The sequence below is a fragment of the Physella acuta genome, unplaced genomic scaffold (genome assembly GCF_028476545.2).
Source record: "Physella acuta isolate Inbredline_101_S28 unplaced genomic scaffold, ASM2847654v3 ptg001718l, whole genome shotgun sequence".
In the NCBI taxonomy this organism is placed as follows: Eukaryota; Metazoa; Mollusca; class Gastropoda; family Physidae; genus Physella; species Physella acuta.
In genome coordinates, this window is record NW_026733230.1 from 1 (window position 1) to 108144 (window position 108144).

General features: G+C 38.5%; 5 protein-coding genes across 15 annotated transcripts; 4 read left to right on the forward strand and 1 right to left on the reverse strand.

The window, feature by feature from the left end:
- Nucleotides 1-2914: 2914 nt before the first annotated feature.
- Nucleotides 2915-7824, forward strand: LOC131930103 (mucin-2; the record flags this gene model as incomplete). Its single annotated transcript, XM_059286464.1, is given in 4 exon segments — nt 2915-3155; nt 4758-4938; nt 5441-5582; nt 5870-7824. Coding segments are annotated over 4 exon segments (2519 nt in total), but the record flags the coding sequence as incomplete, so codon positions are not given.
- Nucleotides 7825-13209: 5385 nt separating this feature from the next.
- Nucleotides 13210-25478, forward strand: LOC131930104 (uncharacterized). The gene is made up of 6 exons (XM_059286465.1): nt 13210-13646; nt 14364-14509; nt 18821-19061; nt 20232-20412; nt 22979-23120; nt 23682-25478. Exons 2-6 carry the CDS (start codon nt 14395-14397, stop codon nt 25142-25144), a joined length of 2142 nt encoding a protein of 713 aa, XP_059142448.1. The 5' UTR covers nt 13210-13646; nt 14364-14394; the 3' UTR covers nt 25145-25478.
- Nucleotides 25479-36257: 10779 nt separating this feature from the next.
- On the forward strand, nt 36258-72231 carry LOC131930108 (uncharacterized). 3 transcript variants are annotated; one of them, XM_059286479.1, is made up of 19 exons: nt 36258-36565; nt 41812-41874; nt 42046-42124; nt 42752-42875; nt 46050-46118; nt 47855-49357; nt 51928-52032; nt 52273-52452; nt 52852-53056; nt 57546-57675; nt 58000-58083; nt 59001-59111; nt 61272-61414; nt 61952-62221; nt 62841-62858; nt 62901-62961; nt 65590-65633; nt 71905-71984; nt 72068-72231. In XM_059286479.1, exons 1-19 carry the CDS (start codon nt 36430-36432, stop codon nt 72185-72187), a joined length of 3525 nt encoding a protein of 1174 aa, XP_059142462.1. In that variant the 5' UTR covers nt 36258-36429; the 3' UTR covers nt 72188-72231. The 3 variants fall into 3 exon arrangements, with proteins under 3 accessions (XP_059142462.1, XP_059142460.1, XP_059142461.1); XM_059286477.1 differs by having other exon boundaries at nt 62841-62961; XM_059286478.1 differs by having other exon boundaries at nt 57558-57675; nt 62841-62961.
- A 3387-nt stretch (nt 72232-75618) lies between these two features.
- Nucleotides 75619-82980, reverse strand: LOC131930107 (ATP synthase subunit gamma, mitochondrial). Its single transcript, XM_059286475.1, has 7 exons — nt 82886-82980; nt 78095-78135; nt 77853-77984; nt 76768-76969; nt 76537-76680; nt 76239-76459; nt 75619-75963 (listed from the first exon to the last, which is right to left on the reverse strand). Exons 1-7 carry the CDS (start codon nt 82930-82932, stop codon nt 75863-75865), a joined length of 888 nt encoding a protein of 295 aa, XP_059142458.1. The 5' UTR covers nt 82933-82980; the 3' UTR covers nt 75619-75862.
- A 2274-nt stretch (nt 82981-85254) lies between these two features.
- On the forward strand, nt 85255-105765 carry LOC131930105 (ankyrin repeat and BTB/POZ domain-containing protein 1). 9 transcript variants are annotated; one of them, XM_059286468.1, is made up of 13 exons: nt 85255-85306; nt 86277-86415; nt 90150-90212; nt 90662-90717; nt 90954-91098; nt 92456-92615; nt 98834-98879; nt 99527-99643; nt 99850-99974; nt 101068-101157; nt 101674-101832; nt 103648-103848; nt 104456-105765. In XM_059286468.1, exons 2-13 carry the CDS (start codon nt 86360-86362, stop codon nt 104660-104662), a joined length of 1425 nt encoding a protein of 474 aa, XP_059142451.1. In that variant the 5' UTR covers nt 85255-85306; nt 86277-86359; the 3' UTR covers nt 104663-105765. The 9 variants fall into 9 exon arrangements, with proteins under 9 accessions (XP_059142451.1, XP_059142450.1, XP_059142457.1 ...); XM_059286467.1 differs by having other exon boundaries at nt 85266-85306; nt 86284-86415; XM_059286474.1 differs by having other exon boundaries at nt 85287-85306; nt 86395-86415.
- Nucleotides 105766-108144: the final 2379 nt, after the last annotated feature.

Sequence of the window (108144 nt, forward strand, 5' to 3'; positions counted from 1 at the left end):
TTATTTATTATATTTATTTATTTTTTTTTATTTATTTATTAAATTATATATATATATATATATATATATATATATATATATATATATATATATATATATATATATATATATATATATATATATATATATATATATATATATATATATATAATATTATTTATTTATTAATTATATTATATATATATATATATATATATATATATATATATATATATATATATTATATATATATATATGTATTTATTTATTTATTTATATATTTATTTATTTATATATTATGTAAATGTATATATATATATATATATATATATATATATATATATATATATAGTATATATATATTATATATATATATATAAACTAGCCTCTGTGAAAAACCTATCTCTAAAGAACCATGACAAGTGTGTTTAGTAATCAGCATATACCCGGCGTTGCCCACCCTAACCCTAACCACAACCAAAAACACAAACACAAACGCAAACAAAAAAGCAAACGAAAACAAACCAAATCCAAACACAAGCACAACCACAAACGCAAACCCAACCCAAACCAAAAGAAAACACAACCGCAAAAATAAACTCAAAGTGCTCACAGTATCGCCCGGGGTGCCAAATCACACCATGCCGAGGCGCCGGCGGAACCGTCTGATTAACTTAGTAAACGACTATTTTACCCCAACTTATTCTTAGTCTTTTGCACTCACTTAAACGAACGTAGGCGCTATAGCGAACACGAGAAGGCCTGGGGCGCAAAATAGTCCCAAATTTCAGGGTGCCGGAGGACGCCCGGATTCGATTCACTTAAAGGCTATAGTAACCTTTCGTATCCATAGTCTATAGCACTGTTTAAGGCGAAATTATGCACTATAGCGCTCATATGATAGCCCAGGGCGCCAAATCGAACCCTGCCGGGCGCCGGCGAGCGCGCCTGTTTCAATTTAATGAACAATTAAAATACCCCAAGCTTATCCGCAAACGGAAAGAAGTAAACATATAGGACATTTAGGAGCTGGCTTATTAACTGTTATTGATTTTTTTAAATAGTAATGAGAAATTTTTAGTAAACTGTACGTTCAGTGTATAAAATAAATGAAAGGCAGTATTTAAAATGCCTACCACATTGCAATTGATCAATCGCCGATAATTATGCAATAATTTTTTCACTACATTAAAACAAAGTAATAAAAAGTAAACACCCCCCCCCCCCCCCCCCCCCCGATGCAATGTTTTTATAAAGGGAAGTAATTGTGTTTTCCTAATTTATCAAAGAACGTAATGAGTGCTAAGGAACTAAATGTAAATATTTTTCAGACTCAATAAGAATTTTTGTGAAAGGTGATGCATTTTTAAAATTGTATTCGATGGACATGCCAACATCAAGTTTGAAAAATGAAAATTGTTTTACTGTACAACACCTTCAATATTAATTTTTAAAATCATTAATTTAGACGATAAGCACTTTAGATGTATAACACTATGACGATGAAGTCTATTACTTTCTTATATTTCTTTGTAATGCGCGGTCCCCGATCACATACAGAATTCAACTTGATATATTAGATATATAAATGACCATTTGAATGGTCAGATAGGACGTGATGATCGCCCCTGTGGGACTACTTAGAGATCACTTAGGGGAGATCACTTAGGAGAGATCAAGTGAGGGCACAGATTAACGCCCTTCGTACGGGAGACCACTGCTGTGAATATCAGCAAGCGGAAGTTGATGGGTTCTACTTTTGCGATGGTTAAACTTTACAACCATAACAACAAAGAAAGACAACCCAAAGAGTCATTGTTTCAATCGTCTGCGGTCATCTTGTGTTTATTGCCAAGTGGGTCTACAGAATTTCAATTCTACTCGCACATCGTTTGCTAACTTATACCAAATGGATTTAGGTCAAACAAAATATCGTTAAAAATATGCTTTACTATGCATGTGTTGTGTTATTAATTAATTTTAAAATGCCAAGGTCCGGGAGGGGGCCTGGTCAACACAGAGAAAGAACGGCGATGTGACCTTGACCCTGGTGTGTAAACAGTAACGTCACGTAAAAAAGGGGGCAGGCTATGGTAGGACTATGGTAGGACTAGACTGCGGTGGTAGGACTGCGGTAGGACTTATGGATTAAATTGCTGAGTCAGCGAATTTTCTCTGTTTCTAACTTGCCTGATTACTAGATCTAGATCTAGACCTTTTGAGGGCTGTTGGTTTCTTCATAAAACTTATTGGGTTGTTTTTTTTTTACAACCCTTATTGTTTTATTTAGACATTTTAGAACTGCAAATATTATTCTTGTAATGGCTTTGTGTGTAAAGCTGTTCTGTTGGCCTCTACTACTTGATTGGAAGCATCCAATCTAACGCTTGCCGCATGAGAAACAGCTGTAGCCTAAATGGTAGGTCAGATAGGTTTATTTACAACTGGGGTGGGGGGGGGGCTAGGACGTCAGGTCAGAGGCCCACGTGTCGGGTCAGAGGTCAGGCCTGATAATCTCTCCGCCGCTCACGGCATTTTTTTTCAAGCGTTTAACAGTTTTTTTCAAGCGTTTAACAGTTTTTTCAAGCGTTTAACAGTTTTTTTCAAGCGTTTAACAGTTTTTTTCAAGCGAATACTTTTTTCAAGCGTTTAACAGTTTTTTTCAAGCGAATACTTTTTTCAAGCGTTTAACAGTTTTTTTCAAGCGTTTAACAGTTTTTTCAAGCGTTTAACACTTTTTTCAAGCGTTTAACAGTTTTTTCAAGAATCGGCTTTTTAAATGAGTGTCCCAAAGAAAAGAAAAATATTTGATCTGTAAATGATCCCACCCCCTCCCACCCCCTCCAGGCAGAGTGATTGCTCTTGTTATGTACGTTCTTCTTCCATTTGAACATTCAACAAATTGTCTTTCCACCCCCCACCCCCCACCCTCAAGTTTGTGGTCAGGTCAAGCAGGATTTGGTGTTTGTCATCGATTCCTCTGGCAGTGTCAGGAGAGACAACTTCAACAGAATCAAAAACTTTCTCGCCGACCTGCTCGACCCATTTCCTGTGGGAGCAGACGAGATTCGCATTGGTCTGGTACGTTACTCCAGTCACGTGCAAGTCGTTTCCCGCCTCAACCAAAACATGGACAAGCAGGACAAGGTTCGAATCTTCCGAGGGATGGATTACAAGTAGGTTACAGGGTCAAGGTTACAGGGTCAAGGTTACAGGGTCAAGGGTACAGGGTCAAGGTTACAGGGTCAAGGTGGGTGGTGTTAAGGTGGGGGTGGTGTTAATGTGGGGGTGGTGTTAAGGTGGGTGGTGTTAAGGTGGGGGTGGTGTTAATGTGGGGGTGGTGTTAAGGTGGGTGGTGTTAATGTGGGGTGGTGTTAAGGTGGGTGGTGTTAAGGTGGGGGTGGTGTTAAGGTGGGTGGTGTCAAGGTGGGTGGTGTTAAGGTGGGTGGTGTTAAGGTGGGGTGGTGTTAATGTGGGGGTGGTGTCAAGGTTGTGTGGTGTTAATGTGGGGTGGTGTTAAGGTGGGGTGGTGTTAAGGTGGGTGGTGTTAAGGTGGGGGTGGTGTTAATGTGGGGGTGGTGTTAAGGTGGGTGGTGTTAATGTGGGGTGGTGTTAAGGTGGGTGGTGTTAAGGTGGGTGGTGTTAAGGTGGGGGTGGTGTTAATGTGGGGGTGGTGTTAAGGTGGGTGGTGTTAATGTGGGGTGGTGTTAAGGTGGGGTGGTGTTAAGGTGGGTGGTGTCAAGGTGGGTGGTGTTAAGGTGGGGTGGTGTTAAGGTGGGTGGTGTTAATGTGGGGGTGGTGTTAAGGTGGGTGGTGTTAAGGTGGGTGGTGTCAAGGTGGGGTGGTGTCAAGGTGGGGGTGGTGTCAAGGTTGTGTGGTGTTAAGGTGGGGTGGTGTTAAGGTGGGTGGTGTTAAGGTGGGTGGTGTTAAGGTGGGGTGGTGTCAAGGTGGGGGTGGTGTCAAGGTTGTGTGGTGTTAAGGTGGGGTGGTGTTAAGGTGGGTGGTGTTAAGGTGGGTGGTGTTAAGGTGGGTGGTGTCAAGGTTGTGTGGTGTTAATGTGGGGTGGTGTTAAGGTGGGGTGGTGTCAAGGTGGGGGTGGTGTCAAGGTTGTGTGGTGTTAATGTGGGGTGGTGTTAAGGTGGGGTGGTGTTAAGGTGGTTGGTGTTAAGGTGGGGTGGTGTCAAGGTGGGGGTGGTGTCAAGGTTGTGTGGTGTTAAGGTGGGGTGGTGTTAAGGTGGGTGGTGTTAAGGTGGGTGGTGTTAAGGTGGGGTGGTGTCAAGGTGGGGGTGGTGTCAAGGTTGTGTGGTGTTAATGTGGGGTGGTGTTAAGGTGGGTGGTGTTAAGGTGGGTGGTGTTAAGGTGGGTGGTGTTAAGGTGGGGTGGTGTCAAGGTGGGGGTGGTGTCAAGGTTGTGTGGTGTTAATGTGGGTGGTGTCAAGGTGGGTGGTGTCAAGGTGGGGTGGTGTTAAGGTGGGTGGTGTTAAGGTGGGTGGTGTTAAGGTGGGTGGTGTTAAGGTGGGTGGTGTCAAGGTGGGTGGTGTCAAGGTGGGTGGTGTTAAGGTGGGTGGTGTTAAGGTGGGTGGTGTTAAGGTGGGTGGTGTTAAGGTGGGGTGGTGTCAAGGTGGGGGTGGTGTCAAGGTTGTGTGGTGTTAATGTGGGTGGTGTCAAGGTGGGTGGTGTCAAGGTGGGTGGTGTTAAGGTGGGGTGGTGTTAAGGTGGGTGGTGTTAAGGTGGGGTGGTGTCATGTTGGAGTGGTGTCAAGTGTGAAATATTTTCCAGACCAGGCAGTACAAGGACCGACCTTGGCCTTCAGACAGCGAGGACAGAAATTCTCGTGCCGGCCAACGGAGACCGGCCGGAAGTTCCGGACACGATCGTCCTGGTCACAGATGGCACCTCGGACAACCGGGACTTGACGGTCATTGAGACTGGACTGCTCAAGGCCAACCCCGGGCTAAAGGTGAGACAGGGTTCAGGGACAATCTGGGGTTAAAGGTGAGACTGGACTGCTCAAGGCCAACCCCGGACTAAAGGTGAGACTAGGTTCAATGCCAGTCTGAGGTTAAAGGTGAGACTAGGTTCAGGGACAATCTGGGGTTAAAGGTGAGACTGGACTGCTCAAGGCCAACCCCGGACTAAAGGTGAGACTAGGTTCAATGCCAGTCTGAGGTTAAAGGTGAGACTAGGTTCAGGGACAATCTGGGGTTAAAGGTGAGACTGGACTGCTCAAGGCCAACCCCGGGCTAAAGGTGAGACAGGGTTCAGGGACAATCTGGGGTTAAAGGTGAGACTGGACTGCTCAAGGCCAACCCCGGGCTAAAGGTGAGACTAGGTTCAATGCCAGTCTGAGGTTAAAGGTGAGACTACGTTCATGAACAATCTGGGGCCAAAGGTCAGCAATTTGATTAGCTTATTGTCTGGTTTAAGTTGTTGCTGTAGCTTGAATTTGACCTGTGTCCCAGATCCTTGTCGTTGGAGTGGGGAAAGACGTGAACAACGACGAGCTGTTGTATATCGCTTCAAGGCCGGACCTCAAGTTCAAGGTCGACAACTTCAAAGATCTAACCAGTATCGTCCAGGAGTTATTCACGGTCACATGCAGAGGTAGGGCAGATGTTGAAGGGCAGATGATGAGGTGGGGCAGATGTTGAAGGGCATATGATGAGGCGGGGCAGATGTTGAAGGGCATATGTTGAAGGGCAGATGCACCTACTAGTTAAGGGGCGGGCCAACCTCTCAAATCTAGCTTTAATTATTCGATCAGATACAGGTTCCCATTCCATCAGGCTTTTTGTTGCCTCTTTTGTCAATAGCAAGGCTATTCAGCTTTCAGTTTCTTTGTACTGACATTTGGATGATCGCATTTTTTTTTGCCGCCATCTTCTCACCAGAGGCCAGCCTGACAACGACGGAACAGCCAACGTCTGACAGCACGGCGGCCCCCAGAAGCCACAAGTCGCAGCCTACAAGAAAACCCGGAACACGGAAATATGCAACAACCACGGAACCCGGGGCACGGAATTATCCAACATTCACGGACAGCAGCTCCGGTAAAACAGCAAAACAGCCTCGCTCTACCCGCCCCGCTCCAATCAGGACTACGGGCAGCGTGACGTCAGTCGTCACAACGTCTGACCAGACAAGTTCGACAGACATACGTCACAGATCTAGCGGCCCAACCCAGGAGCTGGCTAACATTCTCAGTGACACGACCACATCCAGTGACGTCAGCACATCCAGTGACGTCAGCACATCCAGTGACGTCAGCACATCCAGTGACGTCAGCACATCCAGTGACGTCAGCACATCCAGTGACGTTGGTCCAACAAACTCGACAACATCTTTGAGCCAATCACATACCTCATCACCGTATAGCACACTACATCTCAGTGCCTCATTGTTAGCACATACTGAAATAAACACACCTGCACACACCCACACAGACACACCTGCACCCACCCACACAGACACACCTGCACTCACCCACACAGACACACCTGTACACACCCACACAGACACACCTGACACAGACACACCTGTACACACCCACACAGACACACCTGCACACACCCACACAGACACACCTGACACAGACACATCTGCACACACCCACACAGACACACCTGCACACACCCACACAGACACACCTGCACACACCCACACAGACACACCTGCACCCACCCACACAGACACACCTGCACACACCCACACAGACACACCTGACACAGACACACCTGCACACACCCACACAGACACACCTGCACCCACCCACACAGACACACCTGCACACACCCACACAGACACACCTGCACACACCCACACAGACACACCTGCACACACCCACACAGGCAGAGCGCCACAGTTCTACCACGTAGTCACAAGAAATGTTTCCACAAGTTTGGTCAAAGATTTTGTACATGCACCTACACCATCCATACCATCCCCCACCCCACCTACACCATCCATACCATCCCCCACCCCACCGCCATCTTCACTATTTACTTTACTCTCTACACAATCAATGACCAAAAATGTCTCTTTCATTTCCACTGGACGGTTTATAAAACCCTCTAGATCTTCGCCGGCTTCCACACCATCAACTACATCAGCCACACCATCAACTACATCAGCCACATCAACAAGATCAGCCACACCATCAACTACATCAGCCACACCATCAACTACATCAGCCACACCATCAACTACATCAGCCACACCATCAACAAGATCAGCCACACCATCAACTACATCAGCCACACCATCAACTACATCAGCCACACCATCAACTACATCAGCCACACCATCAACTACATCAGCCACACCATCAACTACATCAGCCACACCATCAACAAGATCAGCCACACCATCAACTACATCAGCCACACCATCAACAAGATCAGCCACACCATCAACTACATCAGCCACATCAACAAGATCAGCCACACAATCAACAACATCAGCCACATCATCATCCAGCATGACGTCACCCCACAACGTCACAGCCTCCCCCAGCATGACGTCACTCCACAACGTCACAGCCTCCCCCAGTATGACGTCACTCCACAACGTCACAGCCTCCCCCAGTATGACGTCACTCCACAACGTCACAGCCTTCCCCAGCATGACGTCACTCCACAACGTCACAGCCTCCCCTAGCATGACGTCACCCCACAACGTCACAGCCTCCCCCACGACCGGCCAGGGGCGTGTCTCGACCGTCAAGCTGTACACCTATCTGGGTGCCGGCACCGTGTCCCTGATTCTCCTGACGGTGGGCGGCACCACGCTGATCATCGTCATCAGACGTCGCCTGACCCAGCACAAGGAGCGATGTCAAGAACAGTAACCGGGGGGGGGGGTCGTCTTGAGTCAAAGTTTACGTGGGGGGGTCATATGGACGTGGGGGGTCATCTGGTGTTTGTTTTTTAATCGCAGTATGTCGTGGATATTGTGGTGGATCAATAGATGGATGTCATGGATATTAGGGTGGATCAACGGATGTGTGTCATGGATATTAGGGTGGATCAACGGATGTGTGTCATGGATATTAGGGTGGATCAACGGATGTGTGTCATGGATATTAGGGTGGATCAACGGATGTGTGTCATAGATATTAGGGTTGATCAACGGATGTGTGTCATGGATATTAGGGTGGATCAACGGATGTGTGTCATGGATATTAGGGTTGATCAACGGATGTGTGTCATGGATATTAGGGTGGATCAACGGATGTGTGTCATGGATATTAGGGTTGATCAACGGATGTGTGTCATGGATATTAGGGTTGATCAACGGATGTGTGTCATGGATATTAGGGTTGATCAACGGATGTGTGTCATGGATATTAGGGTTGATCAACGGATGTGTGTCATGGATATTAGGGTTGATCAACGGATGTGTGTCATGGATATTAGGGTGGATCAACGGATGTGTGTCATGTCCTTGCGTTCTGCATTTCGCCATTTACTTTTCACTTTCTCGTGTACAAAGTATTGGCATCATGAAATCATGACAAAATCGAAATTGAGATTTTCACTAATATCAATGTCGGTAAATTAGATTTGCAATTTGAACTGTCTGTCTGTCTGTCTGTCTGTCTGTCTGTCTGTCTGTCTGTCTGTCTGTCTGTCTGTCTGTCTGTCTGTCTGTCTGTCTGTCTGTGAACAACATGACTTGAGTACCCTTTAAGTAATGTTCATGACCTTTCATATATAATATATAAATATTATGTCACATTTGTAGTTCTGTTATAAATTTCGATGTATTTTCGGTAACCGGAAGTGGTTCTTACTTGACTTCCGATTTCTCAAAAGTCAATAACTTGAGTACCGCTAAATGTGGACAAAGTTTGATAAGCGGAAGAATTAACTTCATATAAAAGTTTAAGATACTTTACTTTGATTACGTCCAATTTTTTAGTGACCTGCGATAAACGGAGGTGGTACTTACTGATTTCAAAGATACGGATAATTTTAATACCGTTTCAGTAACGTAGACCAAATTTTATACATAGGTATAAAATCTTATTCTCTTAATACTTTCAAATCTTAAGTGGTTTCCCGTCACCCGAAAAAGCATTTTAAGCCATTTAGATTTTTCAAAAAGGTAATCAATGTTTCATTTACAAAGTAGGCCTACTATATCTAATTCTCTTCTCTGTTAAACAGAATTGTCTGCATTCACATGGTGCGCATTTTTTTTTCTATGCGCTTCTATTCTATTTAAAACTGAAGTATTAAAACAAATTTATAAAAAATTTCATAAATAACCGTTTTAATAACAAGCTTTTATGTAATAATGCACTAAAAAGTAGAAAATAAATTATAGACTACTATTTAAATAACTATAAAGAAAAGCGTGGGTCACTTAAGTATCTATTGGATACCTTTACTAATATTTAGGAAGAGACCCACGCTTTTCAATTATAGCTATTTAAATAGTAGTCTATAATTTATTTTCTACTTTTAAGTGCACTATTACATAACAGCTTGTTTTTAAACCTCTTTTATGAAAATTGTTTTATTACTTTACATGTTTTATTTACGCTAGAGCTGCATGACTAAAAACCATCGCGCACCTATTGCACGTGATGACACCCTATTTAACGTGATGACGCGTGTCTAATAGAGCGGAATAGTTTGATGAGACAGCCTACTAATTTGGACAAAATTTTAATCAATTCATAAATAAACCGGGAGTGATCTCCCCTAAACTTTCTCGAATATTCTTATATGAAACAACAGGGGATGGCAACTCGTGATATAGACACGATTTTTAATCCATTTTAAATACTTAAACTTTTTAAAATAGAATAAAATCTCGTAGAAAAAAAAGAATTGCACATCACGTGAACGCCAAATAAAATGTGCATAATAGTGCGCAATATTATTAGTACTTTATAAATTCACATGCGTCTTTTGAGAAAGCGAAAAATGCGAAAATTATTACTTCCTGTCAACGGAAATTACTCAACATTTAACAGAAGGCAGAGAATTAAATATTTTACTTAAATGTGAAATTTTATTTATCTATCTGAAATAGTACTTAAGTTATAGGCTTTTGAAAAATTCAAAGTAGAAAAAAATCCACTTCCAGTTATCGGAAATCGCTCAAAAGTTGATACGGATCTATGATTTTAATATAATACTTATATTTGAAATTTCATCAACCTAGCTGTAATGGTACTCAAGTTATCGTGTTTATAGACACACAGGCACACATACACACACACAGACATACGGACAAGATTGCAAAATTATGTTTTTCCGACCCAGGGAGCTGTAAAACGTCGAGATTTGCAAAAATCTCGAATTATTTTTTTTTGCACGATTACAAGACTTTCTTTATACTTCGTATATACGAGAAAGTAAAAATTAATCAGGCAACCAATTAAGACAAATTCAATGTCATGTTGCATTGTCTTCATGTCTTGACCCACGTACCAACTACGAACCGTATCTGTCAGTTAGAAATGCCTGCAATTTCGCTCGGGCGTTTCGATCTAGACATACAGACTGACGACAGACAGACGAAGTGAGTTGAATAAAAGCTTGTAAAAACAGCACGATTGCCCTGGAGGTACCATCCTCCTTATGGTAATATATAAAAAAAGTTGGGATCACTCACATTGTATTTGTTTACCTAGAAAATTTTTTTGCTCATTGTGTATGTATATTGGTTGAGGAACAAATGAATATATAAATAGATTGTATATGTAATGGTTTTAGTAGACTAGTAATTAATCGTAGCAAGTGTAGAAAAAAATGTTTATATATATATATATATATATATATATATATATATATATATATATATATTAAGAAATACTGTTTATCGTGAAACAATTAAAAATATTTTTATAACGCCAATATTTTTTCTACATTATTACTGTTACTGTTCATGATAGCTTTTCTTTTTGACCAATCAAAAACTAATGTAGATACTGCACTTAATCTACCAATCGAACACTAATTGATTTACTGCACCAACTCTACCAATCAAACACTAATTAAATTACTGCACTAAATGTACCAATCAAACACTACTGAATGTACACAGATAATGTGACCACAGATAATGTGACCACAGATAGTTTGACCACAGATAGAGTGCCCACAGAAGATGTGACCTTGACGTCAAGTGACATTGAAACTAGAGAGTTATGTAATACAGTCTAAAAATAAAGACCACTATAACCAGTGGCGTAGCGAGGTCGGGTGTCATCCGGTGCGGCACTTAACGGTGTCACCCCCCTCCCCCGCTAAAAATTATACATATATATAAGTCAAATTTAATGTCATGTTGCATTGTCTTCATGTCTTGACTCACGTACCAACTACGAGCCGTATCTGTCAGTTAGTAATACCTGCATATTCTCTCGGGCGTTTCGATCTAGACAGTCCTGACAATTTTAGAAAGAAGCTTTGGAACGTACAGCACACCTCCTGTTAGATCACACTGAGTCCCTAAATAGACTGATTGTCTTTCTTATAGATGCTAAATATGTACTGCAGTCTCTAAAAAACCAGGACAGTCTTTGAAAGGCTCAACAGCACCTGCAGCATGATTGTGTTGCACTGGATCCGGGCCACTCCCAGGTACAAAGAAATGAGATCGCGAACCAGCTGGCAAATATTGGGGGAAAGAAAAAATAGCCAGAAATCCAAAAGAAATCAAAAGAATAATAAAAAACAATCACAAATGTGGTCTGAAACGCACCTAAACCACAAAAAAGACGACGGATTTTACAAATTATAACGTAAAAAACAACACATTTTCTTTAGTTTCAGAACAGGCCACAACAGCTAAAACAACACATGTATTAAAAAAAAACCTAAAAGTTGGGCCTGGTGAAACTTGCCCTTGTGACATGGCCCCGGAGTATGCAGAGCACGTCCTTCAGGACTTCTTCTTGTACAACCAGGCCCCTATACACCCCACTCCAGGAAAAACTATATGGGGCACCTGCAGATCTGGAGACCATAGTCCAGTTCATACACGAAGTTGGACTTGTTGTTTAAATCCTCCAACATAAACTCAATTAAGAACGCAGAAGAAGAAGAAGTCCATCCGTATATTTTTCCTTCAAAAATCTCAGTCGACTATACAGAGAGTGAAGGAATGACACACTACCTAGCGGGTATAGTGATGTCGTGAGTGAAGGAATGACACACTACCTAGCGGGTATAGTGATGTCATGAGTGAAGGAATGACACACTACCTAGCGGGTATAGTGATGTCATGAGTGAAGGAATGACACACTACCTAGCGGGTATAGTGATGTCATGAGTGAAGGAATGACACACTACCTAGCGGGTGTAGTGATGTCATGAGTGAAGGAATGACACACTACCTAGCGGGTATAGTGATGTCATGAGTGAAGGAATGACACACTACCTAGCGGATTTATGGATGTATTGAGTGAAGGAATGACACACTACCTAGCGGGTGTAGTGATGTCATGAGTGAAGGAATGACACACTACCTAGCGGGTATAGTGATGTCATGAGTGAAGGAATGACACACTACCTAGCGGGTGTAGTGATGTCATGAGTGAAGGAATGACACACTACCTAGCGGGTATAGTGATGTCATGAGTGAAGGAATGACACACTACCTAGCGGATTTATGGATGTATTGAGTGAAGGAATGACACACTACCTAGCGGGTGTAGTGATGTCATGAGTGAAGGAATGACACACTACCTAGCGGCTTTATGAATGTATTGAGTGAAGGAATGACACACTACCTAGCGGGTGTAGTGATGTCATGAGTGAAGGAATGACACACTACCTAGCGGCTTTATGAATGTATTGAGTGAAGGAAGAAATGGCACACAACTAGTGTCGTGTCATCACAATGTCATCGTCGTGTTATTTATGTGTCAGCCCCATACACGATGACATAAAGTCAGGTGGTGGGGTGAGAGTAATAGAGTGTTGAGTCTGTGACGTCAGTGTCTTATCTACTCAAGAGGCCTCAAGTGGTCATAAGTGGTGTGCTCATCCAAACTGCGCTACCAGATCGTCTTCGGCTGTCCACTTGACCACTAGACACCGTCCTATTTTAGGTTGATGCACATTTTTCCCAACACGGAACTTAACGGCATTTGCCAAGTTACCATCGACGTGTAGCCTGTGTGCCAAGTTACCATCGACCTGTAGCCTGTGTGCCTAGTTACCATCGACCTGTAGCCTGTGTGCCAAGTTACCATCGACCTGTAGCCTGTGTGCCAAGTTACCATCGACCTGTAGCCTGTGTGCCTAGTTACCATCGACCTGTAGCCTGTGTGCCAAGTTACCATCGACCTGTAGCCTGTGTGCCAAGTTACCATCGACCTGTAGCCTGTGTGCCAAGTTACCATCGACCTGTAGCCTGTGTGCCAAATTACCATCGACCTGTAGCCTGTGTGCCAAATTACCATCGACCTGTAGCCTGTATGCCAAGTTACCATCGACCGTGTAGACTACTGCAGGATAACTCAGCTACACTGGATGTGAACCCTGTGTTGTGAACCCTATACCGTGAATCCTGTGCTGTGAACCCTATACCGTGAACACTGTGCCGTGAACCCTATACCGTGAATCCTGTGCTGTGAACCCTATACCGTGAACCCTGTGCTGTGAACCCTATACCGTGAACCCCGGGGAGATCGAAGCCAATTCACTGGTGAGTTTTCCTGCTTGAATGTGTCATCAATGAAATGATCATGGAGCTATATACCAAATATTTCTTTTATTAAGTAGCTTACAAAATGTTTAATTTTTATTCAATGTTAAGACTTAGAGCATAAAATATGTGTGAAATATTGACCATCAAACCATAAAGCCAATATGGCAATAAAGGCCTGTAGTAGTCCATTCTATGGTGCTCTGGTGGCCAGACGGTGGTGGTCCAGTGGCTGGTAGTGATCCAGTGGTCCAGGCTGTGGTGGTCCACTGGTCCAGGCTGTGGTGGTCCAACTGCTTGTTTATTATATTGATTAACTTTGCAGAAAAGTCCTTTACAGCGAAATTCTGTATGATTTCATACTTTACCACACTTCACCAAACTTTACCACACTTCACATCAAACTTTACCACACTTCACACCAAACTTTACCACACTTTACCAAACTTTACCACACTTCACACCAAACTTTACCACACTTTACCAAATTTTACCACATTTCACACCAAACTTTACCACACTTTACCAAACTTTACCACACTTCACACCAAACTTTACCACACTTCACACCAAACTTTACCACACTTTACCAAACTTTACTACACTTCACACCAAACTTTACTACACTTTACCAAATTTTACCACATTTCACACCAAACTTTACCACACTTTACCAAACTTTACCTTCACCAAACTTTACTACACTTTGATCTTTAGAAAATATCGAGATGATGAACATCAAAATGTAATGTATGTACGGCAAAAAGAGAACACTGTCAGGAAACCACCCGCACTAAAAATGAAGATTAATTCATTTTTCTTGGCTTTTATTTGTGTAGGACACTTCGAGCTGGCTAATGGACGTGAGTAACTTTATAGCTAGATTTTATAGCTGGATTTTATAGCGAGATTTTATAGCTAGACTTTATAGCTAGATTTTATAGCTAGACTTTATACCTAGACTTTATACCTAGACTTTATAGATAGCTTGACTTTATAGCTTAACTTTATAGCTAGACTTTATAGCTAGACTTTATAGCTAGACTTTATAGCTAGGCTTTACAGCTAGACATTATAGCTAGACTTTATAGCAAGACTTCAGACTTTAGACTGGTCTAAAAATATTTCATAACTAGCTTACCCGTCCCCGCACGTTGCTGCGGGGATAGAAGAAAGTCTGACGAAATATATCAGAAGGGTTTCATCAATGCGTTACCAATCGTATGTTCTTAGACGCGAGACCTTGTTTTCTAAAACTGAGTAATTTAAATGTAAACAATATCGGGACACGGGTTTACCTACACTATAGCATGAAAACCTTGAGTTTACGTTAATCCCTCACCGAAATAATGTGTCAGGGACGTAGAGGGGCGCTCTCGGGAGCCCCCGATTACACTACCGCAGAAGCGCCGCGTACAACCCCTGGCTACTTAAACCAATATAGGCGTCATAGTGCTCACATGATAACCCAGAGCGCCAAATAGCATCCTGAAACAATGATGCTGAATGCGTCATTCGCTAAAGTAATACAAATCAACAGAATTTTTTTCTTTAATAACAAGTAAAAAAAAAAAAATTTCACGTGTTATAACATCAGTGTGACTGGTGCAATTTCTTAGCGTTACTAATGGTGTATAATAAGTTGCTCGATCTCAATTTCTGAATGGATCTTCGAAAAATAGATGCTAATTTCACATAGTGACGAAACAGTACAGAAAGATTTCCTTTCCTTTACTAAGTTAATTTTAGAAGTGTGACTTTTATTTTTAGATTTGAGCTGCCCTCCGAAACTTATTTTTTTACAGAAATATTTTCATTATTTAGCTAAATAATGAAAACGAGCCGACCCGCGGTGTATCATACGCCGCTATTTAGTTGTTTTTTCTACTTTTCAGTAATTCATAATTTGTGAATTCGACAGTACCAATGCTGCCACTGAAAATATTTGCTTTAAAACACTAAACCCCCATTCCCCCCCCCCCCCCCCCCCCGTGAAAGCAGCCTCCTCTTAGTTACCTCCTCTAAGTTTAAAATAGTTTCAAACTGAATTATCTGCCCCTAATAGCCGTCACCAAACTAAACATTTAGAGTGAACTACAACTCACCTGACCATGTGAGGTGGGTGGGTGGGGGGGGTTGGGGGGGTAGCGATAGAGAGGAAGAGAGGGGACTGCAAGGCGCGCGCTTGCAGCTTGTTTTCTAACGGCTCCCAGAAGAGAATTATATATATAGATATTTCCGTAAAAAAAATAAGGCTTTGGAATTGTTTGGATTTTTTACCGACAAAAGGAAACAAACCAGTTAATAATTTTACTTTGTTTAATTTATCTGATTATTCAAAAAAAATATAACAGGGCCCTCAGCGGCCCATGTGAGCCTTTGCGGGCGGAAACTGAGAATTTTTGTTTGCAGCAAAATCGTACCCTACCAGTGCACCGGAGGACACGCCTGGTTCAATTTAGTGAGCGACTGTAATGCCCCATTTTATTCATTGTCTATCACACTGTTTAGAACGAACGCAGGTGCCATTGCGCTAAGAGGAATGCACATGCGCCAAATCGAATCTTACAGGGGCGCCGGGGAACGCGCCTGGTTCGATATTGTCAACGATTATTATTGACCATCGTGTCTTTAGTGTATAGCCTTTTTTAAACGAACTTAGGCGCCATAGTGCTTGCAGGGGAGCCCGGGGCGCTTCGGGTCGTGCAATCTATGGGGTGCTGGCGGTTGTGCCTGATGAAGCTTTAACGCTGAATAGAGTAGCACCCCTTACCCGCTATGCAGGAAGCACGATTAACGGATGTCAAATGCTAACATAGCTACTCTGGAAATCTGGGCGCCAAATTGTGTGTGGACGAAAATCACACCCTCGCGGGCGCCGCCCATATCAAATTTTAATTACTATGTTCACAGAAAACTCGGGAGTATTCTCATCAACTCGGTTTTATAGCACTGGGATAAAAAGGTGTCGAAACGCATCCAACTTTCAATTATTTTAATTTACCGAGGCGCCACCCTTGCGAAATCATTTTTTTTTTACAGAAACCTTTCTTTGAGTGTTTTAATCAACTCCCCAAAGTTTGATAACGATCGGATGAACGGCGTGAAACCACAACTGACTTGTATTTATATATACCGTTTATAGAGAAAAAAAAAACAAATCGCGTCCTGCCGGGACGCCACCCCTGCGAATTTGAATTTTTTGTTTTTTCGCAGAAACCGCCCCAGGTATATTTTCAACAACTTCCTAAAGTTTCATGTCGATCGGATGAAAGGTGTAGTAACGCATAAAAGACAGACAGACAGACAGATTGATACACATAAACACATACATTGCTTTATATATATATATATATATATATATATATATATATATATATATATATATATATATATATATATATATATATATATATATATATATATACTAGCGTACCCGCCCCCGCGCGTTGCCGCGGGAATAGAAGAAATTCCGAAGAAATACATAAGAAGGGTTTCATCCATGCGTTACCAATCCCATATTCTTAGACGCGTGACCTTGTTTTCTAAAACTACTAAAAGTGAGTTATTTAAATGTAAACAATGCCTACGCTTGGATAAATATCGGGACACGGGTTTGCCTACACTACCGCATGAAAACCTTGAGTGTACATTAATCATTCACCGAAATAATGAGGTAGAACACATTTCGGTGACCGCCCATGTGTCAGGGACGTAGAGGGTCGCTCTCAGGAGCCGCCCCCCCCCCCCACCCCGATTACACTACCGCATAGGCGCCGCGTACGGCCCCTGGCTCCTTAAAACTAACAGGCGCCATCGTGCTCATATGATAACCCAGAGTGCCAAATAGCATCCTGTTAACAATGATGCAGATTGCGTCGTTTTTTTTCTTTAACACGTAAACAAATTATTTGACGTGTTTTAAACATCAGTCTGACTGATGCAATATGTTAACGTTACTAATAGTCTATTATTAGATGCTCGATCTCAATTTCCTATTGAATTGTCTAAAAATAGATGCAAATTGCATCATTCGCAAAGTGACGAAACTGTTTGGTTTTTTTTTTTTTACGGACAAAAAGAAACATCCCAGTTAATCTAACTTTGGTTAATTTTTCTGATTATTAAAATAAAACGTATTAGCGGCCCATGTGAGCCTTTGGGCGCCGAAACTGTTTGCAGAATCCTTCCCTGGAGTGTTCTAATCAACTCCCCAAAGTTTGATGGCGATCGGATGAACGCCGTGAAACCGCTATCGACGTTTATTTTTATATACCGTATATAGAGAAAAATCGCACCCTCCCGTGGCGCCGCCCTTGCGAAATTATAAATGATTTGTTTTACAGAACCCTTCCCCAGAGTGTCCTAATCAACTCCCTAAAGTCTCATGTCTATCGGATAAACGATGTCATACCAAAATCGACTTTTATTTTTATATACCGTATCTAGAGAAAAAACAAATTGCGCCCTGCCGTGGCGCCACCCCTGCGAATTTGAAAATTTTTTCCCGTAGAAACCTCCCAAGGAATATTCACAACAACTTCCCAAAGTTTCACGGCGATGTGATGACAGGTGTAGTAATGCATAGAAGACACGCACACACACAAACATACATTGCTTTATATATATATATATATATATATATATATATATATATATATATATATATATATATATATATATATATATATATATATATATATATATATATATATATATATATATATATATATAGGGGGGGGCCTAAAATATATATATATATATATATATATATATATATATATATATATATATATATATATATATATATATATATATATATATATATATATATATATATAGCGTAATAGCTAGACTAACCTTCTAATCATTTCCATTACTTATCGCTCTGCCCCCCCCCCCCACGTAGAAATTCTACCGCCCCCCCCCCCCCATCCCCATCCCCCCGAACGAAATGGAATTTATATAGAAAATATATACATTTAACAGTGTCTAACAGTGTCCCCTCCCCCCCCCCCCCCCGGGAAACTTTAGTCCACCCCCCCCCTCCCCACCCCTGGAGAAAAAAAGTCTGGAAGAAACACTGTCGGCATGTTATTCAGGACACTAGACATATTGTAAGTTAGTACAGTGTGTACATGTAGCTTAACTCTACTTTCTCTGTCTCGGCGCAGGGTGTGAAATGGCGAGACTAGACTTGGTTCTGATCGTTGATTCGTCTGCTAGTGTCACCTCGAAAAACTTCAAAACTGTCAAGGACTTTCTGGCTAAGCTGCTGGAGCAACTTCCCGTGAACTCTGACCTCATTAGGGTGGCCATTGTCCGGTACTCTAACGATGTGCTGGTCATCTCCCACTTGAATGAGAGCATGGGGAAAACAGAGAAAATCAGGACATTGTTGCAGACTAGCTACAGGTAAGTGACAAGACCGGAATATTTAGCTACAGGTAAGTGACAAGACCGGAACATTAGACTAGCTACAGGTAAGTGACCAGACCGGAACATTAGACTAGCTACAGGTAAGTGACAAGTACGGAACATTAGACTAGCTACAGGTAAGTGACAAGACCGGAACATTAGACTAGCTACAGGTAAGTGACAAGACCGGAACATTAGACTAGCTACAGGTAAGTGACCAGACCGGAACATTAGACTAGCTACAGGTAAGTGACAAGACCGGAACATTAGACTAGCTCAGGTAAGTGACAAGACCGGAACATTAGACTAGCTACAGGTAAGTGACAAGACCGGAACATTAGACTAGCTACAGGTAAGTGACAAGACCGGAACATTAGACTAGCTACAGGTAAGTGACAAGACCGGAACATTAGACTTGCTACAGGTAAGTGACAAGACCGGAACATTAGACTAGCTACAGGTAAGTGACCAGACCGGAACATTAGACTAGCTCAGGTAAGTGACAAGACCGGAACATTTAGCTACAGGTAAGTGACAAGACCGGAACATTAGACTAGCTACAGGTAAGTGACAAGACCGGAACATTAGACTAGCTACAGGTAAGTGACAAGACCGGAACATTAGACTAGCTACAGGTAAGTGACCAGACCGGAACATTAGACTAGCTCAGGTAAGTGACAAGACCGGAACATTTAGCTACAGGTAAGTGACAAGACCGGAACATTAGACTAGCTACAGGTAAGTGACAAGACCGGAACATTAGACTTGCTACAGGTAAGTGACAAGACCGGAACATTTAGCTACAGGTAAGTGACAAGACCGGAACATTAGACTAGCTACAGGTAAGTGACAAGACCGGAACATTAGACTAGCTACAGGTAAGTGACAAGACCGGAACATTAGACTAGCTACAGGTAAGTGACAAGACCGGAACATTAGACTAGCTACAGGTAAGTGACAAGACCGGAACATTAGACTAGCTACAGGTAAGTGACAAGACCGGAACATTAGACTAGCTACAGGTAAGTGACAAGACCGGAACATTTAGCTACAGGTAAGTGACAAGACCGGAACATTAATAGTGTGTATGGTTATAATCCCCCCCCCATCCTCCCCGTCTAATTGTTTCAACCCTCCTTTACTTGTTTCCCCCCCCCCCCTCCCCAGCCCCGATATGACCAACACTCACCTGGCCCTGCGCGAGACCACGGATGTTGTTTTAACTGAAGCTCACGGAGACCGCTCGGATGTGCTGGACTTTGTCCTAGTTCTCACCGACGGCGAGTCGACAGATCGAGAAGCGACGCTGCGAGAGGTGGACAGGATGAAGATGAGGCCAGCCATAATTGTAAGTCATGTCAGCTCTCCGTTTCTGCTAGATTTATTTTATTATCCGCTTTTTATTTTTGTTTACAATGTCTGTTTTTTCCCACGCTTTCTTTAACTTGCTTTCGCGTCTTTCCAATCAAATCTTGCGATCAAAATTTCGGGCACTTCCCGGTTAGCTAGCGCGCTGAAATTTTCAGGGAAGCTTTGTTTCCGATGACAATAGAATATTCAATTGTTATTATTACTAAATTGATCCATGGAAACATGTTATTGATCATTTTAGACCGCTATATAATTGTACAAAAAAACATGTGGGGAAAAAGGGACATAACCCAGTAATTGTAATTTGATGAAAACAAGGTTCGGTACTCTCCCTCTTTTTGCTTACTGAGTAGTTGTCACGCGGTGTTTGTGTACAAACAACCAGAACGTAACAACTGGTGGCCAGTATGGGGGAGACGATATGGTCGAGTGGTTGGGCACACGATTGCTAACCCACTCGACACGGGTTCAAAGCACGTGTTTTTTACGAGTTGTCTTCGTTTACCCAAATAAAAAGTGAATGCGGTAAGATGGGGCGCCGTGATTTTCTTACAGTTTCTAATACTGTTGACTCTCTACAAGCTCCCAAATAAAAGTCAATAGTATTATCTAATCAATAGTAATATAACTTTTACTTCGGCGCCCCAAGTTTTTCATCGCTTATAGTAGAGTGATCGCTTGCATTATTGTGATGTATAGCATTTATTTTCTACTTTTTAGTTCAATCAGAAAACGTGTTTTTTTTAAAACTTTTTTAATGATAATTATTATAAGTTTGTTTTCTAACTTGCTTCCTCTGTCTGTCTATCTTCCTATCTGTCTGTCGACATAGATCGAAACTGCCAATTGAAATTTCGAACACGTCTAACTGGCTGATTAGTTTCAAACTTGGCACGTGGGTCAATATCCAATGTCAATGAAATCTGACATCAAATTTGACTTAATTGAAGGTCTAATTTATTTTTTACTGGCCGTCCCGGCCAGACCCTGCATTGGCCTCTGTGAGAAACCTATCAGTAAAGGACCATGACTTGTGTGTTTAGTAATCAGCATATACCCGACATTGCCCACCCTAATCACAACCAACCGAAACCAAAACACACAAAAAAAGCAAACATAACACAAACCTAAGTACAAACAAAGCCAAAAAAGACACAAATAATAACCTGCAGGAATTCCCGTTCCCGAATAAAGATGTCTTTTTTACGTCGACTGTCTTTGAAAATAATAATTATTAAACAGTACGTTCGGTGTATAAATTAAATAAAAGGCAGTATTTAAAATATCTACCACATTGCACTTGATCAATCCACTCTAATTATGTAATTATTCTTTTCCCAACACCAACACAAAGTAATAAAAAGTAAAAAATTAAATTTTTACAAAGATGTAATTTTTTGATAAAGGGAAGTAATTGTGTTTTCCTAATTTATCAAGGTACGTAATGAGTAAATGTAAATAATTTTAACACAATTAGAATTTTTGTAAAAGGTGATACATTTATTTAAATTTTACTGTTTTACTGTTATTCCGCACTGTTATACGCGTATTTTCATGTTCGTTTGGTGCGCAAAAATTTTTGGTCATGAAACTATATTGTATTAAAAGTTTTAAAGTACTGAAAAATGCATAAAAAACGTTTTGATAACAAGCTTTTATGTAATTATGCATTAAAAAGAAGCAAATAAATAATTTTCTTTAGATCATAATAATAGTTACGTTATTCTGTCACTCTGTCACTCTGCCAGGAACGCTCTAGAGAAAACACAAGCAAAGTAAAAACTTTCACAGTCAAACGAAACGTGACGTCACATGGAACATATAGGAAATATTCCAAAGCTGGAATAATAATATAAAATCACATCATTGATCTTGAGTAAACAAAAAATTAAAAAGCCAATGCCAAAAAAATATACAATAATAATGACATGATCGATACTTGACACTAACATTACCGATTAATGTATTGACATGATCGATACTTGACACTAAGATTACCGATTAATGTATTTGTCTAATCTTAAAAGTGGTCTGCACGTAAGATTTCTTTCAGGCATCTCTTAGGGTAGGGGGCAAGGCCCCCCATACTTCTCTCCTCCCCCACCCCCACCGAAGAACAACTAACCCCCCCCCCCCCCCGGAACGAAACAAAATTTATATAGTAAATATATACTTTTACAGTGTAAGCCCCCCCCCCCCCCATCGGAGAATTTAATACGCACAATTATATGACAGGACATTCATTTGAACGTTCGAAGAAATCTTCCTAGCCTATCTTCATTGCATCTCTTTATTGCCTAGCTTTGTTGCCGGTCTTCGCCCTTCAGTTCGTGTAGACGCCGCTCATTTTGTCTGCTATATTTTATGGATCACATCGATACTTGAAGAATGTCCACCCCCTCCCCCCCCCCATATCATGACACATGTCCACCCCCTCCATAACGACGAATGTCTACCCCCTCACCCCTCGAATCACGACGAATGTCCACCCCCCCCCCCCCCCCACCTCATATCATGACCAATACGGCGATTGTTTTGTCCAGATGTCATCTATCGGTGTGGGGAAGAAAGTCAAGGAAGAAGAACTCTTGTACATCGCCTCCAGCCCAGAGCTCAAATTTGAGGTGCAGACTTTCTCAACGTTAACCACCATCCTTCAGCATCTGACCAATACAACTTGCCAAGGTATGTTCAAACAAACTGGTTAAGGGCCCTAACCCCAACATCCCATCCCTCTAACCCCAACATCCCATCACTCTAACCCCAACATCCCATCCCTCTAACCCCAACATATCATCACTCTAACCCCAACATCCCATCCCTCTAACGCCAACATCCCATCCCTCTAACCCCAACATCCCATCTCTCTAACCTCAACATCCCATCTCTCTAACCTCAACATCCCATCACTCTAACCCCAACATCCCATCACTCTAACCCCAACATCCCATCACTCTAACCCCAACATCCCATCCCTCTAACGCCAACATCCCATCCCTCTAACCCCAACATCCCATCCCTCTAACCCCAACATCCCATCACTCTAACCCCAACATCCCATCACTCTAACCCCAACCTCCCATCCCTCTAACCCCAACCTCCCATCACTCTAACCCCAACATCCCATCCCTCTAACGCCAACATCCCATCACTCTAACGCCAACAACCCCATTTGTTGCACATTGCAACGAGAACTGGCAACTTACCTAATTCGTTTTTCTAATTTGATCCAAATGTCTTCTTCAGTCTGGGCGGACAACCAACAAGTAAACAAAACATCCGGCACAGTTCAACTTCAGCTTCAGCCGTCGGTCACTCAAAGTCTTCAGCCGTCGGTCACTCAAAGTCTTCAGCCGTCGGTCACTCAAAGTCTTCAGCCGTCGGTCACTCAAAGTCTTCAGCCGTCGGTCACTCAAAGTCTTCAGCCGTCGGTCACTCAAAGTCTTCAGCCGTCGGTCACTCAAAGTCTTCAGCCGTCGGTCACTCAAAGTCTTCAGCCGTCGGTCACTCAAAGTCTTCAGCCGTCGATCACTCAAAGTCTTCAGCCGTCGGTCACTCAAAGTCTTCAGCCGTCGGTCACTCAAAGTCTTCAGCCGTCGGTCACTCAAAGTCTTCAGTTACAGCCGCTGATGGCTCCAACTAAATCTACCAGTAGTTTTCTAACGCACTTGACAACAAACGCCATTCTAAAAATAGATTCTATGTTTAGGCCAAGCGATCATGTGACGTCGCTTCCTTTGTTTACATTCCCCCTGACCCCATTTCTCAAGACGAGCATGGAGGGTTGTGCTACCCGCTACTCGGCTCATCTAGAGGAAAGTACAAGCCTTGAGTCTGAGGAAAGTACAAGCCGTGAGTCTGAGGAAAGTACAAGCCGTGAGTCTGAGGAAAGTACAAGCCGTGAGTCTGAGGAAAGTACAAGCCGTGAGTCTGAGGAAAGTACAAGCCTTGAGTCTGCAGTTGAAAGGACCTGGGTGGAGAATATTCAAACGACCCCAGCCTTGACCTCCACACAAGAGGCAAGGTTACACTGGTTCAGTGCCCTAGTGGTGGTCAATGCTTCTACACCACGACTACAAGACCAACAAAACGCAGTGACCATCGACCAAAAAAACGCAGCGACCTTCGACCATGCAAAGAGTCTACACGACGTTTTGTCTCCAAAAATGAAACCTCTAAAGACGTCAGATATATCATATGACAGCTCTCTCCTGGATCTAAAGACGTCAGATATATCATATGACAGCTCTCTCCTGGATCTAAAGACGTCAGATATATCATATGACAGCTCTCTGTTCCATCTAAAGACGTCAGATATATCACATAACAACTCTCTCCTGGATCTAAAGACGTCAGATATATCATATGACAGCTCTCTGTTCCATCTGAAGACGTCAGATATATCATATGACAGCTCTCTGTTCCATCTGAAGACGTCAGATATATCATATGACAGCTCTCTGCTCCATCTGAAGATGTCAGAGATCTACAACAGCTCTCTGCCACATAAAGACCGCAACATTTCCTCTCTGCCTGAACAAACCATTCGAACAGGCGGGGAGTTTTCTATCTATAGGCTGGGCCCTTACTTGGGGGGCGGGCTGGGTTTTATACTGCTCGTCATGATCCTGAGTGTCGTCCTGAGCGTCATCACCGGAAGTAACGCTAGGCGGGGTCAGAGGTCAGCAGAGCCAGAGATATTGACTTGATATTCGGCATCAGATCGCTACAAATTATTGCATAGTCCCGTCTTTTGATACATTTATTTTGTATAATAATCTTTTGTTGCAATCCTTGTTAATATGGATGTATATTTTGATCTGTTGTTAACGAAAATGTGTAGATAGCTTCATATTTATTTCTATTAAATATTAAGATTTAAAAATGTGAATCTACTGAGTGTTACGCGTTTTAGTACAAAATGTGTACAATCTCGAATACTTGTACTGACTAGATCTAGGACCAAAAAGTTTTTACTAGATCTAGGGCAAAAAAAGTATAGACTAGATCAGTGGCGTCGCTAGGCCGGGTGTTACCCGGTGCGGCAACTAATGGTGTTACCGCCCCCCCCCCCCGAAAAAAATGTATATATAGGCATATATATATATATAAATATATATATATATATATATATATATATATATATATATATATAAAATAAAAAATATATTCATATAAATACATATATATATATTTATATATGTTAGTAATACTATAATACTAACGATATTCATCTATATTCGGTTATACATACAGCTGGATGTAGTATTGTTTTCTATTGCTTTAGCAGGTTTATGTTATTGTTCACCCCCCCCCCCCCCGCCCACTTTGTTGTTCTGATACACCAATAAGTCAGAAGTGGCTAACGGGGGCATAGGTATTTTTTCTAAGTATAGGCTTATATAAGGAGTGAATTATTCGCGGTCAGTTTTAAGTCCTCTGCGAGGAGGCTGACCGACGATTTTCTCACACTGCCGAGAGAATAAACAAGGTCTATGCTAAAAATTAGCCAGATGTACCATAAAAAAAAATTCGAAAACTCTTCTTCGGTTTTCACAAAAATATTTAGAAAAGAAAATACGGCTTCTGCTTTGATAACTTTAACCATTTGTTTCGATGTATAGATGATATAAGGCGGTGGTCACTTAAGGTCAGTTTTCATTCACTTGTCGTGGCCGAATGGGTCTTATTCTATTCACCTAATGAGCGTGATGACGTGTGTATAACAGAGCGTAATAGTTGGGTAAGACTGCCAACTAATTTGGTCAAAATGTTAATTAATTCATAAAAAATTAATTGGGCAACCAATTAAGGAAAATGTAATGTCATGTTGCATTGTCTTTTTGTCTTGACCTACGTGCCAATGTTGAAACAAATCTGTCATTAAGAAGAAATTAAGCTCGGGCGTTTCGATCTAGACCAGGGGTCTCCAAACTACGGCCCGCGGGCCGGATGCGGCCCGCGAAGTCCTCTCATCCGGCCCGCGGAAATCTTTTTGTCTAAGGAAAAATCGTTTGCTGGTGATGGCTGAGGAAATTTGCCCAGAAAAATCAAAGACATGCCTGGAAGAAACTGGCCCCCGAACTGAAATTTGATAGTTAATGCGGCCCTCGGACTGAAAAGTTTGGAGACCCCTGATCTAGACAGACAGACTGACTATTGACGACAGAGAAAGCAAGTTAAATAAAAGCTTGTAATAAAAAGTCGCAGTTAAAAATTACTTAGAACAGAGAAAAAACACTATCCCACAACCAGAGGCGTAGCGACCCTTCCCGGCGCCCGGGGACAAACTTTTCGATTTGCACACCCCCCCCCCCCATCAAGATTTCGATTTGCACCCCCCTCAACTTTCGATTTGCACTCCCCCCCTCCCTCAAGATTTCGATTTGCACCCCCCCCCACTCTCAAACTTTCAATTTGCACCCCCTCAACTTTTCAATGTATTTTTCCAACCCATTTTGGCGCCCCCTAAGGTCGGCGCCCGGGGTCATATGTACCCACCCCCCCCCACACACACACACACCTCGCTACGCTACTGCCCACAACATTTTGTCAGCCGATAGATTTCTTCATACAGTTCAACGTGCTCCCGCGATTATTTTTTTTTGGTACTTAAGGGAAGTAACTAAGTCCTTTTTAATAGATACAATAATTTTAATTATTGTTTCCCCCTGGGTTTCTTGATAGACACAATAATTTTCCTTGTTATTTCCCCTTGACTGTTGGCCATTGAAAAGGGAAAACATGTAACGCAAGGGATGTGGTGATTAAAGATTTCTGGTACCTTTCGAACATTTTTATTACAAGCTTTTATTTAACTCACTTCCTCGACAGTCTGTCTGTCTGTCTAGACGGAAACGCAGGAGTGAAAATTCGGACAGTTCTACTTCACCGATACGATTCACAGTTGGCACGTGGGTCAAGACATGAAGACAATGCAATCTGAAACTAAATTTGACTTAATTGGATGCCTAATTAATTTTTTATGAATTAATAAAAATTTGGACCGAATTAGTAGGCATGTCTAGCCAACCACACCACAAGCGTCATCACCTTCAATAGCTGCGCCATCACGTAATGGCTGCGTTCAAAAACCATTGCGCGCCTACTGAACGTGATATTCAGTAGGCGCGCAATGGTTTTTAGTCATGTAACTCTATTGTAGATAAAACATGTAAAGTACTGAAAAAAAAATTCATAAAAAACGTTTTAATAACAAGCTTTTATGTAATGATGCACTAAAAAGTAGAAAATAAATTATAGACTACTATTTAAATAACTATAAAGAAAAGCGTGGGTGTCTTCCTTAACATTAGTAAAGGTATCCAATAGATACTAAAGTGACCCACGCTTTTCTTTATAGTTATTTAAATAGTAGTCTATAATTTATTTTCTACTTTTTAGTGCATCATTACATAAAAGCTTGTTATTAAAACGTTTTTTATGAATTTTTTTTTTACGGATTCCCTTGGATTTTCTTTACTAATTGTCTTATATTACCTTCTTTACTTCTTCTTCTTCTTCTTCGTTCTTAATTATTAGTGTTGAAGGGTGATCGAGATTAATCTGCCAGTGGGTTTTGAACTCGAGACTTTGTTCGAATTTATCAACCATGAGCTTTTTGCCGACTCGACCAAGCCTCCAACACAATTAAGCGTTACGTGTCAACTGGTTATGCGCCTTTGAGGCCATTGACTCCGATTTCAGCCTGCTTTTTCTTTTTGGATTTGCTTCCATAGCCTTTGTCCAACCAAGAACAAACTACAAGGCAGCAGTTGTTTAATTTTGGAGTTGTCTCTCCTAGAAGAGTGGCTGTCCCCAGCTAACGAGCCTCATCTGCCCGAGGGTTCGAACTCGAGACTTTTCGGTTTAGCAACCATGAGCTTTACCGACTCGACCACGACGACCCCACCTTCTTTACTAATTTTCTTCAATGATTTTCTTTAACTGCAGTCAACTGCAGGTCTGCAGCTTTAGCTCGGGGTGAGAATTTAATTCTCTCTTCAACGTTGCTCGTATGTCAAGTAATGTGTATATCAAAGCAATTTTCTCCATAGAGAATTTAATTGAAATGCTAATTCAACTCGTCAATGTCAAGCGTTATTTTTGTTACGATGTTTTAAATAAGAAAATATGTTAAGCCTATAAATAGAAAATATTATTTTAAATCATTAAAAAAATGCCAAACAATGAATAAGTTTTTTTTAATTTATTTACCTTTGAAATCATCGACTTGAGTTAACGGATGATGTTGGAGGTAGTAAGGGGGGGGGGGGCTGAGAAGGCAGCAGCCAGAGGCCCCCAATTTTTTCTGTTACAAACCATAGTAAATTTCATTTTATATCTTAATTTATTTATTTTTTACCATAAAACCATATTTTAGTTTTTGAATCACGAGCATATTTCATTTTTTTTTTTCAAAATATCAAACACGTACATGCACTTTAGTATAAATACCAGCGGTCGTCACCTCCTACTTAAACATTGTTTACCTTAAGATGATGCTCCCTAAAATAACATAGTCCAGAGTAGCGGTCGCTTATATCAATAAAATGGTTTGTTTTCAGAGTTTAAAAAAAACAACACAAGCCGCAGCAAAATTCCGACAAAGAAGTTTGGGGCTTACGATTGACCCCGATTTAATTTTTTTTTTAAAGATAACAATTGAAAGACATTTCGTCAGATAGCGCCTAATTGTGAAATGAGGAACCCGCTTCAAAACGCACCTGCTACCCCCTCCCATTGTTAACAGGAGCTGTCATCGCTTTCCCCTCGAACATAATTTTTTTTTAATTATTTCTGGCACATAAATGGGTTGATCAGCCAATGTGAGATTAAAACAAACGAGAAACAAGTCTTTTTCAGACACGTTTTTTAATTGCAAATACAAATAGTGATAGGCCGTAGCCTTTAACCCCAACACAACAGAAAGATTATAGAACCACTGATCCGTTTTTATAAGGTGAGTATTATGCTTTGTGTGTGTGTGTGTTATTTGAAGTGGCAGGTCGGATAGTAACGATGTTTTTATGTGTCCAATTAATAACAATTAAAATTGAACCTACATGCCAAGTGTTAGCAACAAGGACATGGTGAGGTTTATCTCAAGAGTATAGAAATTGTAGTCACATGCCAAGTGTTAGCAACAAGGACATGGTGAGGTTTAGCTCAAGAGTATAGAAATTGTAGTCACATGCCAAGTGTTAGCAACAAGGACATGGTGAGGTTTAGCTCAAGAGTATAGAAATTGTAGTCACATGCCAAGTGTTAGCAACAGGGACATGGTGAGGTTTATCTCAAGAGTATAGAAATTGTAGTCACATGCCAAGTGTTAGCAACAAGGACATGGTGAGGTTTAGCTCAAGAGTATAGAAATTGTAGTCACATGCCAAGTGTTAGCAACAAAGACATGGTGAGGTTTATCTCAAGAGTATAGAAATTGTAGTCACATGCCAAGTGTTAGCAACAAGGACATGGTGAGGTTTAGCTCAAGAGTATAGAAATTGTAGTCACATGCCAAGTGTTAGCAACAAGGACATGGTGAGGTTTAGCTCAAGAGTATAGAAATTGTAGTCACATGCCAAGTGTTAGCAACAAGGACATGGTGAGGTTTAGCTCAAGAGTATAGAAATTGTAGTCACATGCCAAGTGTTAGCAACAAGGACATGGTGAGGTTTAGCTCAAGAGTATAGAAATTGTAGTCACATGCCAAGTGTTAGCAACAAGGACATGGTGAGGTTTAGCTCAAGAGTATAGAAATTGTAGTCACATGCCAAGTGTTAGCAACAGGGACATGGTGAGGTTTATCTCAAGAGTATAGAAATTGTAGTCACATGCCAAGTGTTAGCAACAAGGACATGGTGAGGTTTAGCTCAAGAGTATAGAAATTGTAGTCACATGCCAAGTGTTAGCAACAAGGACATGGTGAGGTTTAGCTCAAGAGTATAGAAATTGTAGTCACATGCCAAGTGTTAGCAACAAGGACATGGTGAGGTTTAGCTCAAGAGTATAGAAATTGTAGTCACATGCCAAGTGTTAGCAACAAGGACATGGTGAGGTTTAGCTCAAGAGTATAGAAATTGTAGTCGCGAGGCCTTAGCTCGTTGATAGACAGTGTCAAATCGAATGGGAGGGTGGGGGGGGGGCAGAGTGGTAAGTTTCCAAATTTTAGGGGCCCCAAATTTTTACCTTTTAACAATAGTAAAAACAATTTGTCGATTTTCCAATCTTTTTTTTTTCATTAAAGCGTTGTGTCAAATACTCGGTAAATTTGGGTCTAGATTCTTTAAATGGCGTTGCTGTGTACTTTTTGGGTGGGGGAGGGGGGGGGGGTTTACAATCTCAATTAATGTTTTAACATTCAAACCATGTTCTTTTGTTTTCACAAACACAGAAATATGACATGTATGTCGACATTCAAACCATGTTCTTTTGTTTTCACAAACACAGAAATATGACATGTAGGTCGACATTCAAACCATGTTCTTTTGTTTTCACAAACACAGAAATATGACATGTAGGTCGACATTCAAACCATGTTCTTTTGTTTTCACAAACACAGAAATATGACATGTAGGTCGACATTCAAACCATGTTCTTTTGTTTTCACAAACACAGAAATATGACATGTAGGTCGACATTCAAACCATGTTCTTTTGTTTTCACAAACACAGAAATATGACATGTATGTCGACATTCAAACCATGTTCTTTTGTTTTCACAAACACAGAAATATGACATGTATGTCGACATTCAAACCATGTTCTTTTGTTTTCACAAACACAGAAATATGACATGTAGGTCGACATTCAAACCATGTTCTTTTGTTTTCACAAACACAGAAATATGACATGTAGGTCGACATTCAAACCATGTTCTTTTGTTTTCACAAACACAGAAATATGACATGTAGGTCGACATTCAAACCATGTTCTTTTGTTTTCACAAACACAGAAATATGACATGTAGGTCGACATTCAAACCATGTTCTTTTGTTTTCACAAACACAGAAATATGACATGTATGTCGACATTCAAACCATGTTCTTTTGTTTTCACAAACACAGAAATATGACATGTATGTCGACATTCAAACCATGTTCTTTTGTTTTCACAAACACAGAAATATGACATGTAGGTCGACATTCAAACCATGTTCTTTTGTTTTCACAAACACAGAAATATGACATGTAGGTCGACATTCAAACCATGTTCTTTTGTTTTCACAAACACAGAAATATGACATGTAGGTCGACATTCAAACCATGTTCTTTTGTTTTCACAAACACAGAAATATGACATGTATGTCGACATTCAAACCATGTTCTTTTGTTTTCACAAACACAGAAATATGACATGTATGTCGACATTCAAACCATGTTCTTTTGTTTTCACAAACACAGAAATATGACATGTAGGTCGACATTCAAACCATGTTCTTTTGTTTTCACAAACACAGAAATATGACATGTATGTCGAGATTCAAACCATGTTCTTTTGTTTTCACAAACACAGTAATATGACATGTAGGTCGACTTTCAAACCATGTTCTTTTGTTTTCACAAACACAGAAATATGACATGTAGGTCGATTCTCCCGTGAAAATATACGTTTGTCCTTCAGACAGATATAAGCAGTACAGATATAACCAGTACAGATATAACCAGTACATATATAAGCAGTACAGATATAACCAGTACAGATATAAGCAGTACAGATATAACCAGTACAGATATAAGCAGTACAGATATAAGCAGTACATATATAAGCAGTACAGATATAAGCAGTACAGATATAAGCAGTACAGATATAAGCAGTACAGATATAAGCAGTACAGATATAAGCAGTACAGATATAAGCAGTACAGAAGTGTCATCGGTTCACGTCAGGCAATGTTTAGTTCAAGTCAGCTGTCCTTAATAAAACGTGTGTCAGTGGACTGAAAAAGTTTTTGATCGGCCTCGCTTATAAAACACAACCACTGAGTAAATTACATTAGACTAGGCCAAGTCTACTTGGTCAGATCTGCATTTGTTACATGGACGGATCACATAAATTAACATAATACAAAGGAGACATATCTATTGTAATCCTACTTCTTTCATTGTTTCCAGATCAGCACACTATAATTCTAAAATGATTTAAAAAATACTAAGAAAGGTTTGGAGTATTCAACTCAATAAAATACTAAGAAAGGTATGGAGTTTTAAAGTATTCAACTAAAAAAATACTAAGAAAGGTATGGAGTTTTAAAGTATTCAACTAAATTTTCAAAAACTAGACAGCGTGTTGAATTAAACAAATCATAGTAATTAGTTTCTTACATAAAATTATTATCCATAACTTGTGGTGAAAGCAATAACGATAGCTTTAAATTAAGTTAGTTTTCATTTTATTTTGTGATTGTTGGAGCTTGTTTAAAAAATAGTAATTATAAGGGCCTGTTGCAAAGTCATTTTGCGGAACAGTTGCCATTATGCAAAAGCTAAGCGCATTTTAACTCTCGTGGTAAATTACGCAACACAATCTGTATTGTAATCCTTGTAAAAAAACAATTAGACATAATGATTGCTAGAATATTAATTAAGACAAACGAACTATATGAAATAATAACTTTCTTAATATAAATATAATTAAAATATTTGTCTTGGAGTTCAGATCATTCAATTTTTAATTAGCTACTGTTATTATGTTCCTTAAAGATCATTTTTTAACATAATGATATGGTATGGGTTAGATCACTGTATTGATCACACACCTCTTAACTGGTAATTGCAAAAACAATATTTAGAGTTTTACCTGTTCCAAAAGCTATGATTCTGGCGGCATTGGGTTGGGAGAGGGGGGGGGGGGGGTCAACTTCATTCACCATTGTCCGGTAACTTTAGGTCAATTATCCTACCCAGCGTATACCTAGGTGTGACATTAATGTCTATACAATAGCTTGTCCGTTTTAGGTGATGATGTTGGGGGGGGGGGGGGGGGGGGGATAACCAACTCAGAGTGAACATAGCGTCAGTTTTTAGATGACTGTTCTAAACATACAATTATACATATAGGCCTACAACTACACATATATACTGATTCAGAAATAGATTTAAATAAGTATCTATCTATCTATTTATTTATCTATCTATCTATCTGACAAGAACGCTCTAGAAAAAACACAAGCAATTTAAAAATGTACACAGTGAAACGAAAACGAAATATGACGTCACATTCAGCATATAGTAGAAAATAATATCAAGCCGGAGAGTGCACACAGTAATATGACGTCATTGATTCTCAAGTAAACATTGAATAAAAAGGCAATTTTGTCTAATCTAAGTGGTTTGCGTGAAGAGTTTCTTTCATACAATTCTTCAGGTAGGGGCGAAGCCCCACCCCCGCGTAAGAACGTCTGAGCCCCCTCCCCAACTCAAAAGAAATGTATTCATCGATACCCTATAATAAAATTACCGCCTAATTAATGTGTCTAATCTAAAAAGTGGTTTTCTTGCAATTTCTTTAATGCAATTCTTCGGGTAGTGGCTAAGCGCGACACCAGTGTTTCTTTCAGACTTTTTTCCTCCCCGGAGGGGGGAACTTTTTCTAAACTAAAAAGTGTTTAGCGTGCAGTTTTTTTTTCAAGCATCTCTTCCGGTAGGGGCTAAGCCCCGCCCAGATTCTTCCTTTAGTTTGTATGATCTACAAATGCGACCAGTGTTTCTTTCAGACTTTTTCCTCCCCGGAGAGGGGTGGGGGTACTTGAAATTTTCGGGGGCGGGGGTAGAATTTTCTGGGAGGGGGCGGACACTGGAAAAAGTATATAATTATATTTCGTAGAATGGGACGGTAGACATGTTTGGGGGGGGTGGTTTTAGTTTAGAGAAAATAGACAGCAGTATCAACCTAGCGCCCGTTGTATCCTTCCTCAACGGGCCATTTTTCTCGTAGTTAAATAGGGGTGCTAATCATCTCCTCTTCTTAATATATTTGTACCAAACAAAAAAGCAATTACTTCTCTAAGTTATTATTTTTTTTTAAATACACACTAAAGAATGACACAGCATAAAAAGGAAATATATTTAAAACAAATAATAAAAATAAAATAAACCGGGAGTGATCTACCCTAAACTTTCTCGAATATTCTTATATAAAATAACAGGGGATGGGAACTCGGGATATAGACATGATTTTTAATCCATTTTAAATACTTAAAGTTTTAAAAATAGAATAAAATCTCGTAGACAGATTAATTGCACACCAAGTGAACGCCAAATAAAAACGCGTATAATAGTGCGCAATATTATTAGTACTTTAAAAATTTACATTAGTTTTTTGAGAAATCGGAAGTAGCGTAAATTACTACTTCCAGTCAACGGAAATTACTCAAAATTTAACAGAAGGTAGAGAATTAGATCTTTTACTTACTTACATGTGAAATTTCATTTATCTATCTGAAATAGTACTCAAGTTATAGGCTTTTGAAAAATTCAAAGTAGGAAAAGTACCACTTCCGGTTGTCGGAAATCGCTCAAAAGTTGATACGGATCTACGATTTTGATATAATACTTATATATGAAATTTCATCAACCTAGCTGTAACGGTACTCAAGTTATCGTGTTTACACACGGACACACAGACACACAGACACACACACACACACACACACACAGACATACGGACAAGATTGCAAAATTATGTTTTTCCGTATCAGTGAGGTGTAAAACGTCGAGATCTGTAAAAATCTCGATTTTTTTTTTGCACGATTACAATACTTTCTCTATACTTCGTATATACGAGAAAGTAAAAAAAAACAACATAAAAATAAACATAGCACGAGAAACCAGTACACATAGATCTACAAAGCTTTCACGCTTTATATTCTTTTGACCTGTTAGAGACTAGAGGGTAGGCAGTATTACAGCAAACATTGAATAAACTAGTTCTAAATCTAAAAAAAAAAAGAGAAAAAAACTAGTTCTAAATCTAAAACAAGTTAATAAAAAGTCTAGTGACAATTCAAGCGCAATTTCCTTAATTATTTTTTTTTTAAATGTGAACAAATGATTAGGCCTAGCGAAACAAAACCTTGTAATTGTAACTCCCTATCACTCTCATATAAATTATAAATAAACTAATAGGGTACAAAAATAACGTTTGAATTAATAAGTAAAAAAAAAAAGACAACTATATTAACCTATATCAATGGAAATAGTTTTATTTTAACGAGTAGGCCTACAAGATGCTCAGTTTAAAAAAGTAGTAAATATCATCCTAGGCCTACACGATGCTTAGTTTAAATGTTCTTAATTAATTTTTTGTGACCGAACGAAAGGATATTTTTGAAAACTTTCTTCGGCAATATTGGTCTAAATTATGGCAGGAATCGATTGGTAAATGTTTCAAGTCGCTATGTGGTCTGGTTGCCGAGATATGGAGCAAAAACTGCATTTGTTCGAGGTTTTTTGGCTTTTCCGGGAAATCCAGGAAGGAATTCCGGGAATTTTTTTGACCCACAATCATCCTTGGAACTTGCTTAACATATTTGCTTTGGAACTAGTCCTCGATATTGCTTCGTTGAGGAGGAGATACGACTTAAAGGCTGCGGACACACATCCATACATTCAGAAATGACGAGTTAATAATCGCAATTGTTCGTATGGAAACTGCGCTAAAAATAAATACAAAACAGACTAATGCACTTATACACATATATGTTGTACTTTGTTTAAATTGAAAAAAAAAACAAAGACATTCTTTTTTTCAAAACCCGATATAAAAAGAATTTATTGAATTTAGAGTGCTCTCCCATAATATATTAATTTGCACTGGACACTTCCTAGGCAAGAAAAAACACCATGTGTTGTTTTGCTGTGTCGTAGATCTAGACTTCTAGAAAATCTAGGGGATGAGACACTTTTTGTCTTTTATCTTTAAAATTTTTGTATAGACTAGCTTACAGCATGTTTGGCAAGAGCTGAATCTAATTTTCAAAGATAATCAGTTAAATAATGACAGATATAATTTCTAAAAGATTATTTATTGGTGGATTAACAAGCGATGTGTCGGCAGAGGAAATTATTGAAAGATTTTCGCGATTTGGTAAAGTTAGCAACCTGAGCCTGAAAAATCGTGTTGATGAAACAGGTAGTAAATCTGTTAAAAGAAAGATAAATGTATTGTAGGTCTAAGCCCTAATCTAGATAGATTGATATTCAATTATTCAGGCCTAGTGGATTAAATAATATATTGGATGTCTTTTATTCAGCGGTCATGTTTAAATTGAAAATTGCATAAATTTTAGATTTAGTAAGAAAATCTAGATCTAATATGTATTATCTATTATGTATGCCTATCTATATACTAACTAGTAGTTTTTCTCACTAAATCTAAAATTAAGCAATTATCAATTTAAATATGACCACTGAATAATAGACATCCATATTTAATCCATTAGGCCTTAGGCACTAACTTTGGAGTTTTTAGTTCGTTTTAAACTAAATTAGTTAATTTAATATTTATTGTCAATCACTGCCATGTCCAACACATCTCTCCATGACACCTCTTCTTAAGCTTGAAGCTAAAGAAAACCACAAATATTCAAATAAGGTTAGACTTTTTAAGTGGCCATGCACAAGAGTTCCTCACTAGTGATCACCAAATAGCGGTCACGTGGTTTTTAAAAAATAAAAATAAATTGGTTGTGATACTGACGCCGGTCTTATTAAAAAACAGCTCACAATATTTGATTTCTTTTTTCATATAGGCCTACTGATAAAACTAGATCTAATAATGCTTTACCTTCTCGCTCATTTCTGTACCTACACTGTTGATATTTTTTAAATTCTATTAATTTTAATTAAACCAACTTTTGAATTTAGCCTCCGTTCTCCAAACCAAATTTTAAAATGCTTTTCTGGCATATCTAACCCTGCCACTTATGGTTTGTTGTTATGACACGGAAATCCCGCCATTTTGCGCGTGGTAAACATTTTTAAATGTAATTAGTTGAAGGTCTCTGGAATTTGGCCGAAAAATCGCTGGAAATCAAACGTCCGGTCCGGGCGCCATATTGTTGTTAGCAACCGACCACGCCTCCAAGTTAACGAGAAATACTACTAACTAGCTGCATACCTGTGCTACGCCACGGTGAATCAGCGCACTATGCTGCACATATACCTGTGCTTAGTCACAGTGTGGATATGGATATTACCTCAGAGTTCCCTGCATTGGGGCGAATATTCCTTCAGCGCACCACACGTGTAGCTTATACCTGTGCTTTGCTACAGTGTGGATATGGATATTACCTCAGAGTTGGGGCGGATATTTTTTTGCGCACAGTGTTGCGCGTGCTGTGCGCTTTAATACGGTGGGGATATGGATATTACCTCAGAGTTTACCGCGCTCAGCGCGGGTCACCACATTGATGTGAATAATTATAGCGCACTGCGCGTGGATGAGAGTCCCCGCATTGGGGCGAATTTCCCCACAGCGCTGTGCGCCGGTGTCGGTAGCACTTTGGTGCGAATATGGATATTCACAAAAATTAAATTACGGTAAAAAAAAATTTGAGAGCCAACGCTCACATGAATGTTGGCCCAGACATCTCTGCTCCCCGAACCCAAGGCGTCATCTAAACCGCCGCCGAACACCACGTTTACCCGGGTGTCCGCGCCCAGGGAGAGACTTCCAAAATCTATAGCGATGACGGACTGACACACTACCACCAGCGTTATAGATGTCTAATGTAGGCCTAACTCTGACTAGATCTAGTAACTTATTAGATTTTCTGGTAATCTATTGTTTTAGGTACGTAAAATCAGCCAAGACTTGCAATGTGAAAAAAGGTGACTCATTAAATTTTAAAGTTTTCCTCTAGCTATGTTTATTTTACTTGCTTGTTTGTATTTTTTACATTCTCTAGTCCTAATATCTAAAGCTTCATGATGGTATATGGAATAGCAACCTAGACATTCTCTAGTCCTAATATCTAAAGCTTCATGATGGTATATGGAATAGCAACCTAGACATTCTCTAGTCCTAATATCTAAAGCTTCATGATGGTATATGGAATAGCAACCTAGACATTCTCTAGTCCTAATATCTAAAGCTTCATGATGGTATATGGAATAGCAACCTAGACATTCTCTAGTCCTAATATCTAAAGCTTCATGATGGTATATGGAATAGCAACCTAGACATTCTCTAGTCCTAATATCTAAAGCTTCATGATGGTATATGGAATAGCAACCTAGACATTCTCTAGTCCTAATATCTAAAGCTTCATGATGGTATATGGAATAGCAACCTAGACATTCTCTAGTCCTAATATCTAAAGCTTCATTATGGTATATGGAATAGCAACCTAGACATTCTCTAGTCCTAATATCTAAAGCTTCATGATGGTATATGGAATAGCAACCTAGACATTCTCTAGTCCTAATATCTAAAGCTTCATGATGGTATATGGAATAGCAACCTAGACATTCTCTAGTCCTAATATCTAAAGCTTCATGATGGTATATGGAATAGCAACCTAGACATTCTCTAGTCCTAATATCTAAACCTTCATGATGGTATATGGAATAGCAACCTAGACATTCTCTAGTCCTAATATCTAAAGCTTCATGATGGTATATGGAATAGCAACCTAGACATTCTCTAGTCCTAATATCTAAAGCTTCATGATGGTATATGGAATAGCAACCTAGACATTCTCTAGTCCTAATATCTAAAGCTTCATGATGGTATATGGAATAGCAACCTAGACATTCTCTAGTCCTAATATCTAAAGCTTCATGATGGTATATGGAATAGCAACCTAGACATTCTCTAGTCCTAATATCTAAAGCTTCATGATGGTATATGGAATAGCAACCTAGACATTCTCTAGTCCTAATATCTAAAGCTTCATGATGGTATATGGAATAGCAACCTAGCTGTGCAGTCTTGAAATCATCCAATGGCAGTCACTATAGAATAGTCCGGCTAGGTGCTTATATGGCTGGAATGACCTCTGACCCTGAAACATCATGCGTCATTTTCTGCGGTTTTTACGTTTTCTTTCTCATTATCATTTTAATGCAAGATGCTAATAAAAAAGGATAATATGCCTTTGAATGCCACAAAAAGTCACGAGATTTGTGGTTATAAATAATGAGAGGATTTCTAGCCAAAAAAGAAAGTCTAAGTGGGAAAACGGCCAGTCTAACAGTCCTAGATTAGTATATAACTGAGATATTTACCATGTATATTTACATTATTATTGCTTCTGATTTCCAAAATCTTACCCCAAAATGAGGTACCCACGCATACATGTCTATCCGCTATTTTTAGTATCATTACGTCATTGTTACGCTAGTTGCCTGACTGAAACAACTTGTTGTTTTTTGCGGAATGAACTGTAAAATCTAGTATTTTAATTATAATTCAATTGTAGCATGTGCAGAAAAAGTAAAATTATGGACATTATTATTTTATTGTATTAGTAATTTTATTTGTATATTGATTTTTTTCTTCACTGTGGGCCAACATTAGCTGCATTGAATTTAATTCGTGACCGGTGTTTAACCTCTTCAACGCTGCTTGGCCTATTCGTCTATATAATTTGTGATGCTCGTTCAGTGGCCTTTTTCAGAGCTTGGCCTAATTAAGGGGCGATTTTTAGACTTTATTTATCGGCAGTTCGCTTTTTTCATTTAATTTTAAACAATGCTCGTTCAACGGCCTTTTTTTTGGCTGCTATAATCTGTTTACGCACATTTTTAGCCTTTTTTTTTTTTAGCTCGGCCTAGATCTAGTTAAATCTATTTTTTTTACACTGTCTAAGACAGGGTTAGTGTTATGGTCAAGGTTATGCTTAAACCAATGTCCAACCCTAACCAAAGCCCTCACAGTCTAGCCCGGGGCGCCAAATCGCACCATGCCGGGGGAGCAGGTGGAACTGCCTGATTCAACTTAGTAAACGACTGTAGTACCCCATCTTATTCATAGTCTTTTGCACTGACTTAAATGAACATAGGGCCATAGATAACATGGGAAGGCCAGGGTCTCCAAATAGCACCCTGTCGGGGGCACCAGAGGATGCACGGATTTGATTCAGTTAAAGACTATAGTAACCTTTCTTATCCATAGTCTATCACACAGTTTAAAACTAAATTATGCACTAGAGCGCTCACAGGATAGCCCAGGGTGCCAAATCAAACCCGGCGGACACGCCTGATTCAATTTAGTGAACAATTTTAATACCCCAAGCTTATCTGCAAACGGAAAGATAGAAGTAAACATAGAGGACATTTAGGAGCTGACTTCTTAACTGTTATTGATTTTAAAAAATAATTAGTAAACAGTACGCTCAGTGTATAAAATAAATAAAAGGCAGTATTTAACATACCTACAACATTGCAATTGATCGATCCACGCTAATAATGTAACTATTTTTCCCCCGATGTAGTTTTTTTTAAAGGGAAGTAACTGTATTTTCCTAATTTATCAAGGGACGTAATGAGTGCTAAAGAACTAAATGTAAATAATTTTCAGACACAATTAAAATTTTGTGAAAGGTGATAAATTTTTTAGAATTTTGTTTGATGGACATGCCAACAATCATCAAATTAAGTTTGAAAAATGTAAATTGTTTTACTGTACAACACCTTCAATATTAATTTTTAAAATCATTAATTTAGACGATAAGCACTTTAGATGTATAACACTGTGACGATGAAGTCAATTATTTTGTTATATATCTTTGTAATCCGCTGTCCACTACATACATACATACAGAATATATATTATATATATATATATATATATATATATATATATATATATATATATATATATATATATATATATATATATATATATATATATATATATATATTATAGACAGATGCTAATGAATATTCACAGATTATCGTTTGCCTCCATTTTAGTTTTTAATAGTGTTTCAAACTGCTAAAACAACACGAACACACATCAAAGCTTTAAGAAAACACTACTCCATATAATTTATGAAGTGAGAAAAATAAAGTAGGGATTTAATGGGGGAAAACAACCAGTAGTGTAGCATTTGGTTACTGCTAACTATAAACAAAACCTGTGGCATGTGAAGGGGAATCAACAAATCTTAAAAAATATGCAAATAATTGCCTCTTGTAAGACAATTAGTCCATTGTATACCGATGTCTGACAATGGAATCATCTGGAAACCCTGGCATATGTTACATGAGTTTCATTTGTTGTTGTTGGATCTACAAGACATAAACCCATAAATGAGCATCTCTATTTGACTGTTAACCTGCCACAGATCTTTGAGGCTTACATGAGGATAACCAACCTTTTCCTACATGCTGGAAATTTATCTTCTAGTAGCTTTTGTTTTTCTTTTGCAGGAAATCATGTCAAATCTTTTGCACACTTGGATCTGGAGGGAGATGAAAGTAAGATAAAGAAATGTAGGTCCAGTCATTTTTATTCTGCTAAACCCTTTCATAATTAACATCTGTTCTAGATCTCAAATATTTCTCATTTACATAATGAAAAGTTGAAGGTTAAGGTCAAGTTATTTTAAGATAGCTACCAGTGTCCACACGCCACCACATCCCCTGTTATGTTTTCTTGTCCAGGCTTCAGCACATACCAGAACTCAAAGTGGAAAGGTTCAGTTCTAAAGCTGCAGTATGCTAAAGAAAGTTTTCTAGACAGGTGGGAACTAACAATCTTTCTAGACAGGTGGGAACTAACAATCTTTCTAGACAGGTGGGAACTAACAATCTTTCTAGACAGGTGGGAACTAACAATCTTTTTAGACAGGTGGGAACTAACAATCTTTTTAGACAGGTGGGACTAACAATCTTTTTAGACAGGTGGGAACTAACTGAAACAATCTTTCTAGACAGGTGGGAACTAACTGTAACAGTCTTTCTAGACAGGTGGGAACTAACAATCTTTCTAGACAGGTGGGAACTAACAATCTTTCTAGACAGGTGGGAACTAACAATCTTTTTAGACAGGTGGGAACTAACTGAAACAATTTTTCTAGACAGGTGGGAACTAACAATCTTTCTAGACAGGTGGGAACTAACAATCTTTCTAGACAGGTGGGAACTAACAATCTTTTTAGACAGGTGGGAACTAACTGAAACAATCTTTCTAGACAGGTGGGAACTAACAATCTTTTTAGACAGGTGGGAACTAACTGTAACAGTCTTTCTAGACAGGTGGGAACTAACAATCTTTCTAGACAGGTGGGAACTAACAATCTTTCTAGACAGGTGGGAACTAACTTTTAAATGTGATAAATGAGTGTTGCATGTCTTGATGTTTGGTTAGGCTAGCCAGAGAGAGAGTGGAGGTGCCCGAGCCATTAAAACCTGAAACAAACAAAGTGAAAGCACCTGGTAAAGATGACATCACTGGGGCGCCTGTCCCTGGAACACCTGTGCCTGGCTGGACGGTAGGGCTCTCACCTGTAGCTGCTGTTAAATCTCTCACCTGTAGCTTCTGTTAAATCTCTCACCTTTAGCTGCTGTTAAATCTCTCACCTTTAGCTTCTGTTAAATCTCTCACCTTTAGCTGCTGTTAAATCTCTCACCTTTAGCTGCTGTTAAATCTCTCACCTTTAGCTGCTGTTAAATCTCTCACCTTTAGCTGCTGTTAAATCTCTCACCGTCACCTCTAGCTGATGTAAAATCTCTCACCTGTAGCTGCTGTTAAATCTCTCACCTGTAGCTGCTGTTAAATCTCTCACCTCTAGCTGCTGTTAAATCTCTCACCTGTAGCTGATGTTAAATCTCTCACCTGTAGCTGCTGTTAAATCTCTCACCTGTAGCTGATGTTAAATCTCTCACCTGTAGCTGCTGTTAAATCTCTCACCTGTAGCTGATGTTAAATCTCTCACCTGTAGCTACTGTTAAATCTCTCACCTGTAGCTGCTGTTAAATCTCTCACCTGTAGCTGCTGTTAATTCTTTCACCTGTAGCTGATGTTAAATCTCTCACCTGTAGCTGCTGTTAAATCTCTCACCTGTAGCTGATGTTAAATCTCTCACCTCTAGCTTCTGTTAAATCTCTCACCTGTAGCTGCTGTTAAATCTCTCACCTGTAGCTGCTGTTAAATCTCTCACCTGTAGCTGATGTTAAATCTCTCACCTGTAGCTGCTGTTAAATCTCTCACCTGTAGCTGATGTTAAATCTCTCACCTCTAGCTGATGTTAAATCTCTCACCTGTAGCTTCTGTTAAATCTCTCACCTGTAGCTGCTGTTAAATCTCTCACCTGTAGCTGCTGTTAAATCTCTCTTCGTCACCTGTAGCTGCTGTAAAATCTCTCACCTGTAGCTGCTGTTAAATCTCTCACCTGTAGCTGATGTTAAATCTCTCACCTGTAGCTGCTGTTAAATCTCTCACCTGTAGCTACTGTTAAATCTCTCACCTGTAGCTGATGTTAAATCTCTCACCTGTAGCTGCTGTTAAATCTCTCACCTGTAGCTGATGTTAAATCTTTCACCTGTAGCTGCTGTTAAATCTATCACCGTCACCTGTAGCTGCTGTTAAATCTCTCACCTGTAGCTGCTGTTAAATCTCTCACCTGTAGCTGCTGTTAAATCTATCACCTCTAGCTACTGTTAAATCTCTCACCTGTAGCTGCTGTTAAATCTCTCACCTGTAGCTGCTGTTAAATCTCTCACCTGTAGCTGCTGTTAAATCTATCACCTCTAGCTACTGTTAAATCTCTCACCTGTAGCTGATGTTAAATCTCTCACCTCTAGCTGATGTTAAATCTCTCACCTGTAGCTGCTGTTAAATCTCTCACCTGTAGCTGCTGTTAAATCTCTCACCTGTAGCTGCTGTTAAATCTATCACCTGTAGCTACTGTTAAATCTCTCACCTGTAGCTGCTGTTAAATCTCTCACCTCTAGCTGATGTTAAATCTCTCACCTGTGGCTGATGTTAAATCTCTCACCTCTAGCTGATGTTAAATCTCTCACCTGTAGCTGATGTTAAATCTCTCACCTGTAGCTGCTGTTAAATCTCTCACCTGTAGCTGATGTTAAATCTCTCACCTCTAGCTGATGTTAAATCTCTCACCTGTAGCTGCTGTTAAATCTCTCACCTGTAGCTGCTGTTAAATCTCTCACCTGTAGCTGCTGTTAAATCTATCACCTGTAGCTACTGTTAAATCTCTCACCTGTAGCTGCTGTTAAATCTCTCACCTGTAGCTGATGTTAAATCTCTCACCTGTAGCTGCTGTTAAATCTCTCACCTGTAGCTGCTGTTAAATCTCTCACCTGTAGCTGCTGTTAAATCTCTCACCTGTAGCTGCTGTTAAATCTATCACCTGTAGCTACTGTTAAATCTCTCACCTGTAGCTGCTGTTAAATCTCTCACCTGTAGCTGATGTTAAATCTCTCACCTGTAGCTGCTGTTAAATCTCTCACCTGTAGCTGCTGTTAAATCTCTCACCTGTAGCTGCTGTTAAATCTCTCACCTGTAGCTGCTGTTAAATCTATCACCTCTAGCTACTGTTAAATCTCTCACCTGTAGCTGCTGTTAAATCTCTCACCTGTAGCTGCTGTTAAATCTATCACCTCTAGCTACTGTTAAATCTCTCACCTGTAGCTGATGTTAAATCTCTCACCTGTAGCTGATGTTAAATCTTTCACCTGTAGCTGATGTTAAATCTCTCACCTGTAGCTGATGTTAAATCTCTCACCTGTAGCTGATGTTAAATCTCTCACCTGTAGCTGATGTTAAATCTCTCACCTGTAGCTTCTGTTAAATCTATCACCTGTAGCTACTGTTAAATCTCTCACCTGTAGCTGCTGTTAAATCTCTCACCTGTAGCTGATGTTAAATCTCTCACCTGTAGCTGCTTTTAAATCTCTCACCTGTAGCTGCTGTTAAATCTCTCACCTGTAGCTGCTGTTAAATCTCTCACCTGTAGCTGCTGTTAAATCTATCACCTCTAGCTACTGTTAAATCTCTCACCTGTAGCTGCTGTTAAATCTCTCACCTGTAGCTGCTGTTAAATCTATCACCTCTAGCTACTGTTAAATCTCTCACCTGTAGCTGATGTTAAATCTCTCACCTGTAGCTTCTGTTAAATCTATCACCTGTAGCTACTGTTAAATCTCTCACCTGTAGCTGCTGTTAAATCTCTCACCTGTAGCTGATGTTAAATCTCTCACCTGTAGCTGCTGTTAAATCTCTCACCTGTAGCTGCTGTTAAATCTATCACCTCTAGCTACTGTTAAATCTCTCACCTGTAGCTGCTGTTAAATCTATCACCTCTAGCTACTGTTAAATCTCTCACCTGTAGCTGCTGTTAAATCTCTCACCTGTAGCTGCTGTTAAATCTATCACCTCTAGCTACTGTTAAATCTCTCACCTGTAGCTGATGTTAAATCTCTCACCTGTAGCTGATGTTAAATCTTTCACCTGTAGCTGATGTTAAATCTCTCACCTGTAGCTGATGTTAAATCTCTCACCGTCACCTGTAGAAACTTTTTGATAGTTGCTTTTATTATATTTTGTGTGAGTCTTGCTCTATCTTGCCACTAGCTTTTATTTTAGAAGTTATGCTTACTCAAGCTAGATTAGTGTACTGATGGTTGTTTTTTTTAATTGACAGAATTGGGTGGTTGGAAAATATGGGCGTGTCCTTCCTGTGCTCAAATTAAAGAAGTCTTATAAAATAAAGGTGAATTGATTTCTGATTGTTCCTCTTGTATTATTACCATGTGAATACAACTAATAATTGGACTACTGCAAGCTTGTTGTTCCTCTTGTATTATTACCATGTGAATACAACTAATAATTGGACTACTGCAAGCTTGTTGTTCCTCTTGTATTATTACCATGTGAATACAACTAATAATTGGACTACTGCAAGCTTGTTGTTCCTCTTGTATTATTACCATGTGAATACAACTAATAATTGGACTACTGCAAGCTTGTTGTTCCTCTTGTATTATTACCATGTGAATACAACTAATAATTGGACTACTGCAAGCTTGTTGTTCCTCTTGTATTATTACCATGTGAATACAACTAATAATTGGACTACTGCAAGCTTGTTGTTCCTCTTGTATTATTACCATGTGAATACAACTAATAATTGGACTACTGCAAGCTTGTTGTTCCTCTTGTATTATTACCATGTGAATACAACTAATAATTGGACTACTGCAAGCTTGTTGTTCCTCTTGTATTATTACCATGTGAATACAACTAATAATTGGACTACTGCAAGCTTGTTGTTCCTCTTGTATTATTACCATGTGAATACAACTAATAATTGGACTACTGCAAGCTTGTTGTTCCTCTTGTATTATTACCATGTGAATACAACTAATAATTGGACTACTGCAAGCTTGTTGTTCCTCTTGTATTATTACCATGTGAATACAACTAATAATTGGACTACTGCAAGCTTGTTGTTCCTCTTGTATTATTACCATGTGAATACAACTAATAATTGGACTACTGCAAGCTTGTTGTTCCTCTTGTATTATTACCATGTGAATACAACTAATAATTGGACTACTGCAAGCTTGTTGTTCCTCTTGTATTATTACCTTGTGAATACAACTAATAATTGGACTACTGCAAGCTTGTTGTTCCTCTTGTATTATTACCATGTGAATACAACTAATAATTGGACTACTGCAAGCTTGTTGTTCCTCTTGTATTATTACCATGTGAATACAACTAATAATTGGACTACTGCAAGCTTGTTGTTCCTCTTGTATTATTACCATGTGAATACAACTAATAATTGGACTACTGCAAGCTTGTTGTTCCTCTTGTATTATTACCATGTGAATACAACTAATAATTGGACTACTGCAAGCTTGTTGTTCCTCTTGTATTATTACCATGTGAATACAACTAATAATTGGACTACTGCAAGCTTGTTGTTCCTCTTGTATTATTACCTTGTGAATACAACTAATAATTGGACTACTGCAAGCTTGTTGTTCCTCTTGTATTATTACCATGTGAATACAACTAATAATTGGACTACTGCAAGCTTGTTGTTCCTCTTGTATTATTACCATGTGAATACAACTAATAATTGGACTACTGCAAGCTTGTTGTTCCTCTTGTCTTATTACCTTGTGAATACAACTAATAATTGGACTACTGCAAGCTTGTTGTTCCTCTTGTATTATTACCATGTGAATACAACTAATAATTGGACTACTGCAAGCTTGTTGTTCCTCTTGTATTATTACCATGTGAATACAACTAATAATTGGACTACTGCAAGCTTGTTGTTCCTCTTGTATTATTACCATGTGAATACAACTAATAATTGGACTACTGCAAGCTTGTTGTTCCTCTTGTATTATTACCATGTGAATACAACTAATAATTGGACTACTGCAAGCTTGTTGTCTCCCTCTTGTCTTATAAACTTCCAATTTTTCCCAGATGGTTAAACACGACCCCTCTAAGTACTGCCATGCTGCTAAAGTTTTCAAGGAGGAGGCACCAGCAACTGAGCCCAGTTGTGACAAGTTGACTTGGGAGATTGACACACCTGAGACTGACATGACAAGAAAAAGAAGAGGACAATTCCCTGAGTCTGTTGCCAGTAAACCAAAGAAAGCAGCCATTTTGTTTCACTCACTGGTGAGGCAGACGGAGCCAGCAGCCCAGCCAGAAGAGGAGCTGGAGGTTGTACACGCTGGCTACAAGCTCAAACCTCATGTGGACAAGAGGAAATCAAACATTTTTGACAGCGACATTGAAAGTGACTCCGAGATGTTGCCTGTTGACAACACCTGTCAGAATCAGCCAGGTCAGAGAAAGTCCTCAAATAATGTTCACAACAAAAGTAAAGAACTCAATGTTCACAACAAAAGTAAAGAACTCAATGTTCACAACAAAAGTAAAGAACTTGATGTTCACAACAAAAGTAAAGAACTTGATGTTCACAACAAAAAGCACCTGAATACCAAAATCCTTTTGAATCCAGAAAATGGAAATATCTCTGCAGTTAGAAGAGCTCCTGATGATTTGGAAAGATTTGAGCTGGGCTGTGCTGACACGTCTTCTCATCCAGCCCCACACCCAACTTTGCCAGCCCCACACCCAACTTTGCCAGCCCCACACCCAACTTTGCCAGCCCCACACCCAACTTTGCCAGCCCCACACCCAACTTTGCCAGCCCCACACCCAACTTTGCCAGCCCCACACCCAACTTTGCCAGCCCCACACCCAACTTTGCCAGCCCCACACCCAACTTTGCCAGCTCACCAGCCAACAAAGAAAAACAATGCAAGCTCTCAACGAATGGAGTTTTCTCTTCCTAAACTTCCCATGTTTCAAGGTTTACGTATGCTGAAAGATTTTCCATTGCCAAATGACAAGATTTGTAAGCCTACTGCTGGACTAGTGACCTTAGACAGGGGGGGTGGCGACACCAGTCTGACATCTAATGGACAGGGGGGTGGCGACACCAGTCTGACATCTAATGGACAGGGGGGTGGCGACACCAGTCTGACATCTAATGGACAGGGGGGTGGCGACACCAGTCTGACATCTAATGGACAGGGGGGTGGCGACACCAGTCTGACATCTAATGGACAGGGGGGTGGCGACACCAGTCTGACATCTAATGGACAGGGGGATGGCGACACCAGTTTGGCACATGACCAAGATTCACTAAATGAGAAGGATGAAGCCAGGCCTACAGTGAGCCCATCATCTCCCACAACCCTGGCAGCCCACCTGACACCCCTGTGGCCAATCAAGCAACCTGCTAGCCCCAGTGGCCAGTATGACAGTGACCTAGACAGCAATGACTTTGAAAGTGTGGTCAAAAAATTAGAGCAAAAACTGCAAGCAGAAAAAATGTTGGCTACAGCACAAAAATTCCAGGAGAAAAAGGAACTCAGAGTTGCTGCCCCTGTCATCAACACTCAACACTTGGTAAGGAAAGTTTTGTTTTCTTTCTACATTTTTAATAGGTCAAAGTTTGCTTTCACTCAAGGCAGTGGCGTCGCTGGGTCGGGTGTCACCCGGTGCGGGCGGCACTTCGTGGTGTCACACACACACACACCCAAGAAACAAAGTATATAATACTAAATTTAGTAATGAGACAGGCAAAAAAACATTTTTTCTTCAGAAAATTTGGCAATTTTTTTGCCTTGGTGTCACCCGGTGCGGCCCGCACCCCCGCCCTCGCTACGCCTCGACTCAAGGCTTTCATACAGCCCGTCCCAAAGCGTTCTGGGTGGTAGTGTAGGTAAACACTAGCCCCAACAAATGTGATCCAAGAAATATAGTGCAGACATTGTTTATATTTAAATAAAAGGTCACGCTCAAAGAATATAGGAGTGGTAACACATTGATGAAATTTTCCTAATAGATCTCGTTAGACCGCAGAAACAGGCACACTTTTCCTGAGCAGAAGGAGGCTGATGCAATATTTTAAGAGGATTTTATCCATTTATTTCTAAATCTGAGTGATTTAAAAAGTCTTGCCACATAGTTGTTTGAGGCCTGGGTTCATCTAAACTACAGCCCAGACACCCTATGGTGTATTGTTTGAAAGTCTTGAGTGTATGTTAATCACCCTCTATAATAGTGAGATAGACTGTACGTATATCACCCTCTGTAATAGTGAGATAGACTTTACATATATCACCCTCTGTAATAGTGAGAGACTTTACATATATCACCCTCTGTAATAGTGATATAGACTTTACGTATATTACCCTCTGTAATAGTGAGATAGAATTTACGTATATCATCCTCTGTAATAGTGAGATAGACTTTACGTATATCACCCTCTGTAATAGTGAGATAGACTTTACATATATCACCCTCTGTAATAGTGAGATAGACTTTACGTATATCACCCTCTGTAATAGTGAGATAGACTTTACGTATATCACCCTCTGTAATAGTGAGATAGACTTTACGTATATCATCCTCTGTAATAGTGAGATAGACTTTACATATATCACCCTCTGTAATAGTGAGATAGACTTTACGTATATCACCCTCTGTAATAGTGAGATAGACTTTACGTATATCACCCTCTGTAATAGTGAGATAGACTTTACGTATATCACCCTCTGTAATAGTGAGATAGACTTTACGTATATCACCCTCTGTAATAGTGAGATAGACTTTACGTATATCACCCTCTGTAATAGTGAGATAGACTTTACGTATATCACCCTCTGTAATAGTGAGATAGACTTTACGTATATCACCCTCTGTAATAGTGAGATAGACTTTACGTATATCACCCTCTGTAATAGTGAGATAGACTTTACGTATATCACCCTCTGTAATAGTGAGATAGACTTTACGTATATCACCCTCTGTAATAGTGAGATAGACTTTACGTATATCACCCTCTGTAATAGTGAGATAGACTTTACGTATATCACCCTCTGTAATAGTGAGATAGACTTTACGTATATCACCCTCTGTAATAGTGAGATAGACTTTACGTATATCACCCTCTGTAATAGTGAGATAGACTTTACGTATATCACCCTCTGTAATAGTGAGATAGACTTTACGTATATCACCCTCTGTAATAGGATACACTGCATGAGATGAGGGATCAGGGTACACTACATGAGGGGTCAGGGTACACTACATGAGGGGTCAGGGTACACTGCTTGAGGGGTTAGGGTACAGCCCCTGGTTCAGTTTAATCATCTAATGTCGTGTGCCACCATGTTCTTATCCCCTTCTAGCACCGGGGGACATACATGATTCAATTTATTAAATGATTATAGTAGCCCACCTCAATTTATTAAATGATTATAGTAGCCCACCTCAATTTATTAAATGATTATAGTAGCCCACCTCAATTTATTAAATGATTATAGTAGCCCACCTCAATTTATTAAATGATTATAGTAGCCCACTTCAATTTATTAAATGATTATAGTAGCCCACCTCAATTTATTAAATGATTATAGTAGCCCACCTCAATTTATTAAATGATTATAGTAGCCCACCTCAATTTATTAAATGAGTATAGTAGCCCACCTCAATTTATTAAATGATTATAGTAGCCCACCTCAATTTATTAAATGATTATAGTAGCCCACCTCAATTTATTAAATGATTATAGTAGCCCACCGTACCAAAAGTGCATGGCATTAGTTTAAAATGCCCCCCTTTCCCAAATTTTATGTCGAATGTATGAAAGCTGTAGTGATGTTTAACGAGCGGACACAAACATATTTTCATTTTTACTGATAAATTTCATGTGCCGTCCCCTTACTGTTATATAAGGATATACGAGAAGGTTAGGGTAGATTACTCCAGATTTATTTTTTTATTCATGATGGCAAAATTGATCTCAATATACTTGGCAGATTTGATTGGTTTAAATTGGATCAAGTGTTTTTTATACAGAAGTGATTTTTAAACCACCACACCAATAGCACTGATAATTTATTGGAACCTTTTGCTGTCAATATTGAAATACTTTGGTTTTTTTATATTGAAGAATTATTGTAATTATACAGGATAAGCAAGTAACTGACAACGAGAAAAGGTTACAAGCTGTGCGACAACAGATGAAACTGAAGCAGCAGCAAAAAAACTTGATGAGCAAAGCTTTGAAAGATGTGGTAGGTACAGGAGGTTATCCTTGTGTGTTGAGAGACTTCTAACACTGGACTTTCTCCAAAATATAATCACTGCTGTAGAGACTTCTAACACTGGACTTTCTCTTAAATACAATCACTGCTGTAGAGACTTCTAACACTGGACTTTCTCTTAAATACAATCACTGCTGTAGAGACTTCTAACACTGGACTTTCTAACACTGATCAACTCCTGTTTGGCTCAACTTTTTTTTTCATCACTAGGATACCATGGAGAAAAATGTAGCAAACAGAATAGTGTTTAGCAGTGGATCTGATGCTGACAGTGACAATAGCTCAGACAATGATTGTCAAAATTCACTCTCGCCGAAAAAAAATTCAAAAGATGATGTTAAAAAGATAAAATTATACAGGGATAATAGTTCAAAAGATGATATTAAAAAGGTAAAATCATACGGGGATAATAGTTTTTCTATTTTAGGAAAATTTTAACTCCCTTCAACTTGTTAAATAAAATTTCCATTTTTTTTTTTTAGATGTGTTAGATCTCTGAGCTTGAAGCTAAATAAAAACAGTTAGTGAAGAAACTGGCAAATTAACTCCATATTCATTGTTCTCTAAAGGCAAAAGTTAGTGAAGAAACTGGCAAATTAACTCCATATTCATTGTTCTCTAAAGGCAAAAGTTAGTGAAGAAACTGGCAAATTAACTCCATATTCATTGTTCTCTAAAGGCAAAAGTTAGTGAAGAAACTGGCAAATTAACTCCATATTCATTGTTCTCTAAAGGCAAAAGTTAGTGAAGAAACTGGCAAATTAACTCCATATTCATTGTTCTCTAAAGGCAAAAGATGCTTTAACCTTGTTTGAGAGTTCATCCGATGATGAGAGTGACCTTGAGGAAATGTTTAGGTCAAGGCCACAGTTTGAAGGAGAGAAAGGAGAAAAACTGATGAAGCTGGACAGAAAAATTGGGGACTCGCGTTTTAAAATTGATGCCAAGTTTGCAGAGTCTGATAGTGATGGAGAACTGGTGGAGAATACTACAGGTGACACATGACAATCTACAGGTGACACATGACAAACTACAGGTGACACATGACAAACTAAAGGTGACACATGACAGACTAAAGGTGACTCATGACAAACTAAAGGTGACACATGACAAACTACAGGTGACACATGACAAACTACAGGTGACACATGACAAACAAACTACAGGTGACACATGACAAACTACAGGTGACACATGACAAACTACAGGTGACACATGACAAACTACAGGTGACACATGACAAACTACTGGTGACACATGACAAACTACTGGTGACACATGACAAACTACAGGTGACACATGACAAACAAACTACAGGTGACACATGACAAACAAACTACAGGTGACACATGACAAACAAACTACAGGTGACACATGACAAACAAACTACAGGTGACACATGACAAACTACAGGTGACACACGACAAACTACAGGTGACACATGACAAACTACAGGTGACACATGACAAACTACTGGTGACACATGACAAACTACTGGTGACACATGACAAACTACAGGTGACACATGACAAACAAACTACAGGTGACACATGACAAACAAACTACAGGTGACACATGACAAACAAACTACAGGTGACACATGACAAACAAACTACAGGTGACACATGACAAACTACAGGTGACACACGACAAACTACAGGTGACACATGACAAACCACAGGTGACACATGACAAACTACAGGTGACACATGACAAACTACAGGTGACACATGACAAACTACAGGTGACACATGACAAACTACAGGTGAAACATGACAAACCACAGGTGACACATGACAAACTACAGGTGACACATGACAAACTACAGGTGACACATGACAAACTACAGATGACACATGACAGACTACAGGTGACACATGACAAACTACAGGTGACACATGACAAACTACAGGTGACACATGACAGACTACAGGTGACACATGACAAACTACAGGTGACACATGACAAACTAAAGGTGACACATGACAAACTACAGGTGACACATGACAAACAAACTACAGGTGACACATGACAAACAAACTACAGGTGACACATGACAAACTACAGGTGACACATGACAAACTACAGGTGACACATGACAAACTACAGGTGACACACGACAAACTACAGATGACACATGACAAACTACTGGTGAAACATGACAAACTACAGGTGACACATGACAAACTACTGGTGAAACATGACAAACTACAGGTGACACATGACAAACTACAGGTGACACATGACAAACTACAGGTGACACATGACAAACAAACTACAGGTGACACATGACAAACTACAGGTGACACATGACAAACTACAGGTGACACATGACAAACTACAGGTGACACATGACAAACTACAGGTGAAACATGACAAACTACAGGTGACACATGACAAACTACAGGTGACACATGACAAACTACAGGTGACACATGACAAACTACAGGTGACACATGACAAACAAACTACAGGTGACACATGACAAACAAACTACAGGTGACACATGACAAACTACAGGTGACACCTGACAAACTACAGGTGACACATGACAAACTACAGGTGACACATGACAGACTACAGGTGACACACGACAAACTACAGGTGACACACGACAAACTACAGGTGACACATGACAAACAAACTACAGGTGACACACGACAAACTACAGGTGACACACGACAAACTACAGGTGACACATGACAAACAACTGGTGACACATGACAAACTACAGGTGACACATGACAAACTACTGGTGAAACATGACAAACTACAGGTGACACATGACAAACTACAGGTGACACATGACAAACAAACTACAGGTGACACATGACAAACAAACTACAGGTGACACATGACAAACTACAGGTGACACCTGACAAACTACAGGTGACACATGACAAACTACAGGTGACACATGACAGACTACAGGTGACACACGACAAACTACAGGTGACACACGACAAACTACAGGTGACACATGACAAACAAACTACAGGTGACACACGACAAACTACAGGTGACACACGACAAACTACAGGTGACACATGACAAACAACTGGTGACACATGACAAACTACAGGTGACACATGACAAACTACTGGTGAAACATGACAAACTACAGGTGACACATGACAAACAAACTACAGGTGACACATGACAAACAAACCACAGGTGACACATGACAAACTACAGGTGACACACGACAAACTACAGGTGACACATGACAAACTACTGGTGAAACATGACAAACTACAGGTGACACATGACAAACTACAGGTGACACATGACAAACAAACCACAGGTGACACATGACAAACTACAGGTGACACATGACATACTACAGGTGACACATGACAAACAAACTACAGGTGACACACGACAAACTACAGATGACACATGACAAACTACTGGTGAAACATGACAAACTACAGGTGACACATGACAAACTACAGGTGACACACGACAAACTACAGGTGACACACGACAAACTACAGGTGACACATGACAAACTACAGGTGACACATGACAACCTACAGGTGACACACGACAAACTACAGGTGACACATGACAAACTACAGGTGACACATGACAAACTACAGGTGACACACGACAAACTACAGGTGACACATGACAAACTACAGGTGACACACGACAAACTACAGGTGACACATGACAAACTACAGGTGACACATGACAAACTACAGGTGACACACGACAAACTACAGGTGAGACATGACAAACTACAGGTGACACATGACAAACTACAGGTGACACATGACAAACTACAGGTGACACATGACAAACTTCAGGTGAAACATGACAAACTACAGGTGACACATGACAAACTACAGGTGACACATGACAAACTACAGGTGACACACGACAAACTACAGGTGAAACATGACAAACTACAGGTGACACATGACAAACTACAGGTGACACATGACAAACTACAGGTGACACACGACAAACTACAGGTGACACATGACAAACTACAGGTGACACACGACAAACTACAGGTGACACATGACAAACTAACTACAGGTGACACATGACAAACTACAGGTGACACATGACAAACAAACTACAGGTGACACATGACAAACAAACTACAGGTGACACATGACAAACTACAGGTGACACATGACAAACTACAGGTGACACATGACAAACTACAGGTGACACACGACAAACTACAGGTGACACACGACAAACTACAGGTGACACATGACAAACAAACTACAGGTGACACATGACAACCTACAGGTGACACACGACAAACTACAGGTGACACATGACAAACTACAGGTGACACACGACAAACTACAGGTGACACATGACAAACAAACTACAGGTGACACATGACAAACTACAGGTGACACATGACAAACTACAGGTGACACATGACAAACTACAGGTGACACATGACAAACTACAGGTGACACATGACAAACTACAGGTGACACATGACAAACTACAGGTGACACATGACAAACTACAGGTGACACATGACAAACTACAGGTGACACATGACAAACTGCAGGTGACACATGACAAACTACAGGTGACACATGACAAACAAACTACAGGTGACACATGACAAACTACAGGTGACACATGACAAACTACAGGTGACACACGACAAACTACAGGTGACACACGACAAACTACAGGTGACACATGACAAACTACAGGTGACACATGACAAACTACAGGTGACACATGACAAACTACAGGTGACACATGACAAACTACTGGTGACACATGACAAACTACAGGTGACACATGACAAACTACAGGTGACACATGACAAACTACAGGTGACACATGACAAACTACAGGTGACACATGACAGACTACAGGTGACACATGACAGACTACAGGTGACACATGACAAACTACAGGTGACACATGACAAACTACAGGTGACACATGACAGACTACAGGTGACACATGACAGACTACAGGTGACACATGACAAACTACTGGTGAAACATGACAAACTACAGGTGAAACATGACAAACTAAAGGTGACACATGACAAACTACAGGTGACACATGACAAACTACAGGTGACACATGACAAACTACAGGTGACACATTACAAACTACAGGTGACACATGACAAACTACAGGTGACACATGACAAACAAACTACAGGTGACACATGACAAACAAACTACAGGTGACACATGACAACCTACAGGTGACACATGACAAACTACAGGTGACACACGACAAACTACAGGTGACACATGACAAACAAACTACAGGTGACACATGACAAACAAACTACAGGTGACACATGACAAACAAACTACAGGTGACACATGACAAACAAACTACAGGTGACACATGACAAACAAACTACAGGTGACACATGACAAACTACAGGTGACACATGACAAACTATGGGTAATTCTACCATGACACATCTAACAAACTAGATAAAAGAACTGAGACAAGAATTCTATTCCTAGAAGTTTCTACAGGTGATCAGAGTTTAGCTGAAGAAAAGGCTGCCAGTCTGAAAGTTCTGGAAAGTGTTGTTGGCAAGAGAGTCCTGGATAAGTTTTCTGATCAAATTAAGAGGAACACTAAATCTATCATGTAAGTGCCTATATGCATTTGAATCATTTGATTTTTTCAGTGCATGCCATGACAACTGTCTTGTAAATGCCATGACAACTGTCATGTGAATGCCATGACAAATGTCATGTGAATGCCATGACAACTGTCATGTGAATGCCATGACAACTGTCATGTGAATGCCATGACAACTGTCATGTGAATGCCATGACAACTGTCATGTGAATGCCATGACAACTGTCATGTGAATGCCATGACAACTGTCATCTGAATGCCATGACAACTGTCATGTGAATGCCATGACAACTTCCATCTGACCAGACAAGTTTCAATTCATTTTTCCAGAGATATGAACACAGTTCGTTTTGATCCAACAAAATTGAAGGTAGACAAGCCCAACATTGTCAACAAGCCCAGGGACTTGAAACAGTAGGTTTTGTGAAGGGACTTGATGCAGTAGGTTTTGTGAAGGGACTTGATGCAGTAGGTTTTGTGAAGGGACTTGATGCAGTAGGTTTTGTGAAGGGACTTGATGCAGTAGGTTTTGTGAAGGGACTTGATGCAGTAGGTTTTGTGAAGGGACTTGATGCAGTAGGTTTTGTGAAGGGACTTGATGCAGTAGGTTTTGTGAAGGGACTTGATGCAGTAGGTTTTGTGAAGGGACTTGATGCAGTAGGTTTTGTGAAGGGATTTGATGCAGTAGGTTTTGTGACACTAACACTCAACTACTCCAAGCTTGGACTGATGTGTTTTATTTTAGCTTTTCTCAAACACTAGCCATCACATCCAGGTCCTGCACTGGCCTCTGAAAAACCTTTCTGTAAGGAACAGGTTGAAAATAAGCAATATTGAGTTTTTTTTAATCATCAATTTAGATTTGAGTAAAAAAATAAACACTAAAAATATTACACAATGGCGATAAAGTCGAGTTTTTTACTATATGCATGTCATCCCCAAACATAGAGGCACAGAATCCATTTCATTTTTTAATGTGAGACAACTTGTAATGACTTTTGTCTAATATGACTTGTATTAGCTTTTGTCTAATATGACTTGTATTAGCTTTTATCAAATATGACTTGTATTAGCTTTAGTCTAATATGACTTGTATTAGCTTTTGTCTAATATGACTTGTATTAGCTTTTGTCTAATATGACTTGTATTAGCTTTTGTCTAATATGACTTGTATTAGCTTTTGTCTAATATGACTTGTATTAGCTTTTGTCTAATATGACTTGTATTAGCTTTTGTCTAATATGACTTGTATTAGTTTTTGTCTAATCAAGCCTCAGCTTGAATCAAATAAGTTTAATTACTAAGTTTGAGTTGAATGTTTTCTTCCTTAGAAAAATCAAAGCTAGCCCACAGTTGAATGGAACACAGACAGCTGAGGGAAAGACAGACACATCTAATGCTGTCAAACAATCAATAGACCCAGACCAGACAGACAAAACAAAGTAAGTTGTCTGCTGTTGGTTCAGACAGACTTTTTCTCATTGGGTAATTGCTCAAAGATGTCAGTTGCTAATGGTGTCTGTGTCAAATGGTATTGGTGTCTGTCAAATGGTAATGGTGTCTGTCAAATGGTAATGGTGTCTGTGTCAAATGGTAATGGTGTCTGTCAAATGGTAATGGTGTCTGTGTCAAATGGTAATGGTGTCTGTGTCAAATGGTAATGGTGTCTGTCAAATGGTAATGGTGTCTGTCAAATGGTAATGGTGTCTGTCAAATGGTAATGGTGTCTGTCAAATGGTAATGGTGTCTGTGTCAAATGGTAATGGTGTCTGTGTCAAATGGTAATGGTGTCTGTGTCAAATGCTAATGGTGTCTGTCAAATGGTAATGGTGTCTGTGTCAAATGGTAATGGTGTCTGTGTCAAATGGTAATGGTGTCTGTGTCAAATGGTAATGGTGTCTGTGTCAAATGGTAATGGTGTCTGTGTCAAATGGTAATGGTGTCTGTTTCAAATGGTAATGGTGTCTGTGTCAAATGGTAATGGTGTCTGTGTCAAATGGTAATGGTGTCTGTGTCAAATGGTAATGGTGTCTGTGTCAAATGGTGTCTGTGTCAAATGGTAATGGTGTCTGTGTCAAATGGTAATGGTGTCTGTGTCAAATGGTGTCTGTGTCAAATGGTAATGGTGTCTGTGTCAAATGGTGTCTGTGTCAAATGGTAATGGTGTCTGTGTCAAATGGTAATGGTGTCTGTGTCAAATGGTGTCTGTGTCAAATGGTAATGGTGTCTGTGTCAAATGGTAATGGTGTCTGTGTCAAATGGTGTCTGTGTCAAATGGTAATGGTGTCTGTGTCAAATGGTAATGGTGTCTGTGTCAAATAAATGCTTGAGTTTAAAGCCTGTAATTGTAATATGATAATTCTAAAGTACCTAGTTCTAATAACCGTTTGTCTGTGTAAGTGTTTAAACCCTTTAATTAATGGCATAACACAGTTATTAATAGTACACTTATGTGGGCATAACACAGTTATTAATAGTACACTTGTGTGGTATCAGCAAGGTGTGTGTTAGATCAGCATGGTGTGTGTGTTAGATCAGCATGGTGTGTGTGTTAGATCAGCATGGTGTGTGTGTTAGATCAGCATGGTGTGTGTGTTAGATCAGCATGGTGTGTGTGTTAGATCAGCATGGTGTGTGTGTTAGATCAGCATGGTGTGTGTGTTAGATCAGCATGGTGTGTGTGTTAGATCAGCATGGTGTGTGTGTTAGATCAGCATGGTGTGTGTGTGTTAGATCAGCATGGTGTGTGTGTGTTAGATCAGCATGGTGTGTGTGTTAGATCAGCATGGTGTGTGTGTTAGATCAGCATGGTGTGTGTGTGTTAGATCAGCATGGTGTGTGTGTGTTAGATCAGCATGGTGTGTGTGTTAGATCAGCATGGTGTGTGTGTTAGATCAGCATGGTGTGTGTGTTAGATCAGCATGGTGTGTGTGTTAGATCAGCATGGTGTGTGTGTGTTAGATCAGCATGATGTGTGTGTGTTAGATCAGCATGGTGTGTGTGTTAGATCAGCATGGTGTGTGTGTGTTAGATCAGCATGGTGTGTGTGTTAGATCAGCATGGTGTGTGTGTTAGATCAGCATGGTGTGTGTGTTAGATCAGCATGGTGTGTGTGTTAGATCAGCATGGTGTGTGTGTGTTAGATCAGCATGGTGTGTGTGTTAGATCAGCATGGTGTGTGTGTGTTAGATCAGCATGGTGTGTGTGTGTTAGATCAGCATGGTGTGTGTGTTAGATCAGCATGGTGTGTGTGTTAGATCAGCATGGTGTGTGTGTGTTAGATCAGCATGGTGTGTGTGTTAGATCAGCATGGTGTGTGTGTTAGATCAGCATGGTGTGTGTGTTAGATCAGCATGGTGTGTGTCAAGTGACCACTAACAACACCTGCCCCACATATTTTGTGTTGTTATGTTGTGATTGGGCACTTAGTCAGATGACCATAGGCCAACACGCTGAAAAGTTTTTTAAAAATAAAAAAGTGGGGGAGGGTGGAGAAAAGAAAGTGGGGGTCATAATGAAGATGGTTGCAAGAAGTCAGTGTTTAACCATGACAGACATGACAAAATTTCTCCTGCCATTGGCTTGATGTTTTTTATTTGTAGAGTGCAAGATGTGAAATCCAGTGTCAGGCTGACCTCATCACTAGTCAGCCTGTTTGAAGAGAAGAGTCATGTCGAGGCAGGTTTCTCTCTCTTAGATCAGTTTCCTCACCCGCAGGTGGACCCTGAGGAAGGGAAAAGTTCAGGTAAAAAAAAATCTGTTTGTCAAATGGTTAAATATAACAGACTGTTCATTAAGTTCTGACAGTTTTGTAATTATAAACTTAGCATGTATGTCAAGACTTAATGACAATGCAATGTGGCATAAGATTTGACTTAATTACATTTTTAAATTTAATTGAAGAGTCCTGTATTTCCAATGCTATTAAAGTACATTGTTTATCTGGTGTGCAATTTTTAGCTACCCCAATTCTATTCATTTTTTAAAGAATTTTTTTTAAAATTACTAAAAACATGTTTTAATAACAAGTTTTTAAAAAACTAAAAAGAAAACGGTGGGTCACTATATTCTATTATGAATTCCCTAACTAGATCTAAAATTTAATTAGCCTCCAGCATATTTTCTTTGAGTTATTTAAATGTGGCGCCTTTTATATTTATTGAAAGAAAATCATTTATTTTATTATTTTTAGTGCAAAATAAAAAATATAAGCTTGTTACTAAAAATATTTATATTTTTAACATTAAAATATTAGTAACAACGTGATTATTTTTCTCTGCAGATCTCCCTTCCACCTCTGGCTTGTCTGGACTTTTCACTAAGTCAGCTCAACTTGATGCTGGCACTACGACCAAGTCAGCTCAACTTGATGCTGGCACTACGACCAAGTCAGCTCAACTTGATGCTGGCACTACGAGCAAGTCAGCTCAACTTGATGCTGGCACTACGACAAAGTCAGCTCAACTTGATGCTGGCACTACGACCAAGTCAGCTCAACTTGATGCTGGCACTACGACCAAGTCAGCTCAACTTGAGGCTGGCACTATCACAGGTTTGTTGTCTCTGTGGGTTGAACCATATTACATGTGCTCAGTAAACCAATTGCATCTCACAAGCTTTGTGAATAAATCTTTTGTCAGCTATGTAGCACCCACAAAAATAATACTTAAAATCTATTTACTTTTTCAATCAATTCTAGCATTTTCAACCATAACTTCCATTTGGATAAAGAATAAATCATAAAAAGTATATTATTAGCATATCTAGGTATACACTTATGTGTCCCTGAACTTGAAATATGTTGGAATTAAGTTTTTTAAAATTCAATAGTCCTCTTAAACTTATTAAGTTTAAGAGGACTATTGAATTTTTTTTTTGGACATCCACATGGGGGATGAATCCCACCTTAACAATAGACATTTTAGATCATGCACATTTGAATAACTATGAGGGTTAGGAACCTTTTTCAATTATCTGTTTTATGTATGGCATAGCACTCATTGAGTAAACACAATATACCAAGTGCAAGTGGCAGCCCACATTTTTTGCCTTGTGCCATCAAAATCTACTCAGTTTTTTTAATCCCTAAAAACTTGAGCCGTACCAACAGTTATAAGCGTATAGTGATAGAGTGAGGAGCATGAAAGTTGTTCAATCTGGAATGTTTTCAGGTGGTTCAGACAACCTCACGCAACAAGAGCCATCCGATTCTGAAGGAGAGAGTGACAACCCGCAACAAGAGCCATCAGATTCTGAAGGAGAGAGTGACAACCCTGGCTGCCAGAGATATGAGTAAGTTTCTTGTTGCTCTCCTAAAACTTCCTGAACCAACTTTTTTCTGGTCAGCCAATACAGATTGAAGGTACTTGAGTTGGGTGAACAAAATTTCATTTTGACATCAGTTTCTATCAACTTGTGTACAAGGACATTTTGACATCAGTTTCTATCAATTTGTGTTTAAACAAGGACATTTTGACATCAGTTTCTATCAATTTGTGTTTAAACAAGGTCATTTTGACATCAGTTTCTATCAATTTGTGTTTAAACAAGGACATTTTGACATCAGTTTCTATCAATTTGTGTTTAAACAAGGACATTTTGACATCAGTTTCTATCAATTTGTGTTTAAACAAGGACATTTTGACATCAGTTTCTATCAACTTGTGTACAAGGACATTTTGACATCAGTTTCTATCAATTTGTGTTTAAACAAGGACATTTTGACATCAGTTTCTATCAATTTGTGTTTAAACAAGGACATTTTGACATCAGTTTCTATCAATTTGTGTTTAAACAAGGACATTTTGACATCAGTTTCTATCAACTTGTGTACAAGGACATTTTGACATCAGTTTCTATCAATTTGTGTTTAAACAAGGACATTTTGACATCAGTTTCTATCAATTTGTGTTTAAACAAGGACATTTTGACATCAGTTTCTATCAATTTGTGTTTAAACAAGGACATTTTGACATCAGTTTCTATCAACTTGTGTACAAGGACATTTTGACATCAGTTTCTATCAATTTGTGTTTAAACAAGGACATTTTGACATCAGTTTCTATCAATTTGTGTTTAAACAAGGACATTTTGACATCAGTTTCTATCAATTTGTGTTTAAACAAGGACATTTTGACATCAGTTTCTATCAATTTGTGTTTAAACAAGGACATTTTGACATCAGTTTCTATCAATTTGTGTTTAAACAAGGACATTTTGACATCAGTTTCTATCAATTTGTGTTTAAACAAGGACATTTTGACATCAGTTTCTATCAATTTGTGTTTAAACAAGGACATTTTGACATCAGTTTCTATCAATTTGTGTTTAAACAAGGACATTTTGACATCAGTTTCTATCAACTTGTGTACAAGGACATTTTGACATCAGTTTCTATCAATTTGTGTTTAAACAAGGACATTTTGACATCAGTTTCTATCAATTTGTGTTTAAACAAGGACATTTTGACATCAGTTTCTATCAATTTGTGTTTAAACAAGGACATTTTGACATCAGTTTCTATCTGTGTTTAAACAAGGACATTTTGACATCAGTTTCTATCAATTTGTGTTTAAACAAGGACATTTTGACATCAGTTTCTATCAATTTGTGTTTAAACAAGGACATTTTGACATCAGTTTCTATCAATTTGTGTTTAAACAAGGACATTTTGACATCAGTTTCTTTCAATTTGTGTTTAAACAAGGACATTTTGACATCAGTTTCTATCAACTTGTGTACAAGGACATTTTGACATCAGTTTCTATCAATTTGTGTTTAAACAAGGACATTTTGACATCAGTTTCTATCAATTTGTGTTTAAACAAGGACATTTTGACATCAGTTTCTATCAATTTGTGTTTAAACAAGGACATTTTGACATCAGTTTCTATCAATTTGTGTTTAAACAAGGACATTTTGACATCAGTTTCTATCAATTTGTGTTTAAACAAGGACATTTTGACATCAGTTTCTATCAATTTGTGTTTAAACAAGGACATTTTGACATCAGTTTCTATCAATTTGTGTTTAAACAAGGACATTTTGACATCAGTTTCTATCAATTTGTGTTTAAACAAGGACATTTTGACATCAGTTTCTATCAATTTGTGTTTAAACAAGGACATTTTGACATCAGTTTCTATCAACTTGTGTACAAGGACATTTTGACATCAGTTTCTATCAATTTGTGTTTAAACAAGGACATTTTGACATCAGTTTCTATCAATTTGTGTTTAAACAAGGACATTTTGACATCAGTTTCTATCAATTTGTGTTTAAACAAGGACATTTTGACATCAGTTTCTATCAATTTGTGTTTAAACAAGGACATTTTGACATCAGTTTCTATCAATTTGTGTTTAAACAAGGACATTTTGACATCAGTTTCTATCAATTTGTGTTTAAACAAGGACATTTTGACATCAGTTTCTATCAATTTGTGTTTAAACAAGGACATTTTGACATCAGTTTCTATCAATTTGTGTTTAAACAAGGACATTTTGACATCAGTTTCTATCAATTTGTGTTTAAACAAGGACATTTTGACATCAGTTTCTATCAATTTGTGTTTAAACAAGGACATTTTGACATCAGTTTCTATCAACTTGTGTACAAGGACATTTTGACATCAGTTTCTATCAATTTGTGTTTAAACAAGGACATTTTGACATCAGTTTCTATCAACTTGTGTACAAGGACATTTTGACATCAGTTTCTATCAATTTGTGTTTAAACAAGGACATTTTGACATCAGTTTCTATCAATTTGTGTTTAAACAAGGACATTTTGACATCAGTTTCTATCAATTTGTGTTTAAACAAGGACATTTTGACATCAGTTTCTATCAACTTGTGTACAAGGACATTTTGACATCAGTTTCTATCAATTTGTGTTTAAACAAGGACATTTTTTTTCCAGGCCGTCGTTGGTGGATGCAACTTCTGAAAATGGTGACCTTTTGAGTAAGTGTTAAGATTTGGGTACACTTTATGGCATTTACACAACTTCTGAAAATGGTGACCTTTTGAGTAAGTGTTAAGATTTGGGTACACTTTATGGCATTTACACAACTTCTGAAAATGGTGACCTTTTGAGTAAGTGTTAAGATTTGGGTACACTTTATGGCATTTACACAACTTCTGAAAATGGTGACCTTTTGAGTAAGTGTTAAGATTTGGGTACACTTTATGGCATTTACACAACTTCTGAAAATGGTGACCTTTTGAGTAAGTGTTAAGATTTGGGTACACTTTATGGCATTTACACAACTTCTGAAAATGGTGACCTTTTGAGTAAGTGTTAAGATTTGGGTACACTTTATGGCATTTACACAACTTCTGAAAATGGTGACCTTTTGAGTAAGTGTTTAGATTTGGGTACACTTTATGGCATTTACACAACTTCTGAAAATGGTGACCTTTTGAGTAAGTGTTTAGATTTGGGTACACTTTATGGCATTTACACAACTTCTGAAAATGGTGACCTTTTGAGGAACTGTTTAGATTTGGGTACACTTTATGGCATTTACAGTTTTTTTAGGGTGGTGGGAGTGGTGAGCGCAGATAAAGGCATGTAAAGGCAATGCTTTGTTACCAAGCAATTTTTCATTTCACTTTATGTAATCTATAAAACAACTGACAGGGAATGACTCCATACCATTCCATACACATAGGCATTTGGGGTCTCCAAGAAGACTCCATTAAAATGTTGTGTTGAGCGCTTACAACGTACCTAAATGTTACACCGCATTGATTGATACAGGGTTCCCACAGATCCGGAAGAATTCTGGGACGTACCTAAATGTTACACCACATTGATTGATACAGGGTTCCCACAGATCCTGAAGAATTCTGGGACGTACCTAAATGTTACACCACATTGATTGATACAGGGTTCCCACAGATCCGGAAGAATTCTGGGACGTACCTAAATGTTACACCACATTGATTGATACAGGGTTCCCACAGATCCGGAAGAATTCTGGGAATTTTAACTTGAAATTTCCCGCCTGGGAAAGCCGGGAAATCCGATGAATAGTCTGGAATTCTTTTCATCCCCCAAATATCTCGAGGATTTGGGCTAAGCATGAGCCTAGCATAATGTACTCTCTCCAGTTCTGGTGGTTAGAGTTAAGGTCACAGAAGTAGTCTCACAGTATTGGTGGTTAGAGTTAAGGTCACAGAAGTAGTCTCACAGTGTTGGTGGTTAGAGTTAAGGTCACAGAAGTAGTCTCACAGTATTGGTGGTTAGAGTTAAGGTCACAGAAGTAGTCTCACAGTATTGGTGGTTAGAGTTAAGGTCACAGAAGTAGTCTATGTGTTGGTGGTTAGAGTTAAGGTCACAGAAGTAGTCTCACAGTGTTGGTGGTTAGAGTTAAGGTCACAGAAGTAGTCTCACAGTATTGGTGGTTAGAGTTAAGGTCACAGAAGTAGTCTATGTGTTGGTGGTTAGAGTTAAGGTCACAGAAGTAGTCTCAGTTCTGGTGGTTAGAGTTAAGGTCACAGAAGTAGTCTCACAGTGTTGGTGGTTAGAGTTAAGGTCACAGAAGTAGTCTCACAGTGTTGGTGGTTAGAGTTAAGGTCACAGAAGTAGTCTCACAGTATTGGTGGTTAGAGTTAAGGTCACAGAAGTAGTCTCACAGTGTTGGTGGTTAGAGTTAAGGTCACAGAAGTAGTCTCAGTTCTGGTGGTTAGAGTTAAGGTCACAGAAGTAGTCTATGTGTTGGTGGTTAGAGTTAAGGTCACAGAAGTAGTCTCACAGTGTTGGTGGTTAGAGTTAAGGTCACAGAAGTAGTCTCACAGTATTGGTGGTTAGAGTTAAGGTCACAGAAGTAGTCTCACAGTGTTGGTGGTTAGAGTTAAGGTCATAGAAGTAGTCTCACAGTATTGGTGGTTAGAGTTAAGGTCACAGAAGTAGTCTCACAGTGTTGGTGGTTAGAGTTAAGGTCACAGAAGTAGTCTCACAGTGTTGGTGGTTAGATTTAAGGTCACAGAAGTAGTCTCACAGTGTTGGTGGTTAGAGTTAAGGTCACAGAAGTAGTCTCACAGTGTTGGTGGTTAGAGTTAAGGTCACAGAAGTCTCACAGTATTGGTGGTTAGAGTTAAGGTCACAGAAGTAGTCTATGTGTTGGTGGTTAGAGTTAAGGTCACAGAAGTAGTCTCACAGTGTTGGTGGTTAGAGTTAAGGTCACAGAAGTAGTTTCACAGTGTTGGTGGTTAGAGTTAAGGTCACAGAAGTAGTCTCACAGTATTGGTGGTTAGAGTTAAGGTCACAGAAGTAGTCTCACAGTGTTGGTGGTTAGAGTTAAGGTCACAGAAGTAGTCTCACAGTGTTGGTGGTTAGAGTTAAGGTCACAGAAGTAGTCTCACAGTGTTGGTGGTTAGAGTTAAGGTCACAGAAGTAGTCTCACAGTATTGGTGGTTAGAGTTAAGGTCACAGAAGTAGTCTCACAGTGTTGGTGGTTAGAGTTAAGGTCACAGAAGTAGTCTCACAGTGTTGGTGGTTAGAGTTAAGGTCACAGAAGTAGTCTCACAGTGTTGGTGGTTAGAGTTAAGGTCACAGAAGTAGTCTCACAGTATTGGTGGTTAGAGTTAAGGTCACAGAAGTAGTCTCACAGTGTTGGTGGTTAGAGTTAAGGTCACAGAAGTAGTCTCACAGTGTTGGTGGTTAGAGTTAAGGTCACAGAAGTAGTCTCACAGTATTGGTGGTTAGAGTTAAGGTCACAGAAGTAGTCTCACAGTGTTGGTGGTTAGAGTTAAGGTCACAGAAGTAGTCTCACAGTGTTGGTGGTTAGAGTTAAGGTCACAGAAGTAGTCTCACAGTATTGGTGGTTAGAGTTAAGGTCACAGAAGTAGTCTCACAGTGTTGGTGGTTAGAGTTAAGGTCACAGAAGTAGTCTCACAGTGTTGGTGGTTAGAGTTAAGGTCACAGAAGTAGTCTCACAGTATTGGTGGTTAGAGTTAAGGTCACAGAAGTAGTCTCACAGTGTTGGTGGTTAGAGTTAAGGTCACAGAAGTAGTCTCACAGTGTTGGTGGTTAGAGTTAAGGTCACAGAAGTAGTCTCACAGTGTTGGTGGTTAGAGTTAAGGTCACAGAAGTAGTCTCACAGTATTGGTGGTTAGAGTTAAGGTCACAGAAGTAGTCTCACAGTGTTGGTGGTTAGAGTTAAGGTCACAGAAGTAGTCTCACAGTGTTGGTGGTTAGAGTTAAGGTCACAGAAGTAGTCTCACAGTGTTGGTGGTTAGAGTTAAGGTCACAGAAGTAGTCTCACAGTATTGGTGGTTAGAGTTAAGGTCACAGAAGTAGTCTCACAGTGTTGGTGGTTAGAGTTAAGGTCACAGAAGTAGTCTCACAGTGTTGGTGGTTAGAGTTAAGGTCACAGAAGTAGTCTCACAGTATTGGTGGTTAGAGTTAAGGTCACAGAAGTAGTCTCACAGTGTTGGTGGTTAGAGTTAAGGTCACAGAAGTAGTCTCACAGTGTTGGTGGTTAGAGTTAAGGTCACAGAAGTAGTCTCACAGTATTGGTGGTTAGAGTTAAGGTCACAGAAGTAGTCTCACAGTGTTGGTGGTTAGAGTTAAGGTCACAGAAGTAGTCTCACAGTGTTGGTGGTTAGAGTTAAGGTCACAGAAGTAGTCTCACAGTATTGGTGGTTAGAGTTAAGGTCACAGAAGTAGTCTCACAGTGTTGGTGGTTAGAGTTAAGGTCACAGAAGTAGTCTCACAGTGTTGGTGGTTAGAGTTAAGGTCACAGAAGTAGTCTCACAGTGTTGGTGGTTAGAGTTAAGGTCACAGAAGTAGTCTCACAGTGTTGGTGGTTAGAGTTAAGGTCACAGAAGTAGTCTCACAGTGTTGGTGGTTAGAGTTAAGGTCACAGAAGTAGTCTCACAGTATTGGTGGTTAGAGTTAAGGTCACAGAAGTAGTCTCACAGTGTTGGTGGTTAGAGTTAAGGTCACAGAAGTAGTCTCACAGTGTTGGTGGTTAGAGTTAAGGTCACAGAAGTAGTCTCACAGTGTTGGTGGTTAGAGTTAAGGTCACAGAAGTAGTCTCACAGTGTTGGTGGTTAGAGTTAAGGTCACAGAAGTAGTCTCACAGTGTTGGTGGTTAGAGTTAAGGTCACAGAAGTAGTCTCACAGTATTGGTGGTTAGAGTTAAGGTCACAGAAGTAGTCTCACAGTGTTGGTGGTTAGAGTTAAGGTCACAGAAGTAGTCTCACAGTGTTGGTGGTTAGAGTTAAGGTCACAGAAGTAGTCTCACAGTGTTGGTGGTTAGAGTTAAGGTCACAGAAGTAGTTTCACAGTGTTGGTGGTTAGAGTTAAGGTCACAGAAGTAGTCTCACAGTATTGGTGGTTAGAGTTAAGGTCACAGAAGTAGTCTCACAGTGTTGGTGGTTAGAGTTAAGGTCACAGAAGTAGTCTCACAGTGTTGGTGGTTAGAGTTAAGGTCACAGAAGTCTCACAGTATTGGTGGTTAGAGTTAAGGTCACAGAAGTAGTCTATGTGTTGGTGGTTAGAGTTAAGGTCACAGAAGTAGTCTCACAGTGTTGGTGGTTAGAGTTAAGGTCACAGAAGTAGTCTCACAGTGTTGGTGGTTAGAGTTAAGGTCACAGAAGTAGTCTCACAGTGTTGGTGGTTAGAGTTAAGGTCACAGAAGTAGTCTCACAGTGTTGGTGGTTAGAGTTAAGGTCACAGAAGTAGTCTCACTGTATTGGTGGTTAGAGTTAAGGTCACAGAAGTAGTCTCACAGTGTTGGTGGTTAGAGTTAAGGTCACAGAAGTAGTCTCACAGTGTTGGTGGTTAGAGTTAAGGTCACAGAAGTAGTCTCACAGTGTTGGTGGTTAGAGTTAAGGTCACAGAAGTAGTCTCACAGTGTTGGTGGTTAGAGTTAAGGTCACAGAAGTAGTCTCACAGTGTTGGAGCAAACTAAAATCAACCACAATTTGCGATCGTTGCTACAATTTTTTTCAGGGGTGACACTTTTCCGAATTATCCCTTTCTGGGATAGTACAATTTGAGTTTTAAAATGCCTGGGTTTGAAGTTAGAAAAGCAAAACAAGACTTTTGACATGATTCTAGAAATTGTTTTTATTATTAAGACTCTGGAGCCTGTTTACTGTTGATATGATTTCTGCCCATCACGATGCGTATATGGTACATCTACTGCTATGCTAGCATAAGGTTACTCAACATTGGCGAGACTTCATTTTTTTCCCATTTGTTTTTGTTTTTAGGATTGGTATCAAATTTAGTTTAGACTACTCATGATTTTTTAGGCTTATCTGAACTTGCCGTGTAGTATATAGGTGGACCTAACTAAACCTCTCCACAGTGTCTAGTTGATGAGCGGGGGGGGGGGGGGGGGGAGATGCCATAGTGTCAATTTTTAATAGTCCAAGACTATTTGAAAAGCATACATATTATTGATGTCTTGCCTATTATTATAGGCCTGCTTGGCTCAGTTGTTTTTTATTCAAGTATTTTTCCAGAATTTACTTGAAATAAAAAAGTAGGCCTTAGAATCTGAGCTGGTTGATCTCAGTGTCAATCTCAAATGTTAACATTACAATTAGGCTCATTTTTTAAAGGAATTAATTTTTTTAAATTAATACAGGTACCTCTAAGAAATGGCATAAATATTGAAAACAGTGCAAATGATAATTATAGTTTAAATAAGTTCAATTTTGAAAAAAAAAAGAATTTAGATATTAGCTATACCGAGGAATTAAATATAAATAGTACAATAATAGATTGAGGTGGATTTTTCAAACTTCTTGTCTTTATTTAAGCAAAATATTTGCTATTTACAGTTTGTTGTTTGTGTGAATTACTATTAAGTACACAGTTTTGGCTAACTATATACTTTATTAAACTCAATATAGGAAGTGCTAAAATTAAATACTTAGATATGTTACAAACTGCAGTGTACATTTCTACAACTCTTTAGATTAGGTTTCAAAGTGTGAATGAATTTATACTTGAAATAGCATGGAATTTTCTGGTTGAAAAATTGTGGGAACCCTGATGATAGAAAAAGTTTTCTTTCTTCGGAGTTTCACTCTGAAGAAACATTTCAATTCTATTTATTCTAGGCTTACACCCACATATAAGCTTTGAATTTGATTTAAAGTTTTCACCATTTTTAAATGTTCTTACTTCATTTGAAATTAGTTTTTTATGTTAACTTTATTTTTTGATGCATGAGTGATTAGACCACTTTCTTGAAAATGTTATCTTCAGAAGCAGGACAAAAAGAGATCAGGTTTACTAAAGAACACTGGCTTCAAAGATGGGAAGAAATCAGGCCACTAATAGTAAAGGTAGCCATTTTTACATTAACTACTAGCTTTCTAGAGCTGTTCTGGTCAACTTTTTAAAATATATTTTACTCTTGTCATTACAGACATATAAGCGGAAACATAAAGATGCTTTAAAGAATCATTGTTCTCAGAGGGAAACCAAGAGAAAAAAAGAATTCTTGAAAAATTCTAATGGACTGTGGAATCGAAAGAAAAAAATATGATTTTATTTCTTGAGAATTGTAAATAAATCCTATTAATTTTTAAAGATTTTTATAAGCTTTTATTACACTCACTTCCTCATCAGTCTGTCTGTCTAGATCGAAACGCCGGAGAGATAATTCGGACACTTCTAACTGACAGATACGGTTCGTAATTGGTACGTGGGTCAAGACATGAAGACAATGCATTATGACATTAAATTTGACTTAATTGGATGCCTAGTTAGTTTTTTATGAATTAATTAAAATTTGGACCGAATTAGTAGGCAGTTCTATCCACACACGTCATGACGGCCGTGCAGCAAGGGAGGGCTCTACAACAAAAGCGTGTCATCACGTTCAATGGGAGCGCGATGGTTTTTATAGTTGGGTCAGCAGTCTAGTTCTTTACCACTAGACTATGCCATCCCATAATATTTTACCGAAACTTTAGCTATAAACTTGACATTGACAATGGTTTTTAGTCATATAACTATTGTAAATAAAACATGTAAAGTACTGAAAAAAAATTCATTAAAAACTTTAATAACAAGCTTTTATGTAATATTACACTAAAAAGTAGAAAATAAATCATACACTACTATTTAAATAACTATAAAGAAAAGCGTGGGTCACTAAGAGACCCACGCTTTTCTTTATAGTTATTTAAATAGTACTGAAGTAGTGTATTATTTATTTTCTACTTTTTAGTGCAATATTACATAAAAGCTTGTTAATAAAACGTTTTGTATGATTTTGTCTCTGAGTGGAAAAGTATGGACTGATCAATAAATTACAAAATCTAGACTACACTGCCAAGTTATGCCAAATTAGCATTAAACAAACTGTGTGGCAGTGATCAAGATGTCATAGTGATGTGGAGTAGATTAAATAAGACATTCATAAATGCTTAGTCGTGCAAAATGGTACCCTGCTAAAAATGTCTTGTACAAAAACTAATGCATTCAAACTAGTCTATCCCAGTCTGTCACTGTATTTGTGCTTTACTTTAAGTGTTAATTTAAGTGTTATGTTCTTGTACCATCTAACCTTGCATGCCTGGCAGAAAATAGATAAAAGTAAATTGGCTTCTGAGTCTTCATGGCAAAAATAAATTTCTAGAACTGCTAATTTGCAGAGGGTGATCATCAAAGTGGCAAATCTGGAAAGCACCAGCAACAATCACAATCATGGGTGAAGTGCCTTTTTTATTGCTTGTGCCAGTACCAGAGACTTTAATCTAGACCATGAGTACTGGCGAGACCAGTCCAAATCTCACAGTAGATTATTCAAGGTTCATGCTCAAAGGTTAAAATAAAATTCCAGGAGTTCTAAAAAAATTCCAGGAGATTTAAAAAAAAAAAAAAAAAAGCCCAAATTGTATAAAAAATAAAAAAGCTTACCTAATAATACATTATATCAAACCGCTGACTATTCACATTTTGTATTTACACCATGTACAGTGTTAATATATACAAATATATAGATTCTACATGAGGACATAGCCATCTTGCACATTCTTTATTGTGATTTTAAGCAGATCTTGAAAATGTGGACCAAGGCCAAATGATATTTATTTCTTGCAAGCCACATGAAACTCTTGAAGTACCACTTTCAGTGGCCATAACACTTCAGCAGTGATGGTGTCGTCATTGGTAATATGTGCTTCTTGATTGAAGCTTGGACAGGTCTGGACAGTCCAGATTCATGCTCATTTACAGACTGCGATTCTGGCACCAAATATGTTGAAGGGGATGGAGCATCCCTCTTTCTTACAACAGAAAATGACATTATAGAGATGAAACCCAATGAAGTAGCATGCTGAGAATGCTTCTACAATTTTGCATGCAACTTTACAGCTGCTTTTCCTGTGTTTGTGACATCGATGGATTTCTTGCAAATTTGCAATAGCCCTTCTTATCACTAATAGAGTCTTGCAGAAGCCATGATTTGTAGTTGATATTATCCAGCTCACAGTGTTCAATGAACAAGTGTACTTTGGGCATTTTCCACTCGAATTGATGCAGCTCTAGTCTAGATTAAATCTAAATTTAGCAGTAACACAAGAAGAAATTAAGCCAAAAACAAAAAATCACGATAGTAGAAAAGATGATATCATACTCCAAACGTTGCAAAAACTATTTGAAAGAACGATAGATCTAGTTCTATATCAAATTTTGTGTCTACCTATATATTGATAAATTTACGGAAGCTGGATACGCACAGATGCAGTAATGTAGATACACGTATCACTTACGCTCGCCCATCATAAAACTATTATTCAGTGATTGGCGGAACAAAATCAAATAATTTCAATAGGGTTTTGCACTGGTAATGAGATTTCATGACAATTTTCAAAATGTCATTATTATTCGAGGAGATTTTTAATTATTTTTTTTTCATGAGTATTCCAGGAGGTTTTTACAGTTTTTAAGATTTCATGAGTTTTTCAGGATTTCCTGGAATTTCAGGAGGCAGCACAAACCCTGATTATTACATCATATTATAAAAAATTTCCAAACCATCAGATTTCCCGGCAGAGAAATTTTATTTCGAAATTCCCACCAGCTTGACAATGGACGCGAGCGAGAAGGTATTCGAGAGGCCCATTAATTAAAAAATCATGCACGGCGTAGTTACAATTAATATGGTTATAAAATCCTGTCTGGTTTTTTTCGGACTTTACTAAAGGTTGGATGTATTTGATGTTTTTAATATTTTCGGTAACTAAACAAAAATTTAAAAAAAAGCATAAACAATTTGGTTTTCACGTGTAATGGCAACATAAACAATGGCATCCTGCTATTTGATAGGCTGCCATAAATTTTACTGTACACATTGTAAGCAAAAAAAATGGAAAACTAGGTCATGGGGTTTAAATTTGCATTGTTATCTGCAAAGTTTTGCAAAGAAATAGTTATTGATCACTGAGTTACTGTACAGCCAATTAATATTTGTCTTACAGAAGTGAAACATCTGGTTATAACTTAGGCTTGATGAAAATAAATAGAAATGTAGCCTTAAACTCAACAAATCATTTTCAAGTTCTCTGGATTTGCAACTTTTATAGCATTTATTTGATTGATTTATTCTAAAAATATAAAATTTCTAAATTAGTTTAAGGCGCAAGTTTTTATTTTTTTTATTATTTTTACAATCTAAATCTAAAAAGGCATGTCTTATTCCATGTCAACAACATGATGGAAGGATTTTTGTCAACTCACTCGCCTCCATTACCAGGTTAGCAATAACAAAATCTGAGATGATAAATCCGATCTAAGCTTGAAACAAGTTTTTGTTACCAAATGTGTATAGGAAAACAATTACTGACATAATGTGTGCACTAGTACTATATCTGATGTCACACAAGACTAATCACCAGAGCAACTAATACAAATCTATTAACAAGTTTTACATACATTCTATTCTAAAGAGACAAAAATTGAGAAATGTCATAATTTTCTTAAGTTCATAATTTATTTGTGTCTAAATCCAGTCTTTTTGTAAACAAAATTCAGTTAAAATACATCAATAAACATCTTCTGAAGAAATGGGCTAAGATCCCAAATCTCTAGAAACCAATCTACAATAGATGTTTGTTGCCACTATTGCTCCAGTAGAACAAACATCCCATTCAAACAAACTTTTTAATTAAGATAGCCACCATCAATTAGCTCATGGCAAGTGAGAAAACTACAATTAAAGAGCAGCTGCTCCAGAAATAATTTCAATAAGCTCCCTTGTGATGACAGCTTGCCGAGTTCTGTTAAAAGTCAGGGTCAACTTGCCAATCATTTCACCTGGTGAGATACAGGTACAAATATTCAAGTTACAAACCTCCCAGTTCTAGAGCTGCAATTCACCCAGTACTTCATTCATACCAATCAACCATTGCACTCAGTGCCTAATTCAAAATTTATCAATCAATCATTGCACTCAGTTCCTAATTCAAAAGTTACTGATCTCAATCATTGCACTCAGTTCCTAATTCAAAAGTTACTGATCTCAATCATTGCACTCAGTGCCTGATTCAGAAGTTACTGATCTCAATCATTGACAAGTCCTGTTAGCTTACCTGCATTTTTGCTGGCAGCGTCCATAGCTGTCATTCTGGAACTCTGCTCACTACAAGCACCTTCTTTCATGGCAAAAAGAATTAAGCTGGCCAATGAGAACTCATTGTAACTCCTCAGTACTTCATCATCGATGCTGTCATACAAGTTAAACTTCTGAGCACTTTGAACTGCATCAGGATTGTACAGTGGCAGCTCAGTGGTGATGTATGAAATCACACTCCTGTAATGGACAACAGTTTACTTGTGTGCTCAAACAATTCAATACTTTACCATAAACAAAGCAAGAGCGTGACTTACTTGAAAGTGTTGAAAACAAGCGCAGCTCTATCATACTTATAATCAAGGTTCATGATCATATTTGCAACCAATGCAGCATCACTAAAAGTTGGAGGTCTCTTGCCATAGTCATTAAAGCTGTACAGTATATTTGATGATAAAGTCCTAAAACAGAACAAGCCATAAAGTTAGTGTGTCCAACCAGAAGGAGAGACAAACATTATATACAAGGAGATTTTGTCAACTCTTCACCTTTGTAAAATTCCTTTAGCTTTGTCTCCCACAACAATAAATTTGGTTTCTATCCCAGATCCACCTTCTTCAATTTTTGCCTTGACATACTTGACTACAGAGGAGTGAATACCACCACAAAGACCTCTGTCAGAGGACATCACTACTAGTAGTTGGTGAGGCTTGTTTTTCTCATCAGCAACCTCTGCCTTCTGGTAAAAAGCTGAGGAACAAGTCAGATAAGAAATGTGACAAGTCCCTGTCAATGAAACCTTGTGTTCCAAGTAAACATTGGCTGCACCAACTGTACGCAATACACTCAGACAGACCTCATAGTAAATGCACCTATAATCCTGTTCATCTCTCTTTTTGTTAAAGTTTACCACCAGATTTTTAAAATTAAAATCTTGTACAAATAATAACCTTAAAAAAAATGTTTTAAACAATTTAAGCCCATAAAATCCATCATGAGTGAATGTGTTTTTTAATTATATTTTGTTTCGATATAAGTGATGCTGAGCATTTATTTATTTTCTGTAGTTCAAATAGCTATAATGCGAGTGTTTTCATCACTTATTTACCAAGGATGTATGTCTTTTCATGTGCAAATAGATATGCCCATCAAAGCTCAATCTGAAGATAAGCTGTTAAATGTAAATAAATCTCCCCCCTCCTCAGTCAAGTTGGCCTTCATTAGACCTTTCTTTCTTTCCCTCCCCATAAGGACATCATTTATTAAGATTCCTTAGCTCCCTTAATCATAGTCTAGAATGACCAAGTCGGTATTGGGATGATCTAGGTCTAGACAGGTTTCTCAAATGGTGCAAACCACTTCATCTTTTAAATTCTCAAGTATTACTTCATATGCCCTACCAAATGTCAGGTGTGAAAGACAAAGTATTACTGCCAAGTGTAAGAGACAAAACATCATTTTATATGGGGCCATAAGAAATCTGATGTATAAAAGACAAAGTATTACTTTATATGCCTTAAAACTGACAAAAAAGGATACAACACTTTTTTAAAAAAAATTATGTATGAATAATTTTTTTCTGCATACTAGTTTCTAACAATGAGTAAAGAAATACTAGAATCATCCAAAGTACCTTTAGCACCAATACCATATTGACGTGCAGGTTTCAACTCTCTCTCAGCCTTGGCATATTTAGCAGCTGACACCATCTTCATGGATTTTGTAATTTTCTGAATATTGGTTACTGACTTCAGGCGCAGACGAACTGTAATATAAAATTAATGTTAGCTAAGAAACAAAAATAGTTTAGGCTAAGGTTACTAACAGTAAACTAAAATGCTAATAGAGTTTTACTTAAGAAGGCAATAGACTTACTTTCTTTCAGTGTCGCCATACCACGAGTCTGTATTTGGCCACTAAAAATATAATTGTATCACTTATTAATTTTTGGACACATTTTCAAATTTAAAAAATAGAAATAGAAATATTTTCCACATGCCATCATAATAAATAATCAAAGAGTTCTCAAAATTGAATTAATCAGTGATGTTTAAAGATCATTGCTCAAGTATAATAGAAATAGTTTATTTAGATAATGATAGCATTTTCATTTTTCTGACATTAAAATTTCTAGAGGCATCATTCTGGTATATATTGATACTAACATGTAAAGCTATGTTTGTGAAAACTTAATAAGCAATATTTTTGCTAACTGTTATCAGCTTGAGACATGAATATTAATAACTAATCATGGGACTGAGTGGTCTAGCTAAACAGCAAGTCTCGAGTTCATATCCAGGGTTCGTCAGTAGACTGTCTCTGAATTCACCCAGCTCTGATGGGTACCTAACTCATGTTATGGAAAGTAAAGGTGGCTGCTTTCTTGAGGGGGTGTAACCTGGTTGTGGCACATCGCATTTGGAACTTTAAATTTCTGTGTTTTGTGAATATATTTATACACAACCAGCATGCTATGCTTTTGAAAATTGATAAAGGATAAGCATACCAAGTTACAAAACCTGCAATCTAACTAATAATTCATAATTTTAGTTTAAAAAACAATAAAAATGATCATCAATGAAGAAAGCGTAAAAATTTTATTTTTAGGCATGACATAAAAAAGTCATAAATCTAGCCAAATGATTGGATTCACTTTTTCCTGCGCCTCGTTTTCACCAAAAAAGGTTTTTAATAAAATGGCATTATTGAGGGGTGATAATTACCACAAACACATCTCATAAACCCCATAAATTATTACCAGTTAATTGTAATGTGTGTTAAAGTGTTAAATTAATACTTTACAGTTTATGATGCACATATTCTGGTTTACGATTTAAGCAATATTTCAGAGTTATTTGATTTAAAAGACAAGAATACATAGAGCTATTTTCACTTACGCGCCGCTTGCGAGAAAAAGAAATTATGTCAAAAGTACATATGGGAATTCTTAAATAAAAGACTGAAATAGAAACGGATAGTTCAATTTTCTAAAATTAACGATGGCATAGTAATCAATAGTTTTATCCCTCTACTGTTCAGTGAAAGCAAAACTGGTCGCCATTTTAGTAAGCGCATGAGCCGTGAGATGCCACAAAAATGACAAACCCAGAAACGTTGAATCAAACTACCTACATAAATGAAACTTTGAAACATTTTTGTAAATTTCAAACATAAATCCTCCTACAAATGTGAAATAATTATTAAAATTTAAGACGTCACCTGTTTTTCGCATTACTAGTTGCGATAGATTACCCTACTAATTTCTAACCATAGAACTAGTCCAGATTACAATACTACTAACAACCCAACACACCTATTTTATGGAAGAGTCGGTAATCTAACGTTTTAGGTACGTAAAATCGCCAGTGGCTAGAAATGTACGAAAAAGTTACCTCATTGTCAAGGCTTTAATAGAAGTATATTGTGATATATTTTTGTCAAATATTATAGATAAATGAATAATAAACCTAAATCAATGGCTAAATATATCAATATAGGCAAGAAATTAACTTTAAACAGCAGTGTTTGCGAGCAGGATTTGCTATATAAAAAGCGGCCATCTGTAAGTTAGAGTGGCTTCCCCTGAATCTTGCGCTATAAGTTTACAATAAAAAAAAAACATGGCTGCCGTAGTAAACGAGCATTGTTGCATCTGTTGGAAACATCGCTAGTCTTCATTTATTACTGAAATGTTTTAATTCAATTGTTTAAAAACAGGTAGAGTAGATTTCCTCTGCACGGTCAAGCCTTGTAGCGGTCATCGTCTGTTTATTGCTTCGTATAATAATTGTTTGGATGTTTTATATGAAACTACCGGTATCTGCTGTACGCATGTCCATTTCTAAATATGTCCAGGTCAAATTCTTTTGTTTTCCCTTCTGGAAGACAAGTTTTTAAATTTTAAAGTTGAGGTATGACGTCAGCCGGTGATCCCAGTTCCCCGGATGAAAACACTAGGTCCGGGATGAGACGAATAAAACCAACCAATCAAAGCTGTTTATAATTAGGTTAAGTATAAATAGCTTCTACATATGTGCGGGACACTGTAAATACTATAGCTAAGGCTACTAAAGCAACCTGAGAAGTCAAATGGGGGTGACCGCAGATTGGCTAACGATTCGGGTCGTTTATCCTCGCCGCTTAACCAATGACTTGAGCTAGAGTAGCCTAGATTTGGACGCTCTATATTTCAAGCTAAGTCTAGAATCTGTATAGTTTATACATTTTTCTGTTGTTTTAAATTATTTCGATCATCTACTTCTTCTTCTAGAACTAGTTTGTGTGTCCACATACAAGCATGTCTAAGCAAATGTTAGGTGTTGTCTTGTTAGTAATTGTTACGTCCCTTTGTTATGATTATTAAAGTTGCGTCCCTTGAGTTATCACTGGGTCATCCGTGATGTGTAGTTAATAAATTTAATTAAAGTGTTTTTTATTTGGTGTTGCAGTCTATTAATTAATAATACAATCAACAACACGTTTAAAGGTGTAAATTATTTATTTTAGCTATTAAAATTGGATTAAGATGTATAAATTACGATCGTTACGTGAGCAGGAAAAGGTGACCGCGGGCAAGAAAAAAAGGGGAAAAAAATATCGCAAGAAGGCTTGTCACTAAAACATGAATATCTCAAATACTATGCGTAGGAATACAAAATGACTCATACATATTAGAGAATATTATTAGAATAATATGACACTTTCAGTTTGTTTCTGGGTGAAACGGTTACAAAATAGCGCCCGATGAAAATCGGGAGTTCGGAACTTTTTTGCTATGTGTGACCGCGTTTGGAAATCTACTCTAGATAGGCCTAAATGAAACAAGGAAACATTTTTGTATTTTTCAAAACATAAATCCTCAAAATGTGGAATTATTAAAATTTAAGGAGTCACCTGTTTTTCACATTACTAGTCGCGGGTGATTTTACGTAGAATCTACCTAAAACGATAGATTACCAATTATTAAATTTAAGGAGTCACCTGTTTTTCACATTACTAGTCGCGGGCGATTTTACGTAGGTAGGGTTGTCGGCATCCGCCGAGTTCGCGGTAAAAACATGACCCGAAATCGCCCATTACTTTCTGATACCGGACCCACGAGATTTGGTTTTGCATACTAATAAGGTTTAAATTTATGGTAATTAATTAAGTTTAAAAGGTCATTTCCTAAGGTTAATTAAGAAGTAGAGTGGTTGTCCCTTAGTTTTAATGGCTTTGCGACCTGATTGCATGCTGTCTCTGCTTTGGTCTTCCCCCTGTATCAAGGTTAGTTTCAAATACGTTGGAATCTCGATTTTTTAAAAGATTCCTCTAGATGAGAGTAGATTACTGATCAGACATATCTTAAGTAATTGGAAATGAAATTTGTTTTTGGATATTTTGACTCCGACATTAGTTATACCCCTCCGAACGTAGTCACTGTATGTAGGTCACGCTGCCACCATTGTTATATTTTTTCATCCCGATCTTCCTGCCTTTAAGTTTGATCAACTAATAACAGCAATCTTATGGCATGTGCAAACAAATCTAATTTTTTATTTCAAAATATATTTACATACCCATCTTTAATTTTTTCAGCTCTAGTTCTAGTTTTCTAGAATATGTTTTTCCTAAACATCCAATTTTGTCAGACTAGACTCTAGACTGACAAGAGTCAGACCTAGATCTAGGTTACCTGTCTGTTGCTATACACTAACATTGTGCTAACTGTAATTTTAAGTGTTCAAGTTCTACTCACCCTTAGATATAGTTATATGCTGAAAATCAGAATCTATACACAATACACACATAAAAACATTGATCTGATAACTTCATTTCACTTATTACAAAATGACTTTTATATGGACTCTACTTCACCTGCCCAAAATAACAAGGCAGTTATAGACACATTACAGTGTTCATGTCATTTACTTTCATTCACTGTATTTATATAAAATATTGCTTTAGAAACATTTTCATATTTGCGCAGCAGTTTTATAACAAAATGGCTTAAAGATGGACTCTACTTCACCTGCCCAAAATAATGAGGCAATTATATGCACATAACAGTGTTCAAGTCATTTACTTTAGATTTCTAACTTTGTAGTTCTTTCATTTGCTGTATTTATATAAAATATGGCTTTAGAAACATTTTCATATTTGCGCAGCACAGTTTTTTGGGGTTATGGGAGGAAGCCAACACAAAAATATAAGTTCTGTATTATTTTTATTAATTTCAACAGCATTTACAAGTTCTATATATCATTCTAGTTAAACTCTGCAAATATGAACAAAATACAACTGCAAGTAAAATAACTATGCTCAATTTATTCAGGTATACCATGACTTGTCACAATTGGCCAATGCAAAAGCAAGGGGATTCCACCCCTCACAAAAAAATTTGCCAAAAAAAAACTATTTGAGCTAGACAGAAAATCTTTTTTGTTTTGTTTTCATATAGTTGAGCTCTACAAGAATATGTAATTTTTATTTTTATATGATGATTAGTGTTTTTTTACCTAAATCCCTAACGTAGGCCTACCTAAAACGATAGATTAGTAGATTACCGAAGGGTCTATCATCGGACACCGGTATCTAGATCTATAAACATCCAAAACTTAATCTAGATCTAGATCTAGATCTATATATTTATAAATATGATTTTTAATAGCGAATGAAACAAAATACCATTGTGGCACAAGTAAAGGTGCTGCCCTTGACAAGATCGCCTCCATCTTGGTTGCAGAAGACCCGGTAGAGAAGTACTAAAGTAAATGCCGAAAGTAACCCAAAAGAAAAAAGAAAATAGTCGATTCTTAGTAAACGGTAAAAAAAGAGTTTTTATAGGCCTAATTATTTTTTAAATAAGCGTTTTTTATATGCACTCAAAATAAGAAAATCAATCGATTTTTCTTAAAATATATAATAAATAATGTACCACAATACAAATAAAGAAAAGCGTAGGTCTTTCGTAAAATATTTTAGTAGGGCTGGGCTATTCAGTGCAGATCTCACTCAGCCGTTCATATCTCACATTAAATTAAAAGTCATTTTAATGGAATAATTTCGTCTTTACAGTCAAGTACTTAGCCTAAACTTTATCTATTTAAACATCGGTCATTTTTCTTTTAAATTACTATAAAGATAGACTGAATATTATGATTAACAGTCACAATACAGTATTATTATTAAGACACAATACTTTTTATTCCCCCTCCCCCCAGCCCCCCCCCCCCCTCCACCACCACCACCACCACACTTGACATCAGTGCATCGGCCCCAGAAGTCAATGCGAAGAAAGGAGTGAAGAAAGGGTGAACGGAAAAAAAAGTCACATAAAAAAAAATACAGAAAAAAACGCCAGCTTTTTCTAGGAAACAAAGTCACCCAAAAAATTCACAAAATCGGCCTTGTCCGTCCAAAGGTAAAACTGATACCGCACGACAACTGCTACTGCTTTGTTACTTTGTTCAACCTAGATAATAATTTAAAACTGCAATACTAGTATCGAAATGTTCTAAAGACACGACCAAAAGTAGACCAAATAAGTTTGCACCTTCTACAAAATACACGCAAACGCAAACACAAACACAAAAGCAAACGCTAACACAAACACAATGCAAACGCAACACAAACACAAACAGAAACGCAAAAAAAAAACGAAAACACAAACACAGTCTAACCCGGGCCGCCAAATCGGACCCTGCACGGGCGCCGGAAGGACGCCCTGGTTTCACATTCGTTTGTTGGCGTATGCGAAAGAGGAAACACTTTACCGACGATCGGGGGCGGAACTACAGTGCCGCCAGACCCTGCAATGCGGGGGGGGGGGGGGGGGGGGGGGGCAGGCCGACAGCCGACCATAATCAATTTTTTTATAGTTAAAAAAAAATTCTTTCATTTTTGACTTGATGGTTGTTTTGTAAAAAGAATACTGTAGCTGTGGTTGGATTACTTTTACTCTATAGACACCATCCCGAGTCCTTTTTTCTCCTACAATCAAACACACGTTGTTGTCGGCAAAATTCTTTTGAAAATAAATCAAAGTCCATCGCGCGAGAGGACGCTAGATATTAAGACGACTTTTGCTTGTTTATAGCATTGTTTACGGCCCACAATCCAATGTGATTTTATTTTACTAATTTTCTTCTCTCTTAAATTTTTGGCAAAGAGTGTCGCTTTCCACCCACCCGCTCGGACAGTCTGCTATCTTACTGATCGGATAGCGATACAAGAATACGTGATATTTAGTTCTCTTTAAATGCAGTGATCCAGGTAAGATGTAACGCAATCAAGTAAAAGTATCTGATATCTCACGCTGAAGTTGAGAGAATCGCAAGAATCGTACAAAGAATTACTAAAATTCGCGTCATTTCTTAGCTAAACTGGGTAGTTAAATCGTAAATTAAGTGTTAATACAATTGGTTTCTTTTGTAAGTGTTAAAAAAGTTATCTACTCATCGATCCAGTACAAATCCTTTGGTTTTTGTTGATGAAAAAGCGCCCGCCCCCTCCCCACTATCTTGGACAAAGTTGATAGAGCGGATGTTTATACGTCACTAACCCTTTTTTAAAATGTTATACAATCGTAAAATACGCTTTAGTACAATGGGTTTCTTTTCTAAGTGATAACAGTTATCTATTCACTAATCCAGTGTAAAATTTTCCGATTTTTGTATTCGAAAAAGCGACCCCCCCCCCCCTATCTAGGAAAATCTGGAAAGCGGTTTTTCCGGTCACTGTTTCTTAAGGGTATATGTTTTCCGGTTACATATTCAAGGTAAAAAACAGTTAAATCCGTATGCAAAGGTTCCTAGCCGTTTAAATTTCTTAATTTTGACTGTTTATAATTCAAAACTGCAGCTTAAATTGAGCTTTTAATTATTTTTTCTATCCCTTTTGGCGCTCCCCTAGGGTCGGCGCCCGGGGGGGGGGGCGCCATCCCCCCCCCTCTGCTAGATCTAGATCTAATCTAGTTCTAATCTAGATCTAGATCTAGTATTTTTTAAATTTTTCGCATAATTTGAAATTGTTTCTTTTCAACTGATTGATCTGGCAATCTTTCCAAGTCTATGTTGAGGACTGAGGATGTGTTGTTTACGTTTTGAAGTTATAAAAACACCACTTTTATTTTTGTTTACCTTTACTTTTTAATTTAGAGCTACTCAGCTAGATCTAGATCTAGATCTCTACTTTTTATACTTTAACTAGAATCTATAGTGAATAGTAACTTGTTGTTCTAATAATATTAATAATTAATAATTATTAAATTTTATTAGGCCTAGATCTAGTAGTAGGAGAGTTATTTTTGGTAATCTATCGTTTTGGGTACGTAAAATCGCCCGCGACTTGTAATGTGAAAAACAGGTGACTCCTTACATTTTGATAATTATTTCACATTTTGAGGAGGATTTATGTTTTGAAAAATACAAAAATATTTCCTTGTTTCTTTTATGTACCTGTATTTAAACAATTGAATTAAAACTTTTTAGTAATAAATGAACACCAGCGATGTTTCCAACAGATGCAACCATGCTCATTTACTATAGCAGCCATCTTGTTAAAGTTTTATTTTTATAGACTTATAGTGCACGATTCAGGCGGAAGTCACTCTATTTTACAAATGGCTGCTGTTTATATAGCAAATCTTGCTTGCAGACACTGCTGTTTAAAGTTAATTTCTGGCCTATATTGATATATTTAGCCATTGATTTAGGTTTATTATCCATTTATCTATAATATTTGACACAAACATATCACAATATACTTCTATTACAGCCTTGACAATGAGGTAACGTTTTCGTACATTAATAGCCGCGGCCGATTTTTTTACGTACCCAAAACGATAGATTACCAGTTATTTTATCTAGCCTACTATTTTATATTTTTTAATTTTTAGTATCTACACTAGTCTAGAGAGAGTAGATAAGATAGTTTTCTTAGTAGTTAACAAAAAGTTAAGTTACCAACTAACTACTAGATTCTAGATCTAGTAGTTAGTACAAGTACAATAGATCTATAATTTTTTAACTATAAGTAATAAGTAAACAGTAAAATAACTATCATTTTATACTTATAGTTATAACTTATAAGTTATAGATCTAGCTAGATTATTCTAGATATCAGATATAGTCTATAGTCTATGAATGATTCATTCAATTCATGGATGTTCAAGATATGTTTTATGCTTGTAAAAGCGGAGATTTACAACGCCTTCAGTAAGTTTATTTTATAGGTCTAATAACCAGAGGCGCAGCTATGGGTTGGGGAGTGTACGACCCTAGGGGTGTGGCTAAAAGGGTAGGAAAAGAAAATTAAAAGCTCATTTTTAAGCTGCAATTTTGAATTATAAACTACAAGCCTTTGCATACTAATTTAACTTAAACCAGCGAAAACCACATTCCATTTTTTTCTCGATGGGGTGGGTGGGCGGGGGGGGGGGGGGGGGGGGGCTTTTTCACGGACTAAAATTGGAAGAATTTACACTGGATTGGTGAGTAGATAACCTTTATCACTTATAAAAGAAACCAATTGTATCAAAGCACATTGTACTATTGTGTAACCGTGAAAAAATGTTAGTGACGTTACAACCCGCTCTACTAATTTTGTTGAAGATGGTGTTGGTGGTGGGGGGAGAGGGTTTTTTTTGCAAACAAAAATCACAAGAATTTGCACTTGATTGGTGAGTAGATAACTCTTTTAACATTTAGAAAAGAAATCAATTGTATTAAAGCGTATTGTGTAACAGTAACATAAGAAAAAGTTGGTGGTGGGGGATGCTTTTTCGCCAATGTAAATAGGAAGGATATACACGGAACAGTGAGTAGATAAATAGTTTATACTTAATATACTTTGAATAGAAACCATTTGTATTAACGCGTAATGTACAAATTCACTAGCCGTTTTTTTAACAAATGACGCAACTAGTTTTTTGTACGATTCTTAGGATTCTCTCAACTTCAACATGAGAGATCAGATACTTTAATTTGATTGCGTTACCTCTTGCCTGGATCCACTGTATTAAAGAGAAATAAATATAACAGATTCTTGTGTCACTTTATGATCAGTAATATAGCATGCTGTCGGAGCAGGTGGGTGAAGGCGATAATCTTTAGATGAAATTTTAAGAACTAAGAAAAATAAACACAGCTTTCTATATTTAAAATGACTTAATAAACCTGTTTACTAGAAAATTAGTATATTGTACCAAATAGATCATTTTTTTTTATTGCTGGTTTCATAAGAAGTCTAATACTGCAGTTTTCAAATAGTTAACTAAGGTAAATTTGTACAACACAATGATTACCTAACTGATAATTTAAAACCGTGATGTACTAGTATCAAAATTTTTCTAAAGACACGTCCGAAACTGGACCTTTTACAAATTACACTCTACTATAGCAGTGTTAACTTTTTGGAGGTAACGAACCCCATAGATTTCATATATACATTCACCTAACCCTTCTTAACAGTTCTATTGTCCACACTTACAAAATCAAATAGTGAAGTCTGGTGTGTGTCTTGACCTTCACCGAAGCCCTGAGACTGACTCATCTAACCTCCGTGGTTCGAACTGAACCCAGGTTAAGAATCATTGCTCTAACCTCTTCTGATTTTCTTCTTTTTATTCTTTTGACTTCCTACAGAAGTGGGCAACACATCCTCAACTCACTTAATTTTTATGAAGATAGAACCCTAATAATCCAGCCTCCCACATCTCTATTCAAACAAATTCCTTCATGATTTTATTGGTCTCCTTCTCTTCCTTTCTCCCCATGGACTTTACACCAGCACCTACTTAGTGATGTTATTTACTGTCTTTCTGATAAACACCACCTTTTTGTTTCTCTTATTTCATTCTCCACTGTCTGTAACCACCTAGCTCTGAGACTTACAGTAAAACAGACATCATATTCTGCTGATTCTAATCTGTATGTCATGCCACAATCATTAAATGGGTTATTACTGCTTCTTCAACCAGTTTAATTTGTTCTGCATTTGTTGACTATGTGCCAAAAGGCAGCGCACATCTGCAAAATCCAAGGCTTCGCAAAATGTTGTGTCAGTTTCATCTAGCTTGAATCATTATACTATCAACTAGTCAAGAAAATACCCATGTCATATTCCAATGTGTATAATAAATTTTTCTGATAATTTGCTATTGTGTATCACTTGTATGACCGTATTCTAACTAACGTATAATACAACAATGTAACATATCATAACAGACTGCTCCAAAGATAGAACATAAAAGACTGGCCTAAACAAATTAGCGCATGCTACAAACTACAGTTTACACCCAGATCAGGCTTTTTAAAATGACATTATCAATCTTTTTTTAAAAGGATTACGCATCTTAAGGGTAATTTAATTGGCATCTCAAGTAAAGTTTTAGGGAACGAAAATCATACACGGGGGGTCTGCATGGTCGAGTCGGTAAAGCTTATGGTTGCTAAACCGAAAAGTCTCGCGTTAGAACCCTTGGGCAGTTGAGGCTTGTTAGCTGGGGACAGCCACTCTTCTAGATATATATATATATATATATATATATATATATATATATATATATATATATATATATATATATATATATATATATATATATATATATATATATATATAAAGCAATGTGTGTGTGTGTGAGTCTGCCTGTCTTTTATGCATTATTACACCTTTCATCAGACCACCATGAAATTTGGGGAGTTGATTGTAACACTACAGGGAAGGGATCTGCTAAAAAATCTTTTTTAATTTTGCAAGGGCGGCGCCCCCGGAGGGTGCGATTTTTCTTTATATATTGTTTATAAAATAAATAAAAGTCAGATACGGTTCGACACCATTTATCCGAGTGCCATGAAACTTTGGGGGGTTGATGAGAATACTCCCGAGAAGGTTTCTGTGAACAAAATAATTAAAATTTTATATGGGAGGCGTCCAGGAGATAGCAATTTTTGCCAATAAACAATTTGGCGCCCACAGTTCCAGAGCGGTTATGTTAGCAGTTGGCATCCGTTAATCGTGTGCCCTGTATAGCGGGTAAGAGGTACTACTATATTCAGCGGGTAAGAGGTACTACTATATTCAGCGTTAAAACTTTGACAGGCCAACCCCGGGCTCCCCTGCAAGCACTATGGCACCTACATTCATTTAAAATTAAAAAAAGGCTATACACTATATTGACCCAGGCGCGTCCCCTGCCGCCCCTGCAGGGTTTGATTTGGCTGCAAAAAAAAATTTTTAGTTTCTGCCCCCAAAGGCTCACATGGGCTGCTGAGGGCCAAGTAATACATTTATTTTAATAATCAGAAAAATCAACCAAGGTTAGATTATTAACTGGGTTGTTTCCTTTTGTCCGTAAAAAAATTCAAACAATTCCAAACAGTTCTTGAAATAATGAAAATATTTCTGTAAAAATTAAGTTTCAATATTTCTGTAAAAATTAAGTTTCGGAGGGCCACTCAAGTAAAAAATAAAAGTCACACTTCTAAATATAACTTTGTAATGTGCGGAAATCCTTCGTATAGTTTCATCACATTGCGAATGATGCAATTAGCATCTATTTTTAGACGATCCAATCAGAAATTGAGGTCGAGCTTAGTAGTAACGCTAACAAATTTCATCAGTCACACTGGTGTTTAACCTGTTGATTTGTGTCACTTAAGTGAATGACACAATCTGCACTATGTTTCATTTAAGGACCATTTAAATACCTCAGCTTTAAAAAACAAGGTCACGCATCTAAGAATATATGATTGCAAACACATTGTGAAACCCTTCTTATATTCCAGCGGCAAAGCGCAAGGACGGGTACGCTAATATATATATATATATATATATATATATATATATATATATATATATATATATATATATATATATATATATATATCTGGGTAAACACAAAGATTAAAATAGACTAAATTTTCTTTGATTTTCTATTTTCTAATTGAAGGTACCTTGTGGACATCAAAGAAGTGGAGATTGATCTGAGGGATAAATGGGATAGCACACCATTGTAAGTTAGGTGAAAACCTCAGTGTCTAGTAGGATAGCACACCATTGAAAGTTTGGTGAAAACCTCAGTCTCTAGTAGGATAGCACACAATTGTAAGTTTGGTGAAAACCTCAGTCTCTAGTAGGATAGCACACCATTGTAAGTTTGGTGAAAACCTCAGTCTCTAGTAGGATAGCACACAATTGTAAGTTTGGTGAAAACCTCAGTCTCTAGTAGGATAGCACACCATTGTAAGTTTGGTGAAAACCTCAGTCTCTAGTAGGATAGCACACAATTGTAAGTTTGGTGAAAACCTCAGTCTCTAGTAGGATAGCACACAATTGTAAGTTTGGTGAAAACCTCAGTCTCTAGTAGGATAGCTCACAATTTTATTCCAGGTACTATGGTGTAAAACAAATACAATTTTATTCCAGGTACTATGGTGTAAAACAAATACAATTTTATTCCAGGTACTATGCATGCCTGTGTGGGCACAGAGATATAGTAGAATATTTACTAGAAAGAGGTAAGTTAATTAAGGGAATCTGTAACATGTAGTTTTTCATTGGATTATAAAATTAGATTTAAAAATTTTGATTAAAATAATTGGATTAAAAAATTTTGATTAAAAAAATTGGATTAAAAAATAAGACTAAAAAATATACAAATAATGCAGGTTTTTAATATGTTCTGTATATGGAGTAAATCCAAAAAACTCCCTGAAATCAGCTTTATACTTTTATATGTTTTGCTTTGGGACAGGAGCCAAGTGTGAAGCCAACACATTTGATGGCGAGCGATGTTTGTACGGTGCTCTGACAGATGACATACGCAACCTTTTACGGAGCTATCATGTTATTTCTTCTAGAACTATACGAAGAGACCTGTATGAGGAGTTTATGCGCAGGTTTAAAATAGTTTACTTTCTACCTAAAAAATTGTACTGTTATGTTTTTATATTTTATTTAGTTTTCTAAACAGATTTTATATTTTAACTTTTCTAATCAAATTAGTTTTTAACTTTCCTAATCAAATTAGTTTTAGAAAATGTTGTTTCAGCAGTTTGTTATTTGAAAAAAATATTTGGACAGGCTGTACAGTGATGTGTTTTAAATGTTTCACCCAACAGGCTGTACAGTGATGTGTTTTAAATGTTTCACCCAACAGGCTGTACAGTGATGTGTTTTAAATGTTTCACCCAACAGGCTGTACAGTGATGTGTTTTAAATGTTTCACCCAACAGGCTGTACAGTGATGTGTTTTAAATGTTTCATCCAACAGGCTGTACAGTGATGTGTTTTAAATGTTTCACCCAACAGGCTGTACAGTGATGTGTTTTAAATGTTTCACCAACAGGCTGTACAGTGATGTGTTTTAAATGTTTCACCAACAGGCTGTACAGTGATGTGTTTTAAATGTTTCACCCAGCAGGCTGTACAGTGATGTGTTTTAAATGTTTCACCAACAGGCTGTACAGTGATGTGTTTTAAATGTTTCACCCAGCAGGCTGTACAGTGATGTGTTTTAAATGTTTCACCAACAGGCTGTACAGTGATGTGTTTTAAATGTTTCACCCAGCAGGCTGTACAGTGATGTGTTTTAAATGTTTCACCAACAGGCTGTACAGTGATGTGTTTTAAATGTTTCACCCAACAGGCTGTACAGTGATGTGTTTTAAATGTTTCACCCAGCAGGCTGTACAGTGATGTGTTTTAAATGTTTCACCCAACAGGCTGTACAGTGATGTGTTTTAAATGTTTCACCCAACAGGCTGTACAGTGATGTGTTTTAAATGTTTCACCCAACAGGCTGTACAGTGATGTGTTTTAAATGTTTCACCCAACAGGCTGTACAGTGATGTGTTTTAAATGTTTCACCCAACAGGCTGTACAGTGATGTGTTTTAAATGTTTCACCCAACAGGCTGTACAGTGATGTGTTTTAAATGTTTCACCCAACAGGCTGTACAGTGATGTGTTTTAAATGTTTCACCCAACAGGCTGTACAGTGATGTGTTTTAAATGTTTCACCCAACAGGCTGTACAGTGATGTGTTTTAAATGTTTCACCCAACAGGCTGTACAGTGATGTGTTTTAAATGTTTCACCCAACAGGCTGTACAGTGATGTGTTTTAAATGTTTCACCCAACAGGCTGTACAGTGATGTGTTTTAAATGTTTCACCCAACAGGCTGTACAGTGATGTGTTTTAAATGCTTCACCCAACAGGCTGTACAGTGATGTGTTTTAAATGTTTCACCCAACAGGCTGCTAGAAAACAGGCTGTACAGTGATGTGCTGTTTAGTGTCCATGGAGAAGAATTATCTGCCCACCGCTGCATACTGAGTGCGCGTTCTCTTTTCTTTGCCCGGATGTTTAAAACCAAGTGGCAGGATAGAAGGGTTATAGAACTCAATCACTCGCAGGTAGGCAGGATAGAAGGGTTATAGAACTCAATCACTCGCAGGTAGGCAGGATAGAAGGGTTATAGAACTCAATAACTCGCAGGTAGGCAGGATAGAAGGGTTATAGAACTCAATCACTGGCAGGTAGGCAGGATAGAAGGGTTATAGAACTCAATCACTGGCAGGTAGGCAGGATAGAAGGGTTATAGATCTCAATCACTGGCAAGTAGGCAGGATAGAAGGGTTATAGAAATCAATCACTCGCAGGATAGAAGGGTTATAGAACTCAATCACTTGCAGGTAGGCAGGATAGAAGGGTTATAGAACTCAATAACTCACAGGTAGGCAGGATAGAAGGGTTATAGAACTCAATCACTGGCAGGTAGGCAGGATAGAAGGGTTATAGAACTCAATCACTCGCAGGATAGAAGGGTTATAGAACTCAATCACTTGCAGGTAGGCAGGATAGAAGGGTTATAGATCTCAATAACTCACAGGTAGGCAGGATAGAAGGGTTATAGAACTCAATCACTGGCAGGTAGGCAGGATAGAAGGGTTATAGAACTCAATCACTGGCAGGTAGGCAGGATAGAAGGGTTATAGAACTCAATCACTGGCAGGTAGGCAGGATAGAAGGGTTATAGAACTCAATCACTCGCAGGATAGAAGGGTTATAGAACTCAATCACTGGCAGGGAGGCAGGATAGAAGGGTTATAGAACTCAATCACTCGCAGGTAGGCAGGATAGAAGGGTTATAGAACTCAATCACTGGCAGGTAGGCAGGATAGAAGGGTTAAAGAACTCAATAACTCACAGGTAGGCAGGATAGAAGGGTTATAGAACTCAATCACTGGCAGGTAGGCAGGATAGAAGGGTTATAGAACTCAATCACTCGCAGGATAGAAGGGTTATAGAACTCAATCACTGGCAGGGAGGCAGGATAGAAGGGTTATAGAACTCAATCACTCGCAGGTAGGCAGGATAGAAGGGTTATAGAACTCAATCACTGGCAGGTAGGCAGGATAGAAGGGTTATAGAACTCAATCACTGGCAGGTAGGCAGGATAGAAGGGTTATAGAACTCAATCACTCGCAGGATAGAAGGGTTATAGAACTCAATCACTGGCAGGGAGGCAGGATAGAAGGGTTATAGAACTCAATCACTCGCAGGTAGGCAGGATAGAAGGGTTATAGAACTCAATCACTGGCAGGTAGGCAGGATAGAAGGGTTAAAGAACTCAATAACTCACAGGTAGGCAGGATAGAAGGGTTATAGAACTCAATCACTGGCAGGTAGGCAGGATAGAAGGGTTATAGAACTCAATCACTCGCAGGATAGAAGGGTTATAGAACTCAATCACTGGCAGGGAGGCAGGATAGAAGGGTTATAGAACTCAATCACTCGCAGGTAGGCAGGATAGAAGGGTTATAGAACTCAATCACTGGCAGGTAGGCAGGATAGAAGGGTTATAGAACTCAATCACTGGCAGGTAGGCAGGATAGTAGGGTTATAGAACTCAATCACTCGCAGGATAGAAGGGTTATAGAACTCAATCACTTGCAGGTAGGCAGGATAGTAGGGTTATAGAACTCAATCACTCGCAGGATAGAAGGGTTATAGAACTCAATCACTGGCAGGTAGGCAGGATAGTAGGGTTATAGAACTCAATCACTCGCAGGATAGAAGGGTTATAGAACTCAATCACTGGCAGGTAGGCAGGATAGTAGGGTTATAGAACTCAATCACTCGCAGGATAGAAGGGTTATAGAACTCAATCACTGGCAGGTAGGCAGGATAGTAGGGTTATAGAACTCAATCACTCGCAGGATAGAAGGGTTATAGAACTCAATCACTGGCAGGTAGGCAGGATAGAAGGGTTATAGAACTCAATCACTTGCAGGTAGGCAGGATAGAAGGGTTATAGAACTCAATCACTGGCAGGTAGGCAGGATAGAAGGGTTATAGAACTCAATCACTCACAGGTAGGCAGGATAGAAGGGTTATAGAACTCAATCACTGGCAGGTAGGCAGGATAGAAGGGTTATAGAACTCAATCACTGGCAGGTAGGCAGGATAGAAGGGTTATAGAACTCAATAACTCGCAGGTAGGCAGGATAGAAGGGTTATAGAACTCAATCACTCGCAGGATAGAAGGGTTATAGAACTCAATCACTCGCAGGTAGGCAGGATAGAAGGGTTATAGAACTCAATCATTGGCAGGTAGGCAGGATAGTAGGGTTATAGAACTCAATCACTCGCAGGATAGAAGGGTTATAGAACTCAATCACTGGCAGGTAGGCAGGATAGAAGGGTTATAGAACTCAATCACTGGCAGGTAGGCAGGATAGAAGGGTTATAGAACTCAATCACTGGCAGGTAGGCAGGATAGAAGGGTTATAGAACTCAATCACTCGCAGGTAGGCAGGATAGAAGGGTTATAGAACTCAATCACTCGCAGGATAGAAGGGTTATAGAACTCAATCATTCGCAGGTAGGCAGGATAGAAGGGTTATAGAACTCAATCACTGGCAGGTAGGCAGGATAGTAGGGTTATAGAACTCAATCACTCACAGGTAGGCAGGATAGAAGGGTTATAGAACTCAATCACTGGCAGGTAGGCAGGATAGTAGGGTTATAGAACTCAATCACTCACAGGTAGGCAGGATAGAAAGGTTATAGAACTCAATCACTGGCAGGTAGGCAGGATAGAAGGGTTATAGAACTCAATCACTCACAGGTAGGCAGGATAGAAGGGTTATAGAACTCAATCACTGGCAGGTAGGCAGGATAGAAGGGTTATAGAACTCAATCACTGGCAGGGAGGCAGGATAGAAGGGTTATAGAACTCAATCACTGGCAGGTAGGCAGGATAGAAGGGTTATAGAACTCAATCACTTGCAGGTAGGCAGGATAATAGGGTTATAGAACTCAATCACTGGCAGGTAGGCAGGATAGTAGGGTTATAGAACTCAATCACTCGCAGGATAGAAGGGTTATAGAACTCAATCACTTGCAGGTAGGCAGGATAGTAGGGTTATAGAACTCAATCACTCGCAGGATAGAAGGGTTATAGAACTCAATCACTGGCAGGTAGGCAGGATAGTAGGGTTATAGAACTCAATCACTCGCAGGATAGAAGGGTTATAGAACTCAATCACTCGCAGGATAGAAGGGTTATAGAACTCAATCACTGGCAGGTAGGCAGGATAGTAGGGTTATAGAACTCAATCACTCGCAGGATAGAAGGGTTATAGAACTCAATCACTGGCAGGTAGGCAGGATAGAAGGGTTATAGAACTCAATCACTCACAGGTAGGCAGGATAGAAGGGTTATAGAACTCAATCACTGGCAGGTAGGCAGGATAGAAGGGTTATAGAACTCAATCACTTGCAGGTAGGCAGGATAGAAGGGTTATAGAACTCAATCACTGGCAGGTAGGCAGGATAGAAGGGTTATAGAAATCAATCACTCACAGGTAGGCAGGATAGAAGGGTTATAGAACTCAATCACTGGCAGGTAGGCAGGATAGAAGGGTTATAGAACTCAATCACTGGCAGGTAGGCAGGATAGAAGGGTTATAGAACTCAATAACTCGCAGGTAGGCAGGATAGAAGGGTTATAGAACTCAATCACTCGCAGGATAGAAGGGTTATAGAACTCAATCACTCGCAGGTAGGCAGGATAGAAGGGTTATAGAACTCAATCACTGGCAGGTAGGCAGGATAGTAGGGTTATAGAACTCAATCACTCGCAGGATAGAAGGGTTATAGAACTCAATCACTGGCAGGTAGGCAGGATAGAAGGGTTATAGAACTCAATCACTGGCAAGTAGGCAGGATAGAAGGGTTATAGAACTCAATCACTGGCAGGTAGGCAGGATAGAAGGGTTATAGAACTCAATCACTGGCAGGTAGGCAGGATAGAAGGGTTATAGAACTCAATCACTGGCAGGTAGGCAGGATAGAAGGGTTATAGAACTCAATCACTGGCAGGTAGGCAGGATAGAAGGGTTATAGAACTCAATCACTGGCAGGTAGGCAGGATAGAAGGGTTATAGAACTCAATCACTCACAGGTAGGCAGGATAGAAGGGTTATAGAACTCAATCACTGGCAGGTAGGCAGGATAGTAGGGTTATAGAACTCAATCACTCGCAGGTAGGCAGGATAGAAGGGTTATAGAACTCAATCACTGGCAGGTAGGCAGGATAGAAGGGTTATAGAACTCAATCACTCGCAGGATAGAAGGGTTATAGAACTCAATCACTGGCAGGGAGGCAGGATAGAAGGGTTATAGAACTCAATCACTGGCAGGTAGGCAGGATAGAAGGGTTATAGAACTCAATCACTGGCAGGTAGGCAGGATAGAAGGGTTATAGAACTCAATCACTTGCAGGATAGAAGGGTTATAGAACTCAATCACTGGCAGGTAGGCAGGATAGAAGGGTTATAGAACTCAATCACTGGCAGGTAGGCAGGATAGAAGGGTTATAGAACTCAATCACTGGCAGGTAGGCAGGATAGAAGGGTTATAGAACTCAATAACTCACAGGTAGGCAGGATAGAAGGGTTATAGAACTCAATCACTCGCAGGATAGAAGGGTTATAGAACTCAATCACTGGCAGGTAGGCAGGATAGAAGGGTTATAGAACTCAATCACTCGCAGGTAGGCACGAAATAGTCTGCTCTTTAAAACCCAAGTCATAAATAGTTTTTTTTTATTCTATGAAGGTTATAAGTCAAATATTTTCGACATATTTTCACCAAAAAACTATCAAACAGTCAAACTTGTATATCAATAAACCCCAATGCCAAAACCCTCCCACCTCCCTAAAGTATATCTAGATCTCCAATTTTTTATTCATATCTAGATCTCCAATTTTTTATTCATATCTAGATCTCCAATTTTTTATTCATATCTAGATCTCCAATTTTTTATTCATATCTAGATCTCCAATTTTTTATTCATATCTAGATCTCCAATTTTTTATTCATATCTAGATCTCCAATTTTTTATTCATATCTAGATCTCCAATTTTTTATTCATATCTAGATCTCCAATTTTTTATTCATATCTAGATCTCCAATTTTTTATTCATATCTAGATCTCCAATTTTTTATTCATATCTAGATCTCCAATTTTTTATTCATATCTAGATCTCCAATTTTTTATTCATATCTAGATCTCCAATTTTTTATTCATATCTAGATCTCCAATTTTTTATTCATATCTAGATCTCCAATTTTTTATTCATATCTAGATCTCCAATTTTTTATTCATATCTAGATCTCCAATTTTTTATTCATATCTAGATCTCCAATTTTTTATTCATATCTAGATCTCCAATTTTTTATTCATATCTAGATCTCCAATTTTTTATTCATATCTAGATCTCCAATTTTTTATTCATATCTAGATCTCCAATTTTTTATTCATATCTAGATCTCCAATTTTTTATTCATATCTAGATCTCCAATTTTTTATTCATATCTAGATCTCCAATTTTTTATTCATATCTAGATCTCCAATTTTTTATTCATATCTAGATCTCCAATTTTTTATTCATATCTAGATCTCCAATTTTTTATTCATATCTAGATCTCCAATTTTTTATTCATATCTAGATCTCCAATTTTTTATTCATATCTAGATCTCCAATTTTTTATTCATATCTAGATCTCCAATTTTTTATTCATATCTAGATCTCCAATTTTTTATTCATATCTAGATCTCCAATTTTTTATTCATATCTAGATCTCCAATTTTTTATTCATATCTAGATCTCCAATTTTTTATTCATATCTAGATCTCCAATTTTTTATTCATATCTAGATCTCCAATTTTTTATTCATATCTAGATCTCCAATTTTTTATTCATATCTAGATCTCCAATTTTTTATTCATATCTAGATCTCCAATTTTTTATTCATATCTAGATCTCCAATTTTTTATTCATATCTAGATCTCCAATTTTTTATTCATATCTAGATCTCCAATTTTTTATTCATATCTAGATCTCCAATTTTTTATTCATATCTAGATCTCCAATTTTTTATTCATATCTAGATCTCCAATTTTTTATTCATATCTAGATCTCCAATTTTTTATTCATATCTGGATCTCCAATTTTTTATTCATATCTGGATCTCCAATTTTTTATTCATATCTGGATATCCAATTTTTTATTCATATCTAGATCTAGATCTCCAATTTTTTATATTTTTTATTCTCTTTCAGATGTCACAAGGAGCATTTAAATCCATCTTGCAATATATTTATACAGGTAACAGCTTGTTCAGTTACAGGGGCAGTTAACCCATCTCAACCAATGCCCAAGAAGGTTATTAGTCTAATTAATCAACCCAATCAAATGATGCTAGTTAGGTTTGAAATTTTTGTTTTCTACATGAGATGATGACCTAGTTTTGATGTGTGTAATGACCTCCACAGGTCACATGGAAGTGTCCATTGACCTAGTTTTGATGTGTGTAATGACCTCTGCAGGTCACATGGAAGTGTCCATTGACCTAGTTTTGATGTGTGTAATGACCTCCGCAGGTCACATGGAAGTGTCCATTGACCTAGTTTTGATGTGTGTAATGACCTCTGCAGGTCACATTGAAGTGTCCATTGACCTAGTTTTGATGTGTGTAATGACCTCCACAGGTCACATGGAAGTCCATTGACCTAGTTTTGATGTGTGTAATGACCTCTGCAGGTCACATGGAAGTGTCCATTGACCTAGTTTTGAAGTGTGTAATGACCTCCACAGGTCACATGGAAGTCCATTGACCTAGTTTTGATGTGTGTAATGACCTCTGCAGGTCACATGGAAGTGTCCATTGACCTAGTTTTGAAGTGTGTAATGACCTCCACAGGTCACATGGAAGTCCATTGACCTAGTTTTGATGTGTGTAATGACCTCCGCAGGTCACATGGAAGTGTCCATTGACCTAGTTGGAGACTGTGTCCGATTGGCCAGGCACTGTCAACTAGACCAGCTGGTGACCCAGATAGAAGACAAGATGAAAAAAACACAGTCCTGGGGTTTGTTATTCTTGTTATACATCCACGTAAACTTGAGTTTGTCTGATCTAGAATGTGCAACTGAAATGGGTGATGTTTGTTTCTGCTAGAAAGTTTATCTGATCTAGAATGTAAGAATGTGCTACTGAAATGGGTGATGTTTGTTTCTGCTAGAAAGTTTATCTGATCTAGAATGTGCAACTGAAATGGCTGACATTTGTTTCTAGAAAGTTCCAAGCCTGGTGTTAGAGTGACCACCCTTGTTCTGGATCCAACCAATGGCAGCGACTCGCTTCAACAAGACCTGGCCCAGCTGGCACAAGCAGCTCTGCCTGATGGGCTGTCATCTTGGGTGGGTGTCATATGTCACTTGACATCTTGGCTGGGTGTCATATGTCACTTGACATCTTGGGTGGGTGTCATATGTCACTTGACATCTTGGCTGGGTGTCATATGTCACTTGACATCTTGGGTGGGTGTCATATGTCACTTGACATCTTGGCTGGGTGTCATATGTCACTTGACATCTTGGCTGGGTGTCATATGTCACTTGACATCTTGGCTGGGTACCTATGTCATTTGTCATCATGTCTGAATGTTGTGAAGTCACATAGATACAGGGATGTGACTTTTCTGATTTTTAGCAGAAATGCGATTTTTCCATTTCAGCTGAAACTTTCCTCCGTTAATTTTATTTTCTTCGAATTTTCCTGCCGATTTCCGATTGCTGCTAATTTTTTGCTGAGGTTTAAAAATTAGGAAAAAAAAATGGAAATTGACTTTTGGAAACCGACCACATGCTCATTCCACATATTCCTACTTAAATTGTGTATTACACTTGGCCTGCAGTGCATATATCAGGTGAAAGAGACAATCGAATATGCACATTTCTTTTCAATTGGACGATTGCGTTGGGTATGATGTAGCTAGATTAAGATTTAATGTAGATCAGAATTCAGAATTTCAATGGATTTCTCAAGTTTACTTTTAGTTCTGATTTTCTGCTGATATTTTCAGTCAAATTTTATCTAAAATACGGAAAATAGTAATCTAAAATGTCGCTGCTCTTTCAATGAAAAGTACATCTCCCTAACTACAATTCTTGACTGTAAATCTGGCATGTGTGTTAGTCTAGCTATAGCCTAATTTATCTTCTGGTATTTTAACTCACTCTGTTTATAAAGCTACCCAGATCTACAGTGTTCCCATCCTCATCACAAGTTTATAGATGGAGTGTTAGTAATAGAAGTAGTCATCATATAGATCATATTTAACGCATACAATTCCTCAATCACACTTAGAATTTTATTTTTAAAAATTCACATTCAGATTAATTTTGAATAAAGATAGTTAATAAAAAAATTCCTAAGAATTAATATTAGGATAAAGTTAAGAGTAACCTACATTAATCAGGACCTATTCATCTTTTGGATTTTGTTCTTCAGGTTTTAGGAGAGCTTCCATTTGATCCAGAGAGTTTGAGTTATGCAGATGTGTGTTTTGTGGTGGAGGAACAAAAGTTTATGTGCCACAAGGTTTGATAGTACTTAAGTACCACGTCATTGTCATCAATAAACTTGTACCACGTCACTGTCATCAATAAACTTGTACCACCTCACTGTCATCAATAAACTTGTACCACCTCACTGTCATCAATAAACTTGTACCACCTCACTGTCATCAAGAAACTTGTACCACCTCACTGTCATCAATAAACTTGTACCACCTCACTGTCATCAATAAACTTGTACCACCTCACTGTCATCAATAACACCTCACTGTCATCAATAAACTTGTACCACGTCACTGTCATCAATAAACTTGTACCACCTCACTGTCATCAATAAACTTGTACCACCTCACTATCATCAATAACACCTCACTGTCATCAATAAACTTGTACCACGTAACTCTCATAATTTTACTTGGACTATTTAATTGTCACTTGTAATTTATCATTTACTAAATTACAATGAAACAATTATCCCTGACTATTTACATGTATAATTGTGTAAAGCTGGTCTCTTGTATAATGTGTCTCTTGTCTGCAGGCATTCTTCTGTGGTCGTAGTGACTATTTTAAAGCTCTACTTGAGGACCATTTTGGTGAGAATAAATGCAGTGAAAATGTGCCAATCATCTACCTGCATCAAGTCGCTGCAGATATTTTCATTCGGATACTAACATACATCTATTCTGACTCTTGTGAAGTAAGTTCCTTTGTATTGTCTAGGATACTAACATACATCTATTCTGACTCTTGTGAAGTAAGTTCCTTTGTATTGTCTAGGATACTAACATACATCTATTCTGACTCTTGTGAAGTAAGTTCCTTTGTATTGTCTAGGATACTAACATACATCTATTCTGACTCTTGTGAAGTAAGTTCCTTTGTATTGTCTAGGATACTAACATACATCTATTCTGACTCTTGTGAAGTAAGTTCCTTTGTATTGTCTAGGATACTAACATACATCTATTCTGACTCTTGTGAAGTAAGTTCCTTTGTATTGTCTAGGATACTAACATACATCTATTCTGACTCTTGTGAAGTAAGTTCCTTTGTATTGTCTAGGATACTAACATACATCTATTCTGACTCTTGTGAAGTAAGAGTTCCTTTGTATTGTCTAGGATACTAACATACATCTATTCTGACTCTTGTGAAGTAAGTTCCTTTGTATTGTCTAGGATACTAACATACATCTATTCTGACTCTTGTGAAGTAAGAGTTCCTTTGTATTGTCTAGGATACTAACATACATCTATTCTGACTCTTGTGAAGTAAGTTCCTTTGTATTGTCTAGGATACTAACATACATCTATTCTGACTCTTGTGAAGTAAGAGTTCCTTTGTATTGTCTAGGATACTAACATACATCTATTCTGACTCTTGTGAAGTAAGTTCCTTTGTATTGTCTAGGATACTAACATACATCTATTCTGACTCTTGTGAAGTAAGAGTTCCTTTGTATTGTCTAGGATACTAACATACATCTATTCTGACTCTTGTGAAGTAAGTTCCTTTGTATTGTCTAAGATACTAACATACATCTATTCTGACTCTTGTGAAGTAAGTTCCTTTGTATTGTCTAGGATACTAACATACATCTATTCTGACTCATGTGAAGTAAGTTCCTTTGTATTGTCTAGCACATGGGTCATGTAAGATTTGAAGGCATGAGATGTCAATAATTTGAAAGTTGCATTTCTCTATCAATTCTGTTTATTCTAAATTACTAAGGAGTATTAGACTTCAGTAGTCACATGATTTGCAGCAACTTGCATGATTTACAGCAAGTCCCATGATTTACAGCAAGTCCCATGATTTACAGCAGGTCCCATGATTTACAGCAAGTCCCATGATTTACAGCAAGTCCCATTATTTGCAGCAAGTCCCATGATTTGCAGCTAGTCCCATGATTTGCAGCAAGTCCCATGATTTGCAGCAAGTCCCATTATTTGCAGCAAGTCCCATGATTTGCAGCAAGTCCCATGATTTGCAGCAAGTCCCATGATTTGCAGCAAGTCCCATGATTTGCAGCAAGTCCCATGATTTACAGCAAGTCCCATGATTTGCAGCAAGTCCCATGATTTACAGCAAGTCCCATGATTGTCAGCAAGTCCCATGATTTGCAGCAAGTCCCATTATTTGCAGCAAGTCCCATGATTTGCAGCAAGTCCCATGATTTGCAGCAAGTCCCATGATTTGCAGCAAGTCCCATGATTTGCAGCAAGTCCCATGATTTACAGCAAAGTCCCATGATTTACAGCAAGTCCCATGATTTGCAGCAAGTCCCATGATTTACAGCAAGTCCCATGATTGTCAGCAAGTCCCATGATTTGCAGCAAGTCCCATGATTTGCAGCAAGTCCCATGATTTACAGCAAGTCCCATGATTTGCAGCAAGTCCCATGATTTACAGCAAGTCCCATGATTGTCAGCAAGTCCCAGGTGTGGTGTGTGATGTGCTGGTGAGTCCCATGATTTGAATGAGACACCAGTAGCTATTGAATATTTCCCAGCTGAGCCCAGGCGTGGTGTGTGATGTGCTGATGGCAGCTGACATGTACCTTCTGGCAGGCCTCAAGCGCCAGTGTGGCACCTCCATGATGGACTTTGTGGAGGAGGCTAACGTTGTCTCAATCATCAGGACCTCCAGGCTCTTTGGACTCCCTAGGCTGGAATCACACTGTGCTCAATTCATAGCCAACCACCTCTCCAAGGTGAAGGTCATGCTGGTACCAAATAATAGATTTTCTATGTTAAACCTCAATTTGTCTTAAAACTGGGATTAATTTAGACACAGGTGGCTAATACAAGCAGTTTGTGATGGTTGTTTGTATGTTGTGATGGTTGTTTGTATGTTGTGATGGTTGTTTGTATGTTGTGATGGTTGTTTGTATGTTGTGATGGTTGTTTGTATGTTGTGATGGTTGTTTGTATGTTGTGATGGCTGTTTGCATGTTGTGATGGTTGTTTGCATGTTGTGATGGTTGTTTGTATGTTGTGATGGTTGTTGGTATGTTGTGATGGTTGTTTGTATGTTGTGATGGTTGTTTGTATGTTGTGATGGTTGTTTGTATGTTGTGATGGTTGTTTGTATGTTGTGATGGTTGTTTGTATGTTGTGATGGCTGTTTGCATGTTGTGATGGTTGTTTGTATGTTGTGATGGCTGTTGGTATGTTGTGATGGTTGTTTGTATGTTGTGATGGTTGTTTGTATGTTGTGATGGTTGTTTGTATGTTGTGATGGTTGTTTGTATGTTGTGATGGTTGTTTGTATGTTGTGATGGTTGTTTGTATGTTGTGATGGTTGTTTGTATGTTTTAGATCATCGTCCAGGAAGACTTTCACCAACTGGTTCTAGAGGATGCCGGAAATGTTCAGGCCAGGGAGGAGACAGACAGCATCGACATTGTGGATGAAATACGCTACTACATAACCAGCTTTGTTTTGACCTACAGCGAAATGGAGGAAGCCAATGAAAAACTGAGACTCATTGACAACCTCCTGGAAGAGCTGGATGTAGAGGGTTGAGGACGGGACAACCCTCAAGGTTGAGGACATGGTCCTTACAACCCTCAAGGCCACTGACCTAAAGTTTGTTGTTGCTGTGTTGTTTTACTCCTGGTTATGTGTAGCTGTGATGTACTATTCCTGGTGTACATGTATTTGGCCATAGTGTGATGATTAGAATGGATTTTTTTGCTTAGGTCACTATGTCTATGGGCTTGTGAGCACTCAAGAATATCAAATTTTCAATCTAAGATATTGAATTAGTCATTAAAAATTAATTAAAAAATGTTTATATTCAATAACGAAGGGGGAGATGACAAGAGGGTAGTTAAATAGTAGAGGCTGCAACAGGTTTTTGATGGTTGTATGTTTTATATGGTTGTTTGTATGTTTTATATGGTTGTTTGTATGTTTTATATGGTTGTTTGTATGTTTTAGATCATCCACCTGGAATATTTACATTGATGATAGTCAGTCATATGAGCGGAGTCAATGGATCTTCTAATGCATAATTAGAGGCAGATAATAATCATTTAGAGCTACTGATCAAGTTTTAACTAATGAACCAAATCAAATCAGCAAAAAAAATTTAAACTTCCATATGGACTTAATGTAGCATCTTTATAACATGTAACACCAAAGTTAGAAAATAAACCTCTATAATAATACTGTTTTTAGTCCAGAAATCTTTTCAATATATTTCAATATATTTTCTTCTTTTATATTTGAAGACAAGTTATGTTTATTCTCTTTTTTAGTTGTTTTATTATTATATAATATAAGCCTACATGATTTAGTTTCCAAGTTTTCTGGCTCAAGTCATTTGAAAAAAATTTCTTGTAATATGTTGACTCAAAACTTACATTGACACAAATTGTAAACACTAAGATCTAAAGCCTGACCTTGACCTTAAATAAAGCTCACTGATGGTGCCCTGTTGACACATCATGTATTCTGATTGGTGGACTAACAAGCCTACATAAATAATGCAACATGATGAGTAAAAATGTATGTATTGTTTATGTAAATATTCTGCCACTGTATTTAATCACCAAGATTTGGGGTGGGGGGATGTTTACATGGATTTTTTTTACCATTTAACACAGGTCTTAACCAAAATTAAAGAGATTTTAACAATCTAATGTTTATTTACTTTCTTTGTTCGTAACTGTAATATAGGATGGGATTTCCAATTGAGTATTGTGTGTCATCTGATTTCGGCCTGCTTTTATTTCTTGCTTTGATGGCCTTTGTCAATATATTGGAACCAAACTACAAGGCTGTTTGATTTTGGAGTTGTCTGTCTCCAGCTATTAAAGTTCTTTTAGATCACCAAAATTAAGGGGAAGGTAACTGTGATTTTTTTTTTAACCAACATTATTTGCTAGAGCAAACAATTCTTCTAAAGTATGCAGTTTCTTTAATTGAAGGGCTTAGGAATTTTTAATTTTAAACCTAAATTATTGATTTGTGGCCAGAGATGATGCTGTCAATATTTGGTAAAGTGAGTTGATGCTCACAATGTATGGACCAGGTGTGTTGATGTATGGACCAGGTGTGTTGATGTATGGACCAGGTGTGTTGATGTATGGACCAGGTGTGTTGATGTATGGACCAGGTGTGTTGATGTATGGACCAGGTGTGTTGATGTATGGACCAGGTGTGTTGATGTATGGACCAGGTGTGTTGATGCTCACAATTTATGGACCAGGTGTGTTGATGTATGGACCAGGTGTGTTGATGTATGGACCAGGTGTGTTGATGTATGGACCAGGTGTGTTGATGCTCACAATGTATGGACCAGGTGTGTTGATGCTCACAATGTATGGACCAGGTGTGTTGGTGCTCACAATGTATGGACCAGGTGTGTTGATGCTCACAATGTATGGACCAGGTGTGTTGATGCTCACAATGTATGGACCAGGTGTGTTGATGTATGGACCAGGTGTGTTGATGCTCACAATGTATGGACCAGGTGTGTTGATGCTCACAATGTATGGACCAGGTGTGTTGATGCTCACAATGTATGGACCAGGTGTGTTGATGTATGGACCAGGTGTGTTGATGCTCACAATGTATGGACCAGGTGTGTTGATGTATGGACCAGGTGTGTTGATGCTCACAATGTATGGACCAGGTGTGTTGGTGCTCACAATGTATGGACCAGGTGTGTTGATGCTCACAATGTATGGACCAGGTGTGTTGATGTATGGACCAGGTGTGTTGATGTATGGACCAGGTGTGTTGATGCTCACAATGTATGGACCAGGTGTGTTGATGTATGGACCAGGTGTGTTGATGTATGGACCAGGTGTGTTGATGCTCACAATGTATGGACCAGGTGTGTTGATGCTCACAATGTATGGACCAGGTGTGTTGATGTATGGACCAGGTGTGTTGATGTATGGACCAGGTGTGTTGATGCTCACAATGTATGGACCAGGTGTGTTGATGTATGGACCAGGTGTGTTGATGTATGGACCAGGTGTGATGATGCTCACAATGTATGGACCAGGTGTGTTGATGTATGGACCAGGTGTGTTGATGCTCACAATGTATGGACCAGGTGTGTTGATGCTCACAATGTATGGACCAGGTGTGTTGATGTATGGACCAGGTGTGTTGATGTATGGACCAGGTGTGTTGATGTATGGACCAGGTGTGTTGATGCTCACAATGTATGGACCAGGTGTGTTGATGCTCACAATGTATGGACCAGGTGTGTTGATGCTCACAATGTATGGACCAGGTGTGTTGATGCTCACAATGTATGGACCAGGTGTGTTGATGCTCACAATGTATGGACCAGGTGTGTTGATGTATGGACCAGGTGTGTTGATGCTCACAATGTATGGACCAGGTGTGTTGATGCTCACAATGTATGGACCAGGTGTGTTGGTGCTCACAATGTATGGACCAGGTGTGTTGATGCTCACAATGTATGGACCAGGTGTGTTGATGCTCACAATGTATGGACCAGGTGTGTTGGTGCTCACAATGTATGGACCAGGTGTGTTGGTGCTCACAATGTATGGACCAGGTGTGTTGATGCTCACAATGTATGGACCAGGTGTGTTGATGCTCACAATGTATGGACCAGGTGTGTTGGTGCTCACAATGTATGGACAGGTGTGTTGATGCTCACAATGTATGGACAGGTGTGTTGATGCTCACAATGTATGGACCAGGTGTGTTGATGTATGGACCAGGTGTGTTGATGCATGGACCAGGTGTGTTGATGTATGGACCAGGTGTGTTGATGCTCACAATGTATGGACCAGGTGTGTTGATGCTCACAATGTATGGACCAGGTGTGTTGATGCTCACAATGTATGGACCAGGTGTGTTGATGTATGGACCAGGTGTGTTGATGTATGGACCAGGTGTGTTGATGCTCACAATGTATGGACCAGGTGTGTTGATGCTCACAATGTATGGACCAGGTGTGTTGATGCTCACAATGTATGGACCAGGTGTGTTGATGTATGGACCAGGTGTGTTGA

Excerpts from the sequence above, each read along its gene's own strand:
- LOC131930104 (XM_059286465.1), top strand. The coding sequence starts at position 14,395 with ATGTATGTACGGCAAAAAGAGAACACTGTCAGGAAACCACCCGCACTA. Across the intron at positions 14,510-18,820 it reads CTTCGAGCTGGCTAATGGAC|GGTGTGAAATGGCGAGACTA; the intron begins GTGAGTAACTTT and ends GTCTCGGCGCAG. Across the intron at positions 19,062-20,231 it reads TTGTTGCAGACTAGCTACAG|CCCCGATATGACCAACACTC; the intron begins GTAAGTGACAAG and ends CCCCCTCCCCAG.
- LOC131930108 (XM_059286477.1), top strand. The coding sequence starts at position 36,430 with ATGACAGATATAATTTCTAAAAGATTATTTATTGGTGGATTAACAAGC. Across the intron at positions 41,875-42,045 it reads TGAAAGTAAGATAAAGAAAT|GCTTCAGCACATACCAGAAC; the intron begins GTAGGTCCAGTC and ends TTTCTTGTCCAG. Across the intron at positions 58,084-59,000 it reads AAGCCCAGGGACTTGAAACA|AAAAATCAAAGCTAGCCCAC; the intron begins GTAGGTTTTGTG and ends TTTCTTCCTTAG.
- LOC131930107 (XM_059286475.1), bottom strand. The coding sequence starts at position 82,932 with ATGGAGGCGATCTTGTCAAGGGCAGCACCTTTACTTGTGCCACAATG. Across the intron at positions 76,970-77,852 it reads ATATGGTATTGGTGCTAAAG|CTTTTTACCAGAAGGCAGAG; the intron begins GTACTTTGGATG and ends CTTGTTCCTCAG. Across the intron at positions 76,460-76,536 it reads CTTGTTTTCAACACTTTCAA|GAGTGTGATTTCATACATCA; the intron begins GTAAGTCACGCT and ends TGTCCATTACAG.
- LOC131930105 (XM_059286468.1), top strand. The coding sequence starts at position 86,360 with ATGGATGTTCAAGATATGTTTTATGCTTGTAAAAGCGGAGATTTACAA. Across the intron at positions 99,644-99,849 it reads GAAAAAAACACAGTCCTGGG|AAAGTTCCAAGCCTGGTGTT; the intron begins GTTTGTTATTCT and ends ATTTGTTTCTAG. Across the intron at positions 101,833-103,647 it reads TCTATTCTGACTCTTGTGAA|CTGAGCCCAGGCGTGGTGTG; the intron begins GTAAGTTCCTTT and ends AATATTTCCCAG.